Source organism: Eulemur rufifrons, chromosome 24 (genome assembly GCF_041146395.1).
Source record: "Eulemur rufifrons isolate Redbay chromosome 24, OSU_ERuf_1, whole genome shotgun sequence".
NCBI lineage: Eukaryota > Metazoa > Chordata > Mammalia > Primates > Lemuridae > Eulemur > Eulemur rufifrons.
This window is the reverse complement of record NC_091006.1, coordinates 315,314-459,492: the sequence shown is the minus strand read 5'-3', so window position 1 is coordinate 459,492 and position 144,179 is coordinate 315,314. Positions and strand designations below refer to the sequence as shown.

The 144,179-nt window shown below is 43.5% G+C and overlaps 1 long non-coding RNA gene and 2 pseudogenes across 1 annotated transcript; 1 reads left to right on the top strand and 2 right to left on the bottom strand.

Annotated features, from left to right (window-relative positions):
* Positions 1–85,150: 85,150 nt before the first annotated feature.
* Positions 85,151–85,967, bottom strand: LOC138374777 (proteasome subunit alpha type-6 pseudogene; annotated as a pseudogene).
* A 5,275-nt stretch (positions 85,968–91,242) lies between these two features.
* On the top strand, positions 91,243–119,277 carry LOC138374902 (RNA-binding protein 44-like; annotated as a pseudogene).
* A 2,924-nt stretch (positions 119,278–122,201) lies between these two features.
* LOC138374326 (uncharacterized) lies at positions 122,202–126,434 on the bottom strand. The gene is made up of 3 exons (XR_011231375.1): positions 126,382–126,434; positions 126,132–126,197; positions 122,202–122,235 (listed from the first exon to the last, which is right to left on the bottom strand). It is a non-coding gene; the product is annotated as an uncharacterized lncRNA (long non-coding RNA).
* Positions 126,435–144,179: the final 17,745 nt, after the last annotated feature.

Genomic DNA, 144,179 nt, shown 5'->3' with positions numbered 1-144,179 from the left:
TGCATTACCTTTTGGTCCAAATAAGAGCACATCTTCGGCTCTGGAGATTAGGGTGGGCGTATCTTTCTAGCGACCACTGCTAAGCCACTGCAGACCAGAATCAGAGTTTACCGTTAAATTGTTCTTGCTGCAAAGGTGCTCATCATAGTCTCACAAGACTTGCCAATGTAGTAAATTGTTTGTCAGATCTGTTTATACGAAAGCCAACTGAGAAAAGGAGAATTCCTCTCACTGGCAGAACTTACTATAAGAACCTTGATTCCTTTCTACACCCAAGTCCCGGACCCACGTGGATGGGTCATGAAGGCTTGTCCAGCCTCAGTAAAGAAGTGTGTGCCACCTCTGCCACCAAATAAAAGGAGACAAGGGGCAGGAGTCATATACATCCTGGACTCCTGGAGTGCCTTAATGTCCACTCTTGAGCGAGTGTTTCAGCGAACGCTCGATGGCTTCTGGGTTTCATGTGTTGAAAGCGCGAGCCCGTGAGACTCCCTCTGTTACCCGGCAGTCAGCGGCTCTCTGATGCCCTTCTCAACAGTACCCTGTTTCTGAGAAATTAAATTAAATATGAAGTCTCTCTGCCACTGAACAGTTAGAACCCTCCTAATAAAAATTCACTTGACTGTGCCGCTCAGCAGAATTCTGTGTAATTCTAGACAAGAAAATTATTTCAGAAATATGTTCCTGTATTCAACTGTGTAATGAATACAATTATTCTTATCACCCGGCACTGAGATTTTGAGTGTCACTGCACGTTGAAAACTCTGTTTGTTGAAGGGACGCCTTAGAGATCCGGGCAGCGTCCCCGGCCCACTTGGGACCGGCCTTATCTCCTTGCAGCTAAGATTGTGGGAGAGGAAGATAATGAGCTTTTTTGTCATTTTTTTTTCTAAACCATGTTGTCACAAAAGGTAAATAGAAACTTAAGCCCCCAAAGAAATTTCTCCATTAACACAACTTTTGAAAACATTTTGTACAAGGAAGCCCGTTCTTGCTACCTCGCCAAAACCCTCGCAGAAGGGAAGCACAGGAGAGAACCATGTGGAAACCCACCCTGAAAGCAGCTGGAGTGTTCCTCGTGTCTCATCCAAGACATCGTTCTCGTCGCAAGCTCTTCCGACCCCTCAGCCAGGCCGCTCGCAGGACGAGGAGGCCAGCGTGTCTTGCCAAAGTTCAACTTGGGCGCTATTTGAAAAGAAGTGCTATTTCATTCTGCTGACCTGAAACTACACAGAATAATTAAACACAGTCCCAGTGAAGGGCAGAACAAACGGAGCCCCTGCTCAGCCTACTTCAGTGAACTGATAAAAATGACTATAATTAGCTGTACCAATTTTCATATTACATGTTAAAACCTTATATTTTCTTATATAGGTTAAACATATCCCTTACAGTGTTATTTTTCCCCCTCTATGGAGAGCACACTTTTGGCCCAATCAAGGCTGAGTTATTAGTGACTGAATGGATCTTTCATGTGTGGAGATTCATACGTTTCATAAGTTCCTAAATTCCACAAGTCAGAGGTCATGAGCAATTTATGATACCCAGCGATTCCCAAATGCACTTTGAATGTAAACTGAGCTCTTTGAATTACAACTGTGAACCAGGACATTCCAACACATTTTCCTGATACATCTGTATCTATAGCTATATCTATAATTATAACTGTTTAAAAAATAATTTTTTTTTTTTTTTTTTTTTTTTAGAATATTTTCATCACTGCCAATTCAAAAGAGTCGCTTGAAGCATTGTTCAAATTTTAAAACATACCAGTCCTAGGGAAGTGTGTCGAAGGTGGTGCAATCTGGTCAGACACGGGAGCCTGGGGCGGAATGTGCGCTGAGTCCTCCTGCAGGCAGCACATCTGCACAGGCTCTGCACTTCCAGCCTTTCCAAATGCAAAGCTAAGTCAGACATATGGTGCCATGCAGAAATCCCTTCTTCAGGGTAGAACTTTGCCAAAAGATACTCGTGAGCTGGAACTGCCAGAGTCACTTTTTGGCTTAGAACATCAAACAGTGATCCCAGTGATCATTTGTAGAATGAAATCTATGTTGTGGAATAACCAAGATAAAAGAGGCAGATTTAGCAAGAGGGATTTTTGCTCTAATCCATATACATTCTTTTCATCAGCACATGGCACATTTCCCAAGAGAGATCATACAGTAGGCCACAAATCAAGTCTCAACAAATTTGGAAAAATTGAAATCATACCATATACCTTCTCAGACCACAGTGGAATAAAAGTAGAAATCAATTCTAAGAGGACTCTCAAAACTACACAAATACATGGATATTAAACAGCCTGCCTCTGAACCATTCTTGGGTCAATGACAAAATGAAGATGGAAATCAAACAATTTTTCAAATTGAAAAAAAGATGGCACAAGCTTCCAAAATCTCTGGGATATAGAAAAAAAGTGCTAACACAGAAGTTCATAGCCTTAAATGCCCAAATGCCTACATTGAAAAGACAGATCACAAATTAACAATCTAATTTCACACTTCAAGGAACTAGAAAAAAACTAAATCCAAAGCTTACACAAGAAAAGAGATAAAGATCAAAGCAGAACTAAATAAAATGGAAATGAAAAAAAAACAACACAAAGAATCAATGAAACAAAAAGTTTGTTCTTTGAAAAGATAAACAAAACTGATAGACCACTAGCTATATTAACCAGAAATAGAAGAGAAAGGATTCAAACAAGCTCAGTCAGAAATGAAAAAGGAGACATTACATCTGATACCACAAAAATACAAAATATCATCTGAGACTACTATGAAAACCTCTATGCACACAAACTGTAAAACCTAGAGGATATAGAGAAATTTTTTGCAAACACAACCTCCCAAGCTTGAATGAGGGAGAAATATTAATAGAATTCTTAGACAGAGCAATGACAAGTAGCAAGATTGAAACAGTAATTAAAAAATCTCCCAACAAATAAAAGCCCAGGACCAGATAGATTACAGCCAAATTCTATCAGAATTACAAAGAATAACTGACAACTATCCTTCTGAAACTCTTCCACAACATTGAGAAGGAAAAATTTCTCCATAACTCATTCCATGATGCCAGTATCACCCTGGTATCAAATCCAGGGAAGGACATCACAAAAAAGGAAAACTATAGACCAATATTCCTCATGAACACAAATGAAAAAATCTTCAACAAAATACTAGCAAGACATTTTAAAAGCACGTCAAAAAGATAACTTCTCATGATCAAGTGGGTTTCATCCCAGGGATGCAAGGATGTTTCACTATACACAAATTAATAAATGTTATTCACCACATGAGCAGAATTAAAAACAATAACCATATGATCCTCTCAACAGATCCAAAAAAAAAAAAAGCCCTCAATAAAATCTAATACTGATTCATGATAAAAATTCTAAACAAACCAGGGATAGAAGGAACAAAATTCAAAATAATAAAAGCCATATATGACAAACCCGTAGCCAACATCATACCAAATGGGGAAAAGTTGAAAGCACTGCCCCTAAGAACTGGAATAAGACAAGGATGCCCACTGTCACCACTTCTATTCAACATATTACTGGAAGTCCTAGCCAGAGCAATAAAAAACAAATAAAGGGCATCCAAATCAGGAAAGAGGAGGTCAAACTATCTCTGTTTGCCAGTGACATGATCTTATATCTATGCAACTCTACAGACTCCACCAAAAGACTTCTAGAATTGATCAATAAATTCAGTAAAGTCAGGTTACAAAATTAATGTACACGAATCAGTAGAATTTCTATACACTAACAACAGTCAGTTGAGAGTCAAATCAAGAACTCAATACCATTTACAATAGATGCAAAGAAAATAAAATACCTAGGAATATACTTAACCAAGGAAGTAAAAGATCTCTACAAGGAGAACTACAAAATACTGATGAAAGAAATCATAGATGATACAAACAAATGGAACTATCCCACGCTCATGGATTGGAAGAATCAACATTGTTAAAATGTCCATACTGCTCAAAGTGATTTACAGATTTAATGAAATTTCCACCAAAATACTAATATCATTTTTCACAGGCCTAGAAAAAACAATCTTAAACATCATATGGAACCAAAACAGAGCCCAAATAGCCAAAGCAATGCTAAGTAAAAAGAACAAATCTGGAGGCATCATATTACCTGACTTCATATTATGACACAAGGCAATAGTAACCAAAACAGCATAGGACTGGCATAAAAGTAGATGCATAGACCAATGGAGCAGAATAGAGAATCCTGGGGGAAAAAGCCACATAGCTATAACCAACCGATTTTTGATAAACCAGACAAAAACATACACTGGGGAAGGGAGGTCCCATTCAATAAGTGGTGCTGGGAAAGTTGGACAGCCACATATAGAAGAATGAAACTCGATCCCTATCTCTCACCATATACAAAAATCAACTCAAGATGGATGAAAGACTTAAATATAGACCCAAAACCGTAAAAATTCTAGAAGATAACATAGGGAAAACTCTTCCGGACATTGGCCTAAGCAAAGAATTTATGACTAAGACCCCAAAAGCAAATACAGCAACAACAAAAATAGATAAACGGCATTTAGTTAAACTGAAAAGTTTCTGCACAGAAAAGGAAATAATCAACAGAGTAAATAGACAACCTACAGAAGGGGAGAAAATACATGCAAATGGTACATCTGACAAGGGACTAATATTCAGAATCTTCAAAGAACTCAAATCAGCAAGGAAAAAAACCGAATAACCTCACTAAAAAGTGGGCAAAAGTCATGAACAGATTTTTTTCAAAAGAAGACAGTGGCCGATAAACCTAGAAAATATGCTCAGCATCATTAATCATCAGGGAAATGCACATTAGAACCATAATGAGACACCACCTTATCCACGTCAGAATGACCATTAAAAAGTCAAAAAACAAGAGATGTTGGCATGGACATGGTAAAAAGCGAACACTTATATCCTGTTGGTGGGAATGTAAACCAGTACAACCTCTATGGAAAACAGTGTGGAGATTCCTCAAAGAACCTACCATTCGATGCAGCAATCCCACTACTGAGTATCGACCCAAAGGAAAATAAGTCATTTTACAAAAAGACACCTGCACCCTAATGTTTATTGCAGCACAATTCACAATTGCAAAGACGTGGAATCAACTTAACTGCCCATCAACTGACAAGTGGATAAAGAAAATGTATATATACCATATATACATGTATACACATACACCATGGAGTACTAGTCAGTCATAGAAAGGAATGAAATAATGTCTTTTGCAGCAATTTGGATGGAACTGGAGACCATTATCCTAAGTGGTATCTCAGGAATGAAAGAACGAATACCACATGTTCTGTCTTATAAGTGGGAGCTAAACAGGGGGTATAGACGGTCATAAAGTGGTGTAATGGACATTGAAAACTAAGAATGGGATAGGGTGGGAGGGGTATGAAGGATAAAAATCTACCTATCAGGTACAAGGTACTATTCCAGCGACAGGTATACTAAAAGCCCTGAATTCAATATTGTACAATTCATCCACGTGAAAAAGAACACTTGTACCCTCCAAATCTATTGAAATAAAAAAAAGCAAATACATAATTGAAAAATATGCATAGTCAAAGTATTCAATCTTATAGAAAACCCCATTGGAAAAGCAGACCCTACAATGGAAAGAATTTACTGGCTTTGGTGGACGTGTAGGAATGACATAAATGGCCATACATTTCTATGGACCGGGGTTTCTAAAATAAAATTTTATTTCAGCTGGTTTCTACTGTAATCCTATTAAAAACTCAGATAAGTTTATTATTTTCCATTGATAGATAAGACCACTCAAAGTCCAAAGAAATTGAGTGGTCTTCCTAAAAGATACTCTCCGCTAGGCTCTCCCTATAAACCTGTTAGGACGCTTTGGGTTGCAATAGCGTAAACCCAATTCATGCTGTCTTTAGTGAACAGAGGGGAAAATTGGCTCATGGAACCAAAGTCCAGTGGTAGGATCTTCTTAACTAAAAGGTAGCTCCATACAAGTTTGGGAAGGATGCCATCAGAAGTTAGAACCTCTGTGTCTTGGCTCTGATTTCTTTAGGTTGACCTCATTTTCAGGTAGCTTCTGACCCCTTGGTGGCAAGATGACTACCAGCAACTCTGGAATTCTCTCTCCTTTAATCCGAGCGATTGCCTTGGAAATCATGTGCCGCTTTCCACCGCAAAACGTAATTTTTTTTTGGAAGAATTTGCAACTGAGGAGTGTTTTTCTCTCCCCATAGGCTCTCCTGACAGATTAAGACTTTTTGTTGCTCAAGGATGTGTTCGATTTCCTTTTGCCTTCATCCCCCCCAGTCTACACCTCTGGAGGACATCACCAGTTGATCATGGATTATTTGCCTGGTAAGTTCAGAAGCTGCTTTGCAACTGTTTTCCAGACAGGACTACACGGAGCCATTTCCAATCAGTAGGATCTGTTGTGCGAGTTGAAACCTTAAACCTCCTGCAATCAAGAATGCATATCCTGCTGTCGTTGTCTTCAGCTTCCTCTTATTTAAAAAAAAAAAAATTATCAATTTTACCTGAATTTTTGGAAGGCTCTCTGGCTGTCAAAGATAAAAGTATTTTCCACAGTAAAACCTTAATTAACCAAATCACAGTGGAGTGAATCACCGAAGCATGGCTATACTCTTCTTCTCCCTCTCCTCCGCCCTTTTCCTCTCCCCAGTAGACCAGAAATTAAACCTAAAATCCAGGAAACTTTCTTCAGCCCAACCCTTACTTTGTAGGACTAGGCTCTCATGACTACTACCCATAATGATGTCTTCTCAAATTAGAGACTATTTACTGTTACAATAAATCCAGCATAATTTGATGTGGTAGAACTACATTTCTGACCCTAATTTGGGCATTTTTAAAGGAAATAAAGAGTGGAAATGTCACATTGACTAATAACTCCACAGAAATCACAGATATTAGAATCGCTATGGGAAAGAAAAGTCCCACACCCTCTCTTTCCCTCCCCTTCCGTTCTCCCTGCCTCACCCGATGACTGATGACAGTGGTGAGTCTGCACAGAGTGACAGCTCTGGTCTCCAGTCCTGCCTTGTCCCAAACTGGCATGTGGGTGCCAGTGATGGACTCCCAGCATGAGTGGCAACGGGACAGAACTAGCGAGTCCCCTGGCAGCGGTCGCAAACTGCTGCTGAGTTAGCAGGCTGACAAACAATGGTTGTGGGAAGGTTTGTCACTGTGTTTAACGAAACAGCTTTGTCTCTCTGAGAGAGCCGCGGCCAAGGAAGCCTTTCTGGGGAGAGACCATGCCCTCCCTCAGTGTCTCGCTGCTTCAGCTTAGGAAGCTGTTCCCAAGAGGAAAATAAGGAAATTAAGCCCAGTGGGGGTTTGGTGGGAGCATTGTCCGTGTCCTGAGTGTCGCCCAGGTTGTGTGAGGCTAACCTCCGCTCTTAAGTGGCTCGAGGTCTGAAGAGCGAGGCAGGTAAGCAGAGTCCCGGGAAAACGGGCGGCAGCGAGTGTGCGACTGTGTGTGCAAAGGGTCACAGAGGCCCAGAGGCGGCAGGAAACACAATGAGTTTTTGCCTGGGGGACCAGGCTTCCTCAGCTGAGTCTTGAGAAGTGAGTAGATTTTGACAGGTCAGAAAGCTGCCCCAGGCAGAGGTGTCAGCGATGAGGAGGAACCTCAGCGTGGAGTGGATCCCCAAGTTAGCAAGACCAGGTTTTATTTCTGAAAAGCAGGGACGCCGCAGAGGGCCCAGTGGCCTGACCGGAAGCAGGCGCAGGAGCAGAACCTTGGTGAGGGCTCCGAGAACAGAGCTGTCCTTTCACCATTGACTTCTGTGCCCCTTCCAGATGGACACGTGTGCTAAGCGGTCATGTATTTACTCACAGCTGCGACCGGGTGTCCGTCCGTGCCTGTGTTGTGCTCGGTCCATGGGGCTGGCCGTGGGCTCTTCCCAGGGAGGCCTGGGTGTGACTGACAGTGGCGCTCAAGCGCCTCGCACAGTTCTTGGCACAGGACAGACACTTACGGTTGTGTCTTGAGTAAATAGCTTCACGCTGCTCCTTCAGGCAATCAGACCCACAGCATACGTTCATCTTCCTCTAGCAAAACTCTGAAAGGTCAGGTCTGAAGTCACTGACGACATTTGTCTGCATCTGCCCTTGACAAGAAAGTCAATTTCACCGACCACACCAGGCTCTCCGAGGTGGACGGGATGAAGAACGCTTCCTGCAAGAGACGGTGCAGGAGCCACAACTGACAGAGACTTCAGGAATCTAGTGTTTTCCCTCCAGGCACCTCTTCCTCCCGCTGGTACCAGCACCTCGGTTTGCCTTGAAGAATCATCTGCTTGTTAGTCTCAGACACTGTGGTGACTCCAGCCTCGCTGATGGCTGTGCCACCCCCGACCCTCGTGGGGGTCCAGGAATGAGCACATTAAATAGGTCGGTCGAATAGGGACCAATCCTGTCACCTTTGCAGAACTGGGAAAAGGGACGAGATCTTACCTTAGGGGAGCAGCCTGCCCACAGGTGTGGCCAGGTGGCAACAGCAGGACCCAGGGATGGCGAGGGAGGGGCCAGCTCCGACGGAGGTCGGGAAAGGTCCCGGGTGGTCCTCTTGCCGTGGGAGAGTCTACACAGACATCAGGACACTCTGTGACTAACGACGAAGGTTCCCCCAGTAACTGTTAGTCCCACGTGAGCTATGTCGTTACCTAAAGATATTTTAACCTAAAACCTTCCTCCGGAGCTGTCCCAGAGAACACTGGAGCAGGGCTTCTTTGAAGGAAGCCCCACACAGAGGAACTTCCATCCCTAAGTTGCAGTGGCGGCAGTTTTGGGAAAATAAAGGGAAAAATAGAGAGCTGTGGCATCTTTACTCATCCCACAAATCTCTGCTGCCACCACCTGCGTGTAGACCAGCGTGGCTTCCCCCAGAGCGACCAAAACCCTCCTCAGTGTGCATCCCGTGTGCTGCTCTGCTCCATTATCCACGAAGCATTTAGAATCATCTTTTTAAACCATAGATTCTCTTAAGTCATTTTCCTGCTTAAAATCCTCTAATAATGTCTCATTCAAATGAGAATAAAATGCAAATTTCTTACCGTGACCTACTTGGCCCTAAAAGATCTGTCCCCAGTCTCCTCCTCCACCTCCTCTCTTAGCACTCTAAAATCCAGCCACGCTGGCCTTTAATTTTGTTTCTCAAATACATCAAGCGCTCATCCTCTCGTGCTTTCTCTCCCCCACCCGCAACCTCAGAGCTCTGTTCCTGCTGTCCCCTCTACCTGGAATATACTGTCTCATAGTTTCCTTATAGCTGAATTTTCCACCTTCTGTTCCACCTAAAATGCTACCTCCTCACTATATCTCCCCTCTCGCAACCAGTTTTTAACCTAGGTAACCCTGATAATTTCCTTTATGACATCCAAACACTTATTAATTGTCTCTTAATAATTGAAAGTCAGTTATGTAAGGGCAGGGATTTTGTCTACCTTGTCCGCAGCAGTGTTTTTGAGCTCCTAAGATGAGCCCCATATTCAGTATTCAAATACTATTTGTTGGCTAAATGGATGGATACATGGGTGGATGGACAAGTGGTCACTGTCCGTGACAATGCAGTTCCTGGTCTCTGTTGAGGACAGCTATTTCCAACCTGAAGCACTGGACTTAGAAAACTTCGTAACCAAAGAATCTCCAGCTTTTAGTGCCACAGAGCAGGTGGCGAGAACCAAGTTGTTCACCAAGATCCCCGTCAAGTGTAGAAGTAAACAATTCAGATGGGAGTTAATTTTTTGCATTGTAATGAAAATCTGCTCGTAACATCAAGTGCAGTGCACTGTGATTATTCACAATTATTTCCATTGAGGTGATTATCAACTTCCAAATTGCCATGTTGTGCAACCTCCCTTATTTTGGAAGTAAGGGAAGAACTTGGCTGATCAACTAAAACCCGCTGTGTACTTTCACTGTCTGTGGGCACTTGTTTCCCCCACGCCAAGAACGGTTCGTTCTGGGATTAATCTGAACACGCTCAGCTGTGCATTTCACCTGGCAGGCACCAGACAGCCTGGGGCTCAAACTCCTGACACGGAAGAAAGCGGTTCTGATACTGGATTCCTTCCAGCAGTGACACTCCTTGACATCGTCAATCACTCCAGACCCGAGAGTGTGGGCAGAGGGCCCTGGGATCAGGTCTTCGGGAGCCCTTTAGCCGACAGACCCGGCTGTGGGCTCAGAGACGTTTTCTGTGTGTGTTTTTATCAAAGTAACGCATTGTTCGGTACAAAATGAAAAGGCGAAGGACAGATTATTATGAACTGCAAGTTTAATGCGTGTCCCCATCTCCTGTCCCAGCGATAATTTCTTTAGACAGTTTCTGTTCGAGCTCCTTTGTTCTTTACCTCCATTGCTCTAAATAATATGAATGCATATCTACTTTGATTTATTCAATTTAGACAAAATCTATTGATTCTCTAAAATAAGAAATAAGGATTTAGCTCTTATACCGTCTCCCTTTTCCTCTTCTCTATGTTGGATAGTTGTATTATTTTTCTTCCATTGATTACATTGTTTCCAAAATTTTATTGTGACTCTTTTCAAATATATATAAAGTTGAGAGAATTTCACAGGGAACACCCATATTCACACCACTTAGATTCTTTAACAGTTACTATACTTATGATATCTCTGGTCCATTCATCTGTGCCTCCAATCATCCATCAATCTGTCTTATTTTTTATTTTTATTTATTTTTTTTATTTCAGCATATCACGGGGGTACAAGTGTTTAGGTTACATATATTGCCTTTGCTCCACCCAAGTCAGAGCTTCAAGCGTGTCTACCCCCAGAGGGTGTGCACCGCACCCATTAGGTGTTGGTGAGTACATGTGGTGCTTGTTTTTCCATTCTTGTGATACTTCACTTAGTAGAATTGGCTCCAGCTCTATCCAGGATAATACAAGAGGTGCTAGATCACCACTGTTTTTTGTGGTTGAGTAGAACTCCATGGTATACATATACCAACTTTATTAATCCACTCATGTATTGATGGTCCCTTGGGTTGTTTCCGCATCTTTGCAATTGTGAATTGTGCTGCTGTAAACGTTCTAGTGCAGATGTCTTTTTTTATAGAATGTCCCTTCTTCCTTTGGGTAGATGCCCAGTAGTGGGATTGCTGGATCAAATGGTAGTTCTACTTGTATCTCTTTGAGGTATCTCCTTGTTGCTTTCCACAGAGGTTGTACTAGTTTGCAGTCCCACCAGCAGTGTATGAGTGTTCCTACCTCTCTGCATCCTCACCAACATTTATTGTTTTGGGACTTTTTGATAAAATACATTCTCATTGGAGTTAAGTGATATCTCATTGTGGCTTTGATTTGCATTTCCCTGATGATTAGAGACATTGAGCTTGTTTTCATAAGTTGTTGGCTGTTGAGCCTAAGAATACTGAATTATAGAAATGCCCCCTGTATTTCTGGAGACAAGATTTGATTTCAGAAGTCAAATAAGACTTTGCCTTAAGGAAAAGATAAATGTGTTAGTTCAAGAGCTGCCTCGTCTCAGGAGGGCGTCTTGCTGGTCAGTAGAAGCTGCATCTCAAGGAGACAGCTGTAAACTGGGCCTTTGGTTCTCACCTGTTTTGAAAGACAAGGCAGGCCTTCCTTAGGACCAAAGGTTGCTGGTGCTGCTGACAGGTGGACCCCCGGAGATGAGAGCTAATCAGATAGATATGCTATTGCCCAAACCGGGCCCAGATGGAACCATGCGGTTCAAGTAATTAACACAAAGCACAGCCCATGTTGACTTCTGGGATCATCTCTGTCTCCAAGAACACAATCACCGGAGCCAAGATGTCTCTGTTTGTTGCTAAAGTAATAGCCTTATCATAAAACTTAGAAGTTTGCCCCAAGAAGATTTTATAACCCATTGTTCCCCTAGTTAGAGTTAGTTAAAGGATCTGTAGTAGCCTTTTAGGAGACTTTGACCCTAAAGCAAACTGCCTGTTAGTATGAAAATCCGGTTGCCCTTGGCAACCGGAGCCTGTATGTACCCTATATAATACCTGTGTGGAGTTTCAGTCGGGGAAATATTTGATGCGGGTAAAATATTTCCATCCGGATACCCTCCTTTATCTATTTTCATAAACTTTCACTTTATAAACTATATCTTTGGCTCTGTGTATTATTATTGCCATTACTTATACTTTTATTTCTGTTTCCTACTATATTTTTCATCCTTTGCGATGACCCCTGCCTGAGAGACCTGATCGGAAGAAAAAACCTCTTTGCAGGGAGCCTAGCTAACTCCCTGCAAACTGGCGTAGTCAACTTAGAGATCTGATCAGAACAAAGAGAAAAGGACCTCTTTGCGGGGAGCGTAGCTAACTCCCTGCAGTTGGCCATTAGTCTATCTTCTTTTGAAAAGTTTCTGTTCATATCCTTTGCCCACTTTTTAATGGGGTTGTTTGATTTTTTTCTTGCTGATTTTCTTGAGTTCTAAATATATTCTAGTTATCAGCCCTTTATTGGATATGTAGATGCAAATATTTTCTCTCATTCTGTAGGTTGTCTGTTTGCTCTTGTGATAGTTTCCTTGGCTGTGTACAAGCTTTTTAATTTGATCAGGTCCCATTTATTTATTTTTGTTGCTGCTGTGATTGCCTTTGGGGTCTTCGTCATAATTTTTTTCCTTAGTCCAATGTCTGTAAGCATTTTTCCGACATTTTCTTCTAGAATTCTTATAGTTTCATGCCTTAGGTTTAAGTCTGTTATCCAAACCATGGATTGATTTTTGTGAGAGGTGAAAGGTGTGGATCCTGTTTCAGTCTTCTACATGTGGCTATCCAGTTTCCCAGCACTATTTATTGAATAAGAATTCTTTGCCATGGTGTATGTTTTTGTCTGCTTTGTCAAAGACTAGATGGCTATATGAGGATGGTTTTATATGTGGATTCTCAGTTCTGTTCCATTGGTCTATGTCTCTGTTCTTGTGCCAGCACCACAAATATTTCTTATTGCTCATGGAGCCAAGTCCCTAATTCTTACAGTCCCCATGTAACCCGCCTGGCCTGACTCTCCAGCTCCCCTCAGACTCTGCTGTACTTGCTGATGACAGTCCAACCACACCAGCTTTCTGTTAGTCTTCCAATGTGCCAAGGCCTTTCTCACCCCAGGGCCTTTGCACTTGACATTCCTGTGTGGGTAGGGTTCTCTTCCAACCCAAATATTTCTGTGCTCGCCTTCTCTTCATCTTTTGGGTTTCACCACACAATTCCCTTCTCACAGTCCTTCCCTGACCTCACCATGTGAAGTAGACCTACTGCCATTGTATGTTATCACATCACCTGTTTATGTTCATTCCTGTGTTTGTATGTGTGCATTTCTTGTATGTTGCCTGTGTCTCCACTAGAATGTTAGTACCATGAGCACAGGGATTTTTTTTTTTTTCTTGTTTTTTGATCTGTGCCCAAGCCAGGCACTTAGCTATTCCTCAATAATTATTTGTTGAACGCGTGACTGTTGAAAGGAGAAATGAAAAATCAGGATCCATTTAGGGTCTTTTAGCACAAAGCAGGCTCTTTGCTGGGCCTGCTAAGCCTCCCGGCATAGCAGATGTTTGTGGGCTGGGTAGAGCCTCCTTCGGTCATATTTTATCTGAGTTTCTGAGTTTCTGTTCTGACAGTGTCTTCTATTCACAGTGCCACAGCTGACAGGAGCAAAGCTGTTCAGAATGACAACCAGGGCTCCAAGCTGGAGGCTGCACCCACCCGGCACGTGGCAGGGGGCTCATTTGCCCACACGCCTGGCACCGGAAATGTGGCTTTCTGAAATCCTGATGGAAACTGGAGGAGGATCGATATGTCTTTAAAAGGAAGCGAGGTATTTCATCTTTCATACTGAACCATCTCTGAGAGTAAAAACGGTGCTGCTGATAAGTAGGCCAGAGCAATAGGCAAGAGCCAGGACTGTGCTGGGCAACCAGACATGCCATTGCTCAAGGGAAGGTTCTAGCTGATTTTTGGAGAAGAGGCGACAGCCCTCAAAGTCTGACAGGGCAACCTGGATCACAGAGGGCACAGGGCCGGATGCCAGGAGACCTGACATCTGCCTGAGAAATCTCACCTGTGCTGAGGTCTCACCTGTGAGCCGGGCCTCACAGGGCAGGCCGCCAGACCTCCGTGAGTCTCGGTTCCTTCCTCTGTGAAGAGCACAGTCTCTGACACACAATAGATGTTTAACAGAAAATATTTATTCAGTGAACCAGTGAGTGAGTCCTTCTTACGAATACATGTGTGTAGCATCTGGGGAAAGGCCATGCAGGGCAGGGTGTTGTCTGGGTCCCATGATGCTCATCACAGGTGCCAGATTCAACAGAGAAACACACCAGGGATGCAGCTTAGCTTGTGTGCAAAACCTAATTGACTGGTTATGGCTGCCTCGAAAGGTATGTTGGGAGGCTGTTTCCAGGACTGGGATTGATTAATGATGTCTGCCCTGGGAAAGAGTAGGATGGTAGCTGCGTGTGTGTCATGTGTCTGCAACCCTAGGCCCAATCCAGCTGATAATCATTTTTGGCATCCTGTTAGCCTAGGAGTAGGGCCAAGTACAGCCCTGAGAAAAAAGGATGAGTCTAATTCTATAGATAATGTCTGGGGCGTAGCCTAATTAGCATTGCCTTCCTGACAGTCTATAGTTAAGAAAGGGTGAAGATGACATTTTTAGCCCCTAAACAGTGACTGTCATATGCCCTGGCAGCTTCTGAAACTGTGAAAACATGAATCATTTCCCCCAAATGTCCTACAGAAACGCCAGACTCTCAAACTTATATCCCTCAGAGCTCTGATTCAGCCCGTTTCTGGCCTCTGGAGACCTTTTTCCTTGGTCTGGTGCTCTCTCCGGAGAGGAAGAAATTGAAGTGTTTCAGGGCCCAGGGCAGGGCTTTGAAACCCTCAGTTAAAATAAAATCCTCACTTAAGAGTTCTTGCAGGTGTTTCAGTTTCCAGTCTAGGTGAGCAGGCATTTGGCCTGGAGACAGGAGGAATTTCTGTTTCAGAGCAGCAGGAGGGAGATTGTCAGACTGCACAGCCCGGCAGGGGACAGCCGCTCTGCAGACAGTGGCAGCGGGCCTCCTCCATCTCGCTGGGCCACTGATGGGTGCTATTCCGGCTTCAAGGTAAGCAGGTGGCATTTCTTTTCCAAAAATTAGCAAAACCGCATAGGGCTTCTATAAGCAGCACCCAAGAAGTGAGGTCTTGGTGCTGAAGGGAAGGCTCTGGGTGACAGAGGAATGCGTGAGCGTGTCTCAACTCGAGGAAGGGGTTCCTGCCACGCTGCTCCTAAGGCGACCTAGTTCGGCATCCAGCAGAGAAGCGTCCAGATATTTCCGCTGGGTGGCCAGCAAGGCTTCTGAGGGCAAGGTTGCTGCTTTGCTGAACTGTGTGCTCCCCGTACGACAGTGAGGACGGTGAGGGAGGCCTAACGAGGCAGAGGCTGTTGCTGCCCCGCCAAGCCTGACAACCAACCCTCCGAGGTCTGAGGGATTTTTATCTCTGGCCATTCTCACACAAGCTAGAAGCAGCCCTGAACCAACAGTGGGGGAAGGTGGCAGGGGGACGCCCCAAGCGCTCACTCCTGGCTGTGATAATACTGCCGTGTGCTCCACCCTGACTCTCCGAGTCCGCCAGTGGGACTGCGGCCAGTTGCCCGTGTCAGCAACCGATGGGCACCTCATTTTCATTAGCTTCCTCTCCTCCCCTTTCTTGTGTGCCGGCACCCTAATGGCACTTCCTGGGGTTACCCGGCGAATAAACCTCGCACACTCTTTCCTTAGTTTCATGGTCTGCTTCAGGGGGACTCGGGCGTAGACACCTGTTCTGAGAGCGCCATTCCCAAGTTCGGCTTCAGGCTTAGCTGAGCAGATCGAATCCACCACATTACTAAACCAAGCAAAACGACTTTCCATTTCACAGACTCTGTCTTTCCTAACAGGCTGGTATGGTTTTAAATAACGTGGGCCCTTGTTATATGGACATTACACATTTTTCTTTTCTCTTCTTGGTAACGTGTTTCTTCCTCTACCACTGTCTGAGGAGAGAAACCGCTGCAGGCTGCACTGCACGGTCCCCGCCGTAGAAAGGACCCTGTCCGTCAGAGGAGTGAGGTGTGGGTGATGACTATGCACGAGGAAGAAAGGGCCGGAGACCCCGAGGGAGGTGTAGAGTCGAGACCCCGTGAGCGGAGAAGTGGGCCACTTCCGGGCTGGAGGAGAGCAGGCTCAGGAGGCATCTCAGAGTCGGTGGCCGGGGGCAGCTGCACCTTGAGAGGTGGCTGCCACCAAGCGTGGCACACGTGGTGGAGACAATGCCATGGAACACAGGAAAGGCCAGGGCAGCATTTGGCGAAGGCGATGATTTTGGGCAGTGCACTTGTTTCAGCCTGGGTTCTCCAGAAAGCAGAACGTGAGGCAAAAGCTTGTTTTGCCAACACTTTGTCACGGAGTGCAAGCCCAGGGAAGCAGGGGGACGTCGGCCACGGGAGAGCTATTTGTGCCCTCACTCGTGTTTAGTGAGACCACTACGGAACCGAACGTGGCTTTGTCACCAGCTGACTGCTCAGGGTCGTACTAACAGAGTGTCTTCAGGGAGGCCCTGGGGAACTGCTGTGTCCCCAGCGCAGCACGGGGATGGGGCGCGATGGGGAGGGAAGGACTCAGTCACAGGCTCTTGTCTTCTACTGAGCACATTTCACTCCCCTGGGGATTAAGCCCCTCCCTGCGGCGCTCGTGTGCACACTGCTGGCGGCTTCCTCAGGGCCTCGAGCCTCAGCAGCGACAGGGAAACCCTGCGGCAGGAGCCAGGTGTGCAGAGCAGGTGGGGACGAGAGGCCCTTCGGGTGTGCTTGCCAGTGACAAGGGCCAGGAGCAGCTGTCTCAGAAGGCCCCTTGGCCTGCGGTGACAGCAGTTATGGCTCTGAGACCAGGCAGCAGCACCAACCTGGGGCTGGGGCCGCGTCAGCCAAGGTGTGCTCTGCAGGGACGGGATCTGATACCACACAGACACGTTTTAGTGGCTGTGTGTTTATTTTCATGTGTTTTAGAAAAATAGGTATCCAACATATCACACCCATGATTACTCAAAATTTATTTCTAAAAATGCACATAAATAAGCATGTGGCTGGTGTGCAATTATGACAAGAATTTTGAAGGGGGCACATGAGTGTGAAACGCTGGGCAGGTGGAGCCTGGAGTGAGCGACCCAGCCCGTGTCTGCCTGACGCCGCGGTGTCTGAACGGGCCGCGAGGTAGGAGACTGACAAGCAGCGAGGGGCCAGGTCCCGGCATTCGCGGTAGGTGACGTTTGCAGCAGGTATGTTTTGATGACGTCCACAGGTTTCTGCCAGGAGGGAGGACACTGCCGTGACTTGTTACTGTGTCTGCTGAGCATGTAGGTTCTCACTGGGGCTTTGCCCGGGTGTGACAGAGCCCACCCCAAACAGCACGTGCTTCGGAACCCTCGGTCCAAGTCCAGCTTTCTGCCAGACATTAGGTAGGCAAAAGGGGTCAAAGAGGTGTTGTGATAAGAGCAACCTCGAATCTTGCAAACGATCCATCCACACTGCGTAGCAGGGTCTGGGTGACTGTCATCAACGTCACGCTGAGGGAGAGAAACCAGACACAGGGGCACTGACCGTTCCGTTCCATGAGGACCAAGAGCAGTCACACGAACTGATGGGGAGAAGTCACAGCAGCTGTCACCGCGGGCGCAGTGACTGGAGGGGGACGTGAGGCAGGCTGCATGTTCCTCCCTTCACTGTCTGGACGCTGGTTACATCGACGTGTTAAGTTTGTGAAAATTCATCAAGCTGCACACGCGCAATTCATGTGCTCTTCTGTATGTGCGTTGTACTTCGGCAAAAGTTTGAAAAAAAAAGGAGTCAAGTAAGTGATTTGTGAATGTCTATAGTTCTGTACTTTGGCACTGCTGTTAGTAGTAGATTACGTCAGTGCCCCTCACAGAAGTGCCACACTCGGGGGTTAGGCTGCGTCAGCGAGAGTGGAGGGGGGAGGCTGGAGGCAGAAAGCCCGACGGGGGCCACTTCCTGAGCGCACAGGGACAGCACGTGCTGCAGGGGAGGGGGCTTCATGCAGGGTGTCAGCTGGGATGTTGGGATCCCTGTGACCACATCTGAGTGTCAGGAGGTGACGCGTGACAAGTTGGTGAGGAACAAGGACTCAGTTCTGCTTGTAATCCTCGTCCTTTTTCAAATTGCTTGTTGAAGGTCCCACAAATATGCTGTTCAGGGAGACAGCTCAAAAGCAATGCCATTGTCTCTAAGGAGGAAAACAAGTGGAGGCCTGGAACTTAGTCACTGCTTTTCTGCTGGGTAATTTCTGAAGCAATTGTGTCGATTCTCATTTCTTGTACCGAACATGATAGGGTGCATCACCGCGCCCTGTGTCAGGTGGTCTTAACAAGACAGCCGCGCAGAAGAGCAGTTGTGTTCTTGGGGACAGCAAGACAGGACACGGTGGCGGAGACAGCCAAATGCAGCGGGCATCCGGAGTCCAGTAGCCCCGGTTCCTCCCTCTTTCTGGAGCACATGGGTGCAGCCCTGACTCCTTCAGAAACACCAGGGCTACCTGTCAGCAGCAGGAGCAGCCACTCGAAGGGACGTCACCGCTCTGCTATGGCCTGCGTGGCCTCAAGCTAATCCTTTAACTTCTCTTAACTTCAGTTTTCTCATCTACAAAATTAACACCCGCCTTGAAAAGCTGAGGATTGCACAGATCACGGTTGACAAAGCTTTCCTGTAAAGGGCCAAATAGTAAACATTTTAGGTCTTGCTGGCCGTGCAGTCTCTGTCCCAACTGTCCAACTCTACCATTGTCGTGTGAAAGCCGCCACAGACAGCGGGAGATGCACAGGCAGGGCCGTGTCCGCAAAGCTTTGTTCACAGAAACAGGCAGGAGGCTCGATGTGGCCCACAGGCCGTAGTTTGCTGACACCCGGCGTAGCCTAAGGGGCTAACTCACACAAGGTACAACGCCTGGCATGTCCCATTTGCTGCGTATGCCTCAGTGTCCTTCTTTCCCTTCCCACTGCATTTCTATAAGGGCTACACGAGAAACATCCGGCTCAGTATCTGGCGTTGAGCTAGCGTTCAACATACGCTGGGTCTTTCTGCCCGTTTCTCTTTTGAGCAGCCACCGTCACCCCAGCTGTGCCCTGAAGGTGTCTGCTGGCAACATGGAGCCTTGGGAAGTTGACCGTGAGGGAGGGCGGCGGTGGGCAAGAGGAACCTCGGGAAACTCCCAACTTCCATTCCAAGGCAGAACCTGACCTTACTGGAGACCCTCCTGCCTCCAAGCTGTCCGACACGGGCACATTACTTAAGCTCTCCACAACTATTTCCTCATTTATACACCAGCAATGCGATTTCTACCTCAGTGAGGATTAAATAAGTTAATGTCTGCAAGTGCCTACAACAGTGTCTGGAACATAGCAAGCATCTAATAATGCAAACTCTACTGCTATGAAGGCTCCAGAGGGCTGGGCTCTCTGTCCAGTCCTCACAGAGCTCCCAGTTCCAGGCCCCTGGTCCTTGGGCTGAATGCACCAAGCGGATGCGGGTGGAGGAGGCAGAGCCACGTCCAGGACTCCGCCTTCCCTCTCGTCCTGCCCTGCTGCTGTGGGCAGAGCCAGCGGCAGAGAAACTCTGTGTTAGAAGATATGTTAAAGGTAGGAAACTGTGTCAGTAACGGCTTTTGAATGAGTTGGCGTGTTTCCTCCTTCACTACCTGGACCCGGAACGTGTTCCTCGACTTAACTCTCCCCAGCTGCATCGCTGAGAGGCGCGTCTGCTCAGCATGCTGTTGCCCCGCACTGTGGCCTCCTGGGTGACAGCAGCCCCCAGGGGGTCATGCTGCAAATGTATGTGCGAGCGTGTGCGTGTGTGTGTGTGCACACGCGTGCGCGCGCTGCAGCCCAGGTAACCACGCACAGGGACAGCTCCCCGATCTCTCAGTTCCAGAATGAAAACTGGCTTCTAAAATGCCAACTTCCCTCTGCCTGCCCCAGTAGTGCCCCCCACCCCGGCTCAGAAGGAAAAACGTAGAGTCTGTGTTTAGTCCCAAAGGATGCATTTCCTTCCAAACAGATTGTGTTTCATTAATCAGACAGTTGGGTGCATGCAGAATTTGTTTTACAGAAATTTACTATCTTAGCTCAAAAAAGGGGCTTTGCTCTTCTGGCAGTCAGCAGTCAGCCGCCTGCCCTTCGCTTAGAGTGGCCCCAGGTTTCGAAAACTTACAAGCGGGTGGAACAGCGGGTGGAACAGCGGGTGGGGCAGCGGGTGGAAAAGCGGGTGGAACAGTGGGTGGAACAGTGGGTGGGGTGTAGTGGGTGGGGCAGTGGGTGGGGCAGTGGGTGGAGCAGTGGGTGGGGCAGTGGGTGGAACAGTGGGTGGGGTGTAGTGGGTGGGGCAGTGGGTGGGGCAGTGGGTGGAGCAGTGGGTGGGGCAGTGGGTGGAACAGTGGGTGGGGTGTAGTGGGTGGGGCAGCGGGTGGAACAGTGGGTGGGGCAGTGGGTGGAACAGTGGGTGGAACAGTGGGTGGGGTGTAGTGGGTGGGGCAGTGGGTGGGGCAGTGGGTGGAACACTGGGTGGAACAGTGGGTGGGGCAGTGGGTGGAACAGTGGGTGGAACAGTGGGTGGAGAGTGGGTGGGGAAGTGGGTGGAGTAGTGGGTGGAACAGTGGGTGGAACAGTGGGTGGAGCAGTGGGTGGAGCAGTGGGTGGAACAGTGGGTGTGGTAGTGGGTGCAGTACTGGGAAAACGGGGCCCACAGGGAAGGTAACAGCTGCCTAAGGACGCCGGGAGGGTGATGGAGGAGCACTCAGGCCAGAGCAGTAGAGAAGAGCTGGTGAGAAAACAAGACTTAGGGCAAGACGGAGCCGAGATCAGATCTGCTGACGCTCCACGGGGCCTTGGGAAAGGCACGTGACCTCTCCGAGTCTCAGCTGCTTCTCCTGCCACAGGGAAAAGGGATTCCTGCCTCTCTGGGCTATTGTGAAAATTAAGTAAGACAGAGAATTTGTAACGAGCAAGAGATAAGTCACACTCACCAGCGTTTCTTTCAGGGGAAAGACCATGTTTGTTTGGGAAAAAGTAAATTCTCTGATAAGCCACTTGAAAGCCCAGGATTCGGGGGCAGGTGCTTTGCTCCGGAGGTGACCTCAGGAAGCTCAGGGTCTTGTCAGAGTGTCAGGGTGAACCTCCCAGCAAGGTTTAAGTATCAAGGATAATATAAAGAGTGAAAAACTATGAACGTTCTGTAACTTCTAACAATAGCATCGTTAAATACAGTAAGAAAAACTGACCTTCAAAGAAGGCTTTAAAAAGAATATCTCATGACATATGAAACAAGTAACATATTAAGTAAATCATAAATATATGCATAGAAAATGATGAGAAGAAAAAAACTATTCAAAGTGTTCTCTGAGTGGGGGATTATAGTTGAATTTAATTTTATTTTTATACAACAATCTAGACTTCCAAATGCCCTATTCAAGGCATATCAAATTTACTATTGTATCATATTAACAATCTGTAAGAAAAATAAAGTGTAACATTAACAAAAGACAATTAAATTCAATCAGTGGTATCAACATCCTCCTAACCTGGAAGAATATTAATATGCACAGTTATTGAATTTAAAGTCCCATTTATCCAATTTAAAATTTTTAAATAGTCTTGGCCAGAATGGGGGGACATCGACTTGTGGTTCAAGTTTAGCGTCCTCCCCAGATGCTTCGTGATGGGCGTCTCCATAGGCTCGTGCCTGGCGCTCTTCCCACGCTGCCCTTGTAGGGCCGTGTTTCCCAGACAGACGGCGCCCTGCTCGTCAGAAGGATGGCTCAGACTGAACCTTCACCCTCCAGACTCCCGAGTCACTGACCCGTCACCACCACGGGGTCTTCGCTGGAATCCAGGGGCCACTGCTGAGTCCGGGGATGAGCTCTGTGGGTCCAGTCGCCACGTCTGCATGCCGAGTGTTGGGTGTGGGCCCACGTGCGTGGGTCTGGGGGAAGCCGATGAACCCTTATCAAACCTGAACGTGATCCCCAAAGTTTGAGAACTGCCGTCGAGTGAAGCCATTCAAGGCTCTGTGGCTGTAAAATAATCAAAACACATCCGAGACCACCTCCAAACAGGGCCTCCATTGGAAACTTCATCTAATCCCCACTGGAGAGGGGTTAATAACAGTAGTGTCCCCTTCAGCACGTGAGCTTTAATACCAATAGAATAAAAGTAAAATCAGAAAACTTATGCCACTCATTCCCCACTAACTGGATTTTGGATGGCCTGTTCCGCATAGAACTTCGGTATTTGGAAAGAGGCCACAAGGAAACCGTTATCATCTAAACCCAGACCTGGGCAGCTGGACCTGTGCCCACAGCGTTACCCAGACTTGCCAGCAGGATGGGTTTTGATCGCAGCAAAGCCCTCCCCTCCGGGAGCGACCAAGGGCTACACTTGCAGATTTTCCATCACCCACGCACCAGAGCTGCCGTGGTCCCAGGATAACACCGTGATTCATCGCGGTGCACGCACCTCCGGAACAGGCCGTTTATCTGAGCCTGGCCAGGCTGTGGGAACAATGACGAGAGAAGGGCCTCAATTGTTCAATAGGAATTTATACCAACCTGGGGAAATACTGTCTATCTTGTAAAATAATGTTCTGCATGAACAGAGGCACACACAGTCTGGAAGATGAAAAGCAAACAAACAAACAAACAAAGAGAAGCTTGTTACAGAAGTTGGCCCATATAGTAAATAAATTCAATCCAACGTAAATGGACACTAAGTTTTCCGTAGTGGTTTCCTAGATTCTGCAGGAACTGCTTGCACGTGTAGAAACCGTTCTCTTTTATTTTATGTTAACCCAGAAGCAGACCTTCGATGAAGATTTGGGTGCTGGTCGTAACTCCGGGAGGTGCCAACTGAGGAGCAGGAAGTTGAGAAGACAGGGCGGGGAGGAAACTACCACGGGGCGTGTGAGAAAGCAGTTCTCCTTGCGGGAAGCTGGGGTTTAACCCTGCGGAGTTTGGGGAGATGCTGCGGGGCAGATCTCAGAGGTGTCCTAGCCGCGGGGCGAGGATGCTGCGGTGTTTGTTCACCAGACCCCATCTGTCGCTGGAGACGGCTGTTCCAAGGTGTGACCCCCTGGCCCTCGTGGCCTCCCCGTGTGCAGGGTTAATTGCTTCACCTGCCAGGGAAGGCGAGAGCCTCTGATGTTTGCGGGAAGAAGCCTTTGGTTCGCACAGAAGCAGTGAGCGCCAGAGGGATGATCGAGGTGGTGGTGCCTCAGCAGCCCCCTCAAAACCACACGGATCAGCACTGGACTCACAGAATGGAAGCCGCTCTCGCCCACAGAGAACTAACTGGACATTGTTCTACCTGCTCATCGTTGGGTTCTTCAATCAAGCAACACATCTCCTTCTAGCACCTTCCTTCTGGGGCATCTGTCCTTCTGTTTTGTCCAGTGGGAGAAACAAGTGAGAAAGTCGTGATTGCTGGCTTCAAGCAGCTCCCGTGCGGCTGGGAGGCAGCACCCGCAGACCTGGAACAGCAGGTGAGGCAGACGCTGAGCTGCAGGGGCCGACGGTGGGCAGTGCAGACAGCTCCTTCCAAGCAGGCGGAACTGGGACGGTCTCAGCGGCTGGTCAGACTGCACGGGCATTTCTCCAGCCTCCAGCCCCTTCCCCGGTCACTCTAGAGCTAGAGAAGCAGGGACAGTCAGCCTTGCTGTCCAGTGAGGCAGCTGTCTGGTCCACTGAAGGGTAACAGCCGTCAGTCACAGCAGATCCATGTTTCCTTGAGCGGGAATGTGTATCGGACTGGGCTCTCCCGGGAGCAGGTCCTGAAACACGGAGTTGAGGGCGAATAGTTTGCTGGGGAGGGTCCCAGGAAGCACGGGTGGGGGAGTGGGGAAGAGGGATGAGTGAATGAGCAGGTTACCGCCGTGGACGGCCAGGCCTCCCGCCACCGGGCAGTTACGGGACACAGTGCAGAAACCACTTGGAGTCTTCACATTGGAGAAGTGAGAAATCTAAAGTATTTGTCCTCCAGGGAAAGAGGCCAAGAGGAAAGTCACGGGCAGCGCTGGAATAGGGAGTCCAGAGCGGCCGTGTGTGGGAGGCTGACGGCCGGACGGTGTCTGTTACGGAAGGAGAACAGCTTGATTTTGGTGAGATCTGTGTCTCCATCTTGGATCAATGATGCATTTTTGGAGTTGCTGCCTAACTCACCACGGTCTCTGCTCCCTTGGGCAGGGTCCCTGTGACCTGCCTCTGGTGCACAGCACGGCCTCTCTGGTCTTGGCTGATCAAGCCAGTGGCAGGGATCTGTCTCAAGCTGAGCTGCTCCAGTTTTCTCTCCCGTGAATTTGAAATTTGCAGTAGAGCCCCAAGTACTTTAAGTCACTACACACATATCATGTGGAAAGTTCAGGAACTCTTTTGACTGCTGAGGGTCCCACAGCTGTCCTGTCCCTCCCCACCCCGCCCCCTTCCTGAGTCATGGTTGTCTTCCTTTCATTCCACACTCTTCCGACAAATTCTCTTTTTTTTTTGTTAGTTATGAAGGGAGTCAAGGTTTGTTTTCTGTCGCTTTCTATGAAGGCAAAGTTAAGATGCATGTATGCGGCTCAGGTTCAAGGCCCTTGTGATCTGGATGCACTTCCAGCAGTGCAGGTTCCCGTCTGTGTCCGCGACGCGCGCGGAGTGTCCACCCGCCCTGCCCGGCAGGATCGCACCCGCTCGGCTCAGTCTGTGCGACAGGAAGTCCCGGCAAAATAGCACCGAGAAAAGTGTATCCGTGTCTCCAAACAGCGCGTAAGAAAACACACACAATTCACATATTTAGATGGATTTTAATGGGAACAAAACCGTTAAGCCCAAGATCTCTGGTATAAAGGAAATCTGTTTGCCTTTCAGAGAAAAGGAGAGTTTAAACTGTGAGTTAAGTAATCCTTTGGAGAGCGGCACCCGTCCCTCAGTATATTAAATGTTTCTCAATCATCCACTCTGTTCATTATAGAAAAGTAAATTTGCTTAGCCACTAAATGCTAAATGTTCACTTAGAAAACATTAAGTAATGTGATCAAGAGATTTTTTTTCTTGTGTAATAATTGCCTCAAAGCTGCATAAACACAAATTGCACATTTCCCAAGGGAGCTCGGGAACGGGCCTTGGCAACTGGCAGATTTATACGCTGTTGGAAATTACCCTGCCACCTCCTTACGCCGGCGCGGGCACTCCTCCCAGTCCCCCTCGTGCGTGCCGCTCTCCCAGGGGGCCTGCTGTGGGATTCGGGCACGGATTTCTGTTGAGAGGACACAGTGTTGGCATCTATGCGTGTTTGGTCCACAGTCCGACATGACAGCTGGGACCGGAAAAAGAAGAATTCTAGACTGAAAATAAGGGTATCTGGCATTTTCTTATGGTCAGCTTCTATTTTGCTGTGTGACTTTGGGTGAGACACTTCCCCTCTCTGTGCCTCACTGTTTTTGCTGTAAAAGGTTGGTCAGAGATTCTGCTTACTTCCCTTCTCTGAATTAATGCTTCCCTGGATCAATGACGGCCATGATTTAGGACACGGTATCCTGATACTCCCGGGTTCCATCCTTAATAACATCTGCCCCCTCTTTCTATAATAACGAGGACAGCAGTGACAGACACAGGCACGACGGTCACCACGGGCCAAGCGCTGCTCTCAACACTTTACACACGTTGCCTCGTTAATCCACAGTACAGTCCCACGAGACAGGTGTGATTATCCCGTGTTAGAGACGGGGCAGGTGAAGTCGCTTGCCTAAGGTTACATATTAAGTAAGTAACAAAGCAAGAATTTAAATCGAGGACATCTGGCACCTGACTCAACCACCAGGCCATCCATCTTTCCTCAAACAATCCACATCTGGTAAAACACTAAAATTGTATTTTCCTTTTCCTTTCATATCTTTGGTTCATTCTTTTGAGAACCATCACATGGAATTTTTCAAAAAAACGAGTCGGTGAATCTTTATTAAATGTTTTTAGCATGTGCGCGTGTGCGTCCCCTAACGTCAGGCACCACAGGAGAGCAAAGGGGACGTGCTGACCTTGTCCCCAGAGAGCCACTGGCCCTTCAGAGTGTGCCCCGTGCACTCTGGCTCACACGCCTGCTGGGGGTGCAGCGCGAGACAAACCTTCAGAACTTCCATAAAACTTTAACTTGCTATTAATATTCTAAGACCATATCTTCTCTTTTTTAAAAAAAAGAATTAAAATAATTTTATTTCAAAATAGTCAAGGGGTACAAGTGTTTTTGTGACATGGGTGAATTGTGTAATGCTGATGTCAGGGCTTTCGTGGGCCCATCACCAGAATAGTGATTTCCGTAGCTTCTCTTTGTTGCTCCTGTTTCTGGAACTGAGTGACTCCTTGCCCAGCTGGGACCATCAGAATCCTGGGAGCTGCTGAGTCCTGGGTCCAGGATGCCAGGGTTGGGAGAAGGAGCACGTGGCGGCATCCCAGATGACCTGTGCACGGACGCTGAGCTGACCCAGCGTGAGGGGCTCCTGTTCAAGTCTCGCTCACTCCCTCGGTCCGACAGGATCCCACCAATGGGCCTGCTCTGGCCTCCCACGTTCGTTACCGTCCACACTGGGCCCAGGACGTGTGCTGCGTGCTGCCTTCTGCGTGCTGCCTTCTGCGTGCTGCCTTCTGCGTGCTGCCTTCTGTGTGCTGCCTGGGGGCCTGGTGGTGCCTCATCCACCAAACTGCACGTCCCCCTAGGGCAGGGGTAGCGCCTGCATCCTCTCTGACTTTGACGTACACGCAGGCAAGGCTCTTGCAGGTGGGAAAACTTACTGATTAAGCAACAAATGAATGAGTGAAAAGATGTATTAGGACACTTTTGGTTAAAAGTTAAAAGACAACCTAAAACTAGCCAACCAGGAAGTGACTCCGTGTGCTCACGTCGCTGTCCAGTTGGGGAGGGGGTCTGACCCCAGGACCCCGAGTGCTGTCTCTGAACCTCTGGCCCCTGCGGCCTTCGTACGGCCCCTTTCCCGAGTGCTTCCGGTCACACGGCGGCATCTGGCAGCTCCAGTTTTCCATTTTACCAGCTAAGCAGCCTCAGATAAAAGAGAGAATATTGTCCAGTGATTATTTGAATGCCCCGACTTTGTCACTTGCCCAGAGATGAACCAACCACAGTGCCTGCGGGATGGAGGTCGCTGGTGGCCAGACATAGGCTACAGGTGTCCTCCTAGAGCTAGGAAATGATCAGACCTCAGACCTCAGGAGACTAGAACAGGGAGATGACACTCACCAGAGAGCAATGAGTAAGTGCTTCCAGAAGGGAGGATGGATGGGAGCTGGGGAACATGCCAGTTGTCTTCCTTAGGAGAGAGGGATTGGAGTTGGACCCAGAAAGTTGTTATATCTAATGGTTGGCTCCGAAAGTCTTATGCAAGATAAAAAGAAGAACCTGGCCTCATAGATGTCTGAACTGTCCTCTATAAAATAAGATTTGCCTGGTGCTACCAAGCATATATACCATGCCCAGTGCAGTTGTTGACACCTAGTGAGAGAATGAGTGAACTGTGTTTAAATTGTTTTCCAAGTTCAGGCTTATTTAAGCTGCTGTCTTTGTTTCTGCTGCTAAACAAAATATCACAGACTAGGTAATTTAGAAAGAACAAAACTTTATTTCTCACAGTTCTGGAGGCTGGGAAGTCCAAGATCGTGGTGCCGGCAGGTGTGTTGTCTGGTGAGGGTCCCGTCTCTGCTTCCAAGCTCACGCCTTGGGTGCTGCACTTTTTGGAGGGGAGCAATGACGTGTCCTCACGTGAGAGAAGGCAGAAGTGCAAAAGGGCTAAATTCTCTGCATCAAACCCTCTTACAAGGGCACCTAATGCCATTCAAGACCACCAGCCTCTTAATTTAATCACCCCTGAAGGCCCCCACCTGTTGATCCTGTTACCTTGGCTATTAATGTTCAACATGAATTTTGGAGGGGCACGAACTTTCACACCAGAGCACCTGCCTACCATTTCTGGGGAGGAAAGTGTCATTTCCCACAATTTGTCTGTGAGGACGTAGAGACTGAGAGTGAGCCCTAAGCCCACAGAGCCGGGACACGGTGGAACTGTGATTTGACCCTACAGCCTGTGGAGAGCCTGCTCTCAGACGCCCACGTGGGGAGGTTGCTGCTGGCCGCTGGAGGCCTGGCAGCTTCCCCAACGAGCCCCTCGCGTAGCTGCCGCCAGGTGCATTTGCACATCCTTGGCGGGAAGTTTCCCCCTAGTGTCAGTGAGCAGATACGGCTTAGTTGGCCCCCTGACGGCCTCTCCGGTGGCAGAACAGCCTCACTCTCCAGTAGACGGCCGAGAGCAAAGTCGGGGCTGCTGTAAAGACAAACGGTGCCGCAGTAAAGAGTTTCAGAGGCAACTCACTCTTCCCCTTCCTGTGTCTTCTCATCGCTCTGCTACTCTGTTATCCTCACCAGCAGACGCAGCAGTGAGATGCGCAAATGGAGCTGCTCCTGCCCTCCCCCGGCCCCCAAGTGGAGCTGGTGTCTCTCAGGCCGACGGTGCTGGGCCAGCTCACCTCCCTTTCCAGACCACCAGACCCCCTTGGAGGTTGGGAGTCCTGTCTTCTCTGTCCCCCACTGCCATGCGGCACAGAGCCCGGCGCGGGAGCCACTCAAAAGAGCAGAGGAGCCATCTGGAAGGGGCCTTCCCACACCCTGCCCCGCCTGCAACGAGCTGGACGGTCGAAATGCTCACCCGGCAGAACAGAACGTGCTCAGCTCCGGCAGCACCTGCACTCCGGTGACTCTGCCAGCCAATGGGGACACACAGTGGGGAGGAGACACGCCAGGTTCTTCCCACAGGAACTTAGCCACTCAGCAGGAGAGACACACCTGGAACAGTTGTCATGGTGATGATTGCAGTATTACAGACTGTGATTATCACCGGGAAGTAGCAGGGGCTGGGTCAGCCGGCGTGTGTGGTGGGGACAATGGCCCAGGTGGACAGGAGGGTGTGAAGATGGGTGAAGGTCACCAAAGACACTTCCCCGGAGAAGGCTTGAGAGGCAGTGGAGCAAAGTGATGGCCCGAGTCCAAACGCTGGCGTGGCCACTGACACCTTGCATGATCCTGGGCCGTTTTCCTTCTTTATACAATAGAGACTGTGATAATAATAGTTCCTACTATTGGCCAGGCGCGGTGGCTCACGCCTGTAATCCTAGCACTCTGGGAGGCCGAGGTGGGCGGATCGTTTGAGCTCAGGAGTTCGAGACCAGCCTGAGCAAGAGCGAGACCCCATCTCTACTAAAAATAGAAAGAAATTATATGGACAGCTAAAAATATATATAGAAAAAATTAGCCGGGCATGGTGGTGCATGCCTGTAGTCCCAGCTACTTGGGAGGCTGAGGCAGGAGGATCGCTTGAGCCCAGGAGTTTGAGGTTGCTGTGAGCTAGGCTGACGCCACGGCACTCACTCTAGCCTGGGCAACAGAGTGAGACTCTGTCTCAAAAAAAAAAAAAAAAATAGTTCCTACTATTATTCCCAGTATATGAGCATTAACAACTTACTAGTGGTGAAATGCTTGCAAAGGAACCTGGCCCATTAATGTTACAGAACTCACTTAAGTAGAGGCCTGAAGGCTGATCGAGGACTAGCAGAGACGAGAGTGAGGTTCCAGGCTGAGACAACAGCACATGTTGCTATGGTTTGAAAGTTTGTCCCCTCAAGAGCTCCTGTTGAAACTTAATTGCTCTTGTAATGGCATTGGGAGGTGGGGCCTTTAAGCGATGATTCCGCCATGGGGGCTCCACCCACATGGGCGGGTTTAATGCCTTACTAGAAGGGATTTTAAAAGCAGGTTCTCTCTCTTTACTCTTTCGCTCTTGTGCCAAGTGAAGAACAGCACTTCCCCCTCTCTGGAGGATGCCACGTTCAAGGTGCCATCTTGGAAGCAGACACCAAACCTGCTGGCACCTTGATCTTGGACTTTCAGGCTCCAGAACTGTAAGAAATAAATTTTGGGGCTGGGCACAGTGGTTCATACCTGTAATCCCAGTACTTTGGGAGGCTGAGGTGGAAGGATTGCTTGAGCCCAGAAATTTGAGGCTACAGTGAGCTATGATCTCGCCGCTGCACTCCAGCCTGGGCAGCAGAGTGAGACCCTGTCTAAACAAATAAAGAAAGAAAAGAAAACAAAAAAGAAAGAAATTTGTGTTCTTTATAAATTACCCAGTCCCGGTCTCAGGTATTCTGTTATAGCAGCACAGAATGGAGTAAGACAGGTAAAAACTTTGAGGCTGGGAAGAGGCAGCCCATGGAGGTGCTGAGAGCAGGTGCACAGGCCTGGAGAGAAGCGTGTGATCGTGAAGCGTGTGATCGCGAAGTGTGGTGCAAGACAGGTCAACAGGAGGGTGGATGCCAGGGCATGCAGGACCTTCAAGGCCAAAGGGAAGACGCTCTGTTTCATTCCAGGTGCCAAGTGGAGCCTCAGAAGGATCTGAAACAGCGGGTGTCATGATCAGAGTTACAGCTTGGGAAGATTTAGCTGACTGTGATATGGGGACAAAAGGTGAGAGGAGGTAGGAAAGGAAGCCACTATCTGGCTGCAGGCTTTAACTTCTGGGTCACTGTTGCACCCTGCTGGTAGCCGAGAATGGGTGAAGTTATTCTCCAGCTCCTGGATGGGTATTCGTCTAATGGTGGGCAGCCTTCTTGGCCCCCTGGCTCTGTGAATATCTCTCACCTGGGAAGCATTTGTTAGTCACATCCATGGTGGGTAGAAATTGGAGCAGCATCTCCTAGTGTAACATGTGTGTCATATGGCCCCTTGGGTGGCCCTCATTGAAATGTGCAGAGCCCCAAGGGAAAGGCCAAGCTCTGTTCTGCCTCCTTGGGCCCTAAGTCTATCACAACCTTCCTAGCCCACGGTTTTCTGCAGAGCTGGGTCTCACGGGGCCTGACACTGCCGTCTTATGTGGGATCAGGAACCTTGTTGAGAAGAACAGCATCCTCCAAATCCTGGGTGAATCCCCATGTTGCTGAAGCCAGGATCTAAATAATAATAATAATCATGATAATAATATAATAGGGAACACTGAAATTCTGCAGAGGGCCAAGGAGCAAGGCACTTTGATTCATCTAAATTTACTTATTTAATATAAATATAACAGAGAAGTGAGTTGCAAGGATGCCATGAACAGGGAACGCAGATATTTTACATTGAATGTGTGACCCCAGAACACATGTGATTTTTAATATATTCAAGGTACAATCATTTCTTGTCATCTTGATATTTTAATCTTGGTTCTATTACATTTGTCTTTGCAAGGCCAAACACGAAGATATTTAAATTATGTCACCTGACCTGAGGTACTCACTTTATATGAAGCTGCTGTGAACCCGGCAATCCGATTTTTAAGATGCAACATGTCTGATAATTAGAAGTGTGGGGAGGGGACTCTTCAGAGCCCCTAGTCTTGTGGCGCTACTGTCAACTCCAAAACGCGTTTATTTCATTTGAGCACCTGCCTTGGCCCATAGCCTTTTATGGAAATGGATGTAGATTAATTTATAAGCCTGGAAGTTAAAGTTCTAATTGTGTTTGAATGTTCATCACTTTTCTTCTCACCAGTTAGGGTCAGTTTGCAAAGACGCATATACCTCCCCAGCTCCCACCAAACTCGACTGAGGGCTCTGGAAACAGCACAACCACAGTCAAATGTCAGCCTGAGGCCTGTGCTAGCGAGCCAGGAGGAGGAGGCGCCGCTGAAGACCGAGGCCCCCGAAGCTGACGGGCAGCCCTGTCTGCCCCTGCGCTCCGGCACGGGAGGCGGGGACAGTGCAGGACACACACCTGCTGCCCCATCTGCCGTTCAGGTCACACGGCGCCCGTGGAGAGATGTGTTTGAAATGCCGCATTGAGAGAAGCTCGTCCTCTCGTTCCGTGACCACCAAGAGGGTGATCATAATAAATGATTTGTAACTGGGGGGATCTGAAGTATTTATACAAAACTTTTATTTGATGGTTTTACTACATTGGGCCATTGTTATAACTCTTCAAGTTTCAAACGCCTTTGACCTCAAGGTGAAATCACTGGAGACCAAGCTTCTTCCTGCTGATAAAGCTAGAAGCAGCATCTCTTCATTAATCCCAAGTCCCAGCCGGGCCCCTTCTGCTGAGCCGAGGACCCACCTGTAATGAGAAAGAACAGGGGTGGGCTAAGGAGCGCGTCTAAAAGGCCTAGGGCGTTTTCTTCCCCACATTTTGCTAAACAGTAGGGAAATTACTGCTCACTATAAGACAGGACCCTGACCAGGCACAGCTGTGCGTCGGTGGGATTAGCTGCACCAGCACGCGGGGAGCCCTCACGGGAGAGGGGTGCAGACAGAGGCCAGTTCAGTGTATTTGGGGAGACAGGCAATAGCTACCAACCCAGGTCTCTTTCCACTCAGAGATTATATGATTGATTCTAAGTATCACGGAACACAACACAGTTATCCATCTTGAAGAAAGATAAAAGTAAGTAATGACTGGGGGCTTGTACAACACGCACTGTAATAGGTGTGGGCAGAGGAACCAGCTACAGAGACCACACACCCCGGGCTTCCAGAGGACGGCCACCAGCTGGGAGAGTTGCTTTTCCTCATCATAAGCAGGTAGTGGGCACCACCCTCCGACCAGACCTCTAGGGCCCTTCTGCAGCTCCTTCCACTGCTCTTATTTCATGTGTCATCAGGAAATGCCCAGGCTTGGTTCAAAGAGAGCCCTGTCCCTCAATCTCAGCACCTAGCAGCTGATGAAGATCGCAGCGCGGGGAAGAAGGGCGCAAGGCCGAACTCACGTCGGCAGGAAGCGGCGTCATCCGTGCAAAGCAACACGGCACTGACCCGCAGCGGGCCAGCATCCCACCCAGTCGGCAAAGCTGGCCAGTGTTTCGCACTCTGCTCCTCGGTGGCGCGTGCTGGCCCTTGCTAGGTCCCAGATTCCCGAAGGTTCTCTGTGAGCTACCTGCTGCTGACACCGGCACTAACTCTGGGTGACTCTGGCAATCTGGTCACAGCCTCAAATCCGCATCACCTAAACTCTCCAGGCCCACGTCTCTGTCTTTCTTTCTTATTCATGTCTTTGTACACTGATTTCCAGGGACCCGACACTTTCAGTATCAAAAACATGCAAATGAAATGTTTTCGTGTGTGGAGTCCAAACAGAAAGGAGCTTTAGGAATTCTGGGGCAGATGGATTCCTAACGTGCGTCAGCGTTATTCTCCGTGCAACTGGATCATAATCAGAGATTTTTGACAAAGACAAAATTGAAGATGGGATTGAGACGTGATTTCAAACATCTTGCTTGTTGACAAAGTCCCCAACTGTACCACTTGCCAACATGCATGTCCAACCTGACTAATGACCAAACGAAACAGCCTCAAATAATCACGGCTTATTTTATGTCCAGGAACTCTCCTACCATGGACTGTTAACTAGTTCAACCAGCAGAAAGAGTAAGCTAAGGCAGCCGGCGCTTTGCACCAGGTCCCAGGGGGCGTGAGAGGTGGAGAATAAAACTGGTAATTAGTTGGTATTCATTGAGTGCTTACTATATGCCAAGCACTCGTCTATGTATTTATAAGCATTATTTCATTTAATCTTCACATCATTTGCATGAGGAAAGCATTGCTGTCATCTCATTTTACAGGTAAGAAAGTGAAACACAGAGATGCTCCGTAACCTACCCAAGGTCAGAAAGCCAGTAAGTGATGGGGCTGGAATTTATCGGCAAACGCTGTGACCCCCTAGCTCATGTTCATAAATAAGCAAATTGTTTGTATGTGTGAAGCATCAAACTTTGATGTCAGTTCTCTCAGATTCTACATGAATTGGTCATCACAGTAAGTGACTTAAACGGGCCAGTATTTTGCACAGGCTGCTTTGGTGTAGCTCTCCCAGGCTCTACTCTGACCCTGTCTGTCACCTGGTCGAACCTACAGTGACGCAGCATCCACAGCTGCTTCAGGCGTCAGTGGAATCCCTAGGACCGCAGCCAGCACACACAAGATCGTATTAGCACTACACTTGTGCGCATTAACCGCTACACTTGTACGCACTGACCACTTTGCAATACTGCCTCCAGAACTAAGGCAGACTTGAGTTTTAATCAGGGCTCTTCCATTTATTCCTGTGTAACTTTGGCCAAATTACTTCATCTGTCTAAATTTCATATTCCTCCTCTAACTGACAAAGCTGCCCTAATTGGGTTTGTTGTGATAATAGTGTGCATCAAACATCTCCCACATCTTGGTGGCTTACGACAGTCATTTACATCTCACCCAGGGGTGTGCATGTCAGCCACTGCTCAGCCGGCCTTGGCTGGTTTGGGTCCAGAGTGAGACTCGGGCTTCTGCGTGTCTGTTCCATAGAGCTCTTCATTCTGGGGCCGGTGGCTAGCTGGGTGCGGTCTTCTCGTGGCTGAGCGCAGGAGTGGAGGAGGATGAGTGAGAAACTCCACAAGCACATTTAAAGCCTCTAGCACACGTCTGTTGCTGTGACGTGGGCCAAGTCGTATGGCCATGGCCAAGGCAGTAGGAGAGGGATGTGAACTGCACTCAGGGAACTAAGGCAGAGAAAGAACTATGAAGAAATGTTACCAAATAACACACAGAAAATCGTGCTCTCCTCGCAAGGTTGTGAAAATCACACAGGAAAAGTGCTTAGTTTGGTGCCTGGCACATAGTAAGTATTCAGTAAAAGTAGTCTACTATTTGGTATTCTTATCTTCATAACAGAAAGGAAAAACAAGAAGAGGCTCTAACCACATGAACTTACCCAAGAACTTGACCTTTGCTTTGGCAAACCTTTTGCTTGTCGGTGGGAGTAGAAGTGTTTTATGTTGTATATGGTGGGGGAGATTCTGACTTTGTGTCAAAGCAATCTGACAATTCGTAATAGGTTCATCTTTGACGCACTCATTTTTGGAAACTTCTAGAGGCCTATTTGAAGGAAATAGTCAGAAGCATAGGAAAGTATTTACATGTGAAGATACTCACCAATGCATTTTTGGTAATAGCAAAAAATAAGAACAACACTTTGTACAGAAAGACAATATTTTTGAAATCCATACAAAGGAGTATTATGGAATTAATTTTTAAATGGTCTTTTTCTTTGTGTGTGTTTATTTATTTACTTATTTTTATTTCAAAATATTAAGGGGTACAAATGTTTTGTTACATGGATAGCTTTTGTAATACTTGAATCGGAGCTATGTGTGTGCCCATTTCTAAGGATATCTATTGAGACAGGAAAATGCACCTAATGCAAAATAAATAGAATGTAGAAATATATAATTTCAATTTTATAAACTATTTCATTCCGTATCATTGAGAAATGATTGGATGGAAGTTTAAAACATGTTTACACTGACTAGATACAGATTACGCACAGACGATGTAGGACTTTATTTTTCTTATCCTTTTTCTTCAATAGTTTCCAAATTTCCCACAAGAAAAAAAAATAGAAAGAATGTTTGTAAACTGCTAAATTGGACCATAGGAATCTGCAGCTCTGGAGGTTCCCGCCCAAACCGAGCGAAGGCTTCGGACCACGTCTCCTGGAATCGAGAATTCCCTGGAAACGTTAACGCTGCCTCGGCTCACTGCCGTTTCTCTCTCCACCGCTGATTATCAACAGTCGATGCAAATGGCATCCGTGTCAGCCGTCGAATCAATAGTTCTAGCAGAAAGATACCACTGGCCTATTCGTGATACTGACGGTCTTATTAAAGAGGATGAGATTTCGTTTCATTTGACTATTTTCTAGAAATTTTCTTGAAGATTGGATTTGGGCAGGAATCTAGCTAACCTTGTCTATCAAGGTCTTTGAGAAATCGAGTGGAGGAATCTGATGATGGAGAGCCGGGGTTCCCCATGTGGGCGCCCACTTAGGATGCACAGGGATTCTTTTGGGGCCTGCATGACTTGGAAGAATTAATTTGTCCTAGCATGGGAAGGACAGTCGGCACCGAGCGGGCTTTAGAAGTCAGGTTCGACGAACTCCCTCAGGAGGCTCAGGAAGCTGGGCACAGTTCCTAGAGCCTCAGGTCCCTTCCGACTTCTTTCTCGAGGGGACACATCCCTCTCTTACTCTCTGGCCATCGGGCAAATGCTCTGCCCTCAGAATTGGGCTCACTTACAGGCACCGCCAGGCAAACGTCAGGCCTGTGCTTTCTGGGCAAAGCTTCCCCTCACATGTCCCCTATTGCTAGCTTTCTTGCAGCCAAAATTGGGTGATTTGTCCCAGCGCCAGACCCATCTGCAGTCTCAGGACAGTTTTTCTTTACACTCCCAAACGGATCTGAACAAATCTGCTCGAGTCCCTCTTTCTGGACAGAGACCTTGTGTGCCAGGTTTCTGCCAGGAGCACATTTTTCTTCCAAGTTATAAACCCTTAAAAATTGGTTTCATAATGGAAAGGCTGACAGATTCTCAGCCGTTGAGACTCAAGCAGTGACCAGCCTTATGCTGCCAGAGATATTTATTATTATTTCCTCAAATAGCTGCTATTTAATTCTGTCACTTTTTTCTTTTGCTTACAAACATCAGGACAGTGTAGTCTTTGTTGTGAACCCTGTAGATTTGTCGTGACGACTTGTTCCGGGAGGCAGGCGCTCACGGCCAGGGCTCTGCGGCAGGGGCTCTGCACTGAGCCCCCCGGTGGAGGGACAGGCACCGCCGCTGCGTGCAAGTCCCAGCTGTGATGCAGGGCGTGGAACCGTGTCTCTGCTCCCCTACGGCGCTCACAGCAGCTCAGCGGCGCAGAACCACCCGGTGCGGTGTCTCCTGGCGGGCGAGTCTGAAGGAGCGACGCCCCCGGCATCTCCACAAACTCCCCTGCACATTTGCTGCCTGGCGTTATTCCAGTTGCTCACGTGGACAAAGTTGCAGCTGGCTCCTGAAACGTGGCTGGAGGTGAGATGTCTTCCTCCCATGGAAACCATCCGCAGAGACCGCCTGGAACAAGCTTTGAAAACTCGTTATTTAATAATGATTAACTCAAATACTTTCCAAGTCTTCTCTGCCAAAACCCAGCGAAGATGGCCACTTAGTCTGTTTGCTCATGCGCAACTACCCCATTGCCTCTCTGCCCTGCCTGATACCAAACGCCCCCCAAAGACCGGTCTTTCTAAAGCCTAGGAGTGTCACCCTCAAAGCCTACGAGGCTGTGGCAGCTGCCGCTGTTCTTGCTGCACGGCCTTCGCTCAGCTCCCTTCTGGGCTCCCCTGCCAGCTCTCAGAGCACCTTCCTTCCACGCCCCGCGTCCTCCGTCCTGTGGAGGACTAATCCTCCGAATCCCACCTTTGCTCAAGGCCAGTGTTCCGCCCAGAGCCAGGCTGGGCCCAGGCCTGTGAGCAGACACAGAAGGCCCTTGTGCCAGCCCGATGCCACGCACAGGAGCTCAGCCAGGCTTCTCAACTGATTCACCTTGGAAAACAGCAATAGGGCCTGTCACAGAAACTGTTAACTTACGTAAGAACGGTCTCTGTGTGCGCCCCTGGAAAAACTCATTTGGGGCATAATTGGTGTGTAAGGAGAGCTGCTCACCATGGGGGGGTTGGCTGAGTCCCCTTGGGTCCTCCCTGCAGTGGCCAGGGATCTCAGAAGCACAGGCTGCTTGCTTCTGCCTAATTCTGACCCAGGTAACACCCTTGGAAGACAAGACAGACTTGGGACATAACAGCCGGACCCTCAGTGTCCCCTGAGGAAAGAGAGGTTTGTTAATTACATCAATCAGTGCTTTCCTGCAAGCTGCTAACGCAGCCATGGTCTCCTGAGAGAATTATTCCTTGGCTGTTGGCTCGTACCTGTCAGGGTCCCCTTGGGCTGGAGGCATATCTGAGTCATGGCCCCAGGAGCTCAGGGATAGCGTGTGGCAGGCTGGCGTCTATGGGGGCCCCGGGCTCCCCCACTCCAGAGCAGAGGCTGGGCCCTCCAGACTCCACACATGGCAGGAACTCAGGCCTCCTGCTGCTGCTCCTGGCCATCTGCCCAGACAGTGACCGGGGCTGAGGAGAAAAGGGCAAGCACCTCAAGGGTTGCTCCTACTGGAGTCCCCATTGTCACCCCTGAAGGCCTGGCCACTCAGTTTAGCTCCTTACATCCTCCTTAATGCCAGATCTTCCCTGCAGATGTTCACAGCTGGTGAGCAGCTGCCATTCCTCGGCCTTTCCCAGCCCCTCGGCACCCAGGGCTGGCTCTCAGCCAAATTATGAGATTGGCCACATTTGCCTCTGATCTCCCAGAGCCCAACCTCCATGCAAGGCTTCCCTTCTGCTGTGAATCCCAGAGAGAATCTGCTGCCAAGTAGAGCTCAGTGTGAAGCCCAGAGGGCCCGGCTGCTGAACCCAGGGTGACGGCAGCACCTGCAAACCAGCAGGTGGGCAGCTGCTGCCAGTCTGCGTAAAGGTCCGGCAGCAGGTAGCAAACCCACAGCGGGGCATGTTCACTTTGTTTGGTGCCTCGCTCCCCCCACTTCTCCATGCAGCTTTTACCTGATTCAGGTCATGGATGTAACATATAGAGTAATTCATCAAGGAGCAGGCTTGAGAGAGGTGTGAGTCCTGTGTGAGCTGGGACCCCGTGCCCAGTGTCCCGAGGGAGGTGTGAGTCCTGTGTGAGCTGGGACTGTATTCCCAGTGTCCCGAGGGAGGTGTGAGTCCTGTGTGAGCTGGGTCCCCGTGCCCAGTGTCCCGAGGGAGGTGTGAGTCCTGTGTGAGCTGGAACACTGTTCCTAGTAGGCCAAAGCTCACAGCCAGCCAAAGGGAAAATTGAATCAGTTGTTTCATAGCTAAGATCCATTAGAGCAACACAATATATTTTCGGAACTTGTATAATTTCTGTTCACAATACAGTCACTGGCTTGCTGCTTCCTCATTTGACAAGTGTAGACCTGTGAATCAATTTAAAAACAAAACTCCCTGGAGTTTACATTGTATTCTAGTGACCTTTCCCTTAAAGTACTTTGTACAAATAGATCTCAAAGCCCCTTTGAAGAAATCTCCCGCCTCCCCTTGCAGCCAAGTAGGCTATTGGTTTTTTTTAAAGAGGCAGAGAGCACTAAAATAGCAGGCAGATCACTACTTCTAGCCTGATGGCTTCAACGTCTCAGAGCCTCAGCTTTCCTCCCTGGTAGCATGAAGGTGCCCCCATGGATTAGTATCATAGAAACTGCTATTGAAATGAAATTGAGTGAATACAGGAATACACTAGAATTCCCCCTCACCCTATCCCCTACATCCATTCCTAGATACCATATTATCAACTGAAGCACACTGAAGTGAGTACCCTGACACTGGTGTTTAGGTTTTCATACTCTCATATTCAGATATATGCAGGAGTCAAAGGAAACGTACATGAGTGTAGCTACTGGACTCAGACAATAGCGAGCAGGATGGTGTGGGCAGACTTGGACCCTCTTGCCCGGTCTTAATGCATTTAAGCTCATTTTTTACTTTAATGACGTGAGACTGGGTTCAGTGCAGGGTCACCACTTTGTGACTATACGTACTGCGGACGGAAAAATCCAAACTCTGAAATATCTGAAAGAAGTTTATTCTGAGCCAAATTTGAGGACCATGACCTGGAGCCACGCCCAAGAGGCCTTGAGCAAGTGGACTGGCTGTGGCCGGGTTACAGTTTGGTTTTATACATTTCAGGGAGGCAGGGGTTACAGGTAAAGTCAGAAATCAATACGTGGGACTCATACATTGGTTTGGCCTGAAAAGGTGGGCCAGCTGGAAGGGGGGGGGGGCTTGCAGGTTACAGGTGGGTTTAAAGATTCTTTGGCTTGTAATTGGTTAAAGACATGAAGCTTTGTCTAAAGGCTTGGAATGTTATCACATAGTTGCTGTTTATCAGAGATAAGCCACTGGACATAGATTTGTTGGGTAAATTGAGGGCCTGTAGGTTTGTCTTGCATACCCTTAGGCTTGTTAATGGGTTACAAAGGATGTCCCCAAGAAGCGAGGGGGGGCATGACGAGACATGTCTGACCTCCCTCCTCCTGGCAGGCAATTTAGTTTTAGGATATTCCTTTGGCCACGAGGGGTTCCATTCAGTCAGCTGGTGGGAGGTGAGCCTTAAAATTTTATTTTAGTTCACACTACATAATGATTTTAGGGTGTCCCTGCTATGGCCTGTATCTTGCTTACTCTTAAGGTTTGTTTGTTTTTTGTTTTTGTTTTGGACCCTAAAAATGCCATATTACCCCCCCACCCCCCCGGCAGGTCAAAGTTAGATATTTGGGATCTTTAAAGGTGAGAAGTCAGATTCCAATCCAGGAAGTCTGAGGAAGCAGAAAACATTCAGAGATACCATTTATCCCAGATGTCGGGAATAATTCTTGAGCGGGCAGTGCGGTCTTTGGCAAGCCACTCCGTCAGCCCAGGGCTGTTCCGTTGTCTGTGACAACGTCACCCCCTCGAGGGCTGTGGTGGGACGTGCTGCGTGTCCAGAGCCAGCAGAGGCCCAGCCGCTCCTGTTCTCCAGCCTGTAATGTCGTCCCTGCGGGGGAGCAGGAGCAGCCTGATTCTCTCCCACACGGTGGCCTGTTCCTTTGAAGGCAATAACATTTTTCAAGCTAACATGACCCTACTTTGCCGTTTTCTTTTCTGCTGATCCTTGAACTCACAGGGAACACACAGACAGCAGGGAGAGCCCTGGTCAGTGTTCCCAGCACTCGCAGGCGCTACCCATGGGTGCGGGGGCGCTCGACAGCCGCGTTCTCCTGTGCGTCCATTTCTGCAGGAGCAGTAGCAAAGCTCATGCTCTTATTGCTTTCTAGGTCCACCTTCCCTTGGGGCAGGTATGAAGTGTGTTACCAAATCTTACCGTGTTTCCAACCACGCCCCATCCCGTGTCCCACTCAGTCTTTGCCCTGCCTTCCCCTGGTCACTGTGGTCCGAAAGGGATGTGGACGGGTCCACACACACAAACGGCAGTGGAGCGGGGCTCGGGGATTCAGGCCTCACCAGACGCGCACTCTGTGCCCCTCCTCTCTGCTTCCCTGCATGGTGGCCCCTTTCTCCCAGGCCGGCTCCTGCCTGGACATGAGGATATTTATTGACAGCACAAATACTGTGTTCTGTACCATCAACTCCACTCAACATTTCCCAGGGGAGTTCCATGATTGTCCCAAATTGCTCAAGTGCTCACCTGTGGACCACCCACTGTGCCTTGGAGGAGGGTGGTAGGAGAGCCCAAAGGGTGAAATCTTGTATGTAATTGGAAGCCCTCCCGGAGGCGCCACTGAAGGAAGCGTTTTCCAAGGGGTGGCCAGAGCAAGAACTAATGTCTAGTGGGCTGACTTGCAGCCATGCCTGCTTCCAGCCCCTGCCCCAGTCCTAGAAGGGCAAGGGCTCTGGGTGTGAGGACTGTGAAAAGGGGCAAGCTTCCTTCGCCCAGAAACCAGGATCGGTGCTGGCACAGTGCGGTCTGTGGCTTAGATCATGAGTGGTGGGTGCGTGACAGGAGAGTCGCAATGTCTCCAGAAGGCTGGAGAGCACGAGCGGCTGGGCCTCTGCTGGCTCTGGACACACAGCATTTCCCGCCACAGCCCTCGAGGGGGTGACGTTGTCACGGAGAACGGAACAGCCCTGGGCTGACGGAGTGGCTTGCCAGAGACCGCAGTGCCAGCAGGAAGGAGAGCTGAGACTGAGCGACTAGATTAGAGTGCTCCCGTTAGGTTGGGAAGGAACGAGAAGGAAGGAAAGGAGGCTTGGAAGAGGACAGCTATCCTGGCAGCGGGATGGGAGCAGAGATGCACTAACAGGAGAAGGCGAGTGCATGAGCTGATTGGCCGGGGTGGAGACGGGGGTGTTTTGGGCAGTAGTGGGCAAACGAATGCCATCCTCACAGTATAGGTGCACACACACGCGCACACACGCACCCTACTAAGCAAGCAGGCTTCACCGTGACTTGGCAAATGGATCCCAATAGTATAGAAGCCGCCTTCACCCCAAAGAACCCAGCCTCTCGCACCAGCCTTTTTCATTGCATGCTCTTGCCTCCCAGCAAGTGTCAGGCACCGGCTTAACAAGGGTGGCTATCAGCGAGAGATGCGGAAGCCTGCCAGAGGGGCTGCCTCATGAGAAAGAGAAAACAAAACCTGAGTCTTAAAAATAGAGCTGTCCACTGATGGAGTTCTCTCCTACTGCCATGACCAAATATTTAGTCGCAGGGGCAATGGATGATCAGACTCACTTGCAGCAAGGACATGAGGCAGCCACCGGCATCTGCTCCCCTCCCACCCGGACCCTTGTGGGCCGCATAAGGGAGGGAGGGGGGACCCCTCTTGTACCTCACTCATTCAGACACAAATGAGATCAGTTCTTATCCAACTCACAGGTCAATGGGATTTCGGGAAACTGCACAGTCCTAGAGATTACATTATTTTAAGGATTGCACAGTTACATACAAGGGGAGTCCAAAAACAGGGAGCTTATTTGGCTGTCACACAGATGTCTGCCTCTGGGAAAAAGAGTCCTCCCCCCGCCACCATGCCATTGTTCCTGGCTGCTCTGAGTTCTCCTGTTGTGTTGCTTCCCGGCTGTCCTCGTCGCTGACAGCTTGTCCGGCTCTCTTGTGTGCAGCATGGCCTGGATTCTAGTGTGCTCAGCTGCTCCCGGGCCTGTCACACACTCAGGGCTTCGTGAAACCCAAGGGAGGAAGGAAGGAGGCCATACACCCCGAAGGGGCGCCAATGGGGAGTGGCCCTTTCCTAGCTAAGAGCAAGATCCCAGCTGCAGCTCACCCATGGGCACTGCCTCAGCTGAGACTGCTTGGAGCTTTCCGGCCACTCCTCTGGAAGCCCTCGTTGACCCTGCCCCATGTTGTTCTGGGCTTTCTTCCCTGGGGACAGGGCCTGGGAGCAGCAGGCTCTCCGTTCACATGTGTTCAATTGGGCTGATCTGTCCCTTTGTAAAATTGCTACCCATCAATTGGGGGTAACAGATCCCAGTATGATTTCAAACAGAAGCATCAATTTTATACTGGAAGTCATTTTCAGGGTGGAGATCAGAAAGTAGCTGAGGAAGTGGCTACTTTGAAGCAAAGCAACTGACATTTCAGAGCAGTTAATAATCGTGTTTCCCCAGAGACAAGCTGGGGTGGGAAGGTGCTGAAATTGTTTCTTCATTGTTCTTCCTTTACGGGGCATTGGACTGGAAGCCTCCAGGTGCCTTCTCAGCTCAGCATGTTCTGCTGATCTATTAAGTTGAGCATTAATCATTAGCAGAGTTCATCTTTCTTCCCTGAATTTAATTCATTACTTATACTTTCTCTCCCTGTTAGAGCAGTCGGTCGTGCATTTGCTTAGCAGGCAAATGAGCACCAGCCCTGTCCCCCTACCTCTCTTCAGTTGAAACTTTCCTTCTAATGGCGCAGGCAATTGTCCAAGCATCCGGGTCAGCGTAGTTGGATCTTGAGTAATAAGAACACAAGTCTTTTCTCGTGGACTCCCAGGAACTCTCTGTAAGGAAATCAGGGCCACTGTGGTTTCAAGCCAATGAGCAGGATGCCCAACTTCTGGGCTCCACTGCCTACAGAAACATGCAGAAAACATGTCAGGAGACCGTGGGCAGTGGGACCCGATGTTTGCCTAACAGTCCAATCGCGCTCAAATCTAGCCCTGGCTGTCCTCCCACCACACACATGATTCCGAAAACGCATCGTAATTCTCCTGGCCTGCAAGTGTTTGTTGACGGATCTCCCTGCTCTTGTTCCCTCTCTCCAAAAAGACTGCGGCTCTTTGAGTACAGGGACTATATTTATTCATCTTGGTATCTACATCATTTCTTGGTAAATGTTTGCTGAAAGAGAGAGTAATTGGATGAATCTAAAAGCAACACCCAAAGAATAATAATTAAGGATGTGAACTAAAATGAAATCTTAAGGCTCCCCCCAGCTGGCTGAATCGACCCCCTCTTGCCCAAGGAGATACCCTAAAACTGAGTTGCCAGCCATGAGAAGGGAGGTCAGATATGCCTCATGACGCCCCCCCCCCTTGTTGGAGATGTTCTTTGTAACTCATTAATTGTCCCAAGGCTACTCAAAACAAAGCTTCAATCACACTGGCAGGTCATCAGTTTACTTAACAGATCGCTGAGTCTAGGTGTATGTCCAGTGGCTTGTCTCTGATTAACAGACTTCCTTAACTTAAAATATTCCAAGCCTTTAGACAAAGCTTTACATCTTTAACCAATTATAAATCAAAGATTCTTTAAACCCACCTATAACCTGCAAGCCCCTGCTTTGAGATGTCCCACCTTTTCTGGCCAAACCGAGGTACGCCTTCCATGTATTGATTTATGACTTTACGTGTAATTCCTGTCTCCCCGAAATGCATAAAACCAAACTGTAACCCAGCCACAGGGAATCCACTTGTTCAAGGCTTCTTGGGCGTGGATCCAGGCCACGGTCCTCAAATTTGTCTCAGAATAAACCTCTTTGAATTATTTTACAGAGTTTGGCTTCTTTTCTGTTGACAGGGGTAGGACAGAGCTTCCATTGCCCCATTCTCTTTAGACCTGGACGGTAGCTAGGACAGTGCACGGGGACAATGTTGCTGCAGGTGAGAAGCGTGAGTTTGACAGAGGGAGTCTTGGCAGAAGGTTGCTCCTTCATCCGTTCACCCGTCCATCCACGATTTAATGCTGTCAGGCTTTCCACCAGGTGTGGCAAAAGTGCTTAAAGACGTGTAAGGTGAGTTTTCTGCCTTCTTTCCCTCCCTTTAAGAAATATTTGAGGCCAGGCCTGGTGGCTCACATCTGTAATCCCGGCACTTTGGGAGGCCGAGGCAGGAGGATCACTTCAGGCCAGGAGTTCAAGATCAGCTTGGGCAACATACGGAGACCCCCGTCTCTTAAAAAACAAAAAAGGAGTATTGGAGTGCCTACTCTTTTCCGGGTTCTGTGCCAGGTGTCAGGTGTCCAGTGATAAGGTTGAAACAACGAGCAGCGCAGTGCCTTCCCCCAGGAGGCACGTCAGCCGGGGAGGGGACCCGCACACGCACACCGAACCCGTGACGCTGTAGATCTGCCCCGTTAAGTGCTGGAGCAGAGAAGAACAGAGAGATTCAGAGAGAAAACTGTGGTTGGCAGGAGAATCACATCGCGTCTGAAGAAGAAGGGGAGGGTGCTCGACACAGGCTGTGAGAGAGGGAGCGGCAGCTGGAGCCGACCTCACAGCCTCGGAGGAGACCGACGTGGACGTGTCGTGATGAAGCAGGGTCCTGCCGGGACGTGTCGTGATGAAGCAGGGTCCTGCCGGGACGTGTCCTGAGGAAGCAGGGTCCTGCGCTGCAGCCGCACGTTTAGTGAGAACACGGCGCAAAAGGTCCACCAGGGGGCGCTGCAGGGCGACTTGCTGCTCAGCTCGCGGGCCGCGTCCGTCTCTGCACAAACAACGCAGTTCAGACAGGAGGCCCAAGGCCGTCCGATGCTAATCCTAAATAATGATCGAAAGGAACTGGACTAGAAGTCCAGAGAGAGCGATTCTAGTTCCAGTTCAGCTCTTGCATTTCTGTTTCCTGCAGCACATTGGACCAGAATTGTCCCTGGACCTTTCGTAGCTGCGTCCACGGAAAAGCGGAGACTCCCGTTCCGAGTCTCCAGGTACGGTTTGCTCCGGCGAGTCTGCGTTTTCTAGGCAGAGAGTTGCACGGCTCTGGGGAGCTGCAATTTAGCCCATGGTTTTTGGTCGGAGGCATCACCGATGTCCTTTCTCTTACCATCTGCCCCTTGTCACAGCCTCACCCTACTTTCTCCCTCATTCCATTCCTCCCCATGTGCCGTGGAGTGGGAGTTCACTGCTCGGGGGTCCAGAGCCTGGAATTCAGACATAGGTTTTGCCAGGGACTCACCATGGGGCCTGTTGGTCACAGCCCCCTGGGAGAGCTTCTGCCTCCCCTATGAAAGCAGCAGGAAGAAGAGCCCGGACTGTGGGCTGCAGCCTTCCTCAGGCAGAAACAATCCTTGTTCGTGCCCTTCACCCACTAGGGGCCACCGGGAGTCCCTCCCAGAGTCGCCCTCCTGCCCTGAACTGCCACTCGGCAGCTGTCTGAAAGCTTGAGCCAAAGTTTGCTGAGTGGAAGAGGAATCACAATTCAAAAGGGAGGTCATGCGGGAGGAGGTCATTTTCTGTGCAGAGTTCCTACCCCTCCAACATGTCCCCCAGCAGGACGGCCCCCAGTCACTTGGTCGTCTGACTGACAAATGTCCTTTGTACGAAGGGCTGGTTAATCCCATTTACGATAGCAAATTAACTCACTTTGGGGGCATCCAGAGCCAGTTTCAGAGGGGCATTTTCACAAAGGTGTTTGTTCCACACCGTGGGACGTAGTTAGCAGACAGCTGCCTGTAGTGGCCATCTGAGCTGAATGGCTTCCAGCCACGGGAGTCATGGAGGGGCCTTTGCCTGGCCTTCCAGGCGCAGATATTTCTGTCCATCCTTGGAGGAAATGTCACAGACACTGTGAGGGCTGAGGGGGCGTGGCAGAGAGGCCCAGCCAGGCAAACTGCACAGTGGAGAGACGCTTGGCACGCGGGAGGTGCCCCGTGAACACGGGCTGAAGAGATGAAGAAGGGGCTGAAGGAAAGGAACTCAGCCCTTTTCTCTTGGCCAATGTTCATCTGATTATTCAACGCTTCTCTGGACCTACCATGAACCGAGGACTTTGCAGGCACCTGGCACTTGTAAGGCAAGTGTAAACAAGGACATGTAATGGGGTCACAAAAGCCAGCTCTTTCTTTTGCAAATGGTAGAAATCAAGTTCACACTGATGTGGGGAAACAGCAATAACAACAATAAAACCCCTTAAAAACAAACAAAAGAAGGTCTTGGTTAGTGCATACAGCTCCAGACTCACAGGGCCTAGCATGAAGGCATTGGCAGACAGGTGTTCAAAAAGTGCCAGAAATTTGTCTCTGCTGCTCCTCCTCTGCTTCCCTCAAAGTTGGCTTTGTGATTGGGCAGAATTTCTTCTATCCCAGCCAAAAACGAGCCAATATTTCAAACCAAAGTCTACAGACCAACCCTTCTTGGACCCATTTATGTCATACACTCACCTGTGGATCAGTGCCAGGAGGGAAGAAGATGACAAAAGAGCTCGGAGACAGATAGAGCCTTCGATTCTTGAATTAAAATCTGAAAGATGAGTGTAGGCCCAGTGTGCTGAGGGAGAAAGAGTCATTGCAGACAGAGGTGAGGGTATAGGCAAAGACCTAAACACACACACACACACACCCAGGGAGTGTCAGCCATGTGGCTGCAGGCTCTTGGCCAGGTGTGTTACGTACTCACTTTGTTTCCATTTAATTACCACAATAACCCTATGAGAAAGTTCAGGTTTTGCAGGTCTGGGATGGGGCTTGTGATTTTGCATTTTTAACAAGTTCTGAGTGATGTTGATGCTGCTGGTTGAAAAACCACACATAGAGACCATTGTTCTGGAGCATAACAAGGCACGCTAGCAGGGGGTCAGAGAGGGCAGTGAGTCACTGGGCCTGCAGAACCTTTATATTTTGGGGATCTTATTTGTGGCTTGAACTCAAATGACGTGCCAAATATTGGGGCCCAACTATACTGTGAGAGCACAGTGCCCTCTCCTTGATCTCAGGTAATGACCCATACATTTGAGAAGATCCAGAAAGCTGGAGCATGCCTTGGGCTGTGCCCTTATCTATATGATATGGGGACAAGTGGTCCCAATCACTTAGTGTGGAATCAATCATGAGGTCATTGGTACCATACCAGTGATCCCAAGTTGTGACTTTTGAGGAGCAACCAAGAATCTACCTCTAGCCTCTGGAGTGGGACTGGGATCACCAGGATCCCACAGCCCTGGGTACCTCAGCCTTCAAGACACCTCTGTGGAGTGTGCTCAGAAGGGCTCAACTGCCGTCCTTCCCAACCCTCAGGAAGCACTCTCTGGGAGAATGATCGCTGTTCATTACAGCATTTTCTCTCTTCAAGCTCAGCCCCCTGCACCACCCTCCATACCTCATCTCCCCTTTCTTCACCCAAATCTGGGTCAGCCAGGTGTCACAAAGACAGTCAATGTGGGAGTTCGGGGGCAGCCCCCTGGCGTCCTGCCACAGAAAGCAGGGAGATGTCCTAGGTCCGAGAGAGCCTGGAATGCTAATGCTGACCATGGAAAGCAAATGCCATGTCCAGAGGCAGGATCCCTGCTTAATCCATCAGGTTACTGATACAAGAAACAAAACTACCCCAGCTATTTCAAGCAGAAAGGGGTTTAATGCTGGAAATGAGGTGACTACAAAATCCCCGGAAGGCCTAGAGGGGCAGGCTCTGCAGGCTGAGACCCAGAAATCCACCACAGAACCGGCCTGCCAGGGGAACTGCTTGCTACTTTTGCTGTAATCAGGCAGGGGGCAAATCCACCTGTCTCCGTCCTGAGCGCCGACTCCAGGCTCCACCGCCTTGGCAGTGACCTGGGGACCAAGAAATACCCCGCACCTGCTCCGTGCACACCAGCAAAGCAGATGCCTCATCTCTTTCCTTATTCAGCCTGGCGGCACATCAAGTCTTGTGTAACAGCATCTGCTTGTAGAACCTCAATCACGTGCAAAGCCCTCACTGGGAGGAATCTTGGAACTGTAGCTTCTGCTCTCTCCAGCACCTGCAGTGGAGGGACGCCCACTAGAAAGTGATTGGGACAGATGTTGAGTGAACCAATCTTCTACATTCCCTCTTGGTGTCTCAGAACTCTTAGCATTGAAAGTGAGAGACAGTTCACCACAAACTGGTTAAGAATAAAGGGAATTTATGGTTTCACGTAACTAATAAGAATGTGTCCATACAATTTGCAGTAAGTATAAACCTACCAAGTGTGGTAGGATCAGGTGTGGTTTGATCCAGGGACTGAAAGAAAAGTCACTGGAACCCAGTCTGGCTTTCTCAGGGCTCCACCTTGTGGTTAAATGACTTCAACGTGCACCATCCTCACTCCGCGCAGCATAGAGTCCAGTGGAAGACAGTCTTGTTCCCAGCAGGGCCCGTGCACACTGGGTGCCATTCTCATCGGGGCAGCCTGGGTCACCAGCTGGGTCCTGAGTTAATCACTCTCTGGGGCCCGGAAAGGCTGATTGGCCCTGTCTGGTCATGCAAAATGCCCTGGAACCGGAGGGTCGTGGAGCCTGACTGGAGCATGTGGGCTAAGTGTGGAGGGGAGAGTAATTCCCTAGAGAGTACAGCTGTAACACAGAAGACAGAACACACAACACAACACGCAAGAGTAGCTGTTTACCTCCTCTGCGATCTCCAGTGACTCCCTCCCTCCCTCTGATCCCCTCCTCCACTACACCCACAGTGAGGGAGCTTGAGCATGAGGCCTCGCGAGATTCCTGGCAGACCTGACTTGCCCGGATCCGTGGCTCCTCCCAGCAGTCCTCCTATGCTGCCTTCGCCATTCTTAGAAAACCCCGAGGTCCTGGGTCACCCCTCCTGTCTCCTGGTGTATTTTAGCACAGCCTCTTTTGCGTTTCCAGCCTGCTTCCCTGTGACTCACCCCTCACTTCTCTGTTCTCTAAGGGATTTGTTTTGCTTTGCTTTGCTTTGCTTTAATTTTAATTACACCTTCCAGGGCAGCATCACCAGCAGGTCTCATCAGCGGGTAAATTAAGATCGATAAGAAAGTTAAATGATGACACAGATGACTGACCTCCGTGGAGTTCAAGGAGACATAATCCTACTCCCTGAAGAGAAACAACTTGGGTTCCATTTGCAGCTATTTATTTCTGAAACACATTATAATAGTCACCATTAATTAATTGCCTACTACATACCAGGCAAAGTGGCTCATGCTTTATATACTTTAATGCCGCCAACAACCCTACGGGGTGCGCACTTATTATTGTTCCCATTTAAAGAGAAAGATGTGAGTCTCAGACAGGCATCACCAAACAAGTTACTACTGAGAACTGGCCACATGCTAATCACTGCTAGATGCTGAGGGTGAGGGCGAAAGAAAGTGAGATCCAGCTTCTGCCTTCCGGTAAAATACCCCGGAGAGACAGATTTAGATAAGAAAGACAGTAGCAGTCTCAGACAGCATGTATTGAGAGCGCAGAACATCTGGCGCTTTGCCAGGTGAGACTCCAGGAGTGCTTCCTGGAGGAAGCGTGGCTTGAATTGGGGCTGGGAGGCTCTCCTTTGCAAACAGCGTCACACAGTTCAAACACAGCTCAAGAAAAGTGCTCATTCTTCCTCTAACGTGCTGATTGCATCAGGAAGAGAAAAAGATGTGGGCATTAACTTCTCACAGAAACCAGTTCTGGAGAATCCGCACTCTGCTATCGCAGATGGCCATCAATACTCTTCTTAAAAGACCTTGCACAATTTGTTCCTGCTACAGAGCTCTGGGTCAGCAACTTTTTCACATTACATTTAGAAAAAGTAATAAAATGGTTCTCCCTGCAGGCTTTGCCAACTGGATGGTGTTATTTCATATTAAAAAACAAAAGCAAAAAACGGAACAAGGAAGGAGACCAAATTACCCACCTGTGTGAAGGAAGGCACACAAATCATTCACAGGGCTCCTTTCAGACTGCGCACAACCTACCCCCACACCCTGCCAAGGCTGGGTCTTGGATGCCAACTCCTGGCAACTCTTTAAAGTCCCCAGGATGTGAGGGATGCCTGGATGGAACCCTAGAAACTCACTGTCAAATCCTGATCTGATACTTAGCAGTTCTATGCTCACCTCTTTCTGCCTCTCTTACTCATTTGTAAAGTGAAAAAGATCATAATGCCTGTCTCGTCTCATCAAGAGGAAAGGAGATAGCACATGTGAGGCACTTATGTGGTGCCTGGCACATAATGAGAGCTTAGTAAATGGTAGTGATCATGATCACTGTTGATCACTCTGCTTGCTAATTGCTTTTCCTGGGCCTACTGCTGTTTAATAAAACACAAATCCACTGTCTCTGTCCAAACACGGAGGAAAAAAAGATGTGGCGAGAGCAGCCCTCAGCATGAAGGGCTCTCCTGGGAAGGCAGAGGTGAGGGCTGGATTTCCTGGGGAACAGGCTGCTGAGGAAGCATCTCTGGGGGAAACTCCAGCTCACATCTCACGTTGTAATGTTAGAACCGGTTCCCCTCAGCCCCAGGAACAGAGAGGCAGAGTCACTGAGGATGCAAAAAGGCAAAGGAGTTTATTGGCTAGCTCCAGCCAATAAACTTAGGGTCCAAGTCCCAAAGCGGCAACGCAGTGGCCTCTCCACAAACCAGGACCCCGCCCTGGGGTAAAAACTAAGCTTTTATATTTTTCAGTAGGTTACATACGCTGGGCACACCATCCTCCTCCCTCCCTTAGTTCATTTGCTCTTTCAAGAGTGGCTGATCGTGTTGGCTCCTGATTGGTTGGCTCCAAGGTCATGTTGGCTCCTGATTGGTTGGCTCCAAGGTCGTATTGGCTCCTGATTGGTTGGTTCCAAGTTCCGGGACCTTTCAGTTGTTATCAGCCGCATTTTGGGGAAGGGGAGGACCCGCGTCCCGGAAACCGAAACTTAGGCCTATTCCAGGAGGTCCAGTCTGTCATGGAGTCACTCCTGCTCCCTTCCTGTTCTACAGTAACCCACATTGCCTGAGGTCCCCTGAAGAGACCTGTAACGAGGCTGGAGTTGGGGGCAGGAGGTTGACTTCTGTGAAAGGTTTTCTTGTGGGGACTGAGGGCCAAAGGGCCCAGAGGTCCCTGGCGATGGGGACGGTCTGTGAGAGGGTGGCACAAAGGCATATTCAGAGCACCCTTTCCCGTGTGCCACTGACATGATCTTCTAACATGGATTCTAACAATGGATCTTCTAACAATAGGATTATGGAATTTAGGACAATGTAGAATCCTGGCTGTTTTAATTTCTTAAAATCTAAGTGTGTACAAGGATATAAATGTATGTTTTCTGTAACATAATCTATCCAGAAATGATCATAGGAATTAATTCCAAAAACATTTAATGCAGAAATTTTCCTCTCCCTAGAGCAGTATCTAAATATGCAAGACTCATAAGACTTTTAAACGTTAGTTTTGGGAAGAAAAGGGTTTCCTCCTTTGGGTTTTATTTTGTTGTTGTTGTTGTTGTTGTTGTTGTTTTTACAAGGACAGAGAGGTGCGGAGGCTCTTTGTCTGAAGCGGACCTAGGCAGCATTTCGGGGTGCCCACTCAGATGGACTCCACAGTGACTGGAAAGCCCTAGGGAGAGGCAGAGCCCCGGGAGCAGGACAGGCTGCTCGGGGATGGGTCAATGACCTGTGCCACTGGCCCCTGCCTGGGGCAACAGACGGTAAGGGGCTTTTGGGGCCCACTGCCACACTGTGCCACTTCCAGAATGATCAAGTGTCAGACATAGCCAGGTCACTTACCATCGTGTGACTGGGCACAGGTGTCACTAACTCTGATGGAGCCTCAGATCTCTCCATCAGCTGGGAATCCCACGACACACCTCATAACACAGCGGGGAAGATGGCAAGGAAGGGTGGACAGTGTGGACAGAGGATCAGCTACTGTCACTAACCTTTCATATCAATGCCTGGTCCTGTGCCCTCAACAGCCAGGGGTGCCCACAGCCCCCTCCCTACCTCAGTGAGGCCGTGAAAAGAGTGACTGGGAGAAGGCAGAGAGCAGATCTCATTTATTGGCATTTTAATGACAGCAAAGTGAGAGGAAGGCTTCCGCCTCCCCTGAAACATGCCGTCCTCTCTGCCCTCAGGGCTCAGCACAGGGATGAGACCCCCACACTAATGTCCCCCAGAGGGCAGCGCCAGGGTGCAGTGGGGAGGGGAAGGGGTACTCCATGCCAGGTTGGGGAGCTGGGACAGGGGGGAAGACGTGCACCCTCAGCTCTGGGCTCAATCCCTCTCCCCTGGGACCTGGTGCAACAGAGTGAGACTCTATCTCAAAATAAATAAATAAATAAAATAAATTATTAAAAATGAGAATTAATGAGATAATATGTGAGAAATACAAGGTTATGTAAGTGGTAAATTCAAGGACTAATTATTACTGTCATTTTTAATGCATCCATTCATGTATTCTAACTGCTCGATTCTTCAACATTCTTCAGAGCTTTTAATTGTTTTTCAAGTTCTGCACTCTCAGCTTCTCATCCCAGTATGAAACTAGGAGACTATTTTACAACCTTGTCTTGACAGAGGATGCACAGGAACCTGGCCTCGTTCCCAAGCTCCCAGGGAGGCCCCAGTTTTGGAAACTTGCCCAAAGCTTGTGCCTGGGATGACCTAGACGAAGTCCTGGGAACTGGCAGCCTTGGACCCAGCCCAGCCGGGAGGCCGTTCCCCGCCCACTGGTTTCCTTGCCCTGCGCTTTGGAGCCATAATTAACTACTGAATGACTTGGCTGCTACCAATTTTCTGGCCACTCTGAACAAAAAGCCCCTGAGGAGACACAGCTCTCTCCAGAAGGGCCAACTGCTTGTTTCACAGCAAGAGGATTTGTATAAATACCAAATCCCACCGTGGCCTTGACTGCCCACATTCAGAGGGGCAACTTCCTTTGCCGGCTTCCGGGCTCCTGAAGGCCTTCGTAGCCATCACCGGCTCCTTTTTTGTTAAACACTACGTGTGAGTGGTGGGGATTTACAAGGATCATGCGGCAAATGTTCAGGACGTAGGAAGGTTCCTTTTGTAAAATATCTCTAATCTGGTGTTTGTATGTGTTGAGATTTCTAAATCTGGAGTCACCTTGCGTTGTTGTGTGCTTGCATTTTGAATCCACAGATTTTTACTGGGCATCTATTACACCTTCAGCTCTGATTACTCATGTGACGATGTCTAAGGTAGGTGCTTGTTTTGAGGAGTTTATAATCTGGCAGGGAAGCCTGCAGATTGGACCTGGCCTTTCCCTCCCTCACAGCAGTGAGTCTCATACCACCTTCTTTTTTTTTAAATTTTTTTTATTTCAGCATATTACAGGGGTACAAATGTTTGGGTTACATACATTGCCTTTGCCCCACCCGAGTCAGAGCTTCAAGCGCGTCCATCCCCTAGACGGTGCGCACTGCACCCATTAGGTGTGAAAATACCCGTCCCCTCCTCCCCCCTCCCACCTGCCCAACACCTGATGAAAGTTATTACTATATGTGCACTTAAGTGTTAATCAGTTAACACTAATTTGATGGCGAGTACCTGTGGTGCTTGCTTTTCCATTCTTGTGATATTTCATTTCAAAGAATGGGCTCCAGCTCTATCCAGGATAATACAGAGGTGCTAGATCACCACTGTTTTTCGTGGCTGAGCAGAACTCCATGGTACACCTAGGCCACCCTGACTTGCTAAGGGCCTGTCCCCTCCGTGAGCTGTCGCGGATGAGGGCTGTGCCGTTCTCTTCCTGTTCCTGACGCAGAGCCTGGAGCTGCGGCTGAATGGACGGGAAAGGTGCATGTGGGCCCTTGGGCACAGCGCCACCTCCTGGGTGGCTGGTTCAGGCGGAGTCCTGCCTAGCAGCTGGGATCCCAGACCTGCCCCGTGCCCCACACCTGTATTCCACGTTCCCCCAACCAGCAGGGCCAAGCCCTCCCTCGAAAGCTCTGCGGGAGGAAACACGTGTTTGTGCGACCCTTTCCTTTCAAGACCAGCTGCATCAAGGCAGCATTGTGTGTCAACCGCAAGGAATCGGGCAGAAATGCTTATCACGCAGAGCTGTTTTCAGACTGAGGGACACATCCAAATAGTGTGGTCAGAGCTGGTGGCATCCTGTGAAAGGAACCATTGCTGCCAGGCACTGCTAGGCACCCACGATGCCCGACTGGGGCAGGAGGTGACGGCTGCACCAAGGGCTGGGAACGCGCTCCGTGTGCTCACTGTGTGCCTCGCCCGGTCCGCAGCCTCCCGTCAGGTATTCCACGGGACCCCACAGCCCAGAGATGGCTGTCCCACACTCTCATTCTCGTTATCATTTCGCAGACAAGATAACATCCCTAAAGGCCAGGCAGCGGATGCTCAACAACAGCTAACAGTTACTCAGTGTTTCCTCGGAGCCCAGCAGGGTGCCAAGCCCTCTCCTGTTGTCTCGGAGGGTGAGGCGAGATGACCTCCCAGGGTGCGGCATTTTAGGAGACACTCTCAGGTCTTGCCAGTGCAGAGTTGGCCGTGCAACCCACGATCACACTGCCGGTGCATGATGGAGCTAAGGATGACCTCATGCCTCCTGGCTGAAACAGCAAGGGTGGCAGTTGAATGGGGCACTGCGCCACCTCGGGTCCTGAGGAGGCCTGAATGTCCAGGGTGAAGCTGCTCCCCACTCAGGAAATGCTCTCGGCCCGTCTCGGCCAGCCAGCTCTGGTCTTCAGGCCGACTGCCCAGCAGGTGACAGAGAGGAGCCAGAGCTCCGTTTTAGGTGCCACATGGGCACAGTGTGCTCTGGGTGGAAGCTGCCCAGCCCGACCTGCAGATGGCATAGCCCCAAAGAGCAGGGCCTTCAAGTCACACTCAGGCTCGCTCCAGACCCCAGGCTCTCACTCGCCTGCTAAGTGACTTTAGGCAAATTACTTAATCTGTCTGTACTGCAGTTTTCCCACCCAGAAAATGGGGGTAAGATGGTGCCTGCCTCCCAGGGCCGTTAGGGTTACTGCAGTTAATAGATGCGGAAATGCTTGCAAGGGTCCCTGGCACTCGGTAATTATTCTGTTTGTTCTTATTATTATTTGGCTAATAGACGTATCTAACCCACACAGTGTTAAAAAGGTGAATTAATTATGAATATTCCCGATCCAGAGAGTTTATGTAGTGGTATGGATTTCCAGCTCTTCACGAAAACTCAGATGTTTTGCCAGTGCTGACACGTCTGAATGGGCAGCAGCTGACTCCTGAGGCCAGGGTCTCCCTCCCAGACACCGTGGCTCCTGCCGGGGCCTCTTGGCTCATCCACGCCACTCCCCTGGCCCTACAGGTATTTGAGTCTGCAACTCCTGATTTAGTATTTGTCTGCTACACACCTGCCATAGGAGCTAGTGAGATGCAGTCCCAACTTCTGAGATGAAGCAACAGAAAGAAAAAAAAACCCCATCGGAATAGGGTATGAATCTGGAGAGTCTGACCTAGAATGAGGGGCCGTGGGGTAGAGTGGGCACCCTGGGCTGAGGTGGGACGGAGGCCCTCTGTCTGGTGAGTTTTCTGTTGGAAGCCATAGGTCTCAGCCTAAAGCTTTAGCTAAAGGAATGCTGCTCGCTTAACGGCAGCGGCCTGCTCTCTGGCAGGTCCTCACCTGCTGACTTACAGCACTTGAAATTATCCAGGTACCTGGGCACACATTAGTGAACATCTCTCAAGGACAGATCACACGGAGGAAACAAAAAGAATGTCCCAGCATGGCTTCCTGTCGTAGGAAATCTAAGCTTCCTCCTACAGTCACACGGTCCTGCTGGTCTGGCTCCTGCCACCTTCCTGACCTTATTACTTGCCAGTTTGCACCCTCCCCACTATGCCTCAGTCACGCTGTTCTTCTCCTTGTTTCAGGAAGCTTCTCAGCAAATTGCTTCTCCCTTTCCCTGGCTCACTCCCCCTGCCAACACCTTCTCCTGCCTAGCTTCTCTCTGTTAAAGTGTCTCCTCCTTGAAGTGTCCCTGAAACCCAGTTCCCACTATCTTCCTCACAGCTACTTCCTATCACATCATTTGAGTTCATTTCCACTGTGGCTCTTGACCAGGAATTATTTCAGCTACGACTTTCTCCCCTCAATAGACAGCCAGGTGCCCGGGCAGGAGCCTCTGTGCTTTGTTCGCCTCCAATCACCTTGTGCTTAGCAGAGTGTGGACACGAAGCAGACAGAGTAGCACGCTTAGATGCATGGTCTGCACACTGACCGCTCGGTATGCTTAGTAGTGATCAACAGAATGAACGCAAGATTGAGAAGAGCTGCATTAGAGAGACGCGTGTGTACCCAGCCAGTCAGTGTAAAGACATAAGTGCCACAGGAAAAGTGCAAATAAAATTGGGAGGTGCTTGGCAGGGGCATCATTCATTCTATTCAGGAGAACAGGGGTTTCCTGGGCAAGATGACATGTGGGCTGGGTCAAAGGAAATCAACAGAGAAGGCAGCAAAACAAACCTCCTGGACTGATGTCTCTCAGGGAGCCTCAAGTCTGCCCAAAGATGACTGTCAAAAATCTCTTGAAAGTCTTTCCAAATCCCACGAGTCTAAAGAGTGTGTTCCTTCTGCCTCATGGACAGGAATCACGGTAGAAATTAAGACAGTAAGCAACTTCACACATTTCTCTGCCATTTGGAAACACATTCAATGCAATTTTATGCCACTGGTCATTACGTTGCTCTGCTTAATTGATTACATGCCACTTTAGGAAGCTCCACATTCTATTTTCTATGCAGGTGAACCCTTTCTATTTGATTAATGGTTGGCTACATGTGGCATTTGTGGCCAGTTCTGGAAATCCAGTCAGGTAGTTCTATCATAGGAATACAGATTCCTTCTGACAATAATGCTTCTGTTAGACAGTTGGATGTTATCTCAATGCCATTCCATCCCACTTGATTCTTTGTTCAGGAGCTTTAGAGCCTGCTACAATGAGAGAACAGTCTGTAACATTCTGCACAAACATATGTACACACCCACACACATACGGATGACAATTGATGGAGAAATCTTGGTGTAAAGTATCTCTGCCTTTCAAATCTTGGATAAAGATTTCTCTTGGCCTGTGACCGGATCTGCCTTTCCAGCTCTTTTTCCCGGTCTTAGATCCATTTTTCCTCATTTACTGAATAAAGGATTCGTGTGCAAGGACTTTACTAAGAAAGTATGCTCTGGAGAGCTCCGCAGACAGTATGGGAGGCAGAACTCAAGGGGGACGAAGCCCGGCAAGGATGGCGTTTCAGAAGTCACAGCTTCCGCGTGGTCCTGAGGAGGACTCTGGAATAGAACTCATATCTGGGAATTTGCAGGTGGAATTTGCATGAATACAATCCAGTCTCTGCTCTTGAAGGTAGAGTGGCCCTGACCTGCAGGCAGTGCTCAGACTGTCGGAAACTAAAGTAAACGGGAGCCTGGGGGAGAGATTGTGGGGAGGAGGGTGGGGCGCCAGCCCTGTCCCTCATGTCCTTCCTTCCCCCCCTTCACTCCCTCCCTCCCCCCACTTCTTTCCTTCTGCCCTTCCTTTCAAGTTTGGGGCAGGATGGTTAACGGCAACAATCCTAGCTCAGTCTGGATTGCTTTTTGTTTTTCCTTAAGAAGCATAAGCTGACATTATCCCCATTTTACTGATGTAGAATCTGAGGCTCAGAAAAGTAAAATGACATACTTAACCAAGGCCACGAGGCAAGCTGGTGGCAACACCGGATCTCACTCTCAGCCTGCGGCTCAGGTCCCGCTCAGTCTTTGAGCTGCACGGAGCTCGGAGCTCCACTCGCTCATACGCTGCCCGTGAGAAGACCGCTCCAGTCACTCAGGCAATATGTGACATTTATGGGCACAATATGCACACTGTAACACTCACTCGCTTATGACCTTCTTAATAGTGTCATACACCTGCATGCGACCCCGGGGACATTTCTCACCCTGGCCCGAGCAGTAGATCCTGTGATCTGACAGCTTCACTTTAATACATCCAATAAAATTAAATGGCGTCATATAAAATTAAAGCTATAATTAAAAATTGATTAGCATATGCTGTCTGCTGGCCTCAGTATCTACTGTAGTATCTCAAACACTAGTTATTGATGGAAAAAAAGATAAAGTGCAAAATAAAACTGGCAAGCTTGCTGTCACGGAGGAAAGCAGTAAGACGGTCAGATTGCAGACGCTGCAGCAACGTGTCAGACCTGACTCTTTGTAAGTGTGCTTTGGCAAGGGGAAGTCAGGGCAGAAGATATTGACCTCGACAATAAACACGCTTCACGGAGCCCTTCGCAGGAGAACAGACATTTTGCTTTAGACGTGGGATGTTGGGGTTTTTAACCCTTCAGGGAGGTTTCAATTGCATAAAAAGTCCAATTGTGAGCATCAAACAAAAAACCTAAATGTTTTTCCTTTCAGTGGAACGGGAGGAAATCGACAGTGAGAACCCACTGGATCCCCTCATCACAGGGTGTGATAACAGGGATTGCAGATGAGCAGCACATTTTTATTTCAGACAAATGAACAAAGACAGCACCTCCTGTTTCCGGAGTATTCTTCATTTCTTTTCTGTGTTTATAAACTTCCTGTGAGGTTGGTTTTACTGTTTTGATTATTTGTTCTGCATCAATAAATAAGTAAGGATGTTTTCCTGTTTGTCATAATTAGTTCTACTAAGGTAGAAATACAAGGAAACATTTTGTGTCTGCCCAGCCCCTCAAAGAACCCTCAAATTGGATCTATGCAAGTAAGGAGCTAGGGAACTCTAAGAGATGCCGGACCTTGGATTTCCTTAGGGCGGCTGAGTGTGCATCAGATGGGGAAAGTGTCAAACATAGATGCAGAAACAAAGCTAGATCTCAGTTCAGCAAGGCAGAGTCACTGGATTCTTAGATTGGTAATTACCGTTTGCTGACTGCCATCTGTGCCAGTCACGGCGCTAAGTACTGTATGTAAATTGCCTGATGAATTGGTGCTGACATCATCCCTGTGAGATAGATGGCGAGACCCAAACTCAGAGAATGTGCGCTTTTTCCCATGGTCACTTTGTAAGCGTAAATGCAAGAACACAAACCCAAACCCGGGTCGCCTGAATTCGCCTCGCAAATGTTCTGCTGCTTCTTCAATTCAAGACTGTAAAAAATAATATTAACAGCCTATTAGTTTCTGGTGTTAGAGAAATACAATTATTTCTTGCATTCTGGAAAGAAATACTGGTGTTAGACAAAGAATCAGGAATGTTCACCAGGCTGTGCTAGCTCAGGCAGGAAAGAGCCAATTTTCAAACCAATCTATTAACATCTGAAGCTGCCTGCTGCTGACAGAACACCAGAGGGAGCTTTTACTCAGCCTTCTGTTCTGCTTTAGAGCTTTCAAAGTATTAGTCACCCACTCTTTCGCTCCTGCTGGCTTTAAAGCTAAAGGATGGAACCAAGGAAGACGGTTATCTCTAGAAGCTGGCAAACGTCAAGGAAACAGTCTCCCCCTAGAGCCTCCAGAACAGACCAGCCCTCTGACACCTTGATATTAGATTGATGAGACTGATTTTGGACATTTGGCCTCTGTACTTGTAAGATTATACATTTGTGTTATTTTCAGCCAGTGAGTTTGTGGTAATTTGTTATTGGGACAATGGAAACCAATACAAAGTGCTGAACATCAGTGCTTCTAAGCTATGATGTATAAACAAATCACCCCAGATATGGTTCAAACGCAGATTCCTATGCAGCAGGTCTAGAGTGCAACCCAGAATTCTGCATTTCTAACGAGCTCACAAGGGCTGCTGAAGATGTTACTTCATGGGTTGCACTTTGGGAAGCAGGGCTTTACACAGTGATATTTCCCTTATCGTTACAGTAACTGTGAAATAGTTTTTAATTCCCATTTTACAACTGAGGAAATCAAGACTGAGAGTTTAAACAACTGGTCCAAGACCAGACAGATGGTAAGTGGCAAAGCATGAAATTGAATCCAGTTTTGTCAGAGTTCAAAACCTGTGCTCTTTCCACCAACTTCCGAAAAACATAGTGTAGGCCAGGGGGGACAAAGCAGCGTCTGATCGTTATTTTCACATAGACATTGGTAACATTTATCTTCTCTGGAATAACACTGGAGAAGGGGTTTGGAATCTGAGGAACAGTTATCAGATGGTAACAGCGGGCCAGGATGTGACCCACATGTTCTCCTGCTCTCATAGGTATGATTACTCCCTTCACATATGAAAAAATTGAGGCTCAGCACTTTTAACTTACCTCTAGTAAAGACAATGCCTAGTTTTTAACTGTGTGACTTCAAAGTCCACCTTTGTGCTTAGGGGATTAAATTAGCTATACCAAAAGAACACTGTAGGATATTTCAACCAGAAATGTCTTGCTATAAGCCTTCTTGGAATCCTTCCTAGGATAATTAAGAAACAAAATTTGCATGAGAACTCTCTCCGGTTAGGAAGCCCCTCTTTTATTTTTTTCTTTAGCCATTTTTGGAAAACACTCGTTTGGTATTTAATAGATAACACCGGGTAACTTGTTTGCGCTGCTCATCATACTTGTAAGGACTTGTATCCCACTTCCTTACCGGATCATTAGCTGCGTGAGGCAGGAACGGTGTGGGCTTCTCCACTGCTACAACCCAGGAAAGCTTTGCACCCTGCCTGACACGTAAGCTCGCTATAGCTTCCCCCATAGTTAGATCAAAAGCTCCTTGAAAGTAGAGTTGTATTTTCATATTCATATTATCTATACCTAGGTTTTCTATACATATAATCAAACATGAGCCATAATTTGGGTTTAGAACACAGTCACTGCTTTTCTATGTCTTTGCAATGTTCTTTGGGAAACACCTGCATTCGGCAGCAGGAGTCCACAGGTCAAGCCCTGGGCCTGCCGCTTCCCGGCTGGGTGGCCGTTTCCCTTCTCTAGGCCTCAGTTGCTTCCACTGCCAGACATGCTGTTTCCTCAGATCACCTAGAAAAGTGCCCTTTGAAGCCGTGACATGATGCTGGCCACTGTGCCCCATTTCCCCACTGCCCTCTAACCCAACACATACGTGTTTCCTACCTCTGAAAACTTCCCAGATGAAATTCGTCAGAGGCTGCCACTGTCTCTCTCGGAAGGGTGGGCTAAATGCTCTATTGTTCTAAGGCAGTTTCCCTTTTCCCAAAGCTACCAATAAGTTAAATGTTAAAACTACAAATGTCCCAGAAAGTCATAGTCTACTTCCCTGGAAATTACTGAACGATCCGTTAAGAACAAAGATGATTAAAGTAAAGTTGAGGAGCTGAAGCTTGGGAGAGCCATTCGGCTATGGTTATAGATCAAATTCTAAGACAAACTTTGTTGTTGTTTGCGAGACTGTTCCTCTGGGTGGGTGGAAGAAATGTTTGATTTTATTTCATTACTTTTAATTCCTTAACCTTCAGAATCGAATTGTAGGCCTCTGTGTCAAGTACATCTATGGACTAAAAGTTTTCAAGAAAGTCCCAGGGACAGAGGAGACTCACACAGCAAAGTGCTTTTCCAAGTCATGACATCTCATACAAATCCTTCCATTAGACTTACAGGTCCATGTTTGAGTTGAGAATCAGCTTATTATTTTCAGAAAAGTAGATTTTTAAGCATCATTACAATGGGCCTGGGTTGGCTTTAAGGCTAGGTAGGTAGGTGGAAAAGTTGGGATCTGTCGTGGATGTCTTTAACTTTTTTTCCCTCTTCCACATCCCCTCCTTCTCAAAACTCCCTTGCCAACGTGGTGGCAACTCAGTCTGAAGGCCCCTATTTCCTGACCATAGGCGTGGGAAGGTGAGTCAATTAGAATGGCCTAATCCTCTGGACATTTGGTCTGGGTAGAGTGAGGGGGGAGAGGGGCATGACCCAGATAAGACCCATGGGTCCTTTGGAAGAAGTTGACTTGGGTGTTAGAAGAGAAAGCATTTCTCTCCTCTGAGACTCAGATCTTATGGCATGAATTATTTCTGGAGCTTCCTGGGGTCAGTTTTGCAGCAGAGAGAACTTGCCAGAGAATGAACATAATGCCACATGTACTCGCCATCCAATTGGTACTAACTGATCAACACTAAGGTGCTCACATGGTAGTAAGATTCATTGGGTGCCGGTCAGGTGGGTGCGTGGGGGTGGGTAAACTCACAACTAGTGGAGACAGAGAGCACTGTACGGGGGAAGGGCACGCTTGTAACCCTGGCTTGGGTGAAGTAAAGGCATTACAGGTAACCAAAACGTTTGTACCCCCATAATATTCTGAAATTTAAAAAAAGAAAAAAAATAGAGGATTGCTACTTAAATTATGTTATATCCACACAACAAAGCTGTATGAGGGCATCAAAATGATATTGTGGAATACTATTTAACAACCTAAAAAACATGTTAATAATTGGTTGTTAAGTGACCACAAGCTATAAAATAGTATGTATAGCATTCTTCCATAAAGGAAGGAAAAAGGAAAAACATCAATATTAATAGTAGTTTATGTTGGATAGTAGAAATTTGGGTGATTTTTAAAAATTTGTTTGCTTTTTATAATTATCTATATTTCTTACAACTATGTAATTTTGTATTAACTATGTAACTTTAAAGCTATTTTTGAAGGAACAATAAATTGTCCAAATGTCTCAATCAATTAAAAAAAAAAAAGAAAGAAAGAAACAGAGCTAAGAGATAAAAGAGAATGATTGCATTTGAGGTCCTGGATTCATCCATGCCTGAAACCTTTAATTTTTTTGTTATATAAAGTAAAAATTTCTCTGCTTAAGCCAGCTTGCTCAAGTTGCAAATGGCAGAAAATTAACTCAAAATCCAGATAGATAAAATTCCTTCAAGCTACAGCTCAAGCTCCACCTCTCCCAGGTAAGACTTCCCTGACTACTTTAACCTCAGGGTTCCTTATTTCTACTGAACTTAGATTGTATGTTTCTATCAGACAGAGTCAAGGCAGGAAACAAAAGTCACCCAAGATGGTTCAAATGTAGAGACTATGATAAACGGACAACCTATGAAGTTGTGGATAGGGCTTAAAAAACCTAACAAGAAACATGGCGCCCAGAGACTAGCAACAGGCTGTTCTATCCCTAAGGATGAAGACTTAAGGGGAGGAATCACGTTCCTGGAGTGCAGTGAGAGCTTGAAACATCAGGGAGGGATTATACAATAGCAGCTGCGGTCCTGGAAGAGTTAACCACTGAGAGAAACATGGATCTCAAGCAGGAATGGAGAATGGCAAAGAAACACCTTAACTTCTCTTCTTCTGCCCCGTATCTCCTGACAATGCATCTTGTTATTAAAACCACATAGAAAGGCAGAGGGAAGAAAGCCCAGGTGCTGCTGTCTGCAGTAACAGGTGTCTGAGCACACAACAGGTTCTAACCTGTCCTGTGGAAGGGTGGAAACTGAATTCAGGGGTGGGGGGGTGACAAAGGACATCCACAGCATGTTGGGGTCTCACTTCCCAGTTTGGTTGGTAATAATTAGTGTACTTTCCAAGGTCTTATAAGGCCAGTGATTTTGTCCCAAAGATTGAATCTATGGTAGGAAGAACAGGCATTGCCCAAGGAGAAGTTTGCAAGGCACCTGGTGTCTCCGTTTCCCTAGCCAGCGTGTAGGCAGAGTTACTTACATACTCTGATAATGGACCCTCATCAGATATATAACGTGCCTTTGTGGGTTGTCCTCGTACTTTCTTGGTGGTGTGTTTGGATTCCCAGAAGTTTTTAATTTTGAGGAAATTTTTCTTTACTTGCTGTGCTTATGGTGTCAGATCTAAGAAACCATTGTTATCTCCATGTTTTCTTCTAGAGTTTATGTTTTTATCTCTTACATTTAGGCCTTTGGACCATTTTTAGTTAAATTTTTCTGTGTGGTGTGATGTAAGGGTACAGTTTCATTCCTGTGCCTGTGGATAGTTCTCTAACGTCACTTGTTGAATTTAATGACCTCAGGCCTTGTTTACAATCACTTGACCGTAAAGGTATGGAATTCTTTCTGGACTCTCAGTTCAATTCCATTGGTCTATATGTGTACCCTCACACAGGTATCATCCTGTTTTGATTGCTGCTGCTTTGTAGTAAGGTTTAAGATTTAAAATTGAGAAGTGTGAACCTCCAAGTGTGTCTTTCTGTTTCAAGCAGGTTTTGTTTATTTGTGTTCCCTTAAAATTCCATTTGAATGTTAGGATCAGTCTGCCCATTTCTGCCAAAAGGCCATTTTGGATTTTTGTAGGAATTGCATTGAATTTGAGAGCACTTTGTGTGGTATGGCCATCTTCGAACACATTAAGTCTCCAGTCCATGAGCATGGAATGTCTTTACATTTATTTAGATTTTCTTTAATTTTTTTCAGTAGCATTTTGTAATTTTCCACATACAGGTTTGCGCCTTGGTTAAGTTTTTTCCCAGCTGGATTATTGTTGTTGATGTTATTCAAATGGAATTTATTTCTTAATTTTATTTCCCAGTTGTTGATTACTAGTGTATAGAAATAAAATAGATTTCTGTGCATTGATATGTTGTTCTGTGACTAAGCTGTATTTGCTTGCTAGCTCAAATAATTTTTTTGAATTCCTTAGGATTTTCTATACTTTAAGATCATGTGATTTGGAATCTGTGAATAGTTTTACTTTCCTTTCACATATGGATGCCTTTTATTTCCTGTTCTTATGTAAATGTTCTGGAGAGAACTTTCAGTACAATGTTATTTTTTATTTCAAAATACTAATTAAGGTGGTACAGGTGTTTTGTTACATGGATGTCTTGTATGATGCTGAAGTCAGGGGTTTTGGTGTGTCCATCACCAGAATAGTGTTCATTGTGGGCAAGTTTTTATCTTATAACCACTCTCCCTCTCTCCCCACTTATAGGTTTTTCATATCTTTTTATATTGCTTTGTGCCCATGTATATCCATCTAGTAGCTCCCACTTATTAGTGAGAACATATGGTCTTTGGTTTTCCATTCCTGAGATAGTTCACTTAGGATAATGGTTTCTGGTTCCCTCCACATTGCTGAAAATGACATTACTTCAATCCTTTTTTTTTAGAGATAGGGTCGTGCTCTGTTTCCTGGGATAGAAGGCAATGGCATGATCACAGCTCACTGCAATCTCACACTCCAGGGCTGAAGTGATCGTCCTGTCTCAGCCTCCTGAGTAGCTGGGACTACAGGGACATGACACCATGCCTGCCTTATTTTTCTTTCCTTTTTTTTTTTTTTTTTTTAGAGACTGGGTCTCACTCTTGCTCTGGCTGGTGTTTCCCTTCTTTTTATGGCTGAACAGTACTTCATGATTTATACACACACACACACACACACACACACACACACACATTTTTGTCCCCTCATGAATTGAGGTGCACTTACGTTGATTCCACATCTTTGCAATTGTGAATTGTTCTGCTATAAACATTCCAGTGCAGGATAAAATGACTTCGTTTCCTTTGAGTAGATACCCAGGAGTGGGATTGCTAGATCGAATGGTAGGTCTACATTTGTTTCCTTGAGGACTCTCCATTCTGTTTTCCATAGAGTTTCTACTAATTTTCAGCCCCCCCAGTATCAGCGTTCCTTTCTCTCTGCATCTGTGGCAGCATCTACTGTTTTTTGACTTTTTAATAATGGCTGTTCTGATTGGGGTAAGGTGGTACGTTATTGTAATTTTAATTTGCATTTCTCTGATGATTAGTGATGTTGAGCAGTTTTTCATGTTTCTTGGCCATTTGTCTATCTTCTTTCCAAGAACGTCTGTTTCAGTCTTTTGACCATTCTCAGATGAGGGTGTTCATTTTGTTCTTGCTGATTTGTTTGAGTTCTTTGTAGATTCTGGATATCAGTCTTTTGTCCGATGTGTAGTTTATGAGTATTTCTCCCATTGTGTAGGTTGTCTGTTCAGGGTGTTGGTTATTTCCTTTGCTGTGTAGAAGTTTCCTAATTTAATTAAGTCCCATTTATTTATTTTTGTTTTTGCTATTTGTCTTTGGGGTCTCAGTCATAAATTCTTTGACTTGGCTGAAGTCTCAAAAGTTTTTCCTACTTTTTTCTAGAATTTTTATGGTTTCATGCTTTTCATTTAAGTCTTTAATCATCTTGAATTGATTTTTGTATATAGTGAGAGAGGGATCCTGTTTCCGTCTTCTGCGTATGGATATCCAGTTTTCCCAGCACTATTTATTGAATGGGGCTTCCTTTCCTCTGTATGTTTTCTGCTTTGTCAAAAATCAGTTGGTGCTAGGTAGATGGTTTTATGTCTGGGTTCTCTATTTTGTTCCCTTGGATTAGTCTCAGTTTTTTACACTGGTACCATGCTGTTTTTGTTAGTGTAGCCTTGTAGTATAATTTGACATCAGGTAATGTCATACCTCCAGATTTGTTGTTCAGTATAATGTTTCATGCAGAGGTGAAAGTGAGCATCTTTGCTTTGTGCCTGATCTAAGCTCTCAGTCCTCACATTGAGATGATGTTCATTGTGTGTTTTCCATAAATGCTTTTTATCATGCTAATAAAATTGCATTCTATTCCTAGCTTGTTCGGTTTTTAGATAATAAAATGGTGTTGTATTTTGTTTAAAGCTCCTTCTGTAAGAATTGATATGATGATGTGATATTTTTCCTTCATTATGCTAATATGGTGTAGTACATAGGAGATAAGACAAAAAAACTTTGTGATACAATATCTGAATAACAAGAGCTACAGAATGAAAACAGATGGAAAAAATTATTCAAGAAAAGTACCTACCAATGAAAAATAGGCATCTGCAAATGGAAAAAAGACCATGAAATGCCCAGCATATGAATGGAAGGAAGCGCAAAGCACATCCACCTGGAAAGTCAAACACTGGTGGTAAGAAGAGGAGATGACAGGCTCCCCACACTGGGTGACAGGAGAGGTCATAAAACAAACTGGTATCAGATTTCTCAGTAGCAACCTGGAAGCTAGAAAATCATGGGTGAATGCCTTCTAAATTCAAAAAAAAAAAAAAAAAAAAAAGAAGTGGAACATGAAGATGTGACTGAATTGCTACAATCTCAGTATAAAACTTTAACACATGAAAAGTTGCTTGTTATGAATGAGCAAAGAAAGTGGTTTCTTGCAATAGAATCTACTCCTGGTGAAGATACAGGGAACATCATTGAAATGACAACAAAGGATTTAATAAATTTAATTGATAGAGCAGTGGCAGGGTTTGAGAAGACAGACTCCAATTGTTTTTGTTTTTGTTTTTTTGGAGACAGGGTCCTGCACTCTTGCCTGAGCTACAGTGCAGTGACATCATCATAGCTCCCTGCAACCTCAAACTCCTTGGCTCAAGCCATCCTCCTATCTTAGCCTCTCAAGTAGCTGGGACTACAGGCACATGTCACCCCACTCAGCTAATTTTTCTATTTTTTTATAGAGACAGGGTCTTGGTATGTTGCTCCAGCTGGTTTTAAACTCCTGACCTCAAGAGATCCTCCTGCCTCAGTGTTTCCTATGACTCAAAATCCAGAAGCAAAGCAATTGGCAAAAGGCTGAAAAATGGGACTACCACCACACACACACACACACACACACACACACACAAACACGAAATTCCCCCACAAAACCTAAAAACAAACAAGCAAAATCAAAACCTTTTACATGTCCAAAACACATCATAAACAAGGTAAAAATATCAATGACAAATAGGATAGGTAAAAATAAAAGACACATTTGCAAATTAAATTATAAATTAAGGGTTTATAGCCCTGGTATGTAAAAAAAAAAAAAAAAGCAAAAAACCTAAAAGTTCAGAAAAAGCCCCCAAAACCCAATGAAAAAAATGAGGAAAAGATATGGACAAACAGAAAACAGAGCACAAAAGGTCAAGTTATAGAAAGACACTTAATTTCTCTTAGAGAAGACCAATTTCTAAACTACATCTAATATACCATTTCTATTTAATACCTATCAGACTAGCAAAACTATAAAAGCCTGGCAATGTACTCTGTTGCACAACTGTACAGAAACAGGGATTCTCATACAGCAGTGGCGGGAACAGAAAATGTCACAGTCTTTATGGAGGGGAATGTGGCAATAACCACCAAAATTACATATGCATTTTCTCTTTGACCCAGCAATTCCACTGGCAAAATCACAAAATAATGTACATACACATTCATGTCTTATAGCAGTATTTGTCATAGTAAATCCGCAAGGAACTGGTGGAATACAGTGCAGGGCATCCACACAGTGGAATGCAAACAAACTAGAAAAAAGGGATCATATCATGTCAAAAGGCAACCAAAGAAAAAATATTAATGCATAAAGTGGACTACATCAAAATTAAAAACTTTTATGCTTCAAAAGACACCATCCAGAAAATGACCACCATAGAATGGTTGAAAAGACCTGCAAATCCTACATCTGATAAAAGACTTCTACTCAGACCACATAAAAGGTTTTTGCAACTCAACAAAAAGACAACCCAACTAAAACATGGACAAAGGATGTGAACAGACATTTATTCAAAGAAGATAAACAAACGGCCAATAAGCACTAGGATGCTCAACATCACTAGTCATTAGAGAAATGCAAATGAAAATCACAATGAGATGCCACTTTACAACCACCAGGATAGCTGTAGTCAGGAAATCCAGACAATAACAAGTACTGAAAAAGATGCAGAGAAACTGTTATTCTCATACATTGCTGGTAGGAATGTAAAATGGTACAGCTGCTTTCAAAAGCAGTTCAGCAGTTCCTCAAAAAGAAAACAGAGTTGCCACATGACCACAGCAATTCTACTTCTACATATATGCCCAAAAGAACTGAAAATATATGTTGACACAGAAACATGTACATGTATATTCACAGCTGCACTATTATTCATAATAGCCAAAAAGTGGGAAAAAAATGTCCATCAACTGATGAATGGATAAACAAAATGTGTTATATCCAATGGAATGTTATTCATACAATGAAACATTATTCAGCCATAAAAAGGAATGAAGTACTGATACATGCTACAACACGGATGAACCTTGAAAACATTCTAAGTAAAAGAAGCCAGATACAAAAGGCCATATATTATATGATTTCACCCATATGAAATGTCCAGAATACACGAATCCAGAGACAGAAAGTAGAATAGTGAATGCCAGGGGCTGGGGTGAGAAGAGAATGAGAGATGACTGATATTGCATCTGGGGTTTCTTTTGGGGACAGTGAAAATGTTCTGGAATCAGATACTAGTAACAGTTGCAAAACCTTGTAAATATGCTAGACACCACTGAACTGTATATTTAAAGAAAAAAGTCACTGGAGCCAATTCACATGTCACTTTGTTCAAGTGGGGAGTCAGCAGACGATTATTTTTGTAGCTTCTATTTATCAATTTACAAAGAATTTTCAATGATTCCTGATTTTCCCATGTGTCTCCCCTTCCTCTGAGGCTTTCCCCCACCCTCTAGGAAAGTTTTCATCGTTGTTACTGTTACTTTTAACTTTTAAAAGTATTACGGACATTTTTCAAGCATACAAAAGTAGAGAGAATTATATATGCCTTTTGTGCTACAATAGTTTATTAACATGTGCCATGTATTTTAAATCCAAATTATTTTCCTGAAATTGCCAAGACACAGGCCACAGCCTGAGGCAGGGCTAATCACTCAAACCTGCCAGGATGGTGCTGGGCCAGTCATGTAATGCTTTCGGGCTAACTTTGGGTGAATTCTGGCAAACTATTTCCTTCACTCACAATGACATTTCTCAAACTTTCCCCTTCACTATCTTTGAAGATAGGGTGGGCAAGGTAACTAGTGACCATTACATCATGTAAGGAGCAGGGTTCCGTAAAAAAGGAAGAGAAAGAAGAGTGAAAATAATGCACTTCATTAGACCGTTTCAGCCTTTGTCCTTTCTCACATAAAATGCCATTCTCTTAAGTGATACAATGTCTACTTAAAGTGTAAGGCTTGATAAAGTATAAAATTCATCCCCATACACACTAAAACATACCCAGAATGTAGAGTACAAATATTTAAAATGTAAGGTAACTGAATATATTTAGTTATACTTTACTAGTGTGTTGCTCTTCCAAATGTAAACTCTATTTTTAAAATAATAACGAGTTCACTGCCTTGAAGCAGTTCTCGGGCCACAGTGCAGGGACGGAGACTCCAGAAGGAGCCTGAAGACTGAGCTGCAGAGACAGAGACCGGAGACTGAAGTGGCCAATTTTCAGTTTAGCCTTTTTTTCAGAGAATTCATATTTTTCAAAGCCAATTATTTTCTATGATTCATACTTCAGATTCTTTTCCGTTTCTATTATTTACAATATTTAGGATAATTGTATGAAATGGTACCTACTTAAGAATACTGACTCACAATAGTATAACCACCTAACATTTTCTATTCTGTTCAAGATCAAATTTTGTAAAAATATTCTCTTTAAAATGCAATTCTAACTGTAAGAACCGGTTTCCCTCAGCCCCAGGAACAGATAGGCAAAGTCACCAAGGCTGCAACAGACAAAGGAGTTTATTTTCTAGCCCGGGCTAGGGTCCGAGGCTCAGAGCACCAGCGCAGTGGTCTCTCCACAAGCCCGGACCCCGCCCTGGGGTGGAAACAAAGCTTTTATACTTATCAATAGGTTACATGTATTGGGCACACCCCCCCCACCCCCCTTTTAGTTCATTTGCTCTTTCAAAAGTGGCTGATAGTATTGGCTCCTGATTGGCCGGTTTCCAAGCCGGGGCTCTGGCTCCTGATTGGCCAGTTTCCAAGCCAGGGCTTTGGCTCCTGATTGGCCGGTTTCCAAGCCGGGGCTCTCAGTTGTTACTAGCGGCATTCCGGGGAGGGCCTGCATTGGGGAAACTGAAACTTAGGCCTTTCCTAGGAGGTCCAGTCTGTCATGAAGTTACTCCTGTTTTCCTTCCTGCTCTTTCCTTCCTGCTCTACATTCCCCCCCCCCTTTTTTTTTTTTCTTGTTTCTAGCACTCTTGCTCGGACATGGGGCCTCTTGTTTCCCCTTTTTGTAAGCCAGAGTCATAGCTCAGCTTCTGGTACTGTTGTCGCAGTACCATCAGTTGTACCATGTTGACTCGTTCTTTTACAAAGGTAATTAACCTATTTAGAATATATGGTCCGAAAGTGAGGATGAGCAAAAGCACAATTAGGGGTCCTAATAAAGTTGAAAGCAAAGTAGTCAGCCAAGGGGAGCTATTGAACCATGACTCGAACCACCCTTCTCTTTGTTCACGTTCTCGCCTCCGTTTAGCCAGTCCTTCTCTGACTTTAGCCATGGATTCTCTTACTACCCCGGTATGGTCAGCATAGAAGCAGCACTCTTCCCCTAGGGCCGCACACAGCCCTCCCTGTTGGAGGAGTAGTAGGTCTAGTCCCCTCCGGTTCTGCAGCACTACCTCAGACAGTGAGGTCAGTGACTTTTCTAAATGGGAGATGGATTCTTCGATCCTGGATATGTCTTCATCTACAGCGGCCCTCAGGCTATTGAACCCCCTGTGCTGCACCGCTAAGGATGAGATACCTGTCCCTGTTCCTATTGCACCCAGACCGAAAAGGGTGGCTGAGGTTATTGCTGTAAAGGGCTCTCTTTTTGTAGTTAACCTGGCACCTCTTGTGCCTTTTTCCCATGCATCATATATTATATTTTCTTGGTAGTAGATAACCTTAGGGAATACTAGTACCATGATGCAGACTTACTCTAACTCATTAAAGACAGACAGGCTAAGGCATGGGGTCAAGCCTGTTTTAGAACAAACCCACCATCCATTGAGTGCCGGAATCACCCATTTTGTTCCTCCATTCCGGTTTATAGATGGGTGGACTATAGCACAAAGTTGTGCATGGCTAGGGGGCACCTTCCCTACGCAGGTTCCATTTCCAGTGACTGCCTGAAGTGTTAGCCCCGGCCCCTTGCGGTCCCACGTGCAGGACCTGGGGGCCTCCTCTCCCGTGCGGTTGAAGGGGGCATCTATTCCTACTGCTTCATAGAAAGGGGGTCTGATGTCATAGCATAACCAACAGGCTTTTGTAGCATTGGGATCGGAGCGATTTAATGCCTCATATGCTGCTGTCAGCATTTTCCATAAGGGATCTCCTGACCCCTTTGTCCTGGGGGTTATTTGCGTTTCTATCTCTGCCACCGGGGTCTTTAAGAGTGAGGGTGGAGCAACAGTCGGGCATGGGCTATTTTGTTTATCTCCCAGCACCCCCAAAATGTCAGAACCGGTTCCCCCCAGCACTGGATTGGGCCCTACAGCGCCCGAGATGGGAGAAGCCCTCAGTTTGAATTGTATTACAGTGCCTCGCCCCCCCCAGCGGCGATCATAGAGAGTTACTCCCCAGTATAGTCCCGAGACCCACCGTCTGTCTTTTTTTCCTTCTTTTGTGAACCTTACACGTATCAGGTTACAGTCAGAGGTATACCTGGTTCGCGAGCATGGCCGGACATAAGACATCTCAATGAAAACAGGTCGGACCTGCCATTTCCACTCTCCGTCATTGGTGGTCACACACTTCCAGGCTGCACAGTAGAGAGACTCGATCCCCCCACACGCGCGCCTCATTTCCCCTGTTCTAAATCCCGGACATGCAAAAAAACCATTCCTACTTAACTCTATCCGGGCCTGGCATTGGGTATACTGATATTCATAGCCCAATCTCTGCCGCTTAGGGTCGTACTGCAGATTATCCATGCCTGGCAATTGTTCTAAGTTGAAGTACAGGTCCGGCCACCAAGTGTTTAGTGGGGCCGTTCCTGAAGTCCTACTATAAACTTCATGAGTTTCTAAGTTAGTGATTTCCCAGGTGAGGTTATAGGGCATGTGGGGATTTGGGTCAGTCATTGCTTTTCCCATAAGGGTTATGAATATAGCAGTCACCACAAGCATTTTTATTCCGTATTGTCTTTATCCTGAGTCCCGCGGTGGTCTGGTTGTTACGCGAGTCAGTCTGGTCTTTAGTGGATTCTCTGGATGCACTGAGGCCCTCCACTGAACTTGCTGCTGCTCCCGCTCGTCCTCGTTGGCAGGTCTTACGTGGGAGTGGTGTACCCAAGTCGCCACTCCGTCAACCTTTAGGGCAGTGGGGGTAACAAGAATAGTCTGAAAAGGTCCCTTCCACCTGGGCTCCAGGGTCTTGCTATTATGCCGTTTTACCCATACCCAATCTCCCGGCAGGTAAGGGTGCCCGTTAGCCTTTTCCTCTGCCGGTCGGGTGACCTGATAAATGGCTCGAAGGGCAGGCCAGATCTGGCTCTGAACACTTTGCAGGGCCTGCACAGCCTGTAGTACTTCTATAGGGTGTTCAGGCAGGGTCTCAGGTTTCATTTTTGGAATTACCGGTGGAGGAGCACCGTATACTATCTCAAAGGGGGTTAGGCCTAAATGGTAGGGGGTGTTCCGGGCTTGGAACAGGGCGAAGGGAAGGAGCGTCACCCAGTCCCCACCAATCTCCAGAACCAATTTAGTCAAAGTCTCCTTTAGAGTTCTGTTCATTCTCTCTACCTGCCCTGAGCTCTGGGGATTATATGCACAATGTAGTTTCCAATCTGCCCCCAGAGCCTGGGCGAGTCCCTGACTAACTTGACTTGTGAAGGCTGGGCCGTTGTCAGACCCTATGCTCTCTGGCAGCCCGTATCTGGGAACTATTTCTTCCAGCATTTTCTTGGCTACTATTAAAGCAGTTTCTCTTTTAGTAGGAAAAGCCTCTACCCACCCTGAGAAGGTGTCTACCATAACCAGCAAGTACTTGTACCCATATTTCCCTGGCCTTACCTCCGTGAAATCTATTTCCCAAAACAATCCTGGCCGCCTCCCCCGTTCCCTGGTACCTGCATGGGTCCCTCTGATCCTCCCCGGCTGCATGACCTGGCAGACACGACAGTCCTTGACAATGCTTTCTGCTGTCTTTCCTTGTGATTTGAATCTGAGTTGTGCAGTGTCCAGCAGCTGCAACATCTTTTTCTTGCCGAGATGCGTTGTCTGGTGCAAGTGTCTCAGCAGATGGTTCCCCAAGGCTTCAGGAACTACTAGGCGATGCTCTCTGTCTTGGAACCAACCGTCCTTACCCTGCGTTGTCTGCAGTTTTTCTCTGGCCCAGTCCATGTCCATACTGGAATAGTCCGGTTGAGGGGGTATCTCTCCTATTCCTGGGGGCGGCAGGCTCAAGTGTAGGACATCTGTTGGTGTAGGTCCTTCCGCAGCCCTCTTGGCCTCGGCATCCGCGGCCCGGTTGCCTCGAGCTTCTAGGGAGTCCCCCTTCTGGTGTCCCGGAGTGTGGACTACAGCCACTGCCTTTGGTAACAGGATAGCTTCTAGCAATTGAAGTATTTCAGGCTTATGTTTGATTTCTTTGTCCTCTGCCATGATGAAGCCCCTTTCTTTATAGAGGGCTCCATGTATGTGCACTGTCTCAAAGGCGTAGCGGCTGTCAGTATATACCGTCAGCCTCTTCCCCTGGGCCCGGCGAAGGGCTTCCGTTAATGCAATCAGCTCAGCCTTCTGGGCAGACGTCCCCTGTGGAAGGCGTGCAGCCCAGATAAGGTTGCCTTGTCCATCTACTATGGCTGCTCCTGCGTACCTGTGTCCCTCCCTGACGAAGCTACTCCCGTCCGTGAACCAGGTCAGGTCGCTGTTCACAAGAGGGCGGTCCTGCAGGTCCTTCCGGGCCATCTGGGTCTCCGCCAGGATCTCAAGGCAGCTATGCTCAGGCGTTGCCGGTCCAGGATCTGGCAGGAGCGTGGCTGGATTCAGGATGGCAGGAGCTCGAAACTCGATACGGGGAGTATCTAACAGAAGCCCCTGATAGTGAGTCAACCTCGCATTTGTAATCCATCGCCCTGGTGGCTGCTTCAGGATCCCCTCTATGGCATGAGGGGTGGTAATTCGCAGATGCTGACCCAGGGTGAGCTTGTCAGCGTCTTTGACCAGCAAGGCTGCGGCTGCGATGATACGCAAACACGCCGGCCACCCTGCTGCTACGGGGTCAAGTTTCTTGGACAGATATGCTACCGGCCGCCTCCATGGTCCCAGCATCTGTGTGAGCACTCCCTTGGCTATTTCCTTTTTTTCATCCACAAAGAGGTGGAACTCCTTCGTGGGGTCAGGGAGGGCTAGGGCCGGGGCCTCTAGCATGGCTGTTCATTTGCCTAGTCCATTCCCAAGCCTGACCTGCCTTACACCCTTCATATAAGGGTCGAGCCTTTTCTGCAAACCCTGGGATCCAGAGGCGGCAGTACCCCACTGATCCCAAGAACTCCCTTACTTCTCAACATGAGGTTGGAGTGGGTATTCTTAACACAGTCTGTTTCATTGCCTCAGTTAGCCATCTTTGTCCTCCCTTTATTTTATATCCTAGATAGGTGACTTCTTCCTTGCAGATCTGGGCCTTCGTAGCACTAGCCCGGTACCCCATCTCGCCCAGCACCTTGAGTAAGTCCTTGGTGCCCTCTAAGCAGGTCTGTGAGGTTGGGGCAGCTAGTAACAGATCATCTACATACTGTAACAGGGTCACCTCTGGATGACTGGCCCGGTACTCACCCAAGTCTTCATGGAGGGCCTCGTTGAACAGGGTGGGTGAGTTCTTAAACCCCTGGGGTAGCCGTGTCCACGTCAACTGTCCTCGGATTCCCCTCTCCTCATCTTGCCACTCAAAGGCAAATATTTCCTGGCTGCGTGGGGCTACTGCAAAGCTGAAAAAGGCATCCTTTAAGTCCAGGACAGTATACCAGGTTTGTGTTGGAGGAAGGGAACTCAGCAGGGTGTAGGGGTTGGGAACGGTAGGGTGGATGTCTAGGACACGCGCGTTGACCTCCCTGAGGTCCTGCACAGGCCAATAATCCTTTCCACCCGGTTTCCTCACTGGCAGCAGGGGAGTATTCCAGGCTGACTGGCACCTCCGGAGGATCCCGGCATCTAGGAGCCTTTGAATGTGAGGCGTTATTCCCACTCTAGCTTCTTGGGGCATGGGATACTGTCTGACTCGGGCCGGTTCAGCTCCCGGTTTCAGCTCAATATAAAGAGGAGGCCGATACTCTGCCCATCCTGCTCCCCCTGTCTCAGCCCAGGCTTTAGGAAACTCTCGAAACCAGTGTTCCATCTCTCCTTCCTGACGGATCCCCACAGGCTGGTATAGTCGGTACTCATCCGCCTGGGCCAAGGTCAGGACTTGAGTAACCTGAGGGCTGCTGATATGGTTCCCTTTAGCATCAGTTACTATTATTCCTTTGTCTTCAAAATAGATATGGGCTCTTAGCTTTGTAACTATATCTCTTCCTAACAAGGGGGTGGGGCACTCCGGAATGACCATAAAGGCATGGCTCACTTGCCCTGAGCTCAGGTCTAGCTTTCGCCGGGTAGTCCATCGGTAGGGCCTGGTTCCGGTTGCCCCCTGCACCCAACTAGTCTTGTTGGACAACTTTCCAGTGGTTCCAGTGATTACTGAATGTTCCACTCCTGTGTCTACCAAGAAACTGACTGGGTTCCCCTCCACTTCTATAGTTACCCTGGGCTCGGGGAGGGGATCCGAACCCCGTCTTCCCTATTCACTGTCTTCTCCCTGCCCCGCTATTAAGACTCTCTTAGGCGATGCTTTCCCCCCAGCCCCCCTTTTTTCTTAGGACATTCTCTAGCCCAATGCCCCCTCTCCTTGCAATTTGCACACTGGTCTTTCTCTAGCCTTCTCCTCCAGGGGCGGCCTCCTCTCTCCTCCCCAAACTCTTTTCTCCCGAGCGTGCTCCCTGTAGCTGCCAGAAGAATCTTGGCCATCTCTTTGTTGGCTTTTCTAGTTTCCCCAGCCTGGAACTTTCTATCTTCTTGTGTAATCCTTTCTAGCCTCTCTTCCGGGGTCTCCCTATTATTGTAGACTTTCTCAGCCACCTCTAATAGATCTTGTATTGTCTTTTCACATAACCTATCTATCCTCTGTACTTTTCTCCTTATATCGGGGGCTGCCTGTTTTACAAAGGCCATCATTACTGCTGCCTTGCTCTCTTCTGCCGTAGGATCTATGGGAGTGTACTGTCTGAAAGCCTCCATAATCCTCTCCAGATAGGCCGCTGGACTTTCCTCGAGCCCCTGCCGAACATCCCCTACCTTAGCTAAATTTGTCGGCTTCCGTGCCGCCGCCCGGAGACCGGCCATTAGAGTCTGGCGGTAGACCAGGAGACGCTCCCTACCTTCAGCCTCATTGTAATCCCAGGGGGGTCGTTCAAGTGGGAACGCCCGGTCTATGATCCCTGGATTAGTGGTGGGTCTGCCGTCATCTCCTGGAACCAGTTTCCGTGCTTCCCCCTGTATTCTTTCCCTTTCTTCAGTGGTAAAAAGAACTTTTAGTAGTTGCTGACAGTCGTCCCAGGTGGGCTGGTGAGTGAACAAAACAGAATCTAAAAGGTTAATCAGATCTTTAGGATTCTCTGAGAAGTTGGTATTTTGAGACTTCCAGTTAAACAGATCACTAGTCGAAAAAGGCCAATATTGGTAAGCCTGTTCCCCGTCAGCTTGCAGGGGCCCTATTGCACGCAGGGGAAGAGCCATGACTGGCTCTGGGTCCAGTGTTCTAGTGGCCCGCTGCCGGGTCCCGTACGCCGGGCCATCCACTGAGGGAGCTGCAGTGGCTGGGGCTGCGGCTGCAGCGGGGTTATAAGGTGGGGGTGGAATACACTCCTGGTCTATTAGGTCAGGATAGGGAGTGGAGTCCGGAAGAACAGGGGGCGAGTCCAAAGGGGTGCCTTTAGTAGTCCCCGATTTGGACTCCCCCTCTTTCCTGGCCTCCTTTGCTACCATGATCTTGCTGTCTCCTACTGGGAGCAGGATCTTCCTCAACCAGAGTGGGGGGTCCTGGACTAAGTCTTGCCAGACAATAATGTATGGAATCTGGTCGGGATGACCGTGGGGCCCTTTGTTGAACACTATTTCTTTTACTTTGGAAATGATACCAGAGTCAAACGTTCCATCCCGGGGCCATCCAACCCCGAAGGTTGGCCACTCAGACTTACAAAACTTAATAAATTTGCCTTTCCTGATTTCTATAGCGAGGTTGTGAGCCCTATCCTTGACTTCTTTGAAATGATCTATGAGGATAGACAGAGGCGTTGTCTGTGTCTGCCCTATGCTCACAAAGGGAACGGGTGAAGGGAGTTTCTCTCAGGTGTCCGCCTGGCTGCGTCCCTCGCGGGAACTTAGGCGCGTCTTGGCTAAGGTGTACCCGTATAAACCCCGGGCCTGGTCACTCCTTTTTAGGGGAGTGAATCACCGTTATGCCGTACACCGCCGCCACAGAATCGCAGGTTAGGACCCACTCAGATTCCGTAGCCGTGGCCGTGGAACCTTATACAGTCACGCTTCACTCATTCAATCAGGCAGACAGACTTTATGTGGGGGCGTCTATTCGGAGCCACACTAGGATTCCTATTACAACCCAGTAAAAAAGTGTGAGGGCGCACCTCTGTGGGGTTCCCCAAGAAGGAAGGGCAACAGTGTATAGACCGATACCAAATACCAGAACCAGTGAGCCCAGAAGAATAAGCTGCAACCAAAAAGCAGTAACTCCAGAGACCGAGGGAATCATCGAAAGGATGACCCTAGGCGACAGGGTTCCGGGGCCTCGGCGGGGCCACAGGCCCAGAGCTGGGAGATGCTGTGGGCTGCAGTGAATAAAGAGAAGTAGCGGGGGGAATGGGCTGGGGGGGTGGGGTGTGGTGGAGAATTATTAGTCCACCCTTGTCTGTTGCCTCTGCGACAAACAGGACATTTAACTCCGTTGTTAATCGGGAAACTTTGGGGACTAAAGATAGAGCTGCTTTCTCTGCACATCAGATCAAATCCACGCTCCTGTGAGTGAAGAAGAAACATAAAACACGGACAAAAGCGGCGAGGTAAGCCACAATCTGACACCAAAAGCGAAGCAAGTGGGCAGCGCGTTTGTGCAGGGCAGGCGCCGTGGCCGCTGCCGCCTCTGGGCGGGACAACGGGCGGGCGCGCGGGCCGGCGCCGCCACCGCTGGAGCGCGGGTGGGCGCGCGCGTGGGCCGCCGCCGCTGCTGCCACTGCTACTGCTGCTGCTGCTGGGGGATGGGCAGCTGAACGAACACCAAAGACTCAAACACAGAACAATGGCCACCAGACAATAACACAGATAGACAACGACAAGACGTTTCACAAATCCCTAACTCTTGGCCCTGTGGCCAACTTAGTTTCCCTCTCAAACGGACCTTACCGGCCCGCGCCGGAAACCTACCGAGGGGGGCAAGGGACGTCTCCCTTCACTCCCGGGCCAGCGACCTCCCAGCGCGTCCGCCTAGGCCTTGGCCGGCCACCAATTACCTGCACCGCGCGGATTTTTTTAGAGTTCCAACTCCTCCTTGGGCCTGGATTCTGTTCCAGGGGTTTTGGGATCCCGGACGAGCCCCCAAAATGTAAGAACCGGTTTCCCTCAGCCCCAGGAACAGATAGGCAAAGTCACCAAGGCTGCAACAGACAAAGGAGTTTATTTTCTAGCCCGGGCTAGGGTCCAAGGCTCAGAGCACCAGCGCAGTGGTCTCTCCAGGAGCCTGGACCCTGCCCTGGGGTGGAAACAAAGCTTTTATACTGATCAATAGGTTACATGTATCGGGCACATCCCCCCCACCCCCCTTTTAGTTCATTTGCTCTTTCAAAAGTGGCTGATAGTATTGGCTCCTGATTGGCCGGTTTCCAAGCCGGGGCTCTCAGTTGTTACTAGCGGCATTCCGGGGAGGGCCTGTGTTGGGGAAACCGAAACTTAGGCCTTTCCTAGGAGGTCCAGTCTGTCATGAAGTTACTCCTGTTTTCCTTCCTGCTCTTTCCTTCCTGCTCTACATAACAGCAGCAATTAAGAATATAATTCTTGACTGTATCTGATAATCTGAAACTGAGAAAATTATGTGTATTTAGAAAATTTGACTGAACACACTTTAAAAACACAGAACTTTGTGTGTTCTCCCCTGAGGCAAACTGAGAAGACAGAACACTGACACCACTGGGAATCCAGCCACCTGGGGAAGGGCCATGCCATACAGCGGGAGAAACAAATAGAGAGCATGGACCAGACTCTGCTGAACTCCCTGTCAACAGTACCAGGCCCAGGGAGGCTTTCCTGTCCCTTCCTAGATGTCCCTCTTCCTTTAAAACCCACCTGCCATGGACCTTGACTTTTGTGAAACTGGTGGAGAATTATGAACCTATATTAGAGAGGAATTAAAGAAACCTGTGGAGATTATCACAACTGCCTAGGTCCTAGGATCACTATGAAGCCTCAAAATGCTTGTGTGAGAAATACAGTTAGCAAGGAGTGAACACAGATATTGTCCAGCAGTGGCTGAAGCCACAGTGAGTCTTACAGCTCAAGGACGTCTTCCCAGAACAAAGGAATTAAGTCATACTCTCCTCATACTCAGCCCAAAGGCTTTGAATCTATTGCTGTGGATGGGTCTTGCAGCTCAAGGACTTCTTCCCAGGGCAAAGGAAGTAAGTCATAATCTTCTAGAACTCAGCTGAAAGACTTTGAATCTCCTCCTCTGGATGGCCATCCCCACTGAACTACCTGTAGGTGGAAATGCCACCCCCAACCTGAAGGAACAGGAAGAATCATCTGAAACCCAGATAAAGGCCAAGGAAAAGAGGAGGCTGGCCAGAGAGCAGGGCAGAGCCTGGAAAACTTTCTCAGGTTATCTCACCATGGACTGCAGATGTGGCCCCAAGACGGCTGGTCTGACTGCCCCAGGGAAAGGCACCCAAGCTTTTCTGATCCCTACAGGATTACCAGGAATTTGGAGCACTGAGGACAGGATGGGCAGGAACACCATGCTGCTGCTTTTCAGTCCAATTACTGGAATGTCCAGACATTCAAACTGGATGTCAGCCTGTCTCCTGAATATTACCTACCTCCAGATACGGTATATATTTACCTGTGATTATAGCTATATCTGAGCCCATCAGGGAACATCAGTCAATGGTACCTTTGATATGCATCTTACCTAGCAACACAGTAGCATTTCTGAGGAACCTGAAAAGACTTAAGGCTTTCTTCCAGGATGCATTTATTTTTTAGGTACCCCCCCCCCAGGTTGTTTTGATTATCATCTTTTTTCCTCCAGGAAACTTAATTGATCTGATTCTTTTTTTTTTTTAATTATTTCAGCTTATTATTGGGGTACAAAAGTTCAGGTTATATATATTGCCCATGCCCCCCCACCCCCGAGTCTGAGCTTCAAGCGTGTTCATTCCTTAGATAGTGCACATCGCATTCATCACATAGGTATACACCCATCCCCTCCCCTCCCCCATCCTCCCCAGTCAGAACTTCAAGTGTGTCCATTCCCCAGACAGTGCGAATCGCACTCATCATGTAGGTATACACCCATCCCCTCCCCCCTCCCCCCACTTCTGTCTGATACCCAACTGGTGTTATTCCCAAATGTGCACTTAGGTGATGATCAGGGAAACCAGTTTGCTGGTGAGTACATGTGGTGCTTATTTTTCCATTCTTGGGATACTTCACTTAGTAGAATGGGTTCCAACTCTCTCCAGGAGAACCAAAGAGATGCCATATCACCGTTATTTCTTATAGCTGAGTAATACTCCATGGTATACATATACTACATTTTACTAATCCATTCATGAATTGATGGGCATTTGGGTTGTTTCCACAATTTTGCAATTGTGATTTGTGCTGCTATAAACATTCGGGTGCAGGTGTCTTTTTTATAGAATGACTTTTGTTCTTCTGGGTAGATGCCCAATAATGGGATTGCTGGATTGAATGGTAGGTCTACTTGAATCTGTTTAAGGTATCTCCACATTGCTTTCCACAGGGGTTGCACTAGTTTGCAGTCTCACCAGCAGTGTATGAGTGTTCCTGTCTCTCCACATCCACGCCAACATGTGTTGTTTTGGGACTTTTTGATAAAGGCCATTCTCACTGGAGTTAAGTGATATCTCATTGTGGTTTTGATCTGATTCTTGAAAGAGAATTTCTGATATTTAGAGCTAAAGGTCCCAGGGTACACCATTTTCTATAATCTATTTCAAAAAGAAATATTTAAAAAGAAAGCATGAATACCACTGCCTACTTAGAAAAATAAAAAATTTGAAATGTGAAACATTAAAAAAGTGTAACTTTTAAAAATTAGAGCTTAGATCCATCCCCAGAGATTCTGATTTAATGTTTTTGTAAAACAAAATTTAAAAAGCAATTCAGATGCTCACTTATGATTGAGAACCAGCATGCTAAATATTGTTTCTTCCTAATGTGACTTGTGTAGCACTGTCACCTAAAATTCCAAAGAATTCATTTAAAAGAACAAATACGGTACAAAAACTACTGTAACTAAGGCTTACAATAGTACACTTTTCATCAGCATTTGTCTAAAAAATGCAGATGAACCAAGAGAAAGTCCAACTTTATATTAGACTGTTGGTTGTTTGGCTTTTAAGTCATTTGGAAGCAACTGGGTCTAAAACTAGTTTTATTTGAATAGTCCTTAACAAAAATAAAATTTAACTTTCAAACGATTCAAATGGCAGTTTCTTGCCTGAAACAGATCAACATGAATATTAATCATAAGTAAGAGGCTTCTTAAGATTGTGTAGAATATATATGTGTAGAGTGGTAAATAAGTACGTATTTCAAAAGAAACATATCAGGTATGTTGATATTAAAAGATATTAAAGTTGGTATTTCCAAACATATAAGAGAAATGATAAATTATAAGTACAGTAGAAAAAAATTACTTTAGACTTTATATTGTCTATAATTTTAAAAGACAACATCTTTAATGGTAAGTACACCTTCTCTCAAAACCTATTAAATTTGCCATCAATGGAAACCCCAAATAAATTATTCTTATTTTTTGACTGGGCAGTTAAAATAGACATATTTTATATTAATTGGGGAAGGGCCCCATGTCAAAATTCAATTGAAAATTAAGGACTTGATCTCTCAAACAGCATTTTTCAGATAGAAAAATAAACAATAAGGAGGTAAATCAAGAATCTACAAAAAGAGAAAACTAAAAAATTCACAATAGCTTTCAAATTGAGAGAGCTTCTCTATACTTAGCCATCATTAAAAAATTTCTTTTTAAAAATCTTTCCATAGCTATCAAATATGAAAAAATCATATTTAATAACCCACTGCAACGTTACTATTGATGGCTGTCATGATGATCTGGATCTGTGGATGCTATAACTCACTTGATCTGTTACTCTCTTCACCACATGCTTCTCATGAAATGGTATTATTTTATTTTAGATGACAGTACACATTTAATGGAATTCTGAAGCCTTAGCATTTACCGCAGCTTTCAAGAAATTAGTTATTTCAATCCAAATAGAACTTATCCAGTAGAAGGAATGTTAAAAGATTCCTCAAGACAATGACTTCCCCTTTGAAGACAAGAATGCTTTAATGTTGGAATTAATTTCAAGTGCTTTCAAACATTTTTCTCCATTACATAAGCATTAAAATAAAGATCATAGGTCTCCCCACCTCCACTGCTCCTGCCTCAAGTTATCTTTATAACGTGAGCTACCATAGTGACAGCAAGAAAATGAGCCAATTATCTACTCTTGTTCTTAGATTGCCAGCTATCATCACCAGTGAAATTGGAATTAACCAGAACTTTATGTATGGAATGTTTTGATTACCAGGAGTTTCCTAGTATCTCTGCCTTTCCACCTCCTGCTTTTGTAGGTAGAATGAGCATAGTTTTACATTCTGTTAATATTATATACTTTTGCAGACTTATAAATGTACATTGGGAAGATGAAGGCATATCAGTACAAAGACCCAAGAGGTTGATGGGTTTTAGGGAGACAGGCTAGCATAACATACTACAGGTTTGGTAGTCATACACATGGATGGAAACCAATTTGATTATGCCTGTGTGACCTTGGGTACCAGCAATTTGTCTGTGTCTCTTCCCTTATTGTAAAATCATTATAACAACATTCCCCTCATGATGCTGTGTGAAGACTAAATGGAAAATGTACATTGCCTAGTATGGAAGATGCTCAATGATGGACATCTTAAAAAAAATGGTAGTGCCACAGGCACTGTTTGTGATAAAACCTAGCTTGCTAGAAACTGCTTGCAAAGTGGACCTTCAAAGTGATCTAATGTGCATAGTCAAATTAAAATGTATATATGTCAGATTCTCTTGCTATAAGCCATAGTATCTAACTGAATTTTTTAAATAGTATTTTTAATTCCACTTATGAGAATATGTGACAAGCTCTCACAGAAATCCATTTAAAAATATTTATATATCTTGCTTTTATGTCCATATGATAAATGCTTAAACTAAGAAAGAAGATCCTGTATTCTTTAAATTATATTTTATTTTATTATTTTTTTTCCCAAAAGGATTGTTTTTATTTACACAGAGTCCTAACCACTTCACACAGGTAGGAGGAGTGGGAGAGGTTCCTTTCCCAATCCAGGGGCCTCCATAATGTTGATTTGTTGTTGCCAAACACAGGCAAGTGGCATCATGGATTTGATAAACTAGTAACAATGTTTAATCTCTCTCTGCTAGAGCAACAAGGTGAGCATTCAATCTCTGCTTCTGTAAGAATCCTGAATTTAGGATTTTCAACTGTAAGTACTCCAACTTCTATTTCTGAAGGTTTGAAATCAATTGCTAGAATGGTAGACAGACATGTCATTGCAGTTTCTACTGTCTGTTCAAATGTCCAATCAAATTTCTCCTTCACTTTTTTTTCAAGGAAGCTGGTTGACTCAGTTTGTTTAACTCCTGCTGCAGTGGCTTTAAACCCACAGTAGTAACCTGCAGGATCACACTTGTACACCTGAGGGCCTTGTTCTTCGTCTATACCAATTAAAATCACACAACAACCAAGAGGCCTCATTTCAGCATTCTGTGTGTAGACCGGAGAAATGTCAGCAATTCTTTTACACAGCATGTCCACAGGAATCTCATAGCCATACTTGTATTTCCAATTAGCTGCCACATAGCGTGCCCTCTGTACCTGGGATCTGTTGACAGCTGTCATTCCTGTCATCACACAGCCAGTGTTTTCGGTTATCTTGAATAAGTGAGTCACTGTGCTGGAATCCAATAACTTAAAAGGTACTTTCTTCTGTGTAACAATTACTGCACAGTCTTTCCCTCGGACAGCTACTGATGTAAGGCCACCCCAGTTAATAGCTTTAAAAGCATATTCTACTTGGTAGAGCCAGCCCTCGGGTGAAAAAATGGTAATATGGCGATCAAAATGGGTGCTGGAACCACAGGACATATTGGTGCACCCACTACTTCAAGCACAGTATCTCTAAATTATATTTTAAATTAACATACAAGCTGACCAAACCAAACAAACAAACAAACAAAAAAACCACTAAAACTTTTAAGTGGGTCTACCTTTCCCTTAAATGCTCAGATAATACCTGGAGAACATAATATATGTTTGATATTTAATACAAGTCTACTTTTTAACAGAGTACTGTAAAAAAATTAACAAAAGAAAGTTGCTTTCAAAAACCCTCAGGTGGGGCAACGTATGTAACCTGCAATTCTGTATCCCCCATAACAATAAGATGAAAAAAAAAAATAAATAAATGGGAAACTACTTAAGAAAAAAGTCCAGAGTCTAAGTCTTTCCCAAGAGTAATATTCAGTCAACAAACCTGAATAATGGCACTGGCCATTATTATTTGTGGCTTTAGTGAACGATCCCCAGTATACGTCCACTTCAGTCCCTTGTAGATGGCTGCCAAGAAGAAATTTACACTGCACTGTAATATTGTTGTACACAAGCAGTTTTTTAGAATTTGTAACTGTACTTTTGGTACTAATTGTCACAAGGTTTTGTTTGTTTGGGTTTTTTTTATTTCTTTTGTTGCTATTGCTTTATTTTGTATGTTTATTTGCTTGGGTTTTTATTTTTTATTTTTTTATAAGGTTGGATGGAATGTCTTTCCTGGGAATGGCAGAATTCTCTGGCAGAGCACAACTTATGGCCATTTCTTTTGGGGGAAGGTAGTTTAATATTCACTCATGGACTATCAGTTCACATTTAATCTAGTTGTATTTTTTAAAATAGAGTAGCAGTACCTAGTGAAAAAAAAAAAAACCCTCAGGTGGTTAATACAGTAAATCTCAAAGTTACAAATAAATTTTAAATCATCAATGCTAACACCTCACAAGTAATCTTAACTCAAATATAATGTATCTTAATTCAGACACTGTTCCACAGTACCCTGGACTTCCTCTCTTCTGTTACACTTTATTGTGCTTCCTTCAGTAATCACATTCTCTCTCAAAACATCTGATTCCCCCCTTCTCTTCTCAGTGTGTGTTTTTCTGTTTGTCATGCAATGGGATGGGATGAGGGGTGTGCTACAAGGAGGGGAACCTTCTATAACTTAAAGGAGGACTGCTATGCTTTTAAGATGATAATATGTAAGGGTTTTTTTTTTTAAGTGAGATGATGTATGTAAATAATTGCACAGTGGCTGATATACAGTAGACAGACAATACATGATATTAATACACATTATTGTAACTCATCTGTGTTATAAAATTGTAGACACCAAAACATTGCAAAGACCAAGACTACTGGGGGGCAAAAAAAACACTGACAACCTGCAGTGCAACCTCTGCACAGAGTCTCCGCGCCAAAGCAGATTCATACTTGTTTTGAAATGCGACCGCGGCACTGCAAGTAAGTAACTCAAAGTTATTACGTGAGAGATACAGGTAGACATTGAACTCACATCTGTTACTTTTTATTTCTTGTGAAAATTCCTAGTAAAAATGTTGGTAAGGGATTAACGATGATCAAATGAAGAGATGACAAGGAGTTTTTCTTTATTCAGAAAGTCTGTTTCAAACAAATATAAAACATACAACCTGAAACAATTACCGACAGGGTGACAGATGTGGGGGGAAAATATTAATTTAAAAGCAATGGTTAGGCCGGGCACGGTGGCTCACACCTGTAATCCCAACACTCTGGGAGGCCGAGGCAGGTGGATTGTTTGCGTTCAGGAGTTTGAGACCATCCTGAGCAAGAATGAGACCTTGTCTCTACTAAAAATAGAAAGAAATTAGCTGGACAACTAAAAAAAAAAATATATATATATATATATATATATATTAGAAAAAACTAGCCAGGCATGGTGGCGCATGCCTGTAGTCCCAGCTACTCAGGAAGCTGAGGCAGAAGGGTCACTTGAGCCCAGGAGTTTGAGGTTGCTGTGAGCTAGGCTGATGCCACAGGACTCTAGCCTGGGCAACAGAGCAAGACTCTGTCTCAAAAACAAAAACAACAACAAAACAATAGTTAAAATAAGAACTCTCACACTATGTATTTCAGACATTTTTATTTTTTTATTTGTCTAAGATTGAGTAATGATAAAAACATTAAAATTGCTTCAGGTAAACAAGCCCTGAGGATTATAACGAATGTTTATTTTCCAACATTCGGAGATAACTAATGTGCAAAAGCAGAGATTCAGATGTACGTTATGAGAGTTAAATACAAATTAATAAGATAAGGCATATAACATGTGAATATGTCATACTATAACTTCAGATCTCATCCCTTTCCACACTAGTTTAATTACTATTTTCCTGAATTAGATCTGACTCATAAACCATTATAAGTACCTTCTATGTATATGACAGTCCATTTTCTCCTTCTTTCTATTCTTAATATGACTTATAAAAATAATAATAATAAGAGCACACCGAGAAAAGCAAAGCAGAAACAAAACAAACTGAAAACAGAAACTGTCTATGTATAACTTCTACCATAGGAAACAACAGTCAAAATCAATGGTGAATGAGGTTTTAGATTATCTATAAATTTCATTTAAATCCATACTGTGGGCACATGAGGTTTCAAAGCCTAAGGTACATGGTACTTGAGATCCAAATACTAAAACTACCATTTCCAATGGGCAACTTTTATACTGGCAGCTTTTAAAAAATAGTGATGGTCATGCATTACACATGTTCCTTCTCCTACTAGAATGAAGAAAAGAGCAAATAAATTTAGAAAGAATTCTTAAGGTTAGACCGTCACTGGGAACACAAGACAGCCTATATCAGAACACAGTACAGAAATACCTTTATTGAGATTACAAGTTGAGGATCTGTGTTTTCCTAAATCAACTTGAAAATAATGTATTGTAAGAAGGAGCTCAACTTGTGTTTACCTATCTTTGCAGTGCTCATTATGAGCCAGGCACTGTTTCAAGTGCTTTAAAAATGGCAACTCATCTAAGAGTTTACTGCAATTACTATCCCCCTTGTTTTTCATATAAGGAAACTGAGATAAGGCATGGCAAGTTAAAGTGATTTGCTCAAGGTCACTCTGCTAGTAAAGGACAGAGGTGAGATTCAAACCTGTGCTGTTGCATCTCAAAGTCTGTGCTCTTCATCATTTTACCATGCTACCTCTCTAATGACAAAGGGAAAAAAAAAGCCAAACAAACAAAAAACCCTCATCACCCTGTAAAAAAAATAAATGTTAAGTCCAAGTTAAGGTTTGAAAACATTGAAAAGTTTTTCACTATCAAGGATAAAACTATTTTTTCCATTTTTTTTTGAAAACACATCCTCTTTGCTTAAATGTAATGACGCTCTCTGTGTAGAATTCAATTGAAGGACAAGGAAGACAAAGACAATATGACATTAGAGGGTTAGGGCTTTAAGTAAGCAAGTTAGAGCAGCATTTGATACTTCTATTACAAATGTTAAAATTCTTAGTTCGCTCCAATTAGTGTCTCAAGGTATGCCAAAGGGTATGAATGCCCCTATTATACACTATATGAACAACCCTAAAAAGAAAAAGGGGGGAGGGGTTACAAAAGCATAAGAGTTCAAACAAACGTATGTCATTTACTGAAGCATGCAAGTTGACATCTATTCAAAGCACCAACATAACCACATCCTAGGAATGTTTAGTATGAACTAAAGAAATTTTAACATTTTAATTGATTTTTCTTTGTAAAGCTGGAAGGACATATATGCTTATTTAAATACCTCACAAACGGTAATTGCAAAAATAAGGTGCCCAATTTAGAGAATGTAAAAGGGAGATTCAGTTTTCATATCAGCAATTTCTATGGAAAACAAGGACATTGTAAAATATAGAAATCCTTTTAACCACATAGTTAAATAAGAAAAATATTTTGATTCTGTCATAATTACATCCTGTACCTTCTGATCTCTGATTCTGTATCCTGCTCATCCTATAAAGATGAGTCAACCAAAATAACAACTGTAATGTAATCTGCATTAATTAGTCAAAGACAAGGAAAATATTTATACCTGTATAGAAAATCATATTTTATCTCCTGCCTGTATAAATCAGACATTCAGAATAATTACATAGATGACCTTGCCTACTGGAAAGCACTCTAAATTTAAAGTACAACCAACATTCTCTCTCTGAAAACTTCAAACCATTAATTAGAACCAATGACCCCCAAATCTGAAAAGTTTACACATCCCATAATTAGTAAGCTGACACTACTCTGCTTCTCAGTGTAAAAGTAAACAAGTAAACATTTTCTGCCCGTGGACAGATTATTTTTAAGAATGCTCTTGCCTCCATGAGACACAGCTGGCCGTGGGGTGCAGAACGCCACAGTGAGGCAGAGCAAGGACTCGCGACCTCCCTAAAAACCCAGCCTGCCTGGAGGATACCCGCCCCTTTTGAAGGGGCCACCTGGGCATCACTTCCAACCTCACAAACACACTTATTACCAGGGACAATGTTTACACTTCATATGACATGCAGTACTACATGCTCTGGATAGGACACTGGGGACTGTGTACACACTGCATCTGACAGTGGGTGCTGGGTGCACAGCTTATGTGACAAGGATACTACGTACACAGCAAATATGACATCAGGTACTACAGACACACTATATGTGACACCAGGTACTGTGCTAGGTACACACTGTATGACACTGAGTACTGCATACATACTGTACATGACAGCACGGTACCTTGCACACACAGTATAGAGCATCAGGTACTGCATACACACTGTATATGACACTAGGTACTATGTACGCACTGTACATGGCATTGGGTACTGTGTAATACTGTATATGACACTTGGTACTGCATACACAGCTTAAGTGACAAGGATCCCGTGTACACGCAGCGTGACTCTGAGTACATACCACATACAATGCCGCATGAACGCTGAGTACTGGGTATGCACCGTGTAAAACGCCAGGTGCTGTGCACCCACCGCAAAGCACACACACCCCGCCAGCGCCGCCACGGCCTGGCTCCGAAGGAAAGCGCGAGCGAGGACAGTGCACGGGAAAGTTCGCGCCCGGCCGCCCCCAAGGAGCCCCCTCATCCCAGCGCGGCCCAGCATCTATCTTCTAACCAGAGCTCTGGCGGGAGGAAGGCGGTGGGCCCCACAGGACAGTCCCAGAGACCCGCGAGGACCTGTTGAGGCAGTGGTGGCCTCGCTCCCAGGGTCGCCTGCTGTACCGCCCCACCCCCGACAGGCACAGACCCCAGCCTGGCCTCCAGCGACCATGCGCCGCCGCTCCCACCGCCCACGCGGTGGTGGACACAGTCCCGCAAGGAAGGCGGCCAGGCCCCATCTGGCCACTGAGGGCGGCGGGCTGTGGCCCGCACTGGTCCCAAATGGAGGCAGTTTGTCCTCTGCTGGCAGGGGCAGTGCCCCCAGTATTTTCACATGTTGGCTTTACAGAGCCGCGCGGCCCAGCCTACAGCAGGAAAATCTTCACAGGTGGCTCTGCCCACCCAGCCGTTTGCTCCCCGCAAACGTGCAAAATCCAAATATGCGGCCACCTTCCCACGCTTTGGCGCCCACACGCCCGGCCAATCACGGTGTCGTCCTGTTCGTGATGACCAATAGGAGCGTGCCTCGTCAGGCGGTGGGCGGGCCACCGGCAGCCATTACCCAATGGGTGCCGAGGCAGCGTTACCAAAGCCATTTGCCCTGAGGCGGCTGTGGAGAATAGACCCCTCACGTGTGGCGGTGGCAGCAGCGCTGTTCGCAGGGGCGACGGGCGTGGACGTGGGACGGTAAATTGGGCAGTGAGGCGGGGCAGGGCCCGGCCGCTGGGCTTCAGCAGGTCGGGGGCGGTGAACCCCTGTGTGGCCGGGTAACGCCCGAGGCCCCTCCGGCTGAGGCACGCGGGACGCCAAGCGGCGGTGGGGTGAGGCCGCGAGGTGCAGGAGGGGCCGCGGCCTTGCGCGTTCCCCGGGCGGCCTCGGGGTTCTGAGAGTTTCACGCCGGTTTCAAGAGGGCTCTTCCAGCTCCACCTCGCGGGCGCCAAGCGACCTGCACCCCAAAAGCTTGTCTAGCAAAGCCCGAGACCGTCTTTCCGAGGCAGTTGCTTCCCCAGGGAAGGATGGAAACCCGCTCCTGTGTGTGCCCGCACCGAGCTGCGCAGGCTCCGGTGCAGCGGCCCAGACCCGGCCCGAGGGAGGAAGGAGGTGGATCCCTTACCCCAGTGTGGGCCGCACGACCGGACCGGAGAAGTTCCTGAGCCAGCGTGTAGGGCCAGGAAGGTTTCCCTAAAAAGTGGGTGTTTGCGATGAGATCTGAAGGTTGAGCGGGAACTAAAGGTCAGGTAGGGGGCGCGGCAGGCGAGAAAACGCACGTGCCGACTTGTTTAAGGAAACGGGAAGGCCGGTGTATCTGGGAGACAAAAGCGCCCAGCTTAATGCAGAGTCCAGACCGCTGTGGGGTCTTAAGAGATGTACTGAGGTTTTAATCTACCTGAAAACAATGACAGTCTTTTGCTGAGTTTCAAGCGGTAGAGTGAAGTGGTCAGATAAGCATTTTGGAAAGAGTATTTTGGCCAAATGGGAGATTATTGCCAGGATAGCTGTGAGAGTCAGGGGTTAAAATTGACAAGACCTGGTGAGGAGGAGGGGTGTGGCAAGGGCGCGTTCTGCAATTTCTGGCTCAGTTCAGGTGGTACCATTCAATGAGATTGAGAACATTGGAGGAGCTAGTTTGGTAAATGAGAACTCCAAGAACAGAATAAAAATGGGTACATGCCTAGAAGTGGAATTGCTGGGTCATGTGGTCATGCTGTATTTAACTTTATGAGGGACTTGCCAGGCTGTTTTCCAAAGTGGCCACAACATTTCCACCAGCAATGGATGGGAGTTCTGATTTCTCCGTATCCTTGCCAACACTTGTTATCCGTTACTATTATTGCCATCCTAGTGGATGTGAACTGGTATTTTGTTTTGCTTTGCATTTCCCTTATAACTGTGATATATATTGAGCATCTTTTCATGTGTTTCTTGGCCATTTGTATATCTTTGGAGAAATGTTTATTTAAGAGCAAGACCCTGTCTCCAAAAGATTTTTTTTAAATTACATAAACATAGACCCGTAGTCCCAGCTACTCGGGAGGCTGAGGCAAAAGGATCACTTAAGCTCAGGAGTTTGAGGTTGCAGTGAGCTGTGATGACACCACTGCACTCTAGCCTGGATGACAACAAGACCCTGTCTCAAAAAGTAAACAAATGCATACATACATACATATGTACATTGGGGGTTGAATACTTCCAGTTCAGTCTAATTACTAAGCTTCACATCTATGTATCTTTTCCATTCATATGTATTATAGGCACCTAGAATTTATGTATAAAAATGAACTCATCATCTCCATTGCTCCTCACCTGAAAGCAAAATAACATTAGAAACAGAAAACTATTTCTCTACGTAGGTTCCTAGTTCAGTAAATATAAATCAATGATGATAATTTCATTTTTATATAAAAGACATATGTAGTTGTTCTATATCATTCCTCTCCTTACCCTTTCTGTCAAAATCAATACTAAAGGAGTCCTTCCTCCTGTGGCTAACTCCCACTGGCTCATCTTTCCAATCTCAGTTTAAATGACATTCTCAAAGGCCTTCACTAACCCTTAGACTGTGGAATCTGTGTTTTTATTGAGCTCCGCAAGTGATTCTTATATCAGGCAAGTTTTGAGAAAGGTACTCTATAATAAGATTTATATGCTTCCTTCCCCTCCTCCTACCCTACTTTTGGAAATTGTGTGCCTATTATGCTTCATAGAGGCAGAGACTGATCACCTGTATGTCCTCAACATTTAGCAAATGACTTAGCAAATAGAGGTTCAGTCATTATTGAATCATATATCAAAGAATGATTCTCCAGAGAAATGCATTCATTCCTGAAAATGGAAATGTACTTGCTTGGTAATGGGGTAGGTGTATGTTTAACATCATTAGAAACTTGGAGACAATTTTCCAAAATGGTTTTAACAATTTGTATTCCCTCTAGCAATGTGTAAGAGTCCCAGTTTGTCCACATCCTCACCAATATCTGGTGTTATCAGCCTTTTTTTTTTTTTTTTTTTTTTTTAAAAAAAGCCATTCTAATGTGAAGTGGCACCTTGGGTGGCTTAAATTTGCATTTCCCTGATGACTAATGATGTTGAGCACTTTTTGATACACATGAGAGCCATTCATATTAAATGCTTGAATTTTTCCCTTTTATGTTAGATTTTTAAAAAGTCTATTTGTACAAGTTCTTTACATAATCTGAACAAGAGCCTTCTGTTGAATATGGAGAGTGAATATTTTCTCCTAGTCTTTGGCTTGTGTTTTCATTTTGTTAGTAATGCCTTCTGGTGAGCAGAAGTTTAATTTTGCTGAATCAAAATCAACAACTTTTTTTTTTTCTTTTTTTTTTTTTTGCGGCAGGGTCTCCCTCTGTTGCCCAGGCTAGAGTGCAGTGGCATCATCATAGCTCAGTTTGAGTGCAGTTGCAACCTCAAACGCCTGGGTTCAAGCCATCCTCCTGTCTCAGCCTCCCGAGTAGCTAGGACTACATGTGCCTGCCACCGTGCTTGGCTAATTTTTTTTTTTAACTTTTTGTAAAGATGGGATCTCACTGTTGCAAAGGCTAGTCTTGAACTCCCACCTGGGCTTCCCAAAGTGCTGAGATTACAGGCATGAGCCACTGAATGCGGGAAATCAATAACTATTTAATTAATGCCTTAGTGTTCTAGCTGAGAAATCTTTGCCCACCACAAAATCATAAATATATTCTATGTTTTCAGAAATGTGATAGGTTTGTTTTTCACATTTAGAAACATGATTCATCTTGCTTTTATTATTGGGTGTGGTATGAGATACAGGTCTAGGCATTTGTTTTCCTCTAGAAAAAAAAAACTACATTGTAAAATCTAGGTGTGCCAGTACCATTTATTGAATATACCTTATGCTTTCTTTTCCACATTGACTTGAAATAGTGACCTTCTCAAAAACAAAGTGACCATATACATGTAGCTCTCTTTCTGGACTCATAATTTGTTCCATTAATCTTTTAATCCGACATACTGTACTGTCAATAGCTATAGTTTTACAATTCTTAAAATATATGTCATCTAACTTCTAGATTGTTTTCATTATTCTAGGTTCATTGCATTTCCATATTAACTTGCAATCAATCCGTCAACTTCTAAACAAATTCTTCTGCAATTTTTATTTTAACTGTGTTGAATCTACAGCTCCATTTTCGGAGAACAGATCTCAGCAATGTTAAGTCTCTTGGTCTGTGAACATGGTATAGCTCTTCATTTATTTTAGTTCCTCCTTAATTTCATCAGTGTTTTATAATTTTTAATATAGAAGTCTTGCACATATTTTATTACCTTTAATCACCAAATATTTTATGTTTTTATAAATGGTAGGTACTATTTTACATTTTCATTTTACAATTGTTGCTAGAATATAGAAATATAGTTGATTTTTTTTGTATATTGACCTTTGTATCCTTCATCCTTACTAAATCGACTTATTAGTTCCAATAGTTTCTTTGTATATCTCCTTTTTTTCTCTGTACATTATAATGTGACCTGTAAATAAAGGCAGTTTTACCTCTTTTCCATTATTGCACTGGCTAGGACCTCTGGTATAATAAATATAAGGGATAAGAGAACAAATTTATTGTTTTTGACAGAAATTAGTATTTCAGTACCCAGTGTGATATTGGCTACAGGTTTTGGGGTTTTTATTGTAGATAGCCATTATGAGATTGAGGAAGCTTCCTACTATTCATGATTTGCTGAGAGCTTTTTGTCATGAATGGGTTTTGAGTTTTAACAAATGTTATCAAAATTCTTTTTCTGCATCTATTGAAATGATCATGTGGTTTTTTTCCATTATTCTTTTACTGTGGTGAATAATATCAATTGATTTACAAATTTTGGACTGCCCTTATCTTCCTGGGGTAAACTCCACTTGATCCAGATGTATTAGCCTTTTTTTGCTTTGTAAAACAATTAATTTAGGATATAATAGTCTGTGTATAAAATGTATTGCTTTTTTTTTTTCTTGGAATGTTCTTTTCAGGTTTTGGTATTAACATTATGCTGGCCCTGTGAAACAAACATACTGAGAAGTCTTCCCTCTTCCTCACTTCACTAAAGGAGTTAGTTAAGATTGAATTCCAGCTTTATTTCTAGGTTAATTGATTGATGGAATTCAGTGAAACCATCGATGCCTGCCATTTTCCTTGAGGGGAAATTTTTAATTATAGATTTAATTTCCTTAAGAGACAGGACTATTCATATGATTTATTTCTTCCTGTATCCATTTTAGAAGATTGTGGCTTTCAAGGAAGTTATGTCCATCTGAGTTATAGAAATTGTCAGATGAACTTGTTTATTATACCCCCTTATTTTAATGTCTGTATGTTCTGTAGTAATGTTCCCTTTATTATTCATGACATTCATAATATGTTTTTTCTCTTTTTCTTAGATAAGGTTTGTGAAGCATTTATAAATTTTATTAATCTTTTTAAAGAAACAACTTTTGGTTTTGTTTATTTTTATCTCTTCATCTATTTTTGTTTTGTTTACTTCTCCTTTTTCTATTTCCATCCTACTTTCTTTGGGCTTAATTTTTTTGCCTTTTCTAGTTTCTTAAGATAGAACCTAAGATCATTGATTTTAAACCTTTCTTTTTTTCTAATATAAGGATTTAAAGCTATAAACTCTCTAAGCACTGTTTTAGCTGCATCCTGCACATTTTGATATGTGGTATTTTCATAATCATTTAGTTCAAAATAATTTCTTTCATTGTGATACATTCTTTCACCCATGGATTATTTATAAGTGTGTTGCTTAATTTCCAAATATTAGGGAAGTTATTTATCTTTTTTATTCTTAATTATACTGTAGTCAGAGCACATACTCTCAAGCATATTGCAGCTTCTGGCCATGATAGAGCAACACACCAGACAACAGGCAGTATAGGACCGTGATCTCTGAGAGAAAGGAAACATCCAACGTTAGCCCTACGGCAGCGTTGCTTCCTGCTTGGAAGCACCCTGCAGACCATGGAGCAAAGACAGAGACTTCAAGCAAAGCAGAGGTCTCCCTGAGTAAGGCAGAAATTGGAGTTCAGAAAGGCTAAGGCAGTTAGAAATTGTAGGGTGGTGTTCCTGGGAGAAGGGAATTATGTAGAAAAAGAGCTCCAGAAATCTGCAGGGAGACCCCTTTGATCCTTGACAGATACTAATGTGTTTATTTGTAGGTAAAACTCCATGAAGCTATTCTATGCTTTAACATTAAAATAATGTACATTTCTTCTGCTCAGAGCACTCTGCCCAGAAGTAGTCACCTGGCAAGGAGTTTTGAAAGTGTGGTGGGGACTATGGGGAGCAAAAAAGAAAAGTTTTGAATCCCACTGTTGCTGCCATAATGTCTACTTTTTAATATTTCTCAATTTTGTAAGGTTGTTAAATCATTTCCATAAATTCTCTAAAATGCCTATTTCTGTAAATCAAGAGATTTTACTTGTGTCACATAAGAAATGTACTTAAACTTTAAAAGTAAGGATAATGGCAGGTGGAGTAATTAGACCTCCTACCCATTGAAGACAATTAAAAAACCCAGAAAAATATTTTTAAAATCTTCTTAAAGGCATCTAAGAACTGGCCAGATAAGGAGAAATTACCAGGCCACAACCTGGGAAAGGATGGGAACCCCGAGAAGTAAGCCTAGCATTAGGAACAACTTTTGCCTTGAAAAGCTTAGCCTACTCTCTGTTATAATAATTTAGAAGAAATACCAGAGAGCAGGCTATGCTTTTGACAGCCTCCTGACAATAAAAGGACAAAAATCAGAGTCTTTGGTCTGTCAAAGGTGGGAGCCAGGTAATCTACACCTTCCAATGTGCTTACTAGGAGGGGATTCCAAAGGGCTGTGCCCTAGAATTAAAGTAAACTCGCCCTTCCCAGACTATAGTTATGTGAATAGCCTAGAGAAATCTCAAATTTTGGTCAGAATAAAGGGATTCCAGATAACTAGTTCCCTGTGGCACCTGGCAGTAGCAAACAAAATTTCTCCCTGAGGAAAAGTGACATCATCCTTGAGTTCAAATTATTTATGTGCACAACTTATCAAATACAGTGTCTAGCACTTAATCAAAACATAACCAGGAACCCAAAATGACATCATGAGCCAGAAAACAATAGACAATACAAACATATCCACAGGGATTCCACTTACTGGAATTATTAAATACAGACTGTAAAACAACTATATTTACTATCTTTTAGGAGAAAACAGGTAATGTTAAAAAATTTACCACAAACTAGACAACATTAAAAATGGCATAACAGACTTGGAAAAAACTGAGTAAAATTCTAGAACTGAAAAATTCAGGTAAACAAACTTAGGAACTTAATAGATGGATTCCACATCAGAATTAGTTAGAACTGTAGAAAGAATTTGTGAAATGGAAGGTAGGTTATAAGAAACTGTCCAGACTGAAGCATGGGGGAGACGAAAGGATGGAAAACTACAGAAGCAAGGAGATGTGACGGATATTGAAAAGGTCTAACATAGGTTTAACTGAAGTCCCATGAAGGAAATTGCTTCTAAAAATCCTCAGTATTTTATAAACATGTTCCATGTCAGTAAATAAAGATCTATCTCTTTTTTTTATAAGCTGCATGGTAGGTATTCCATTATACTTAAAAGGGCTGGGAGAATTTAAATTCTCATGATGTATGAATGTCCATTTCATCACCCTTAATAATACAACATAAGATTAGTCTTTGCCAATTTGATAGGTAAAAATCTATCCATTTTAATTTGCATTTTTGATAGTAATGCATTTATACATCTTTTTAAAATATATTTGACTCTTCCAAGTCTTAGGAGTTGTCCAAACACAGCTTTTATATATTTTTGGCATATTACTAGTTTGCAGGAACACTTTATGCATTAAGTCTATTACCTCCTTGTTCGAAATAATTTTCCTTAGTTTAGCATTTTGTTTAATTTTATTCTTGGTTCTAATTGTGTCAAAGAAATTTTTAAATTTTTCTTGAACTCCCTTTCATACCTCCTTATTTCTTTGTTTCCCTTACAGCAAAAAATTTTGAATGGATTGTGTGCACTCACTGTCTCCAGTTCTTGTGAATCTACTCCCAACAGGCACTCATTCCCATCATTTGACCAAATCGGTTTCTGTAGGTTATAAATGACCCCTGTGCCACCAAATTCCGTGATGAGTTTCAATCTTCATCATACCCTACAGTAGTCATCCCCTCCTCCTTTACACACCCTCTTCTGTTGTCTTGCACTGTTCCATATCTGCATCTACTGGTTGTTCCCCTGCTACACATATTCGTCCTACTCAGTCTCCTTTGTTGGTTCCTTTTCATCTCCTCAACCGTTTTCTATTTTGGAGTGCTTCAGTGCTTAATCCTTGAGTCTCTTCTGTCTTTCTGCAGTCAGTAGGTGATTATATTCAATTCATAGATTTAAATCTCCATTCTAATGAATCCCAAATTTACATCAGTAACTAGGTCAATGTTTATATTTTTTTCATATGAAGTCTTTGAAATCTGGTGTGTGTTTTACATTTACAGTACATCTCAATTCGGATTAGCCACATTTCAAGTGCTTAATAGCCACATGTGGCTACTGGACAGTGCAACTCTAGTTAACTTCACTGATTTCCAGACCTCTGTATCTCCATTTGAATGTCTAATATATGTCTCAGAATTAATGTGTTTCTCGCAATTCATATCCATTCCAACAAAAACAAATCTTTTAAGTTCTAACATCAGTAGATCCAGGATCTTATCAGTTCTTACGTCCCCTGCTGCAGTCACTGTGGTCCTGGCCATCACTATCTCTTGCCTAGGTTATTACACTAGCCTCCTGACTGATTAGATAGCCACATGACTCTCTTCCTCTCCTCCTTCAGTTTTTTCAAGTCTCACCTTATCAGAGAAGTGTTCCTTGACTACCTTGTTTAAAGTGCAAACCTGGCTGGGCACAGTGGCTCACACCTGTACTGCCAGCACTTTGGAAGGTCAAGGTGGGAGGATCACTTGAGACCAAGAGATTCGAGACCAGCCTGGGCAACAAAGCAAGACCCATCTCTACAAAAAATTTTAAAAAATTAGCTAAGTGTGGTGGTGTGCTCCTGTAGTCCTAGCTACTTGGGAGGCTGAGCCAGGAGGATTGCTTGAGCCTAGGAGTTTGAGGTTACCATAAGCTATGATGATGCCACTGCATTCTAGCCGAGGCAACAGAGTGAGATCCTGTCTCAAATAAATAAATAATAAAAAGTGGAAACCTCTTCTCCTTACACATATAAATACATACCTATGTAAATCGGTATTCCCTTCTCCCTTCAATGCTTTATTTATTTATTGTTTTAGGGTTTTTGTTTTTGTGGCACTTTCAAACTTCTGGGCTCAAATGATCTTCCCACCTCGGCCTCCCTAGTAGCTGGGACTGTAGGCACATGCCACCCTGCCCAGCTTAGTTTTTAAGGTTGCCTGTAACCATTTCTCTTTGTTCAAAGGTTTCATAAGAATTGTTACAGGATATATATTTAGCCTTTTCAGTTCTTTCTATGGTTGATTCTCTGTTCACCTGTTTCTGAGTCTTTTTTAAAATGTGTTTTCTTAGAAAATTGCCTATTTCTTGTTAAGTTTTCAAGTTATCCATCAGGGGTGTATATGACAATCTTAGTTTTTAAAAGTACTTCTTCATCTCTTGTTAAAATACTCCTTTTCTCATTATTAATTTCTGTTTTAGTCCTCTCTTAGATTTTTCTGGTATTTGTCTACTTCTATTAGTCTTTTAAAAGAATAGTTCATGATTTTAGGTACAATTTTTACTGTTTTTAAATCGGTTCCTTCTGTCTTTGTCTTAACTAATTGTATTCTCAACCTTTTTCATTTATTTTTAGTTCTTTTTTAGATTCTTGAGTTGATGGCTTAATTCCAGTTTTATTTAGTAAAAAGCCTCTAAATCTATGGCTTCTTTTGGTGATAACTTTGACCATGTCCCATAGGTTTTGGTAGTCTTTGTTATTATCATTAATTTTTTTCAGTTATCAAAATCCACACTGCTTATGCAGTACCAAAGTCAGGATTCAAAGCTAGATAGGCTGTCTGCATGGAATGAGATCTTCTACTTTATAATGTCTTCTCATAGTATTACAGCAGAGTGAACTTAGATGATTTTTTTCAGGATGGTTTATTGAAATAGTTCATTGAGAATTAAAGTCAACTTTTTTTTTCCAAACTCACCAGGAACCTTTCTAATACCTGATCACCAGACTTCCATTGAAGACACCTCAGCTTTTTGGAAGTATGGACAGTAAAGATAAGTAGGGATGAGAGGCTCAAAATGATGTGAGTTAGCTGGACATCTTTCCTGTTGGTCTCCTTTGGGACTCTTCATGTGTCCACTGGAGTGTCTTGGTTTCCCTTTTAGTGACTAGCTTGGGCTTTCTCATCTAAATAGCTTTATTGAGGTATATTTTACTCAGTTCAGTGATTTTTTTAGTGACTTTATCAAGTGGTGCAACCATCACATAAAACCATAAATCAGTTTTAGAACATTTGTATCACCCAAATAAGATCCCTCATGCCCATTTATAGTTAATTTCTCCACCACCCCCCTGCTCCTCCATCCCAGGCAGCCGTTAATCTACTTTCTCTACAAATTTGCTTTTTCTGGACATTTTATTTAAATGGAATCATACAGTATGTAACCTCTTTTGTCTGGCTTTTTTCATTCAACATAATGTTTTTGAGATTAATCCATGAGGTAATGTTTCAGTAGTTTGTTCCTTTTTTTTTTTGTTGAAAAATACTCCACTGTATGGATATATCATGTCATTGGTTTTTAATAATTGTACAATTTGTTTTGAAAATATTTTTTTATCTAGGTTTGACATAAATAGGGTCACATTATAGTCTTTAAGATTCTGTTTTTTTGGCTTTTGACTTTTTTTGGTTACCTAACACATTGGTGGTTTCTTAGATGTTCCTTAGAATGTTAAAAGAATGCCTTTGTTCTCTATGTCACTGTCAATTCATGCTTTTTTTTAAAAGTTACTCATATGTTCTACCAGTTTTATTATTTATTAGCCCTCTGATACTAGAATCTTTGACTATAACTGCTGCTTTATCCTATCCTTCTTGTATTTCTAATAGTTTTTAAAATATATAATGTCAAGTATAATAATAGTTCAATATTTATACCTTTTCTAGACTATATATCCTGGAGTGACGCAGGCCACTGCAGTGGTGGAGACAGCTTCTGGTAAAGACTACCACAGGAATGGAGGAAACCTCCAAAAAGGTGAGGGTGCAGGCCAGCTGCCTTTATTCTGGGTGGGAAGGGGTGATAAATGTAATTGTGTCAAACAGTTCCTCCTCCAGTGTTGGTAGTTTTTAAGCCTTCGTCCCATGAGATAGTAAGATTCAGTGTGTTTATAACTGGGCAAATTCACTGAGGTGATCTTTGGTGGATATAGACAGTCTAGGCAAGACCTTTCAGGGAAATGGAAGATTTAGGGAGGGGAAGGGGAGCAGGAAGCAGGGTTTCTGTCCAGCCAGGCTTTCCAGAACTGTTGACAGGTACAGTTGCATTTGAGTAATAGGTGGAAAGTGGGCAGGTTGACTTCTGCTGCCTAACAAGTTATATACGTTTCTTTCTTCCCATAAATCCAAAATTTCTTTTTGTTAATGGTAGAAAGAAAATAAGAAATAGCAAGAACATAAAAAGTAAGTGACTAAAGTTTATGTGCCCATGAATATATGTGGCTTAAACTATTTTTTTTTTTTTTTTGTGATGGTGTCTTGCTCTGTCACCCAGGCTGGAGTGCAGTGGTGTGATCATAGCTCACTGCAGCTCAAGGGATCCTCCCCGCCTCAGTATCTTGATAGTTGGGAGTGTAGGCACACACCACTATGCCTGGCTTGTGGTTTAAACTATTAAGAGAGATTCTAGGTCAAAACAAAAATCCCATCCTATACTGTTCATGAGACATATTTAAAACAGAAAAGAAAGGTTTAAAATAAAAGGGTAGGCAAGTTAAGAAACAAATGAACTTAAAAAAATGAACTTAATCTTAAGTATTAATATAGTATAATTGATGCAAAAACCATTATAAGAAGATAAAGAGGGCCATTTAAAAGTGATAAAGTATTAGATGATGAATATATTATACAATGAAGACATCAGCCATGAACCCTAATGAAACAAACTTTCTATTCATACATTAAATGTTGGAATTAAGGAAAGGTTGCTAGAGATTGGACATGATAATGGTTCTCTCTCTTTCCCAGTAACTATCAATAGGATTTTTCATCCAATTCAAAATGTTTCCACAAAAATTGAGTTTAAAAAATTTAATTTGGGGGAGAGACTATAAAATAAATAAAACAAAAACAGAAGAAGCTTAACCTACCAGATACAAAAATATCCTATGATGCTATAATAATTAAAACAGTATAATGCTGTTAAACAAAAGATAATAGATTAATGAAACAGAATAAATACAAGTAGACTCTTAGAAAATTATGAAACAGAAATAGATTGCAGGATATGATAAAGATGATGTTTCAACTCAGAAGGAAACCAATGGATTATTTAGCAAATGGTGTTAGGACAATTGACTATCCATTCTGGAAGGAAATTAAGTTATATTCCTACCTTTTGTTAGAGAGAAAAATGAATTCTACATAATGTAGAAAGGCTAAGTGTTAAACCTATAGAAACACATAGAATTAGAATAAATTATAGGATAATTTTTTAATAATTACTTGGTATGAAAGGCCAGACACAAAACCCAGAAGTCATAAAAGAAAAGACCAAATCATTTAACTAACTAACCTCAAAGATTTTGGTATAACAAGTGCTATAAAAAGTTTAAGCCAGGTGCTATGGCACTTGCCTATAGCCCTATCTGAGGCAAGAAGATAGCTTAAGCCGAAGAGTTCAAGTCCAACCTGAGCAACAAAGCAAGACCTTATCTCTTAAAAAATAAAAAAAATTATAGAATGCTGAAAGTTTATGGCAGCACAATTCACAAATGCAAAGATGTGGAAACAACCCAAATGCCCATCAATTCATGAGTGGATTAGTAAAATGTGGTATATGTATACCATGGAGTATTACTCAGCTATAAGAAATAACAGTGATATGGCATCTCTTTTGTTCTCCTGGAGAGAGTTGGAACCCATTCTATTAAGTGAAGTATCCCAAGAATGGAAAAATAAGCACCATATGTACTCACCAGCAAATTGGTTTCCCTGATTATCACCTAAGTGCACATTTGGGAATAACACCAATTGGGTATCGGACAGAGGTGGGGGGTGGGGGGAGGGGATGGGTGCATACCTACATGAAGAATGCGATGTGCACTGTCTGGGGAATGGACATGCTTGAAGCTCAGACTCAGGGGGATGGGGGGGGCATGGGCAATATATATAATGTGAACTTTTGTACCCCCATCATAAGCTGAAATAAAAAAAATAAAAATAAAAATATTAAAAGATAAACTAGGAAAATTCACTTATGTTATACATTTAAAAAAACAAGAATTAGTATTTACAATATATAAAGAACTTCTAAACAGATCTCTTATCTCCAACCCCATATTTATAACAGCTTATTGGACATTTACATCTGGGTGTTCTATCACTAACCTCAAAGTTCACTTGTCTGGAATTGAACTCATTATCTTCTCCCTCCTCCTCACTTTTCCTCTTTACCCTCTAAATCTGTTCCTCATAAAGTCTCTATCTCATTAGCAATGAGTATTCCCATTGAACTGTAGTACGAAGTTGTAAACCGTAGTATTATCTTAGAATTATTAAGCAGATAGTGGCTAATTGGTGAGTCATGAAATCAGTTTAGCTGATTGTGATCAGGTTTTTCTAATGAAATGAAATAAAATAGAAAATAACAGAACACATTGGAAATGGAGTACTTACTGTTTTGTAAAAATTTTCATTTTACTTATATACACATATATTGTCAAATGTGTGTACTGGGTCATGATATAAAATGTGTTTCAAATTGTTATCTTAGTCAAAAAAATATTTGAAAACTACTGATATCTCTCTTCCTCTCACTGCCAATTCTAATGAGCCACCAAGACTTGGTCAGTTATGGAAATTTTATACCAGTCTGTTTTCCAGTCTCACTTCTGCACTCTTTTGGTCTACCTGCCTTTACTCTCTTCCTTCAAGCCTTCGTTCTTACTGTTGCCAGTATTCCAATTCCAGTCACATGATTACTCATTGAAGGAGCTGTCAGTGGTCTTCCATTGCCTTAGAATAAGAGCCCCTACTCCTTAGCACATCAGAAAAGGCTTCTTTCAGTTCACAGGTCTTGTCACTCCCATCGAGCTCTGTCACTCCAGACAAGCTAACTTAGAATTTCCTTTCACACAGCTAACTGTACTTGCTGTTGGATCTGCCTAAAATGATTTTGTCTATTTTGTTTCAAAACACTTTTTAAATATAAAGTTTCTCTGAAATCTACTTCTTTCTTCTCAAGCATTTACCTGCTCTGTCAGCACAACTCTGTCAGCCCTTTTATCTTTAGTACATTTTTGTGTGCTTATTTGTGACTCTTATGAAATCCATAAGCATTTGAGGGCAACACTCATGTTTTCTTTTTCTTTGTTTTTACCATGCCTAGGGCTGGCAGTAGGAGCACTCAAAGATTTACTAAATAATTTTATAAGAAAAAAGTTTCTTATTAGACCTGCCTACAAACAGAGTGGCTGCCCTATAAATAGTCAACTCCTTGCCATTGAAAATTCAAGCAGAATCTTGGCTACTATCTTAGTCTTCTCAGGCAACCATAACAAAATACCATAGACTGAGTGGCTAAAACAACAGAAGTTCACTTTCTCATAGTTTTGGAGGCTGGAAGTCTGAGATCAAGGTGCCCCCATGGTCAGGTTCTGGTGAGAGATCTCTTCCTGGCTTGTAGATGGCCGCCTTCTTGCTGTGTCCTCACATAAGAGAGGGGAAGAAAGCTCTCTCCTATCCCGTACAAGGGTGCTAATCATCTAAACATAATTACCTCCCAAAGGCCCCAGCTCCAAATACCATCACATTGTGGATTAGGGCTTCAATATATGAATTTGGGAATTGTGGGGGGGACACAGTTCAGTCTGTAACAACTACTATAAGGGATATTTGTCATGGATAATATAAAAAATATTTGTGTACTGGGAAAAGCTTGGACCAGATGGTATCTAAAGTTTTTTTAGTGTTTAAATTATATAATGTTGCTGCTGTTAACATTTTATCCCTTTTTTTAATCAGATAAACCTTCTAAAACTAAGAAAGCAAATTTGTTATCTTCCAATGATTGTAATGAAGTCAAATTGACTTTGATGACTGGGATTCCTTGGCACTAGAGCAAAGAGCTAATGACAAAGAAATCAGCAACATTGACAAGATAGATTTATTGGAGCCATCTTTTTCAGTGAGTCAAGATACTAACAAAGAGAGTACTCAGTCTCAGTCAAGTGACTTTGAAGACAGTACTGACTATGCTTCCTTAAATGAAATATACTCTATTCAGGGTCAAAACTAAAGCATGAAAGTCTTATTCTTTTAAGTTCCCAATTAGATCCTGAAATGCAGAAAAGAAAGTAGGTGTTTTTTTATATTTTGGAACATCAAGGTAATAAGACTGTTGACTTGGAAAGAATGTACAAGATTTCAGGTGGTGAATATAAAGAAACTGCTGAAGGTATGCAAAAGCATGATACAGATGAAAACTCACAGCAGGAATATCACAATGCAGAAGAACAAGAATATATGAGTAACCATTTATCTTTTGATAGTACAAAAACATTAAATATATCTAATCTGGAAGTTGTTAAATTAAGAAATTCAGGTTATGAAGTTAAATGTGCTAGCAATCCAGAAGATAATCGTGTTAAACTGGAAAGTGGTTCTATCTTTTCTTTAGATTCACTTGATGTTTATGGAGGAGAAGATTCACCTCATGTCTCCAAATTTCAGAACTGTGTCATGTTAAGAGAATATTATGAAAAGTGTAAGGAACAAGAGACTAATTTAATGTACCACACAGTATTTGATGACAGTATACTAAGAAGCAGTTCCCTTGGAAACCAGGAATCTCAATCTATGAGTGGTTTCTTGAACTCTCAAAAAGCATTAAAAACTAAGATTTATACTGAAAAAATGAAATCTCATATAACTGAAAGTAAAGACTTTTGTGGAAGTACAATTGTTGAGAGCAAAATATTACAGCACCTTAAAAATTCTAGCACATTACCACAAGACAGAGCTTTGGAGACATTACTACAACCCTGTAAAGATTGTCAAACTTCCTGGACCTCTGTTTTTGATGATTCAGTAATTTCTGCCTGTGAATATTCACATTATAAAAGCCTACAAGACACCCCTGACCCAGCCTTTGATTTTTCTATTACCCTACCAAGGGTCACAGTCAGAGATATTCAGGCAATAGAGGAGGGTAGTTCCCTAAAAGTTGCCAGTAGCAGTGCCACAAATAAAACATGCCTTCACAATATGGAAGGAATAAATCCTAAATCAGTGACAGATGCAGCAAGTTGCACAGTCACAATTAATCAGACTGTGGATGTTAGCACTGATTTTAGGGCTTGTTTCACAACCAGCAGGGCAACAAATGCAAGACCTTCTGTAGCATCTGCATCAAGCAACACAGAGATTACAATGATGAATAAAAAATGGCCTGGCGAATGGCAAAGAGAGTAACAAAGAAGTGCAGCTTGTAATACAGAGTGGTCATAGGGTCAAGATTGTGTAGATCCTCAGATGGCTGTGATAAAAGGATCAGGAAAATCTCCCTCAGTTGACAGTTTAAAACCTAATGGAAATTTTCTAAATAAGGGAAAATCAATATGATTAAAACAAAATTTTATTTGACTTTATAAAGAGATAGTATATACTAACAAATGTGTTTGGTTCATTGATTATATTGAGGCTTTTGTGAGAAAATGCTAGATGAGGGGAAAGGGTATATAGATTATTACCAGCTCTATCCTCTCATGGCTGCTATTGCCACAAAGTGCATTAGAAGTTGAATTTTACATTTTATTAATAATAATTTGGAACTCCAGATAGACCATGTGTTATTTATCATATATTTACAATTTAATTTAAAATCATGTTTTCAGGATTCCCTGGAATTAAGAGAAACATCTGATATCACAGACTTCAAGAAACATCCTGAGAGGTATGTCAAATGTATGAGCTTGCAGATACGTGGGGGGGGGGGAATCAAAATAGTATTTGTTTTCTGTGTAGAATATTTAACCATACAGAATAATAGCTAAAAGGAACCTTAAGAAATCATCTGCTTCAGCCATTTGCCTTCAGACAAATAAATAAAACAATATAGAATATTAAAGCTCTTCTTTTCTTGCGATTTCAGTCTCAATTTCATCAGAAACTCCTGGCATCTTAACTGTTCAACCCAAACTCATACTGATTTAATTTTCTGTTTTCTTTCATTTTATTCCCCTGTAGACAAAAACGAAGAATGTTTTTTGAAAATGTCATAAATTTGAAGAAGTAAATAGCTACTTTCACTGGTGCATTTTAATCTTGATTTTAATTTATTATATAATTTGCTTTGCATTTATTAAGATATCCTTATAATTCAGAGCACAATGAAGAACGAGCAAGTGGGAAGGTAGAGAAACAGGGAGGTGTCTAAGAAGCCAAATTAGTTATAATGTTCTGAGGTCATTTACTTTTTCCTTCCTTCCTTCATTCTTCTAATGAGTTTATTCTGGCATCTCAACTCCAGAAGCAGAAGTATTGAGAATAGCTGAAAGTGGGCTGGGTGCGGTATCTCATACCTGTAATCCTAGCACTCTGGGAGGCCTAGCCGGGAGGATTGCTTCAGGTCAGGAGTTCAAGACCAGCCTGAGCAAGAGTGAGACCCCTGTCTCTACTAAAAAATAGAAATAAATTAACCAGACAACTAAAGATATATATAGAAAAAATTAGCTGGGCATGGTGGCACATGCCTGTAGTACCAGCTACTCGGGAGGCTGAGGCAGAAGGATTGCTGAGCCCAGGAATTTGAGGTTGCCGTGAGCTAGGCTGATGCCATAGCACTCTAGCCCAGGCAACAGAGTGAGACTCTCTCTCAAATAAAAAAAAAAAAAAAAAAAACAGCTGGAAGTGGCAACTGGAAACAAGGGAAGACTTCCAATAACATTAACACTCAAAAAGATGTAGTGACTTGGGGCTTTTCGATGGATATATTGTAATAGCACAGCAAAATATTTGCTTATGTTAAGGAAAATGTAAATTATTTTCTGTTAAAAAGATAATATGTTTAAGAACCATTTCCATCCAAAATGCTTACAACTTAAAAAAATCTTGGCCGAAGTTTGATTTAGGTTGAAAAATACATTGATTCTGGATAAAAAGTTATTACCTTAGATTGGAATCCTTTTTTGGTAAAAGAAAGTATGAATTTGAGAATTGTTTACTTCCTTGACTTCTAGAAAGAATATATTTAGTCATAATTCTTGATGTCCTTGTTTTCTGAAGCTATTATGTGTTTCTACAGCCTCTCTATCCTGAGTAGAATTGATTTAAACTTGACAGGGAAATGCAAGAAATGTAAAATGTTTCTAGAGGCCTGTCATTGCTATAGAAAAATGTTTGGAATCTTAACCTAATCGTTTTTTTTATTTTAAAGGAAATTTCAACTTTTTAAAGAGATGGAGAATTTGCCATCAGTGTGCTGTCAGAAAATAATGCAGAGAGCCATGAAAGCAGAGCTGCAACTTTTAAATGTTTACTATCAGATGTGTCATCATCATTGTTGTGATATTTACAAACTTGGAATGGAAAATAGGGAGGGATTAAATAGGTGTTTATTGATTTTAAATCTGTATTTTTTAAGAAATGTATCACTACCTTTAAGTTTATTTTGGAATTTTTTTTTTTTTTTAATTTTCATTTTTGAAGGGCAGAATGAGGGGTAGATTGTAACTGGGCTTGTTAGCTGGGCTAGGGGTAACGGACTTTTCCTAGAAAAAGTAATGTTTGAACTTTATGTAAAGTCCAAGTAAGAATGAAGTCAGGGAGGTTTTGCATGACATTCTACCAGATTCCCTCTGGTTTATCTGTTGAGAGATGTTTGTACTGCCCTTAGAAAAGCACATTAATTGTGGTTCACTTTGTTTTACTCAACATTTAAAAGAAAAAAATTTAAGATCTAGGGAGTTAGAACTAAGTGTGTAATATATTAATATTAGTGTTAAATGGATGACTTGGGCTAAATAATTTCATTTTGTGAACTTAAATTTTGAACAGGAATTTATCAAGTAATTCTGCTAAGAAGGAATTAGGATTGGCGCTACTATCTCTTTTGGGAGATGTAAAAGCTATGTGAGTTTGAAAGAAAAAATACACAAGGGCATACCCCGGAAGAGCTACCCCCACTGTCAGTAGAATCAAAATTGTTATCTACCTTCTCTACTTTTCCTTCCAGCGCATGTATATTTATTTTAGTAATACAAATTTTACTTCATTTAGACAGAAAACATTTTAGACAGAGATTTTGCTTTTCTGTCTTTACAGCTGATGAAAGAAGAATCATATGTGTGAGTTGATTTCATCTAATTTAGAACTCATTACATCTTTCAAATCACTTAATCCAGTTAACTTTAAATTTTCTGTTTTGGTCCCTATTTAAAACATTGATGAATTCTTTAATGAAGTGTTTATTGTCTTTTTTACTGATATGTAGTATTTGTACATATTTATAGGGTACATGTAATATTTTGTTACATGCATAGGATGTGTAATAATCAAGTTCAGGGTATTTAGGATATCCATCACCTCATATATTTTAATATTTATTATTTCTGTGTTGGGAACATTTCAAGTCTTCTCTTCTAGCTATTTTGAAATATAAAATACATTGTTAACCATAGGCTGCTATCAAACATTAGATCTTATTCCTTCTGAAGTGTTTAGCTTTTCAGGAGCAGATTCTGAACTAGATAATCAGAGTGCTCAGGATGTTGATGTTTCTTCGAACCTAAAAAAGACACTCTCTCAAGATTTTTAGAAAGTTCATCTGTATAAATCTTTAATTTTATGGCTTAAGTAAACTATAATTTTCAGAGACTCCAACATCCTTGTTTTCACTCAACTAGCTTACTTTACATGCGACCATTTGAGAGATATAACTAGGAGGAACATAATGGTGTATTTAAGCCTAATCAAACAGATATCAGCAATATATCTTGAGTAGGATAAGCATATTATTTATCACCAAATCAGTAGACTTTTGAGGATGAAAGAGAGTAATGTTAATCATTCACCACAGCAAGAGGTATAAATCTGGACTGTCCCAGGCAAATCCGTGATATATGGCCACCATCGTGCTGCGTGAGTATAGTTAAAACTAACTAATATTTTGCACCTTCATATCATGAGGTAGAATAAAGTAATGTTTCATTTATTTTAGGCAGGGCAAAGTTTTAATTTCTCCTTTGTTGAAATGATGAAAATAGTTTTTAAATGCCTCTCATAGGTTTTTCTCATTCTCTCTTGTTCCCCCAAGGGAATCTTGGTCAGATGACAATCAAGAAAGATGGTTTAATCTATATAAGAACACCCTGCAAATTATAAAGTGTTATAGTAACATAAGTTACATTCCATTATCAAGTGAGGAGGCAATGGGATAGGAAAGCTGAAGTTTATTTCTGTTTTTCTGACTTTGGTTTTAACCTTAGGGTTTCATTATTTGAGTGGTCTTAGGTACTCCCCCAAGATGGATTCCCAAGTCCAAAGTGAAATACTTGATTAATATTTGTTCCTTTCTACTAACATGAATGGTAAAAAGTAAATTGCTTTAATAAATTATTCTATTGTTAAATTCTTTTTTTAAAAATCTCAGTTATCCACAAATTATGCACAATTAAAAGATTCATAACTAGATCTTTCTGTACTTAAAATTCTTACATATTAATACTTTGCTTAAACAATTTGTACATTTAGTACTATATGATAATTCTTAAGGGTTTTATTTTCATTGTAATGGTACCAATGGTATAACCTGCTTATTTAGGGAGAACAATAAATTATTTTTAAAAGTACAAGATGCAGACATAACATAATTTTTATAATCTTACCAGTATAGTGTAGTGTAGTATTTCTAAATTTCAGCTATTCATGTACCATCTTCACAATTTACTATAGTCCTATATTACCTATAATGTTATTCTGTATTTTTCTTTAAATGATTCTCCTTTTTACAAAAATTTAAGTGTGAAGAATAATTCACTCTTACATATAGGAAAGAAATATTACTTCCCATAAATAAAAGATATACATAAGCATACACTAAATTAAATATGTAATTGTTAAAGGTTAATGTTATCAATATTTATATATACCTCCAAAAATCATCTCAAGTACTTCTAGTGTGTATATGCTACACTTTGCAAAATACTAGTATTAGCACATGGTAACTATACACAGACTGGATTCAAATCCTAATTCTTGTTAACTGTGACTTGGCACAATGAGTTTCTTAGATTCAGTTTCCTCATCTGTGAAGTCAAGTTGATGTTTTTACTCTCATAGCCTTCGTTATTGTAAGGGCTAAATAATGCCAGTGAAGAGTGCCTGTCACATAGTAAGAGTGAAATAATTCTTAGTCCTTATTGTTGCTTTATTATCTTAATCCTCAGATATCTTTGTTATCTAACAATAGTCATCCTAAACAAGATACATCACCTCAGAAAGATGGTTTAAAAAATGGTGATATAAATGTAGACTTTGATCAACTGAAACTTGATGATAAAGGTTAGTATAAAAATATATTATCTTTCATAGTTGTCAGAAAACAATTAAGGTTGAAAATATCTCTAGTGTTTATTCATTAGATCAAAATAAATATTTTTAATTGACTAAAATGGCATCTTTTCTGATTGTGAATGTTAAGTATGTTCTTATTATTTTTGCTTGACTTGTAAAGTCACCTAATATATCTGATAATGCTGAATAATAATATGGACTTTTATTCTTCTGCTTCATGTTTCCAATATGAAAACTCTTTCTTGTGTCTAATTGTATCTCTGTAAATTGTGTATGTTTTTTTGGTTTTGTCTTCTATGAAAAGAGATTATGGTCATTCCAAAAAGATCATTAATTTTAATGATATAAAGAGCTGCAGCACTATTTAGTCCTTTTAAAGAAGTTTTGTGTTATTCTGTATACAAAGATAATGTCTTTTTTCCAATAAAGAACAATCGAAAAATCAGAAAAGTAAGAGTTTTAATAAACTGGGAATCAGTATTAATTAAAGGGAAACTAGGAAGCAGATCACTCAAACTGAAAAGAAATTTTTATTTTGGGACTGCTGAAATCCCTTCTCACAGAATCTTTATGCTTGGTTCTCTTATTTTGCTTAATATTCATCTTTAGATTTATATATAAAACAAGTAATTATTATAGTGATTCATCATGTTTTTTAGATAACCTTTCAGAGGGTTAAACATTATAGGTAATTCATAGCTCATTGTTTTCAATTTATGACACTGTAGAAATTACCAAGAAATAAGTGAAGACTGGTTTGATGCTAAAGAAAACCTGACAGGAGTTGACTTCTCAGGAAAGCAAGAAAATCAAATAAAACAAGATAGATGGAATCCGAAGTTTACACTAGGTTGGTTTAACAATTTACTGAGAAATCCTGTTTGTAAAATAATACTTACCTGCTTCTGTGTTGTGTTGGGTGCCTGAGCTGTTTTAATATTTTTTTTCCTATTTGTGGCTTTTCTTTATACAAAATGAGAAATTGGCCAGTTGGAGGTCAACTTTTTAAAGAGCATAAAATTGCTAAAAGCTTAAATCCAAGATTTAGTTAGCAAGTAGATAACCTGCATTCTTTTGCACTGAGCCCTCATTGGACACTTTCCAGGTGCGGTTACCTGGTGAACAAAACCAACTTCTCAGTTTTCATCAGGTAACCAGTACGGTATTAGTGATGAAAACTATTTGCTTTCCCTCACTTTAATAATTTCATCTATTTCAGGAATATTTTCATCTTTAGATAGTCCTTAAATGCTTATAATAGTTAGAATTTTCTCTAGTGCCTGTGATTATTCTATCATTTCTTGTGATAGTTATGCTACCTTCCTTTATTTTTATCTGTATATTTCTGTGGGTTTTTAAATTTTCCATATTAGCAATGGTTTTATTTTTTTTCTGCTTGTACAATAATGGCTTAAGATTTTTTTTTTTTAATTTCAGCTTATTATGGGGGGTACAAAAGTTCAGGTTACATATGTTGCCCATGTACCACCTATCCCCCCAAGTCAGAGCTCCAGGCGTGTCCATTCCCCAAACAGTGCACACTGCACTCATCATGTAGGTATACACCCATCCCCTCCTCGCACCCCCCCTCCCCGAGTCAGCACCTTCAAGCGTGACCATTCCCCAAACGGTGCGCAATGCACTCATCATGTAGGCATACACCCATCCCCTCCCCCTCCCCCCACCTCAATCTGATATCCGATTGGTATCATTCCCAGATGTGAATTTAGGTGATGATCAGGGAAACCAATTTTCTGGAACCCAAATGCCCATCAATTCATGATTGGATTAGTAAATTATGGTATATGTATACCATGGAGTATTACTCAGCTATAAGAAATAAGTGATACGACATCTCTTTGGTTTTCCTGGAGAGAGTTGGAACCCATTATATTAAGTGAAGTATCCCAAGAATGGAAAAACAGGCTTAAGATTTTTAAATAAAATATGAAAATATAAGAAAATTAAAATTACCTGAAGTTTCTCCAACCTGCAGTAACCACTATGAATATTTTAGTGACCATTTCAATGCATTTCTTTATGCATTTATTAATACATATATACAACTTAAAATATTATATCATCTGATTTTATTGTAACTATTTTTTTCTTTCCTTGCATTATTTTTCTCCATATCGCTTGTCACAATACTGTGTGTTTTGCTTACTTGATACTTGATTGATTACTTGGTTGACTGCCTTCCCCCCTTACATATTAGCTTAGCAAGATCAGGGATTTTTGTTCACTGCCAAGTACAGCATGCAGCCCATAGGGTATCCAGTAGATATTTTATATTGCATTAGTGAAGGGTTAGGTGATAGGCGTAATGTATACCTTCTGACTCCTTTACTGTACTATATCTCTTTACTTCTTTTTCACTGCAATATAAAAATGTAAAGCTAGGTAGTTTCACTATTTTCTCTGTAGAATACATTTGTAATCCAAAGAGATTAACAAATTAAATGAAGTTAATGAAGAAGGTTAGGTATTAATTACCTAAAGATGAAAGACTCTGCCTGAATTCTAGCACTAATACTTAACAGACTTGTGACCTAAACTCCTATGACCTCGGTATCATCATCTGTAAAATGGAAATAATAATAGCTGCCTCATGGGGTGGTTGGGAGAATCATGTGAGGTGATATGTATATAAAGTGCTTAGCATATTGCCTGGAGCAGAGCATTCAATAAGTGCTAGGCTACTCTTATTACTATAATTACTTAATGAAAACAATAAAATTTACAAATCGCCCATTATTTAAAAATTATTAAAACATAAGTAAAAGTACTCATGGATTCATGCAACAACATTTGTGTACTCCCTATGTGCCAGGTATAGGATTTGCTGGTAATTCAAATCTCAATTTAGTGAATCTTTTTTTTATTTCAGACCAGGTTCCCTTCACAATAGTGACTATAAGATTGCAGTCTAAGAATTTTGAATTTTTTTGTCAAGCAAGAAAACAATTATCTATAATCCTAGTATTTGTGGTTTCCAAAATCATGCTAATTAATTTTTTTTTTCTTATGTGCTCTTAGCATCACAAGCTATATAATATCTGCTGTCGATATTTGTCTGATTGAAAGGTTTTCTTGGTGCACTATTTCCCCAGCAAAGGAATGTGTGTAAAGAGGTCTCTCAAACCACTAGATCTAGCCAGCACTATCACTAAGGAGTTAAGATCCTGTGTACATCCAGTGTTCTCATAGCACTTCTCTGAACCAGGGACAAATGACAGACTTTTTTCGTCATGATGTACAGTCAGCCCATGGGTTCTGTATTCATGGATTCAGCCAACTTTCTTGTCATTATTTCCTAAACAATACAGCATAACAACTATTTACATAGAGTTTACATTGTATTAGGTCTTATAAGTAATCTAGAGATGATTTAAGGCATACAGGAGGATATGTGTGGATTATATGCAAATACTATGTCATTTTATATAAGGGATTTGAGCATCCTCAGATCTTGGTATCTGCAGGGAGTCCTAGAACCAGTCCTCCAGGGATAGCAAGGGACAGCTGTAACTGATTACTCCGGTTAGATGTAATTTATTCATTTGAGCTATGAGAGACTTAATGTCAACTAATCCAACCCATTTATTTTTTAAGATGGTATGATTAAGGCCCAGAAATCTTAACACTGTACTCCAGGCTTTTGGTCTTCAGTCTAGTCATGCTGATAGTTGCTGATAACTTTATAATAAGCTTTGTGATAGTAAAAAGAAACCCTGAAATATTTAGCAATTTTTCATTTTCTCTTAAACATCTCAATACAATGATGATCATTTCTGTGGTATATTGTGTTTTTCTACAAGCAGAAATGAATATTGAACACTTATGAAGAGATAAAGGTTATTTGATACATGTTGGTGGCCTTTGCCCTTCAGTATCTGAGGTATGTCAAGATTTCTTTTTTGAACTTTATTTTTAAATTTATTAATTGTTCATATTACGATTATTTGTTATTTTTCTACTTTTCACAAACTTATTTCTCTTTTTTTAGGCTGATTTAAAGTCTCATTTCCAGAAATACCAAGTTTCTGAAATTCCAATTTATGATTCTTCTACTAATTACAGGTGTGTTTCCCAAATTCAGTCCAATGTGCATTACTGTGTGCCTGCTGTTCACTAGAGGTTCTGTACCAGACATCAGCCACAGTGGTGATAAAGTCAAAGGCCATTCCCACAGGAGTGTCCCAGGCTAGTATAGGGGGACACGTAGACAAATAGTTGCAGTCATTATACACAAATAGCTGCAGTCATTAGTTCGTGCTGTTTTTAATCAGATCTTTCTTTGATTATACTTTGTAGCTTGTTATTAGTGGTACATAGCAGACTTACTGACGTTCGTGTACTTTATCTTGTTACGCACTGTTTCACAGGGAAAGTAGAGTGCCTTAGTTAAGGAAAATGGGCTCCAGAAATAGATAACTTTGGTTCAATTCCCAGGTCTGTCACCAACTTGATGAATAAATTTGGGCAATTTACTTAACATTTTTGTACCTCAGCCTCTTTGTCTATAAAGTGAGGTTAGCAGTACTGTCATAGCGTTGTTGTGAAACTATGAGTTAAATAGGTAAAGCACTAGGAGTAAAGCCTGGCACATAGTAGATGCACAGAAAATTGCATTCTATTATTTCTGATTTTAATTACTTTTTAGATGACACTTTTATACTTTTTAGGTAGATAGCTACATCATCTATATATAATCTCTTCCAATATGTATGTTGCTACTTTCTATTTGGTGACGTTGTCAGATCATTCAAATCACAATGGTGATGGAAATACCTTTACTGTCTTCTGATAAAAAATGATGGCTGTTCATTTCAGATATGAAAAATCTTTATCAATTAAGAAAGAATCCTGTTTGTAGTTGGGGTTGAAATTTGTTAAAAAATAGGTGTTTAATTTTATTTAATGGAGTCACCTAAGAGTATATGCTTTTTAAATTTACTCATTAATGTGGTATTAATACATTTCATTTATATTAAAGTAGTATTATAATCCTATTAGTATTACCTGATGTGAAAGATTCAAGTATCTTGTTGAATCCTTAAAAAAACTTTTTTTTTCTTAAGTATTATACATACTGTGTAGAAATCTAGAAAATATAATTAAATGCAAAAATACAAGGAGGTTATAAAAAATTATCCATAGTCCCATCATATGAAAACAACCACTCTTCAGATTTGGTATGTATCCTTCCACTGACACCGACTAGGTCTGGTGCTTTTATAGGAGTAGCTCTTGCCTGACTTTCTCAATTATATGGTTAAAATTCTGATTAGATTTTCCAACTCTTTTTTTTTTTTTGGTCTACATGTTTTCCCACAACAAGGCCTTAAAGATATTCTCTTAAATATTCTGGTAAATTTTTTAAATTTTGGCCTTCACATTGCAAGCCTTTGAGTCATCTGGAGGTTATGTTTGAATATAGGAATTAATTTTAATTTTTTTAGTATAAATAACTAGTCCCCAGATTGCTAATCTCTGCAACTTTATCATATATCAGCTTTGCAAATGTTTTACATTAAATTTTAATATAAAATAGGAGATAATTCATGAGAAATGCTATCTTTTATTTCCCATCTTTAATTTGGTTTTTATTTAGTTATCCCAAATAAACATTCTTCCTGATTTCAAGCTAAGTACATCAACCCTTATAAGAGCATTTATGATTGTGAAAACTATATTTGAGCTAGTGGTTATAAAATTAAGTTTGAGGTAATTTAAAGTCATTAATGAAAAACCTTTTGGTTTTCTGCATTTCTACTTTAGATATGCATCTCTTGCTTTCAAAAAAAACAGTGACGCAAGGATGGCTGTGAAAGAAATGAATGGGCTAGAAATAAATGGAAAATCAGTAAATGTGTGGCTTGTTAAAACTCCTGGAGAATACCCATCACCACTTGCCTCCAAATATGGGAATAAAACTAGTTTGAATATTTTGGAGAAAAGCACAAACAAAGAAATCAACTCAGCCATCTCTGTTCCTAGATTGCCCAGAACTAGGCCAAGGCAGCTGGGATCTGAGCAAGACAGTGAGTTTTTTTCTTTTGACCAGAAGGTTAGTTTTCTTGATTGCTCCCTTAAATGGTCTTTGTACATGCCATGTTGCTATAAGTAGCTTTGTAGAATACATAACTCCAGTAACAGCAATCTTGAAGTGGGAATGAGAGCAGTAATCTGAATTGTTTTTAACCTTGGATCCACCCTAACATGCTTTTGTACAATTCCAGTTGTTCCTGGGGGTAAGTCTAGATCTCTGTAGACTTAGCTAAAGAGAAACTCATTCTTTTTAACTTTAGGCTCTTTGCCAACCCTTTACAGCTGCAGTCCCCGACCCCTCGGACCACAGACTGGTACCAGTCTGTGGCCTATTAGGAACTGGGCTGTACAACAGGAGGCGAGCAGTGGGTGAATGAGCAAAGTTTCATCTGTATTTATAGCTGCTCCCCATCACTTGCATCACTGCCTGAGCTCCGCCTCCTGTCAGATCAGCAGTGGAATTAGATTCTCATAAGAGCTCCAACCCTACTGTAAACTGCACATGCAAGGGGTCGTTAGCAGAGAGGTTTGACTGCACAGAGACCGTAATAAATCAATTGCTTGCAGACTAATATCAAAACCCTATCAGGGAGTGGCAAGTGACAACTTAATAATGTAGAAATAAACTGTACAATAAATGTAATGCACTTGAATCATCCCAAAACCATCCCCCCTATCCTGGTCCATGGAAAAATTGTCTTCCATGAAACCAGGCCCTGGTGCCAAAAAGGTGGGGGATTGCTGCTTTACAGTCTTTTTTTTCTTCTTTATTCCTAAATAGTGCTACTCTACAAGTCTTCCCTAGAGCCTTCAGAAGGAACATGGCACTGCTGACACTTCAATTCTGGACTTCCAGTTTCTAGAACTGTGACAGAATAAATTTCTGTTGTAAGCTACCAATTTTATGGTAATTTGATTTGGCAGCCCTAGGACACTGATATAGGTTCATTAAGGAGGTAAGGGGAAAATGAGATAAAGTAAAAAAGCAAAGAGACTAATTAAATGTACATATATGGCTATCAAATAATTAATTCCTCACTCTCTTAAAAACTTTTTGGATAATTTACTTTCATGTCTAATAAAATGCTTACAAGGGGTGACCCCCCCCAAAATACTGAGACATTGACCTTCACAGGCTATTGATTTTACTTCTTTAGGAGAAGTATGAAATAGATATAAGGTTTTAGTAAACTCAATTAGGTAAAATGGTGAGAGGGATCAGAATTAAAAGAAAACACATATTAGGAAAAAAACACTTGACAGGAGAACAATAGAAACCACAATATATTATCTATAATACATGTGGCACTGCCCTCAGCTTATCTAGAAATATCTTTGTGGGTGCATTTTAGAATCACCCAGGCTAAAATGCCCAGGTTGTTACAGGGGTCTTAGCTCTTACGCAAATATTACAACAGCACTTTACTTGTATAAAATAAATGATTCAGGAAACTGCAGACATCAAAGACATAGTGATAGTCATAAATCTTACATTTTAGAGAATGACTAATATATCTTTATAAGGAGAGGATATTTGTTTTGTTGTCTAATGCATCTCAGTGCCTGGTCCATGGTAGTGCTCAATATATATTTGATGAATGAATATATATGATTTCTTTAAATGACACAGGCCATCTCTCACCTAAAGACTCTAGAATAATATAATCCTTACAAAGTATGTTAATTTAGATCTTAGTGTAAGTTGAAATTGTATAAAATATTAGCATTAAGATCTGTTCATTGGGAGGTACATGTTATTTCTGGATTTAGGTCTATGGGAATCAAAATACATTACCAAAAAAATGTTTAGTCAGAAAAAATGGCCAGGAAGATAATTTTAAAAATTCACCTTTTCCTTTAGCTTTTCTTCAACTTCTGCCAGTCTCTCACAGGTCCTAGAAAGCTCTTCTTCTTTCTTTATGGTATGACTCTTTTCTTGGGCAACTATCTCTTGTTGCTTTTTAAGTTCATCTCCAAGAATTCTTAACTCCTCTTGGTTTTCAATGGTCTAGAATGAAAAAAAAGTTGATATTAAAATAAATATTAACTTATATTTATGAAATCAAGTAAAAATCAGCATTTACCTCAGCCTACAAATTAAGACATCAGGGCAAACTATTTAGGAAAAGACTAATTTAAAAAAGAAAGTGAGTCCTTAATCATATAGATGTCAAGAATATGTTTTATATATTGTTTCTTTTTTTTTTTTTTTTTTTTTTTGTTGTTGTTGAGACAGAGTCTCACTTTGTTGCCCAGGCTAGAGTGAGTGCCGTGGCGTCAGCTTAGCTCACAGCAACCTCAGACTCCTCGGCTTAAGCGATCCTACTACCTCAGCCTCCCAAGTAGCTGGGACTACAGGCATGCGCCACTATGCCCGGCTAATTTTTTTTTATATAGATTTTTTTTAGTTGTCCATATAATGTCTTTCTATTTTTAGTAGAGACGGGGTCTCGCTCAGGCTGGTCTCGAACTCCTGACCTTGAGCGATCCACCCGCCTCGGCCTCCCAGAGTGCTAGGATTACAGGCGTGAGCCACCGCGCCCAGCCTATATATTGTTTCTTTATTGTTCAATTTACATTCCTATTGTGAGAATTAGAACTGGATTTTGCATTCTATCATGAGAGCTTAGCTCACTTCTGCCTGTAAGCTAAAAAAGACTTTGCCAAACTATCATTGACTGATAAAGAGATTGTAGTTATGGGTTTTTCAAACACTGGGATGGCTTTGATTTGCAGCACTGATCACCAGCAAGCTCAAAATGGCAGCCACCCATTGCCAGATCCAAATGCTAATGTTTTTAAAAAACCCATCTCACTGCATGCTGATCAGATGCTAATTTTTATGTTAAAGACTTTTTATCAGAAAACGATTACTATTATTACTTTATCAGTTTCTAAAAATGTCCTGTGGTACTTTTTATCCAATAAAAGAATAGGAAGACATTAAGACTATTTCTTTGATTGTATTAGGTTTAGCAAATTAAAATAAAGGATGTCCAGTTAAATTTGAATTCCAGGTAAACAATGAATAATTTTTCAGTATTAAGTATGTCTCATGCAATATTTGATAGTCTCTCAGTACATTTGCTATTTTTTATTACCTTAAATACCATTTTGGCATTTCCATAATGCAATATTTGAGAAATACTTATAGTAAAATATTCCTTGACTATTATAAATTCAAATTAAACTGGGCATCCTATTAAAAAAAAAGACTAATGTATTTCATGAGTTTTTATTACCTTCAGCTCCTGTTTGAGCAGCACTTTCACTGCCTGCAAGGTCAACCAAATTCTGTAAGATAGATGAAATAAATCTTTAGGAATGGTATTTTGATATAATAAAATCCAAACTACCTAAAGAACATTTTATATACATGGCATATCTGAATATCCCATCTGTATCCTTGTTTTCCAGCTCACTGTTTAGGCATTCCCTTTTCTGAGTCAAACTGTTTTCTACGTTTCCTTCTTTCTTTATAATATATTCTCCATAATTCTGCCAGCGTAGGTTCTGTTTCCCACAAAGTCCAAAACGATGGTATGGTGAATGATTCTTCACAACCTGGCACTTCCATTGCTCCAGCTTTATATCTATCCATCCCTTACCCTTACCTCTCTAGCCGAACTACTCACTATTCTCCAAACACCCCTCCATACTTCTATACCTGCAAGCAGCAGCTTTTTGCTATTGCCTTTGTTCAGTTAGTTCTAATGTTGCAGTCTGCCCTTATTCTTTATTCAAGAACCAGGGTAAATGTTACCTCCTCAAGATAGCTTCGCACACTTTATCCTTCTTCCCCTACATCTTGAATGAACTGCTCCTTCAACTGCATATCCAGAACTCTTAATAAATACTTATAGACTTATTTACAGATGAGACTTATTCTCAGTGCACTTATTCTATTGGGCTAGTCATTTGTGTTACTAACTGCGCTGCAGCATCTTGAAAAGCATGGACCTCTCTCTCATTTCACAAATATTACTGAAAAAAGTGACTGCTTATCATGCTCCAGGTGGTGCGTTAGGTGCGAGGATAACAGCAATGAACCAAACAAATAAGGTCTCTGCTCTCATGGAACTTACATTCTACAGAAAGACTGCTGATTAGAAGAGAAAAAAGATTGACAAATAAGAAACACATTGTGATGAGTGTAACAGAGATAATAGAGTTAGAAGAGGATAGAGGGAGGGATTGAGTAGATTCGCTGGACTGGGTGGCAGGGAAAGGCCTGGCATTAATCTAAGATCTAAGTGACAGAGAGGTTGGGGCCAGTTATTGAAAAGATCAAGGCAAACTGTAGGCTAGTCAGAAAGAACAGCCAGCACACCTGGTCACAAAGCAGAATGTGCGTGGTGTGTTCAAAAGCAAAGTGGGACAGCTGGTGAAGTGAAGACAGGAGAAGATAGGGTAAGAGAAGTAGGTAGGCATCAGATTATGCAGGACTTTGTGAGCAAGCTTAGGAAGTCTGTATTTTCTAAATGCATTGGGAAGCCATTGGAGGGCTTCATGCAAGGGAGTAATACAACCTGATTCCACTTCCTAAAGGATCCACTGTGGCCCCTGGGTGGAGGATGGATTCAAGGGCAAGAATGGCAGCAAGCAGCCTCATTAGGAGGCTGGTGCAGGGATCCAAGTGAGAGGTGGCAGCTGTTTGGGCCAGGGAGACTACCTGTGAGTTAGCGCAGGGATGTCTTGTTTATTCGTTTAATCTTAGAGCCCAGCAGCATGCTCAGAACATAATAAAGGTTCTTTAAGTATTCTGAATGTGTTAAAAGAAAGCTAGAGACCGAGCACGGTGGCTCACACCTGTAATCCTAGCACTTTGGGAGGCTGAGATGGGAGGATAGGACAGGAGTTTAAGACCAGCCTGAGCAACATGGTGGGACCCCATCTCTATAAAAAGACAGAAAAATGAGCCAGGCATGGCAGTGTGTCCGTAGTTCCAGCTCGGGAGGCTGAGGACGGAAGATTGGTTGAGCCCGGGAATTTGAGGTAGCAATGAGCTATGGTGACACCACTGCACTCTAACCCAGGCAACAGAGCAAGACCCTGTCTTAAAAAGAATGAGCTTTAAGTTACCTCTCTCTATGGAGATTTTCAAGAGTATACAGGTATTTATGTGATATTGTTTTATAAGTACTACCTCATATACTTCTTTCTCTAAAATACTCAAAGAGGTGTAATTTTTCTTGCATAATATCCACTACCATGACTTAGATGCATAATAAATGGGCAAAGTAGTAATGAGGGCAGTAGGAGGAAGGTATAGATGGCAACCAGCTTTCATAGTCAAAGACACTAAGAGGCCCAGTCTATGAGAGAGGGGCTCCTGTGGAATAGAAGGAAGTAAAGTTAAACTGGTGAAGAGTGGCTAGATCTTGTCCAGAGAAGACAACATAACAAAGCAGTTGTGAGTACATTAGAAAATATGTATGATGTACTGAAGAAAGGAAGACCAGAGTTGAGGAGACTGAGGTAGTAATTCAAGAGAGATGAGAACCTAAATGAGTATAACACCCATAGGAATGTTCAAAGGTAGAATCAGTAAGAAATGGGACAAATGAACAAGGAGAAAGGCAGAAAAAGATGAGTCAAAAACTCAGGTATGCAGCCCAGGTAACTGAGATAATGCTTTTGTTTTATCAGAAGAAAAGAATATTCATTATGGTAGGAAGAAATTAATTTGGTTTTAGGTACACTGAAGTTTGAGATAACAGCGGGACACAATTAGAACAATCTTTAGGAAGATATGAATTAGGACTTAGAGACTATAAAATATATATTTGGCAGTAATCAACACAGAAATGATGATAGAATGTCCGAGGGCAAGAACGTCAAGAAAGGCTACAGAACACTTCTGAGTTATTGTTAGTAGGGGATTACAAAAGAAGCCACAGCAGAAAACAGGGAAGGAACAGAGCTAAGAGAAACTGAATATTATTGTCCCACCAAGGCCAAGACACAACCTCAAAATCTAGACAGAATAAATCTCCACCTCTAAAGAGCCAGAAGATGACTCTTTGGGGAAGACTTCTTCCCAAGAAGATTCTTACAGTCATTGGGTAGCCTGGAGGGTTGGACCACCTGGACCATAAATGACAGAGCATCAAGGAATCTGAGGAAAATCACCAAATACATCACTGATGATGCCAAGAGTATTAAAGCTAAATTATTAAAAGAAATGTTAAATTATAGTGAAATATCAAAGGCCAGGGTTGGAATACAAAACAGAAGTTAGGTTTTAGATTTCTTTTGTTAAATTAAAACAAGATTAAAGATTAAATTTCAAAAGATTAAAATAAAAATTAAAGATTAAAATAAGTTATATACTTTTATAGCAAAATAACTAAGGTGAAATTAGGATTGGATATTAAGAATATGATTTTACAAAATATGAAAATGAATAAACATTATTACTTTCTTCCCCTGAAGTTTTTTAAATCATATCCACATCAAGCTAAAGAACTAAGGCCCTGAAGAGAGAGAATAAAGCAATAAAGGTAAAGGAGAGAAAAGGAGTAAGAAAGACAGTGATACTGTGCAGCAAGAAGGAAATGGGAAGTTTACTTTGTGGAAAAAAAGGAATGTTTGCATAATGCTTATATTCACTTATTCAACAAACATGTATTGAACATAAACTATGTAATATACATGTGTTGGGGCTACAAACATGAATGCAGTATCACTCTTCCATCTTTAAGAGATTTGTGCCTAAAACACTATGTTTATGATACTAAATATATTATCTTATACTTAAGAAAATTCTTCAATAATGTGATTTATTTTTTAACCATCCCACCTAGATTTTTGTTAACCACACAAGTCTAAATGATACTGGCTGAGATTAAAAAAAAAAAAATCCCCAAATTCTAAGAGCACTTAAACTCTTAAATGTGTACAGAAAAAAAAACCCTACTTCAGTGGGTAGAGAAAGCCTCAACTCCTATAGTTCCTACATCTAACTTTTAGGAGATGACAGCCATAACATAACAGCAAGAAAGACCCTCTGAATTTTTCCTACAACATTTCAGCTAGTAATTTGATGCTACTGACAAGATGAAACTGCCAATTTATAGTTCCCCTGCCCCGCATTTAATTAACAGTTCATATTAAACCAAATACCCAGCAGCTATATTAACTGTTATTTTGGCCCATACAGTACATTATCTTAGCTCATTTATACTCACCAAGTGGGACACCTTCACAGACCCTTCACAATTAGAAGGCTCATCCTTCTCTCTGCTCTCCAAAATCTAGATAGAAAAGGCAACGTATAAAAATTAGTGCATTCTTACGTGGGATAATGAAAAATAAAGTATCATAAAGTAAGAAGAGGAGTACATCCAGTTCAACTCTCTAGGCTCAAAGTAAAACCCTACCATCAGATGTTATAAAAGAGAGAGAAAGACAGACAGAGAGAGAGTGAATATTACCTACCATCTTAAAAATTGTATGAGAACGACTGCTTCTCTGATTCATTTTTGTTTTTCCATAATCGCTGTTCCCTGTAAAAATGAGTTATATTTCAGCTGCACATATATTAAAATCCAACGAAAAACAGTAATTGTTATTTTAACTTAATAAAGTATTATTTGAAGCCTAAACACACTTGATTGAAAAGATACCTTTTATAAGGGTTTTAAAGAATTACAGCAGAAAGTCTTACTTTCTCCCTTTGTAATCCAAAAGCCATTTCTGATGTATCAACCACTTCTTCTGTAAGATCAGCAACATACACATTCCTCTGAAACAAGTTTAATTGTGGAAAGATTAAAGAAATAAAAGTCACTTAACAGTCTGCTTTTCAAAAAGAAGGTACAAACTATTACAGACTTCATTTGTGGAAGTTAAAGGTGGAAAATGGAATCATTATTCTAATAGAATATAACAAGCAACTCCATGAATACAATTTATTTCCTATACCAAAGCACACTAAATTCTAACTTGATACTTCCATATTGCTATTTTTAGGCACTTAAGCCTATTAGAGCTACCAGTATTTTAAAACTATACATATTATTTAAAAAATGAATCTCTATAAATACTTCAAAAAAGAAAAGAAAGAAAACCACAGAAACAGCAGACACTTTAAAAATTAAAGGTAAATATTCAAGAACAATAATCCCAATAAGTAAGTTGATTATAATGTTTGTTATTCACATTGACATCTTCTCGAATTATTAAAGGTTTCATTTTTTGAGTGCCACAGAATAAATCTGTAATGGTTTCATTGTATATCTCCATGTAAGACACATGCAAGAGAAATTCCCTATCAGGAAACTGGAAGAAAAAATATGTAAAACATCAGTGAGCATCAAATTACGAAAACCTAGTATTTTATGCTTGTTTGCTTATGACAGAGGTAAAGAAGGAAGTTATGTTTGTAAAACAAAACCCATGATTCGATGTTGACAATAATAAACACAAAAATATAAAAGCATTGTTTCAGAAATAATGAAAAGTAACATCGTAAAATTAGAAGAGAGCACTCTTTCCAACTCTCCAGGCTCAAAATAAAACTCTACCATTAGATGTTCTTATTTCAATGAAAATGCTAATTTAAAACCAACTCTTAACTAATTAAGTTGCCTACCCTGGCCTTCTACTTCCCTTTTTCTTTACCTACACCCACTTTTTACTGTTCCTTTATAATCACTAGTAGTTAAACAAAGGCAATCAGGAGCTAAACCATTCTGATAAGATTTTCCTGTTCCTTAATGATGACTTTTTGTTGGAAGTATTACTGTTGCAGGATTCAAGGGAAAGAATAAAAAAACTTTAAGCTTTAAAAAGTAAGTTTGTTGGGATAAAAGTAAATCTATGTTATGCCTCTCTTCTTTCCTCATGGATAATCAAGAGATAACTGTAAATTTACTTCCTTTTATTATTACCCAAGAAAAACACTAAGATTGTTGCTACTTTTACCAGTATATACTAGAAATTCAGCTAAGTTATTTACCTTCTTAATTTTTTGGAAAATGTCATGAATTGCCCTGGGCATAAGTCCTAAGTAATCTTCTGAACCCGTCATAGTATACGTTTTTCCTGAAGCAGTCTGCCCATAGGCAAATGTAGTACCTGAACAAACAAAATACACACAAACACAAATATTAAAAATGAATCTGCAGTGGGTAAAACTATCAATACCTGTTGCACAGACATCCAAGACTAAAATGTTTCTGCAACACTGAGCGAATACAAACTATTGTAGCCTTGTATGGCAGAATTGATCATTGGTGCTGCTATTTCTTCATACACATTTTTAGTAGTTTCATTACTATGAAAGACATGATGTACAAAACAACAACACATTTGAAGTTAAACCAAACAAATCAAATGTGTTTTCATTCTGAACTAGTAATTGCCCAAAGAAATAAAATTGTCAATCTAGGATGATAAAATATTTAAGACAGTATTTTCTTCAACTTTTTGGTCCTTTGAAAAAACCTCTCCTTGAGGTAAAATGTTTTGGTCCTCAAAGACAAAAAATATACTACAAGTTAATGATCCTGTGTGTTTTTACAAGGCAGTAGGCCATAGTGGTTGCACATGGGGGTCTGGAATCTGTCTGGATACAAATTATATAACTGTGCTTTAAATATCAATTTATTATCTCACCTATCATACATGATGGCTAAACAATTTTTCATTTTCAGTGAAGCAGTTTACAAAAGCCTTAGTCTGATCTAGTATTATTGATAAGCCTTCTGTACTCTTAATAGCAAAAGAATAGCAAGCTAATTTTTGATGCTATTATCTTACCAAAATTGAAGGATTTACTTCCATCAACTTGCTAAATGGCATTATTGTCAATTTTTCAGTAAACTTGGGCAGTTTCTCCAAGTTCTTCTTCTCTAAAAATACAATAATACTGCATTTTAGCGTAATTGGTCATAAAAGTTACGTTATAGGAAGGATAATTTAAGATTTCATCTTCTGAAGAACATTTTATTTTATTTTGAGATGGTGTCTTGCCCTGTTGCAGGTACTAGGGTGCAGGGGTATAATCAAAGCTCACGGCAACCTCAAACTCCTGGTCTCAAGTGATCTCCTGGCTCAAGGCCTGTGTCACCATGCTTGTATTTTTTGTAGGGGGTGGAGGGGTGGTGTATCCATATGTTGCCCAGGCTTGTCTTGAACTCCTGTCCTCAAGGGATCCTCCCACCTTAGTCCCCAAAGTGCTAGGATTACAGGCATAAGCCACCATGCCCAGATGAAGACTATTTTAAAAGATAGTAATAATGTACCACTTATAAGAGAAAGATGGAAAATCCAGCTTTGAGGATTCAGCTCTCTTAAATGGGGTTTCAGTGCCTCCTGCCCTGTCATGGGAGTTTCTTGTGAAACCATTCATTCACCCTTTCACCCAACAGCTGAGAGGATAGATTAAAAATGAAACTGATTATGTCCCTCTTGCTTAAAACTCTTGAAAACTTCCTGGAAACTTATGAAATCCTTAGCATAGCACATGAGACCTGGATCACGTCATTTCACGCTCCAACCTCATCGTCCTCTAAATTTCTTTTCTTTTTTTTTTTTTTTTGAGACAGAGTCTCACTCTGTTGCCCAGGCTAGCGTGAGTGCCGTGGCATCAGCCTAGCTCACAGCAACCTCAAACTCCTGGGCTCAAGCGATCCTCCTGCCTCAGCCTCCCGAGTAGCTGGGACTACAGGCATGCGCCACCATGCCCGGCTAATTTTTTCTATATATATATTTAGCTGTCTATATAATTTCTTTATATTTTTAGTAGAGATGGGGTCTCGCTCTTGCTCAGGCTGGTCTCGAACTCCTGAGCTCAAACGATCCGCCCACCTCGGCCTCCCAAAGTGCTAGGATTACAGGCGTGAGCCACCTCGCCCGGCCGTCCTCTAAATTTCTATATGAACCCGAAGCTCTACTTGAAGGTCTTCTCAAAATGACAGATTTAACCTCTTTGGGCCTAGAATATTCTGACCTTCCTTTCCATTAAGTAACTTACCTATTGTTTCACTTGTGAAAATTGTCGGGACTCTCCTGACATGAGCCCACCCCACCCAAACTGTCATCTCTCTTATGGACTAATCATTTTAGCAAACATTCTCCACCTGCCCATCATAACACTTGTCACAACCTATTGTAATGGCTTCTTTATGCTGATGTCTTCTAATGTATTAGATAAGGAGCTCCTTAAAAACAGGAAATCCCAGATCTTGATATTCTCTGTTACTAAGCGCTGTGTTCAATAAAAATTTCTCAAACACAGAAAATGTTAGCCTTTGGGGTCGAGGACCAGAGGCTAGTGAAACAAACTGACTTCATTTATTCCCCTTCCTGGTTTTTCTCCATAGCATTTATTACTTACATATCACCACTTAACACTCATATTTTTAGCTTTATGTTCTGTCTCTCTCTCCACTAGAATGGAAGATCCACAGGGCAATGTGGCAGCGTCTGTTCAGTGCTGTAACGGTGTACTAAAATACATATATGCAGATAGATAAGTATTTGTAGCACGACTGAATGGATGCAGTCTTGAGTGTCTATTGAATGCAGTGCGACAGACTAGTCCTTGCCCTCAGGGAGTTTAGAGGTAGCCAATTTAGCTTAAAATGACCACACTCCCCCATACGACTTCTTTAGGGTGTCGAATGGGTAAGGAGGTTCAGATGTGGGAGAAAAACAGCGTTAAGGTCTTCAACGTCAGCGAGCCCGTATTAGATTTAAGTGAATCTCGCAGCTGGAAGTTATCTTCCAGATCTGGGATCCTTCCCTGTCACTTCACAGACAAGCAAACCCTAGAAAGCAGCTCTGGGAAAGGCTGGAGCACTCGCCCCTCCCCCTCGGGCCCGCGCCGCCGGCAGCCGTGCGCGCCCCGCCGCGGTCTGGGCCACCTACCTGCTGCTGAGCGGCCGGACTCGCACGCAGACCGCCACGGGGCCTTCCTCCGCCAGCTTTCTCACGCCGGGCCCCAGGAAAGTGGCCCAAACCCTCCGCCGCCGGCGCTTCAGGGCGCAAAGGCAGACCCGCCTTTAAGTTGAAAATTTCCAAAACGCCGCCTCTGATTGGGTCGCTGTCTCGTGACGTCATGGACGAGTCCACCTGCGGCGCGGTGCGGGGGAGCGCGATGGCAGGCGGCGCACACCTGACGTAGTCTGGCGGCGAGCGGGAGGGGGGTCGCATGGACGGGATGGTGGCCTGACAGAGAGCGGCCGTCTCGGTAATAGCCGGACACTGCTATTTGCTAAAAGCCCCTGAACACTATCCTCCACCCCCTCCCTTGAAGAGTTTGCAATCTGTAGAAGAAACAAGGCAGGGACATGTACTTTTCCACTAAAAGAGAATTACGATTTTTTTTTTTTAAACCACACTAACAATTTAAAAAAGAAAGAAAGAAAGAAAGAAAAAACCTCAAACGACGAAAGTTGAAACTCACTGGTCGGTCTAGAAAGGTAAGAAGCTCGTTGTGGTCCTGAGAAACTCTTTGAGTTTAGGTATTTTTCTTTCTGTGTCTTTAACTCTTGTTTCCATAGGCTGTGAGTTTCTAAGAGGCTGACTTAGGGGAAAGAACTACTGAGTACTGGAAAAGTTCATTTAATGTGTTGATACTTTCATTAGCTGAAAGAGAAAGCTTTCCTTTTTTTTTTTTTTTTCATATACAATTACTTTACTCTTGGAAGATCAAAGAAAATGTCCAGTTTCAAAAGAAAGCACACCCCTGTTAAACTCTCAGATCATTCTCAAGGCTTACAGCAGTCTGGCTGTGTGCCAAGATTTGTACACCAGCTTGAAACTTGGACATCCATGTTAAAACTTTAAAAACATTACTTGAATTACAACTACATAAGAAGTTTAAATGAACTTCTAAGTGAGCCCAACTATCACAGATCCTGCATTTCAGGATCATTAGGAGGATCGTGCAGGTCAGTCACCACTGCAGAACCATCGGTGCTCAAAGTTATGGCGTCAGCAATGAGTGACCTCATCCTTTCTTCTTTACCACCTAACTGGTTCAAACTGGGTAAGCAAGGAGCCTATGCAGAGGCACACAGAACTTATCTCCAACACTGAGCTATTCTAAATACAGAATCTCTTTCCCCAAAATAGTGCTTGGTTTTCCTTTGTCTTAAACACAGTATTTTCCCCTTCCTCTCCCCAATCTGAGGGGGACACATTCCAAGCCCCCTAGTGGATGCTGGAAACCACAGGTAGTACTGAACCCTCTATATGCTATACAAGAATTTCTTTTTCCTTTGTCACAGTTTTACTGAGGAAGACTTTCACTTAACGTAGATCTTAGCAACCTCAGCATATAATTTTTTTCTTTCCTTATTAAGTCTAGAACTTTCATTATTCCGCCTAAAGAAAGTACTTTACAGTTTCTCATTGGCATATCGAATTGCCAGCACCACTATTCTTGAGTTTGGGGACCACTATTATGTAGTATTTACTTCATTCTACTATTAAGTCTATTAAGTAAAATAAGAGTTACTTGAACACAAACACCGTGGAACCAGGACAGAGGATTTGATCTGATCATGGACATGGTTACTAAGTGCCTAATAGGCTGGTAGCATGTGTAGCAGAGACGCACTGGACCAAAGGATGATTCACCTACTGTGTGGGGTGGTGAGAGATTTCAGTACAGAAAGAACAGTGTGCAATTTAAGACTTATGAGTTGTTTATTTCTGGAATTTTCCATTTAATACTTTTGGACCATGGATGACCACAGGTAACTGAAACTGTGGAAAGTGAAACCCTGGATAAGGGGAGACAACTGTATGTATCGTAGAAGGTACTAACATTTTCTTTAAAAGTGGTTTCAGTCCTTTTCTGCTTTGATACAGAGATATAAATAATTATCCACTTTCCCTCAACAATAATGTGAAGCAAAGCACTTAGTAATTGTTCATAATTTAGAGGAGTCAAAAAATCTGCTGATTTAATAAAATTATTAATATTTAGAAAGTAATTTGTCAATATTGATAAAAACTGAAGACACATATGCTTTTTATGCCAGCAGTTGTACTTTCAAGAATTTATGCATGGATATATTTGAAGAAGTATGTATATATTAAATGTATACATGAATACACATACACATATACAAGACTATTAATTCCAGTATTCTTTACAAGAACAAATGACTGGAAACACATTAAATGCCAGTAAATATGGGACTAGATAAATGGATGACATTACATTCATACCCAATGGAACAGTACGTAGCCAGTAAAAGTAATGATATAGCTCTTTCTATGTACTTTTGAAAGCTAGTCATGATATCTATTAACTAAAGGAAACCTAAGGTGCAAAATTGTGTGCATATTGGTATTTTCAAAAGATATTTATATGTCTGGATATGCATATATAATTTCTGGAAAGATAGATATGCCAGTTTTTTGCAGAGTGAGGACTGAATTAGATAATAGATCTTTTATTGAATATTATTTTATAGTTATTAATATGGTAACCATGCAAATATTAAGTAGTTTTTTTCAATTTAAAGAAACTAGTCAATAGATAAGAGTGGTAAATAAAAATGAGTCTACTTATTCAAGATTTGTTTTGGTTAACCAGTTGTGAACTAGTATAGGATATTTTTTTTAATTGCTAAACTATGAGGACACTTGGCTGTATCTAATAAGACCCAGAGTTAAGGAAGGTATGTTTTAACTGTTTTTGTTTTTAATGGTGGGCTAATATTGCACATATCAATATTTACTTGAAGGGAAGGATGCTATCAAGAGGAAGAAGGACATGATCAATGAAAGTCTCTGATGAGACAAAAGGGAATTGGTCCAAGAGTACAGAGGAGGCATCAGCCTTTCAGCGTTGTGCTTCTGATTGTTGCCGTGGCTGTCTTTGTTGCCATCACCATAGCAGGTAACATTTATTGAATATTTACTATATGCCAGGCTCTCTGCTATATGCTCTGTATCCATTTTTTCATTTAAATTGTCAAAATTGTTCATCAAGAAATAGTGACTGAGCCCCTGCTATGTGCCAGGTATGGTTCTGATGAGTACTGAGAAGAAAACTAAAGCCAAATCAGGAAAGAGAAGAGAGGGGGAGGGGGAGCCAGGAGTAGGGGTGCTAGTTTCTTAGGAAACACATTCTTGTGGGACGAAGCAGACAATACAGAATAAATGAGTAAAATAATTCATGGTGGGAGGAGGGGACACTCTAGATGGGAAGTTCAAGAAAGGCCTGGGGAGGTGAACTTTGAGGTAAAACTTACGTGATGAGGATAAGAGAGAGGGCGTACCAGACAGAGGGTGAACCCATGGTTGTCTGAGTTTGTCATGTGTCTGAGACACAGAAGGAAGGCCCCTGTGGCTGGAGCATTTGGGGCAATGGAGAGAGGTGGTCAGGGCGAGATCCTGTGGGGACTTGTGGGCTGTGATAAAACATTTGGATCTTATTCTCATGGCGAGAGGAAGCCTGGGGAGGGTTTTAAGCAAGGGAGTAAAAAGGGATTTATTAATTCCTTCAAACAAGAATTTCTTTATTTCACTATGAAAACAGAAGCTTCCAGAAGAGACTCTGCACTAGCTCCTGTCAACCTATCTGTCCACCTACCTGTGCCTGTGGCCACATACCTGCCTTCCCGGTTGTATCTAGATGAGCAACCGTTATCCCCTCTGAAGATCTCTCCATGTGTACACTAGATCCTTTCCCCTTCTTATGCCTCTCTGTTTTACATCGGCATCTTCTCCTGCTCTAATAAGACAGTCTCAGCAGCAAACATATGGCGTAATTTCTCCCATCTTAGATATCTAATAGATATTCTAAACTTAAAATGTCCAACACTGATTCATAATCTCCTTCTCACCAACTGCTTTCTCAGCAGTTTTCTGCATCTCAATTGAGGGCGCGTCCATCATCCTTCCAGGTATCCAGTCATGCTGCTCAACTTCTCCTTTTCTCTCAAAGTCTGCATTCAATGTACCTGAAAATTCTGTGGGGCTACCATGAGAATATTCCAGAATATGACCATTTGTCACAACTTATGCTAGCCACCTGGTCCAAAATGCCATCATCTGACACTGAACTCATCTCTGTCTCTACCTTTTCCCACCCCCACTGCCAGTCTATTCTCAACCTAACAATTTGAGGGAGCCTTTAAAAAATGTAAGTTGGGTCATACCTCTCCTCTCTGAAGACCCCCAAAGCCTCCCTTGTACCCTCTGATTCTCTAAGAATAAAACACAAATCTTTCATTTGTCTCCCAAGCCTTATGTGATCTTGTTCCTTATCAGTACTCTGGCCTTACACACCAGCCACACTGGCCTCTTGGCAGTTTTTTTTTCCTTTTTATTTCTCCTCTCTCTTGAAGAATAATTTTGCCAGATATATAATTCTAGGTTGGTGGGTTTTTTTTTTTTTTGTCAATACTTTAAATATTTCACTCCACTCATTTTTGCTTCCGTGGATTCTAACAAAGTAGTCAGCTGTAATTTTTTTTATGTTTCTTTAGAAATATACGTATATTTTTAAAAATAGAGATGGGGTCTCGCTGTGGTACCCAGGCTAGTCTCAAACTCCTGGCTTGAAAGTGATCCTCCCACGTCAGCCTTCCAAAGTGCTGGGATTACAGGTGTGAGCCACTGCACCTGGCCTGGCAGTTTCTTGAATCCTATACAGACTCCCTCTTAAGGCCTTTGTGCTGCCTGTTCTTTCTGGCTGGTAGGCACTTACTCCGATACCCATGTGTCCTGCTTCCCATTGAATCCAATATCTGGTTAAATGTCATCCTCTCAGAGCTTTCTCTGCATAAAACAGCAACTCCCTTGTCTGTTACTTCTGTTCCTTTGATCTTCTTCTTTTTAAATATCACTTATAACTTTTAGCATTGTATATATGTATTTATGTATATATTATCTGCCTCTTCTCACTACAGTGTCAACTCTATGAGGTCAATGACAGTTTCGTTTACTCCTTATCCACTGCACCTAGAAAGATGCTTGGCACAGAATAAACATTCAATTAAAATATTGCTTATTCCATCACTCAATAAATACTTATTAGCATAATTTCTGGAAAGATACATGGAATACATCTAGCTTCCTTTGGTGAGAAGGACTGAGTTGGAAATAGATTTGCCTTTCATTGTATACTATTTCATAATTAATATTTTAACCATATAAAATTAGTTTCTCTCAACTTAAAAAAATTAGTTAACAGATAAAAACAGGATATAAAATAGAGTGTAGTCATTCAAGATTTGTTTTGTTATCCAAATGTGAGCTAGTATACACTACCCTTTTTGTGGCTATATTGTGAAGATGTTGGGCTGTAGCTAATAAGGTAATCTAGAGTTAAGGAAGGTATGCTTTAATTTAAATTGAGTGGTCAGGGCAGGCACAAAGATTACATAACTCATCTGAAGTTATGTAATTTCTGGAAAGAGATACTTAACATTTGGATGCATAAAACTTCTCTAGTAGGTAATTATTAATCAAGTTTTTACTGATTAACTCTTTTCTTACCTGAAAGATTAATGAATGTGTATGATCGAAAAGTTCAAGTTTTACAATAAGATCCACAGTAGAAGATAAATCTCATATTTAACCCCTAAGATGCCAGTTTGCCTCCCTGTAGGCAACTGTGTCATTTCCTAAAGGGTTCCCCTCAAAATAATCTACAGATATGCACATATATGCATCTTTTTCTATATTTCGTATCTTTTTACGTAAATAGGTACCTGTTATACATACTGTAGTACACTTTGCTTAAAATGTGATCTTTATTTTAATATTTTCATTGTATTTACTAAAATAAATGAAATTTATTAAATTTTATTAAAAATTTAATACTTTCATTCAGTTCAAGAAGGAAAAGTAAATTTCTGAGTCATGTTAATCGCACACACTTCCGTGTTGATGTTTCAACTGCTGGTTTTTCCCCACAAACGGAATTACTTATGCTGAAGCTGTAGAGGGCAGTGTAGTCCTTTCAAAAACATGGTGTATCCTTGGATAGTGTTTTGAAGATCGTGAATATGGTGCAAATTTTAGAATTTGGAGAAGCTCCTCGTACTAAAAAAAATGCATCAGTTCAAATTATTCACCCATGTTCTTTTATGCATTTCATATAAAATTATTTGCAATATGTTTATGTTACGCATCATGCTATCACCTTCCATAGGAGTAATTTTTGCTTAATAGATACAATGCTTATTTCAAAGGGCATTTTTAGCTTCAATAAGTGTATGATGTCTTCATTAAAAGAAAACTTGAATTGTTAACACAGTAGATTGTACATGTTCTCACCACAAAAAAGTATATGAGGTAATGCATATGTTAGTTTGATTTAGCCATTCCACAATATATACGTATTGTAAAACATTATGTTGTACACCGTAAATGTATGCAATTTCGTCAACTAAAAAAATAAATAATAACATTTAAAAAAGGAATTTCAAATTGAGGATGGGTGAGTGTAAAATTGAATATGGATGCATGAGGGGGTAGGAAAAGTGATCTGCATTACAGAAAACATCTAAGGTAGTCACAGTGTGGCAGAGAATGATGGCAGTCCACCGAATCCATTCTCCTCTTTCTGGCAAGAAACCAAGACTGCATCGTTAGCCTGTCTTGCTGTTAGTGTCTTGCAGTGAGGGGCCACCGCTAGGCCTAGATAAGAAAAACTTCACAGGTGCATTTTTCCTCACTTGTCATTAGTCAGCATCTTTTCCTCTTTTCCTCTTTGACGACTCCAAACCTTCACCACTCTCCTCAAGCCCAGGTTTTCTTCTCATTTTTACTGAGAACACAGGGTCATCAGGCAAGATGTCTCCACTCCTAGCTCTCCGACCCTACCTCTTGCACCCCTGCAGACCTACATCCCCACCAATTCTTCCCTCTTGTCACGCACTTGCGGAGTGAAGTATTCATTGTGTTTGAAGTGCGTCCTTCCGCTTATACCCTTGGTTCCTTCCTCTACAGTCTCCTGCAGGATCCTGATCCAGCCATTATTTGCTCTCTATTTCAGAAAAATGCTAGAAAACAACAAAAATGAAAAATAATTTGTAATTCCACTACTTTAAAACGATTATCTAAAGTTGTTAAGTGAACATTTGTTCTATCACCCACTCATCAAATTCCATCTCCCCAAAGGTGACCTATGTTAAGTTACTTTGTGACATTTTCTTGAGTATATGCAAGAAATCTATATGTATAAATAACCACACACTTTTATGTTTCCAAGAATGGAGTCATTATGTGGTTACTGAGCTAAAATTTGGCTTTTACACTACCAAGTCAATATGTAGATTTGTCTTTTATATTGGTTGCATAATACTCAATTATATGGTGGCATTGTAGTTTATTCAGTCATTTCTTTATGTATATTTAGATTGTTTCAAATTTTTCAATATTTCTTCTTTTTTTTTTTTTTTTTTTTTTTTTTTTTTTGTTGAGACAGAGTCTCACTTTGTTGCCCAGGCTAGAGTGAGTGCCGTGGCGTCAGCTTAGCTCACAGCAACCTCAGACTCCTCGGCTTAAGCGATCCTACTGCCTCAGCCTCCCGAGTAGCTGGGACTACAGGCATGCGCCACTATGCCCGGCTAATTTTTTCTATATAGATTTTTAGTTGTCCATATAATGTCTTTCTATTTTTAGTAGAGACGGGGTCTCGCTCAGGCTGGTCTCGAACTCCTGACCTTGAGCAATCCACCCGCCTCGGCCTCCCAGAGTGCTAGGATTACAGGCGTGAGCCACCGCGCCCGGCCTCAATATTTCTTCTAATACAAAAATCCAGCTGCACATATATACCCTTACACACTTAGGCTTTTATTTTCATGACCTAGATTGCTAGAAGTTGAATTGCTGATGCAAATGATGTGCTTGTTTTGAATTATAGCAAGTACTACTAAATTATTTCTCAAATAATTTGTTCGAAGTATACTACAAGCAACAATATGTAAATATCCACTTCCCCATTTCTTCACCATCACTAGATATTATCAATATTTTCAGTTTTTGTCAATTTTAAGAGGAAAAAAGATATTTATTATTACTTTAATTTGTGTTAGCTTTGTGCAAAAGTAATTGTGGTTTTAGCATTGCTAACATTTGCCGTTTGATATTGGAATACATTCTTAAATAAATGTGGCTATGTTATATATTATTTTAATATGCATTTCTCACTTTGTTTTTTTGCTGAGGACTTAGTATCTGCTGTTTATATTTATTTTAGACAATGGAAATGATGTTATACAAAAAGAAAATTCAAATGATTTTATTACTCAGGTTCACAATGGGTCATAAAGCAGTGGAGACAACTCGCAACATCAACAACGCATTTGGCCCAGAAACTGCTAAGGAATGTACAGTGCAGTGGTGGTTTAAGAAGTTTTGCAAGGAGACGAGAGCCCTGAAGAAGAGGAGCGCAGTGGCCGACCATCAGAAGTTGACGACAAACAATTGAGAGCAATGATTGAAGCTGATCCTCTTACAAATACAGGAGAAGTTGCCGAAGAACTCAATGTTGAGCATTCATTCTGTGGTCATTTGGCATTTGAAACAAATTGCAAAGGTGAACAAGCTCAGTAAGGGGGTGCTTCATGAGCTGTCTGAAAATCAAAAAAATCATCATTTTGTAGTGTCATCTCTTATTGTGCACAAAAACAACGAAACCCACCATCTCTAATGAAATTACAATAAAATAAAATAAAGCTCAGAAAAAAAAAAAAAAGTACTATGTAGTGAGACCGATCCTAAGAACACGGGCGCGGGGAAGGAAGTCACTACCACGGTATAAAATTGTATAAACGTTACCCGTTTCTGTGTGCGTGCGTTTTCTGAGAAATGACCCCCTTTTGCTATGGGGCCGGGACTGGAGTCCCAGTTTGGGACCATAGGATTCCCCGCACTCGACTCCAGACTGATTCGACCTAGGGTTAGCTCTGTGTAAACACTCTTTAGACGTGGGTGTTTTATGGATTTCTGTCCTTCGGGAGAAACGACTGGCCCGGGTACAGGAGTGAGTGAATGTACCGACCGTCTTCTCCCATCTCTCTCTCTCTCTCTCTTTCTCTCTCTCCCTCCCACACACAGGCACGCGCGCGCGCGCACACACACACACACACACACACACACACACACACGCCGTTTCCGGGAGCGCCCACTTCATGCGCTTCGGTCCACCGTGACAGATAGTCCAACTGTGAGATCATCGTGAGTGGCTGCGCCTAGGCCCCGCTCTGAACCTCTCCGTACTGTTCGTGTGTCTTCAGCAGGTCCTGCCTCCACCCGTGGCATCTAGCACGGGCCGATGGGTCCCTGTCCTCTCTCCCTGCCGTGGACGCCCCCCTCCGGCCCCCCGCCCCCGGGGGCTCTCTGGTCGACTAGTGGTGGGGAGTGTGCCCGAGGGCTGAGAGACGTGGTCCAAGAGGGGCCGGGAGGAGGCCTGCGACCCAGTGTGTACCCACTCCCGCCCCCACGCTCCCTCCCCCACGAGGGAGCCCGTCCTTTCCAGGCTGACACTTGGATCGGTGGATGACGGGGGTCACCTGGCGGCGGGCGAGCGTTATGGGAAAATCCGGTAGGCGTGTTGCGACGTCCTGCCACAGAGATGGCTCTGGCGACAGCCTCGGGCCGCCCCACCCTGGCCTCCGGCCAGGCCCCGTGAATGTGTTCTCTTTGTCCCCGACTTCTTTCTTTGTTTCACCAGCCGGCGTGCTCTGAGAATGTGAAGTGTATCATAGTTCCACCCTGGGTTTCATGATCCTAAGATAGGAAGGGGTTTTATGATTCCACGACAGAAAGGTTTTCTCATCCTATCATCTCTCCCCCCCCCTTCTTTCTTTCTTTCTTTCTTTCTCTTCCTCCTTCTGCCTTTTCTTTACTTCTTTGTTGTTTCCTTCTTTCAGTCTTCCTGTCTTCCTTCCTGCCTGCCTGCCTTCCTTCCTTCCGTATTTCTTTCCATTTTTCTTTCCTCTCTTCCTTTCTCCTGTTATCCTGTGTTTCTATCTCTGTTTTTTCCATCTTTCTTCCCCCTTTCTACTTTCCTACCTTCTTTCTTTCTCATTCTCTCCTTTCTCTCTCCTTCCTTCTTTCTGTCTTTCCGTTCTTCCTTCCTTCTTTCTTTTCTGTCTCTTTCTATACTTTCTCTGTCCTTCCTTCTTTTTCTTTCCATCTTTCCGTGTTCTTCTTTCCTCTCTTAATTTCCTTTCTTTTTCTTTTCTTTTCTTTCTTTCCCTCTTTCTTTCTTTCTGCTTCCTTCCTTCCTTCCTTCTTCTCATTCTTTCTTTCTGCCTGTCTTTTCTTTCCTTATTTCTTCTTTCCTTCTGTCTTTCTGTGTTTCCTATCTCCTTCCTTTTTCTTTCTTCCCCGCGCCCTCTTCCTGTCTTTTCTTATTTACTGTTTTCTTCTTTCTGACTTTCTCTCTCTGTTTCTCCGTCTCTTTTCTTTCTGTTCTTTTCCTTTCTCTCCCTTTCTCTCTTTCTGTTTCTGCCTGTCTGTCTCTCGGCTATGTTGTGGTCTGTGCAGAGACGGGTTTGGTGGACCATGTCGGTGGTCGGGCTGACCCATCCTTTCTTTGATCCCAGTGCTAGCCAGGCCGTGGCCTGCTTAGCTTCCAAGATCAGACGAGATTGGGCGCGTTCAGGGTGGCGTGGCCCTAGACTGACCCGTCATTTCTCGATGGCTTCCGTGGGGAGTAGGGGGACTGTGTTTGATGCCCCCGGGGGGCCTTCTGGACTCTGAAATGATGGGCTCCAGAGGGTTGCCCCGTGTTTTGCAGCAGACCTCTGGTGGCTGGCGCCGGTTGTGGTCGGGCTCCACCTGGCGGTCGCTTTTCTACAAGTCTCTTGTCCTCTGAATCTTCGGTGCAGCAGGCAAAGCAGGGGACAGTCCCCGATGCGAGCGAGGCTGAGTTCCGGGAAGCAAGCAGCCTTCGCGGGGCCATCTGGTTCGTGCCGGGACGCCGGCTGGGACATCTGGGAGGCAGAGCTTGGGCCTGCAGGGCTGTGTGGCGGGAGGACGTTGTCGCCGCGCTTCCAGGCTCAGCCAGCCAGGCGGCTTGCGGGGCTGCCCGGGCAGGTCGACCAGCACGCTGTGGCCGCTTTGGAGACCCGACCCACCCCGCGGGGACAGGAAGGAGGCGGCACACGCGGACGGGAGAGGAGGGTGTCCGGCGACCGGCCGCCGTCCCGTGCATGCGTGTCCCTCTCCCTCGGCCTCGCCTTTCCTACCCATTTTCCCTGGTTCCCGCTCAGGAGGCAGGGGCAGCCCTGTGAGTGGCACCCAGTCGTCCGTGGCTTCTTCCGAGTCCTACTCTAGGGGCTCGGACCGGGCCCTGGGTGGCGCGGGTGGCCGGCGAGGGCGACCCCTGTCGGCCCGCGGGCGCTCGTGGGCCGCGGCGGTCCCGTCCCGATGTTTTCTCCTCCACAAGTCCCCGTGCTGGGGCCGGGGACCGGACCCTGGGTGGCCCTGGGTGGCGCGGGTGGCCGGCGAGGGCGATCCCTGTTGGCCCGCGGCCACTCCTGGGCCGCAGGGGTCCCGTCCCGATGGTTTCTCCCCCACTAGTCCCCGTGCTGGGCTGGGGACCGGGGGCCGGGGCCTCCCTGACCCTCTATGCCACAGGAGGGAGGGGTCCTTGGGGTCGCCCAGATGTCCCCGTCACACAGTCTCTGCGGGGCCGGCCTCGTCGACGCTGTGGAGGGTTTCACCACCAGAGGACTCTGCCATTGCAGGCTTCTCAACTCCCTCTCCCTCCCTCCCTTCCTCACTACGTGGCCCAAGGTGTGACTTTTTTTTTCCATCTACCCTCCGCCCGCTCGCTCGCACCCTGGCTCGCTCGAACCTCCGCAGGTATGGCGCGCGGACGCCATGGTGCACAGGGTCGACCAGATGTCCCCGTCACACTTAGCCTCCGGGGGCCGGCCTCGTGGACGCTATGGAGGGGGTCACCGCCAGAGGGCTTTGCGGTCGCCGGCTCCTTGACTCCTTCTCCCTCTCTTCCACACTGTGTGGCCCAAGGTGTGACTTTTTTTCCCCTCCCACACTCAGCCTTCGGAGTAGTTGGGACTACAGGCATCTGCCACCATGCTTGGATAATTTTTTTCTGTATATATTGTTAGCGGTCTGGATCATTTCTTTCTAGTTTTAGTAGAGACGGGGTCTCGCTCTTGCTCAGGCTGGTCTCAAACTCCTGACCTTGAGCAATCCTCCTGCCTTGGCCTCCCAGAGTGCTAGGATTACAGGTGTGAGCCACCGCACCCAGCCTCAATTTCTGTTTTAATCTTAGACTGCGTAGAGGAAGGGAAAGCCAGTTATCAAATAAGCAATTCCAGAAAAAAAGTGTAACTCTTTATGTGATGAACTTACCTCAAGATAATGTTGAGCATAATGAAAAGGAGAGGTGTTTTTTATTGGAAGTTTCTGAAGAAAAAAATAGTTCTTTATGAGTTATAAGACTGAAGTAATGTATACTACTTTGGAAACTATTCTTGGAAGAAGGAACAGCTTGTCTTATATTGGCAGCCAAATATATCTGCATTGAAATATACCTAATCAAGCATGAGCACCTTTGAGGTGTACAATCACAGATCTACTTTCAAAACACCCTAAGATGAACCATTCAAGTTTATTTAAAAGTCATTAACAACAACATAAACCCCGTTGTATTGTCCTTTGAACATTATTAACACATTGGATTACAAGTGTTGATTTTCAGAACACAGTTTGGAAAATGCTACTTTAGAATACCAATGTCCTTATCCCCATTTTTACAGTTAAAAAATATAACTAGCTTATAAACTTAATTTTGTTTCTAATGTACCAGTTTTTTGCTAATTAAGTTACCTGTAACTTCTACATTTAGTTAAAAATTGCAAGTTTACACTCATAATAATGTCACTTTCCTCTTTCACTTATAACAATAGTTATGATCAAAGTGTGTTTCAGATAAAACTGGACTCTGACTCTGCCCAAAGTCGTGGGTTTTGGTACCTTATTAAGTAATCACTAAATGCTTTTGTTCAGACAAGGCCCTAAATCTATGAGTAAAAAACCACTCTACTTTGGCTAGAGTCCCAGCGTTTTTTGAATTCAGATAATTCTGATGTTTCCATATGTAATACAAAAGTAGTTTCAAAGATTAACCTTGCTCAAACAAGTACATTTTATGCTTTTTCCCCCCTAACTTAGTCTAATTTTTAGAAGTCTCCCTTTGGAAGTACAGTAAGTTTTAATTTGTTGTCATTAAGTTTTAGAAATGATCATATGACATATTCACTGTTGGTGAAAGA